The 134,866-nt window shown below is 35.7% G+C and overlaps 5 protein-coding genes across 6 annotated transcripts; 2 read left to right on the top strand and 3 right to left on the bottom strand.

Moving 5' to 3' along the window:
* Positions 1-2,916: 2,916 nt before the first annotated feature.
* On the top strand, positions 2,917-67,497 carry LOC123554972 (cubilin-like). The gene is made up of 21 exons (XM_045345438.2): positions 2,917-3,017; positions 7,868-7,959; positions 8,600-8,733; positions 11,820-11,940; positions 12,256-12,381; positions 15,192-15,386; positions 30,005-30,124; positions 31,782-32,003; positions 33,251-33,349; positions 34,217-34,335; positions 37,123-37,211; positions 42,484-42,599; positions 46,647-46,739; positions 47,146-47,311; positions 48,616-48,689; positions 50,473-50,654; positions 53,625-53,775; positions 55,680-55,848; positions 58,040-58,215; positions 58,981-59,151; positions 60,077-67,497. The coding sequence occupies exons 2-21, from the start codon at positions 7,896-7,898 to the stop codon at positions 60,223-60,225; spliced, it is 2,736 nt and encodes a 911-aa protein (XP_045201373.2). The 5' UTR covers positions 2,917-3,017; positions 7,868-7,895; the 3' UTR covers positions 60,226-67,497.
* On the bottom strand, positions 18,945-28,892 carry LOC123554959 (transient receptor potential cation channel subfamily V member 5-like). Its single transcript, XM_045345433.2, has 2 exons — positions 28,657-28,892; positions 18,945-23,681 (listed from the first exon to the last, which is right to left on the bottom strand). Exon 2 carries the CDS (start codon positions 22,954-22,956, stop codon positions 20,119-20,121), a length of 2,838 nt encoding a protein of 945 aa, XP_045201368.2. The 5' UTR covers positions 22,957-23,681; positions 28,657-28,892; the 3' UTR covers positions 18,945-20,118.
* A 3,609-nt stretch (positions 67,498-71,106) lies between the features above and the next one.
* Positions 71,107-82,401, bottom strand: LOC123555000 (probable V-type proton ATPase subunit G). The gene is made up of 3 exons (XM_045345503.2): positions 82,249-82,401; positions 74,033-74,133; positions 71,107-73,392 (listed from the first exon to the last, which is right to left on the bottom strand). The coding sequence occupies exons 1-3, from the start codon at positions 82,328-82,330 to the stop codon at positions 73,225-73,227; spliced, it is 351 nt and encodes a 116-aa protein (XP_045201438.1). The 5' UTR covers positions 82,331-82,401; the 3' UTR covers positions 71,107-73,224.
* Positions 82,402-82,537: 136 nt separating this feature from the next.
* LOC123554985 (RNA-binding protein RO60-like) lies at positions 82,538-116,738 on the top strand. 2 transcript variants are annotated; one of them, XM_045345481.2, is made up of 9 exons: positions 82,538-82,661; positions 95,525-96,072; positions 100,629-100,843; positions 101,859-102,040; positions 102,875-103,059; positions 104,155-104,279; positions 105,284-105,529; positions 113,627-113,796; positions 116,045-116,738. In XM_045345481.2, the coding sequence occupies exons 2-9, from the start codon at positions 95,553-95,555 to the stop codon at positions 116,175-116,177; spliced, it is 1,776 nt and encodes a 591-aa protein (XP_045201416.2). In that variant the 5' UTR covers positions 82,538-82,661; positions 95,525-95,552; the 3' UTR covers positions 116,178-116,738. The 2 variants fall into 2 exon arrangements, with proteins under 2 accessions (XP_045201416.2, XP_045201406.2); XM_045345471.2 differs by having other exon boundaries at positions 82,542-82,643.
* A 9,974-nt stretch (positions 116,739-126,712) lies between these two features.
* On the bottom strand, positions 126,713-127,651 carry LOC123564958 (transcription intermediary factor 1-alpha-like). The gene has a single exon (XM_045358936.2). The coding sequence runs from the start codon at positions 127,649-127,651 to the stop codon at positions 126,713-126,715; it is 939 nt and encodes a 312-aa protein (XP_045214871.2).
* Between the last annotated feature and the right edge of the window lie 7,215 nt (positions 127,652-134,866).

Consider the following 134,866-nt stretch of genomic DNA (forward strand, 5'->3'; position numbering starts at 1 on the left):
TAAAGTACTTAAGGATTTGCCTTGGTTTAGGTTTACATTTACGAAGAGAGGTATTACAAGTGGAGAGAATAATATCATAATCAGCTTCACCGATTGGAGGAATTGTTTCCATGTTATCAATCAATTAATTGATAACATGATAACATGGAAACTGCAGTCTAGTCAGCGATGTTCAAGGGAATGCCAGCCCAGGTCTTCCTGTATGACTGTTACACGGAAGAGAGGGGAGTACTCTCTCTTTACCATCTATACTTTGTGAATATTGGATTTAGTATAGGGACTCCAGATAATTAACGCATATTCAACCTGTGGCCGAACCAGGGACTTGTATGCTAGTTCTCAGACTTTTTTTATTTTTCGGCGACGCCGTCTAAATTCGTTTTCGTTACCTATGCCACGTGACTTCAGTTTGCAAATCAAACTTCTTGATAACGCATTATAGATAATTTATCAAAATAGAAGATTTATGCAACACTCTGTCTGATTGGACGAGAGTGTCAATTTCTTTCACTCTGTTGATTGTGCTACGCTGAGTGAAATGTAGACAAAGCGTTTATCCTAAACGACGCTGTTCACAGTTTTAAAACTAACTTTGGCTCAGTATAGCAATAGCAAGAATTTTGATATATCTCAAAATGATAAGTAAGTTTAATAAATATGATAAAAACCTGTTCAAATACCAACATATATCAAATTAAAGAAAGAGCTGAATACGGTCTGCGTATCACATGAATAAGGGTGTGATAAGAGTCTTTTATGAGAAGTGCTTTTTAAAAGATTTTCCTTGTTACAGTTGTTGTCTGTATATGAAAAGGTTTCTTGCTTTTGTGACTTATTCAGATTGCATATTAAAATGAGTACTTGTTTGCTTTGATATATTTGTTATAAATTATTTAACTGGTTTATTATGATATATGAATATTTTTCTTTAGTATGGTATGCAAATATTGAACTCAGTTGAAATCTGTTCTATTATATATATGCTATATAATGATTGAATCTCATTACATTGATATGAAGGTACGCTGCATATAGTTTATCTATGTAATATGACTACGATAAAACTTTTCTTATGTAACAGAAATATTGAAATAATTGCAATTGTATGTTTTCACTTTTTATAGGTGTGACGTCATTGTCCAAAGATTCATGAATAGCGAATATGCATTTGTTAAAGCGGGATCAATTGGCCTATTTTAGAAATAAATAAAAATAATAGATAAAAAAATCCTTTAATTGATTTTTTCTCATGTATTCTAATCAAACTTATTTTGTAGCATCTTTATTAGGCCCGCAGCGAACTTTGTTCAGCTGGGACATTTAACCCCTTTTAGGGGCTGCTAGAGCTAAAACTAGAAATGCCTTTATACAGCGTCTCATGAACAGCTTGGTGGATCTTCGTCATACTTGGTCTGGAGCATCATTATAAGGTCCTCTTCCAAATTTATTTATATAGGAACTTGGGCCCTATTAGGGACCACTATAGCTAAAAGTAGATATGCCTTTCTTCGCATTAACCACTAAAATGTAATGGATTTTTATCAAACTCGATGTGTAACAATATCGTAAGGTATCCTGCTATTTTGTTACAAATGGGGATAGGGACCTGCAATTTAGCTAAAAATATAAACACGTTTAATGACCTCTTCTCATGAACCGCTTCATGAATCTTCATCAAACTACTGCTGTAATTATTCGTCTAAGGATAAACGAAACAAAATTGCAGCCCTACGAAACCTTTGCGAAAAAATAAAAGAGAACCATTTAAATTGTTAAAGTGCGGTGTTTAGTTTTGCAATTTGAAAAATGTTAGACGAAAGATGAATGTTAGATGAAAAATTCATAAACTTCTTTCCTTATTACAATTCGCCGACCATCATTTTTAAAGACATTTCTTGTTCGTTGTTATATTCCTTTTAATGAAACCAAGAGGTCTGTTTGCATTGGAAGTTACTCTAGATATGTGTGTTAAAGTTAAGGTCAGCGTATAGATCTAGTCCGAGATATTTAGCATTAGATACAATTCTAGAATTTGGCCATAGAGCAGATACTGGTGTTTAATCACAGTTTTGTTTTTGGTTATATGAATAATATGAATAACTTAGCACATTGAAGGATTAAATTCGATGTCCCACTGCTTCTCACAGCTAGTGCCATGTTGTTCAGATCGTTTTGGAGTGTTGGAGGGTCTAAGGAGGAGTTGATGGTAAAGTTCACAGCAGTGTAATCAGTAAATAATCTGACTTGAACCTTTAACATAGAGGAAGGTAGCTGGTTGATGTAGAGAGGGAAACAGGGGCGGGGTGGGGGTGTATGACTGACCTCTGGGGCACCCCAAAAGTAAGAGGCACTTCGGAAGAACAGTCACCATCCACAACTACTGTCTGTCTACGACCAATGAGGAAAGATCGAATCTAATTTAGGATTTGAGGACAAACGCCATGTTCTTGAAGAGTGTATATATAAGAATATGAGATGGTTCACTTTATGAAAAGCTTTAGAAAAATTAAGGAGAATAAGATCTGTTTGTTTACCAGAGGAGAGGTTGTTGACAAGGTAATCAGTTAATTCAATGAGCTTTGTCTCGCAGGATCGTCTTCTCTGAAGCCATGTTGTAGATCATAGAGTATGTTGTAGGTGGTAAAATGAAAAGACAGTTGAGAGGCAACTATGTTCAAGGGTTTTACAGATAATTCATGTAAGGGAAATTTGACGATTGTTTGCTGGATCACTGGTATATAGATCTCCTTTTTTAGATGTTTTGAAATTATGTTCAGTTAGTATCATATTTCTTCTCTCTGATAACCAGCAGATAAGACTTGAGTCGTTTGTTGATTTGGGGGTTGGTGGCTCTATTTCTTTTTGACGCTTCTTGTCGCTAAAATCCTTCTTGTCGCTTTTTGATGACTCCGTTTCGGAACTTTCGGCAATGACCGTAGCGTTACAACAGTACTACTGATGTGCCAACTTTAATTAAGTTTTAGCTTTTATGCTTTAAGTTCATACGTTTAATCCAGGTACAGATATTCATTTATATGTTCAGTTTTCGTCGGCGTCATATGAAGAAGTGACATGTTTTCTTAGTACTCCCTTAATGAATGTATTTGTGGGCCGCGATGTTGATTGACTTCCGGGGTTCGAAAACAGTAGGTCACTGTTGATTGTGTAACCCGTTTTCGCTCGGTACACCGATTTCGCCCGATTTGTACTCGTTTCATTCGTGCTAGTTGCACAGGTATCAATTGGGTATGCAGCAGTAACTGGTCAAAAGACCACGTAGCAAATTACAACCACAGGAAAGATAACTCTGGCAAACCATTGATTCAGGATTTTCCAGGAAAATGTCAGCAAAAAAAAAAATTTAAATGCTTGCATTCACTTTTCAAACCTAGCTGATTGTACTGCATAGATGGTATTTTCAATACTGTATGTTTTTTAACACATGAAAGTGTGCAGATTGGAAATTATACACTGTTTTCTAAAGTGAAAGTAGTGTGCAGATTGGAAATTATACACTGTTTTCTAAAGTGAAAGTAGATGTGGGGTACGCCTATAGTGCGCAAATGGAGATAAAGTGCACAATAGTGCCAAATGGAAGTTAAAGTGCGCAATGGAGTCAATTTTTTTAGGAATGATTATTTCTTTTTAGGAAGGCAGTGGCTACGATTACGGTACCGTAATCCTAGCCTCCGGTTCTAGGATTACGGGAGTTCCGTATTCCTAGACAACCCTATGAGAATAGGTTATGATTACGGAAGTATTTTAAGAGGCATCAAATTTATGTTAGGACATGCATAAATGACATTGTCATAATTGTAAACTTACTCATTTCACTTAATTTCCCTAAATATTTCGTGCTATCGATCGGCCGTTTTGGGTTAGTATAATCTTAATGACGGTGCGCGGAAATATTATAGAATTATCTATATTTCGTATATAACTGCATTTTTTCATCAAGTCAACACAAATGGTATTTAATAACATACAATATGGTTATAAATCATAAAATTCAAAGTATAGATTTTTTTTTAAATCTAACTTTTACCCTCATATTTCTAATATATTTCCGCGCGCCGCCATTAAGATTATACTAACCCAAAACGGTGGATAGAAAACACGAAATAATAAGGCAGGCATGAAAAATTATGTGAAATAAGTAAGTTTACAACATCATTTATGCGTGTCCTAACATATACTTTATGTCTCTTAAATTACTTCCGTAATCCTAGCCTATCCTCATAGGGTTGTCTAGGAATACGGAACTTCCGTAATCCTAGAACCGGAGGCTAGGATTACGGTACCGTAATCGTAGCCACTGCCTTTTAGGAAATGTCATTGGAAGGGTAATTAAATAATAATAATTAAAAAGGAAACACAAACATCAAATAATTTTATATTATTACATGTTATTTTTATATATATATACTAAAGTTAAACGTATTTGAATGATATATATGATGTTAAAGATATACAAACATATGAATTTAATACATTTGAAAGTAATCATTTACAACATGCTGCAAATCGTAAATGCAGTTTAATATAAAAATTTTCTTAAACAGAAATAATATATTTAAAAGAAACAATGCTATGAAAACATAGCAAAAACATTTAGATTTCATACAATTTTAAACATATAATATATGTCTTATATGCGCGGCTCTAAGTCTTTTTTTAAACTTAATAACAAATCATAAAAGAATGTTTCTATATCAATATTTCCTGAAGTACAGACAAAGTTCAGAACAACAAACAACTGAATTTAAATAAATAAATTATGTTAGAACAGTATACACAAACATTTGATTCTAGATAGATTCGAACCCATAATATAACATTTTGAAAAAATTATATAGACAGACAGTTTTATTTCTCTAAACATTTTTCCAGAAGCCCCAAAAAAGGTTATAAATTATATGTTAAACATACAAACACGCGAATTTGAAGCTCATTATTACAACATGCTAAAAAGTCTATTAGTTTAATATCGATTATAAAATGGAAGAATCTTAGAATCATATGTAAAAGGAAAAAACTGGCAAAAACATGTAGCTCTTAATACATCTTTATACAGATAAGATAAGAAATATAAAATGATATGTTTAACAACAATAGTATGGTACATATAAACAAAAAATATGATAATTTACACACTGCTCAGTAAACCTATGACACTTTATTTATAATGTGTTAACATTTTTCAGAATAATTTGTACTTGTATATCTAAGAAAGGCAATAATACAACTTGGAACAATCGTAACATTAGGATATTTAATCTCAAAACTTACTTAATTACTCTTTTATACATTAAAAGACATTATACAGCGATAATTAGATCAATAAACACGTGAGCTCTTTCTTGATGTAACCAATTAAAATAGGTTGAAGTGCTTACCAGAGGCGTTATTTAACCAGTAAGCATAGGTGTGATAATCCTGATAATTCAATTATACACCTTAATCAGTCGGCAGCTTATTTTAGATAGAGCAATAAAAGGGTTATTAAAATTCGTTAAAGTTATAATTACGATATATTTATCATTTTATTGCAATATTATTTACCGATAACAAATTAAGTAAAACTATTTTAAAACAGAAAATCGGTAGCTTGGAGATTTAAAAAATTTTTTTTTTCAAGTTTTCGCTCCTAATAGAATGTTTCCATTGCACACTTTGCCTCCATTGCGTGCCAGTGATTTAGCACAAATATCTGTTATGTGCCTATTTTTTTTTTTTTTTTTTTTTTTTTTTTTTTTTTAGAATTTTACAACAATTCCATTATTTCAAACAAGTTTACACAATAATAATCATTCCTATACAACGGCAATACAATAGAATTCATTGAGAATTTTTTCAGTCGGCAGCTTATTTTAGTTATAGAAGGGTTATTATTAATGATAACTATAATTATAATTATGATACATCTGTCATTTTATTGCAATAGCATTACCGAGAGTAAATAAAATCTTCCAAACAATTTTAAACAGACAACTGTGAGTATTTTCTAAATATCCATCCATTATCGCTCCTAAAAAGGTTCTTTGCGCACTTCACCACCGTTGCGCACAAATACATGCTGCTTGTGTGCCATTTTCATTTCTTGGCATTTAACAACGTTTCCATTAACTATAGCCAGCAAGTTTACCCAATAATCGACGCTAAAAAAAATTGACTCCATTGCGCACTTTACCTCCAATTCGCACCATTGCACACTTTACTTCCATTGCGCACTATAGGCATACCGGTAGATGTGTTCGAATTGGGCTGAAATTTCATTCAGAGCTCCAGATACGCTGCATATTTATGCAATTAAAGTTGCAGAAAACCAAATTGAATTCATACAGTGTATGTACTGAAACGCATTTGAAATATCTAATACCCAATTTATTTAAAATTTAAAATAACTTTCGTATCACATTTTCCATATTACAGAACGGATACGAGACTTTTAATGCTGTATACAAAACAGACTGGTTATATGTTACGGCAGAACAGGTTGTTGTTTATCTGAAAAAAAAATCACAGGACTATTCAGTCTGATCAGTGTTATTTGAAAGCCTTTGTAAACAGTTAATTACGCCACTTCTAGTACTAAAAGAGGTCACAGAAAAAAAATGTGCAGCACAAACAAAATAGAAAGATATTTGTTGTTCATCAAAGGCATTTATCTGTTTGTGATGATATAGTGTCACCGATACTGGCCGACATCTTACAGGAATGCACATATTGCTGTGAACGCATTGTTCGGGATATTGTGGATGAATTTATCTTCGACTGCATGCATTCAAACACGATGGAATGAAATTATCCCAGAAAGCATTAAATGATTGGTTAATGATACATGCTGTAAGCATATTTCATCCAGAACAATTTAAACTACAAGAAAAAAATACTCATTTGTGCGAGATTGGTGAAATACCCCATATTTTTTTTTTTTACCTAATTCAGATTTCCAGTACCCAATACAGACAAACAGTGATGGGTAAATACCCATTTGCACAAAAAGCTTATCTGGAGCTCTGTTTCATTTTCATTTTTTATGCCCCCAAATGTTCGTTAGTTTGTTCGTTCGTTTGTCACAACGTTAACTTTTTGCATGAAGACACTTTACTCGCGAACCACTGCACCCAGGACCTTCGAACTTCACATGCTGATAGTACTTATTGAGTTCCCGACCCCTACTGACTTTGGGGTGTCACCAGGTCAAAGGTGAAGACGCTGCGGGGCGTTTGCCACCATTAGTGACAGCTCTTGTTTTACTGAATGGTTTAGTAATCTAAAGAAATTAGGGAAATCTTCCTTTGTGATAAAAATTATATTTTAGTGAAAGACGGCTGTTGGATCTTTTTTTTTCATGTACTGATGGCAGTTACTTGAATTGAATGTTTAATGAACAGTCAGAGGTTTGCCATATAGCCCTAAAAGGAACCATGGTAGACTTCTTGTGTACTCTGCCTTAGTACATTTTTACAGCACTCTTTTCATGTAATGCAACATGTTTCAAAGTGCAAGAATGTCTCTGTGTATACAGACATAGTCTATCCATAAAACATGGTTATACCCGTGCTTAGACAGGCTTACCTGTCGCTGAGTGCATGGCTGCTTTTTAATTTCTGACATTTGCAGCCACTGTTACTGTTTGACCTGTCACACTACAAAACAAACTATGTGTCAGATTAGGTTTGACTAACCTGCATAAAGTTTTTGTTCATCAATGTTGAGTGGCATTATAAATTTCCAACTGGGATACAAAAACATGAAGATGGCCGGTTTCTGATATGACACTGAAGTTTAGTAGCAGTTGCCCTCTATTTTCTTGAATCAATTTCTGTCTATTTTGATTGGTTATATTATTTTTGTGTTGCAGGTAGATAGAACTGTGCTGAGCAAGTGTAATGGAAATCAGAGCCCTTTATTTACTGTTTGGACTGTGTCTGGCAAAATTGTCACTTATAACTGGTATGTATAATTATCCCATAAATTGAAGATGGAGGGTGTCCATCTTCCTTCAGTTTAACCATCTACTCCTCTTGAAGGACATTTATAAAATTTTTGGTGATGTTCATCTTATCAAGAATATGTGCACAACCCGTGTTCCAGTCAAGGACAATTGTCAAAATTTGTTCAGATGTTTGAGCCTTTAGTTTTGTGTTCAGTCCATATTACTAAACTGTCCAAATTTAAGGACAATATGTAGAGTGCCTATCCAGTTAAGACCACCTAAGGTCAAGGTCACAATTGAAGTTTAGAAGTGTTTAGCTTTGGATTTGGTCTACAGTCCAAAGCTTCTTGACCCCTTGAAGGATATTTATTAAACTTTGATGAAGGTAATGGGTTTAGTAATAAAATGGTACAATTTAATGTTACAATGAAAGTCTATGGGAAAATAATTGGTGGTCTCTAAACCTATAAAGTGTGTGTTATGGTTTAGGAAAAATTTACCTAGAACTAAGAAAGTTTACTTATAGTGTGTACAGACATTAGTGGAACCTATAGCTGCACATACAGCAGTGGGCTGATGGTGCAAAAACAAGTCTTACACTAACTTTAGTAGAAGCATGTTTACAGTATTGTACTTAATTGTAAATTTATTTTCTAGGTGACCTGGTAGATGATGACGCTCCATGTGGGGATATCACTTTCGTAAATAAGACAGGAGTGATTACCGGAAAAGACCCAGGCAAGGGAAAGAGCTGCACATATTACATTATTGCTGGCAATTACACACCACAGGTACATTGTAATTGTCTCCCTTTTGAAAGTTAGCAACATAATCAATTCATAAGATGAATATGTTTTTGTGCAGCTCACAGATGTTGACAAGGCAAACATATACAAAATTTTCTGTATAACACTTTTTGTAATATATATATATACAATCAAGTATTATTTTCTTTAGTTTGTTGAATTTTTAAGTCACACTAACACAGTTTGTCATGGGGCCACTTTCCAGTTTTAATGGTGGAGAAAGACCACAGATAACACTGTGCTCAGTATTTCAGGGGCAGGTGGGTACAAGGGTAGAACCACCTACCTTCCGTAAGTAAGGTGGATGAAATTTCTTATGAGAAATGAAACCCAGATATGTGAGGTGCTAGTGATTTAGCCAGTGAATTTAAACACTCGGGCAGAAAGTCTCTAGTTCGCTGATCATGATTATCTTTTAGGATTATTGGATAGCGGTTGTCTGTCCCTCTGTTATCTATCAGTCATATGTCTGACAATTTTTTGAAAGACCATCTCCTATACCATTGTGTCAGTTTCAACCAATCTTCATGGGAATGTTCTCTTGGTGGCCCATTTTTCTAATTTCTTCACATCTAGGCCATCCATGAAGAATTCTGGTTGCTATGGCAACCAAAAGAAAAACAAAATGTTCTTCTCAGAAACAGCTGGCCCGATTTTTAATTGATTTCACAGCAATGTTCCTTGGGTGACCGTCTTCTAAATTTCTTCAAATTATTCTGTTTTGGTAAGAAACATGGCTGCCAGGGGCCAGGAATAGTTTTCAAGACATGACTATAAAGAAAACTTTGAAAAGTTTCACAGGAATGTTGCTTGGGTGACCATCTACCAAATTCCATCAAATAATTCTTTTTTGTTTAAAGAACATGACCTCAAGGGTATGTGGCTGGCTTTCCTTAAATGGCTATATGGAAAAATTGGAAAACCTCATAAGAAACTGCTGACTCCATTACAAAATAGTTTCATAGCTGTGATCTTGGAGTGAACCTTTACCAAAATCCTTAAAAAATTCTTTTAACTGAGTAATTATCAGTAAGTATTTTATTTTGCAAAAATTGGCTTAATGGCGGTATTTACTACTGGAATTCATAATAAGGTACATTCTTCAGAGTAGTATGCTTACAAACGTAACTGTTTACACTGTCGGCTTCAGCTCAGTTTTCATATGGGAGAAGTGATACTTCTCAGGAATGATAAGCCAACGGAAATCAATATGGAGTACATTTAATAATAAAGTACAAATTTCAAAACAGCTTTTCCATTAAGTGATATTTGATCCAGTTGATGTTTTAAGCAAAACATACTGCCAGGTACATTGTATTTTGCCTTGGGCTATAAATAATTTCTTATCATGTAACAGCTTTATACAAAGCCTATCAACATGTCATTTGAAAAATATTTTTTATAAATGGTTACATATAAAGAATTTATTAAGCAGACATTCATGTTAAGGTATTCCCACATTCTCTGGAGAACGATCTATTCTATCATTCAGACAATACTGGCATTTCTATAATGAAATGGCTCTATCATTGCCAGTTTTCATTTTCACAAAACATGGCCTGCAGGGGGTAGGGCTAGATTTCCCTATATAGCTATATGGAAACTTGGAAAATCCTGCCCTTTGAAATTGCTGGTTTGATTTCAGAATAGTTTAAAAGCAATGGTTCTAAATTATTCAATTGAGGTGTGAATCTCACACTTCATTTCCGATCAATAACTGGAGAACCATTTGATCTAGAACCTTCAAACTTCATAGGGTTGTAGGGCTGCTGGAGTAGACGACCCCTATTGTTTTTGGGGTCACTCCATCAAAGGTCAAGGTCACATGGGCCTGAACATTGAAAACCATTTCCGATCAATAACAAGAGAACCATTTAACCCAGAATGTTGAAACTTCATAGGATGATTGGTCATGTAGAGTAGATGATCCCTATTGTTTTTTGGGGTCACTCCGTTAAAGGTCAAGGTCACAGGAGCCTGAACATTGAAAACCATTTCCGATCAATAACTTGAGAACCACTTGACCCAGAATGTTGAAACTTAATAGGATGGTTGGTCATGCAGAGTAGATGACCCCTATCTATTTTGGGGTCACTCTGTTAAAGGTCAAGGTCACAGGGGCCTGAACATTGAAAACCGTTTCCGATCAATAACTTGAGAACCTCTTGACCCAGAACGTTAAAACTTCATAGGATAATTGGACATGCAGAGTAAATGACCTAAATTAATTTTGGGGTCACTCTATTAAAGGTCAAGGTCACAGGGGCCTGAACATGGAAAACTGTTTCCGGTCGGTAACTTGAGAACCACTCGACCCAGAATGTTGAAACTTCATAGGATGATTGGTCATGCAGAGTAAATGACCCCTATTGTTTTTTGGGTAACTCTGTTAAAGGTCAAGGTCACAGGGGCCTGAACATTGATAACCATTTCCGATCAATAACTTGAGAACCTCTTGATCCAGAATGTTGAAACTTCATAGGATGATTGAACATGCAGAGTAGATGACCCCTATCGATTTTGGGGTCACTCTGTAAAGGTCAAGGTCACAGGAGCCTGAACATGGAACATTTGATCATACTTGAGAACCACTTGACCCAGAATGTTGAAACTTTATAGGATGATTGAACATGCAGAGTATGACCTATTATTTTGGGTCTTATCAAAGGTCAGGTCACAGGAGCCTGAAAAGTGGCTTGAGAACCACTAGGCCAAGAGTGTTGAAACTTAGCGGGATGACTGGACATGCCAAGTAGATGATCCCTATTGCAGCCAACCATCAGTGTCTCTTTGACTTTCACTCCTGACCCCTTTTGACTTCTTGCCTGTATGACTTTGCATTGGGTCAAGTAGTCTTGCACTTCCAGACAGAAAGATAACCTTCATCCCAATTACAGTACTGATCACATTGTCAAGACAACCAACTAAATTTTTTTCATTTTATGAATATATAGTGTAGCACTACAGAGGAAAACAGATAACATGTCTGGGGTGTGTCAGGTCATTGTCACAGGTATAGCAGAGATTCTTTTAATTGAAGCATTCTTACTATTATCTTGATCTGTTTACAGGTTGCAATAAGGTTTGACAAGGTAAACCTGAATCCACAAGTATATAACCTCACAGTATATGGTGTTAACACTACAGAGGGAGTTAACTCTTCCAGTCTTCAGATTGCAAATCTAACAGATGGTAGTTATATTTTCTTCAGTTATTTCCATTCAGTAACTTGAAAACCACTTGACCTAGTATTGTCAAAATTGATAGCGTAATTGGGTTATGAAGTTGATGACTCCTATTGTTTTGGGGGTTAGTAGGTCAAAAGTCCAGGTCATAGTGGCTGGACTTAAAATGCGATAACATTATGGTGGGTATACGTGTTTTACAAACAGCTCTTGTTTAATGTCACCATAAAAAAATTACAAGTAGGATCGATATAAGATAAATGATAATACTGTGCACTAGAATAAAAAACATATAAAAGTACACTTTTGTTTACCATTTTAGTATCCAAGGAGTTGCCATATGTGTTGGTTATTTCCGGATACAACATTACGAAAATTGTTTTCTCCCATGCCGACATTGATGCACAGTCTGAAGGAACGAGCTTTTCAGCATCCTATGACACAACAAGTAAGCTTTTCCCAAATAATTTCAGTGTCTTATGACATTGCAAAGTAAGCTTTTCCCACATAATTTCAAGTCTTTTCACTCTTGTATGACATGTTTGATAAGCTTTCCACATAGTTTCAGTTTTTAAAATGTTTTATAATTAAGCATTTCTCTCATAGATTTTGTTGAGTAACATCATTTAAGCTTTTCCTATAGTTTGAGCTTAAAATGTCTGGTATGCTTTTTATGCCCAAGTGTCAAAGACCAGGGAGGAATACAGTGTTTGAAGTGGCAGTCCATCATTCCATCTGTCTATCACACTTTCTTGTGAACTCTACTTCTCATCCAGTTTTTAAATAAAACTTGGTATACATCCTCAACTTGAGCTGGCCATATGTGTATTGTTTGGACATGTCTGACCATTTTACTCCAAGAAAGAAAATGTATACCAGAGCTCCAGATAAGATTTTAGGTTAAAGGGTATTTTACCCCCTAGTTTTTTTTTCAAAGGGTATTTTACTCCTAGATGTTTTTTCAAAAGGGTATTTTAGAATTCTAAATGGTTTTTCAGAATTCGAAATCATTTAAAAGGGTAATAATAATAACTGTTTGTTTGTTTGTATAATTTTCTGATATTCATGTCCTCTGCTGAAGTGCCTTTGTCGGCCAATGCTGTTTTCCTGAATATTTTTTGAGCCTTCATTCAAATAGTTTTAATATTTTGTTAACTGCATTACATCTTACACTACATCTTAATTCCAGTTACTGACCACTGCGATATATCAACAGCCAGTGATACTTTGACTGTTTATGTTTTTTTTCAAAAACACCTACATGTATGGTGCTTCGGCTTTTTCAACAGTTACCCATAATATATCATAGATCACGTGCTTAGCGATAGGCATTGTCCGAGTCATCTCTTGTCACACACTTATATACTTGAAGAAGAAAATGGCATTATTTTACAATATCGTTTGCGTTTGCTTTTATTAGACGCCATTTTTGTTTGTTGTACTCGATTACAAAAAGGATGTGCTTGATTTACGATAAAATTGGATTACGCACTTAAATCGAGTAAAATACGTATCCCGTTTTTTCAATGCGTATCAGTACGCGTAGGTTTGATTTTAAATGCGTTTTTTGTAAATTTCAAACGTATTTACGCAAATACGCATCTTATCTGGAGCTCTGGTATATGGTGGCTACATTAGAGTCACGCATGTTTGTGCAATGGTCCATGCGTCTGTTTGTCCATTTATCAGTAATTCTTGTCTGCTTATTATGTTTTAACTGCTAAGAAGATTTTCATGAACAAGTTGTTTATCTCATCAAGAGTGTGTGCAGAGCATGCAGCCTAGGTTACTAGACCCAAGGTCAGCGTCACACTTTGAGGTGAAAGATCAAATAGCTCAACTTGTGTCTGCTCCATGTATTCTTAACATATCTATTGATTGGTTGTTTGTGATCTGAAACCAATCAGAACAATGTAAATATAATGTCTGTCGGCTTGAGTTGTTACCAGTCTCCTGTATTATAATACCATATTCCCCAAAAAAGAAAGTAAATCATCATCAGAGGACAATCACATGCACTTTTGGTAAGGCCTGACCTTTGACAGACACAAACAACAATGTCATTAACAGTGAGAATATGGACAAGAACTCCGAAGCCCCTTAATATTAGAAATCCCAGAATTTCTTAAAGAAATGGAAGTTGCTGTAATCGTTGCTAGATGTGATGATTCAGTAGTTTGGGGGGGGGGGGGGGGGGGGGGGGGAAAACATTTCATGTTTTGTTTGGCTTGTACAAATGCTAAAAAAATAAATGTGACTGGAAAACATAATGAAATATCAGTTAGGCAGTAAATGTAATCCATATCAAAATAAGGGTTTAATGAATGTTTGAAACATTTTTTTTTATGTTTTAATACCATCTTATGGTGAGAACTAAAAGAATTTTAGACCCAAGTTTCGCAGGTTTTGCTGAGACTCACTGTTTTTAAACAAATGAGTCATTAATTTCAGTTGTAAAAACACCACTGAAAGGTCAAATTTGTTGTCACATTTCTTGTCCTGGTAGGTGGTAATGAGATGTTGTGCAAAGTGCATGAAGCAGATTGATAGGTCAATGGTCAAAGTCAAAACAAGGTCAAATCTGTTTGTCATATTTAGTGTCCAGAGCATAACTTAATAACCATTGAACTTTGTAATGAGCTGAGCACATGAACTTGATCCACATGTTTTGACAAGGACACAAATTGAGTTTAGATATCAGATCTGTTTCTTTCATCTTGTGTGAGGAGCACTTAAATTTTTTTTTTTCAAGATATTGTCTTCAAACAAAAAATACAGGGTGATGAGACAGTTTCAGGAGTGCAACAAGCCATATTACTATGCCCTCACACACATTTCTCACACCCCCACTTGCACATTAACCCTCCCCCTCCCACACCATAGAAAAGTAAGTTCACTCACTTTCTTGTGCCATTGTATTCTGTCATTCCCACTGCCCAGAACCCAACCTACATTTGTACTGCCCTCTCCGACACGCACGCACAGAAAAAATCTTAAATTTTTACTTTCTTCTTTTTTATTTGACTAGTTAATCGTCCTACTTTGCAGAGCTGTTATTGGACTTTATGATTTGTTCTGTCACATAATTTTAGGGGACAATTAATATTGACATCATCCTTGTTTCGCAGACTTTTGGTGAAATGACCATCATAATGATCTGAAAACCTTTGGAAATATCAATTGCTAAAGTATGACTTTTCTTGTTAATATTTGCCTTGTGTTGAAGACTTGTGTTGAAGACTCGTGTTATATTTGCAGATTGTAAATTTGAAGAACAAAGTGTAGGTGGAGTAATTCAGAGTCCAGTGTATGTACCGGGGAATGGTACTGTGAAATGTACGTACAAAGAGACACTGTGGCAGCCTATGTGTGTTCTCTCGTTTCTCAACTTTAACTTGTCCAATGGTAATGTGACTGTACAGTTTGGATCTGGTAATGCAACTAATGTGACAGGTATGTGGCTTAAAGATGTCTTAGATGTATCATAACAGTGTTAAACATTTGTACTTATTTGATTTAGTTAACTTCTATTTGATTTTCAAAAAAAAGTGTGAAAAGTATTAAGCAGGGTTGTACAATTGTTAAAACTAAAAAAGGATTGCTTACTTTCAGGGATCATCCTAGGTCAAAATTTAAGGGAGAAGTGACTTCTCCCTCTGCAGAATCTAGGGAGAAATCGAGGAATTAAAGGAAAAGATTCGACATAGTATTCAGTTTCCTGCCTATAATTATATATTTCCACTTTCTGCGGGTCTTGCTATAACTTATAAACAGTAATTATTTTAGGAAATTGATTATTCAGGGCTGCAGATAATTTTGTTGGCCTATGAGTATTTACTCATCATAATTTTTTTGAATGAGTAAAATGGTAAAATCTGAAATTTACTAGGACTAATTTTACTCCTGAACATTTGTAAATGTAAAAAAAAAAAAAAAGAAAACGGTTTTATAACATATTTATTAATTTGGTGTAACAGCCATGAATTTGTTTGCAGTTCAGTTTCAATTCAGCATTCAAGTTTTTGCTTTTTGTTCTCGCTTGGTTTACTTTGGCTTACAATACCGCTACTGAATCCAATAGAATACTCAATATAGCTTTAAATATGTTTTAATGATCGTTCTTGTTGGTTTAAAGATGCGTAGTGTTTGTTCACTTTTTACAATCTCAGATCGACACCGCTTTAGAATACACTATCGTACCATCAATATTGTTTCCCAACTATTTGACTTACGAATGCATTGGGTATATAATATAGTTTAACTTATAAAGTATCATTCAATGCGTGTGTACGTTTCGTGTGGGAGAATTAATGCTGACCGTGCTTTGTTACGTAAAGACTTTAGATGATTCAGAGTTTGTTTACGCTAGTAAAAAGTCATTGCATGAGTTTCTGTAATTTCTTATACGCTTAAAAATGATCGCACATGCGTATATGCATTATTTCAAAGCGTAATTTACGCTAATACGCATCTTATCTGGAGACCTGTTATTGCATTATTATTTTCATGAATTTCTAAATAAAGTATTAACTTAGCTATGAAAAGTCGCCTTAAATTTTTTATCGGAAATTTACACATACGAAACTCGTAAGTTTATCAGGTGCACGATCGAAACGCCATGAAAATTTTCATTCATGTTTCGATTCTCCTGCTTTAATAATGCTTGATTCTTTCATCAACTTGTTCAGATTTATACATTTAATTGATATATTTATTAATCTTTATCAAAATAATACCAAACTTGGAGATATTGGCAATCTTTTTACAATAATTTTGTACGGCAGTTGAGATGTCCGCGGAATCGTATATTTTTTTTTATCAACAGTGCCCGGGCAATTCATGTACAGAACTTGGCCATATTTGAAATATTTTTTGAAGTAAGTTTTAATAAAATCAGTAAATAATATACAATTGATGCATAAGATCATGCACTCGTTAAGTTTATCGGCTTTTTGCACGCTGATTGAAAATTTTCAAAATGGTGGCGGCTTACAATATTATTGATTAACACTGTGGGATATTAACGATACGATTGGCTGAAGTTTGACAGGTGAGTAGGCGGGGTTGACTAAGGATTTATCGGTAATTTAATCTAGAATATGCATCAAGTTTTACAACTTTAAGTAAACAGATTACAACACTCAGAAAAACTCGGCGATTTGGATTTCGCCTGGAGGCGATAATTAGGCAAAGTGGCAGATTTTAAAGCGATGATATCGCTCAAATCGCCTTGTAGGATGATCCCTGTACTTTTAAGCTGAATGTCACAAGAGCTGCTTTTACACAGTCTGCCTCAGTGTTATGTAGTAGACCCTGTCTTAACAATTCTAAGCAAGTTATATTTCAGTTTTTACTCATCACAGCTGAACAAAAATTCATACATACATTCCTGGGTAACAATACCAACTGAATGACATAGCGGACATAGCTTCCATATATCTTGCTATCATTTTTGTTCCCCACCTCCCCGCCCCCACAAAAAAAAAAAAATGGGGGGAAGTGCATTTGGACATTTATGTTTTTTTGTTCAGTCTTCTTGAGGTGAACTTAGCATAGTCTTCAAAATAGCTGTTCTATGTATGTGGTGGTTTAGTGTATGTGTATGCATCTATCTGTTTTGTTTGACTTGCATGGAGCAATCTGTTTTTGCTTCCAGTGTTGAAGATCCATGAGGGCTATAGGAGTTTGAACTGTCCATCTGTTTTTCATTCCATGTGTCCATTATGCTCTTTTGTGTACTCAACTCCTACAGTTTTCATTTCAAATGAAATTTTGTATAAATCATCAACATAAAGTGGACATACATGTATGCATCTTGTTGAAACTTCCATATTATTTTTACCTCACCCAAGCATGAAGTGCTAATGGTGAGCTTTTAGGATTGTTTGATGTCTGTAGTCCATCGTCCGTCCATCTTGGTCAACTACATTAGAAAAAAAATGTCTTCTAAACCACTGTGTTAGTTTCAACCAAACTGCATAGGAATCTTCCTTCTGTGGTCCCTTATCTGAGTTTTCTTCAAATCGTAAGTCATCCGTGCAGAATTTTAGTTATATAGAACCAAAAGGTAAAATTAAAAATCATCAGAAACAGCTAGCCTAATTTTAAGAGAATTTCACAGAAATGTTCTTTGAGTGACCTCAAGCAGTTTCTTTAAATCATTCTGTTTTGTTTAAAAACATGGCCACAAGGCAATTGGGGCTGACCCAGTTTTCCCAATATGGCTATATGGATAACTTTAAAAAAAAATTCTCTGTTAGAACTGCTGGCCTGATTTCAGAATTATGTAACAGCAGTGTCGATTGGGTGACTCTCTACCAAATTCTTTCAGATAATGTTATTAGCTCATCTAAAAATTTTTTTTAAATCTACAAGGTATTTTCATCATTTGAAAGAAATGCCACTGTACATAATATACCCTTCACCTGAGTATACTATAAGAACCAAGGTCATGAATGGGAACATGTACTAACCCATTTCAGCCGCTCATTTCTCACCTAAAATGCACAGTTTGGTAAATGGGTATGATTTATATTGATCAAGTGGTAATTTATCATCCATCTTGCACCTGTCACATTGTCTCAGTATTTCATATTGGTAAAATTGCCTGTCTGCAGTGATGTTGCCAAATGAAAATGTATAGGTCCTTGTACTTAGTTTTTCTCAATTTGCCAGGTCGAGTGGTGCTTATTTTGTGTCATTAATAATTATTTTGAAGTATGTTATATCAGAACCTACCTTTTCTTAAAATTAACTTGAAGAAGGACTAAAGCGCTGAGTGTGTACCATTTTATACATGGGATATATCAGATTCCCGGCAACATTTATGCTAACGGTATTACAGCTACAATGCATTATTTTAGATTCTTCACATTGTCTTTTTAAATCAGATGTGGAAAACTACCTTAATCAAAGTGCTTTAAGTCTGTATGGGCTTTGTATTATGGTCTTTGTTAATTGTTTATGTATTATGAGATTCTATTTCTTGTAAATAAATCATGAGACAAAATTGCATACTATCAATTTATTTCTTTTTTAAAGCAAAACCAAAAATCACACATTATTAGGGAGGTTGAGAGTTCAAACTTAAATATGTTTTCATACTTGCACAAGTACAGGTACTTTTTCAAACTTGCATGTGAACAAAAATGTCTTTGTATTTGCACGAGTACAGGAACACTTGCATACTTGTATGTCAACAGATAAGCTTAAATATTACTTATTTGTTCCGAGAAACACCTCAGCATTGCAAAATTAAGAACATTTGGCTTGGTGAAAAAATTATCTCATTTCTAAATCATGTTTATTTACCTGTAGTGCAGCAGTTAATTTTTAACTATAATGTACATATGTATACATTGAAGTCTTAACCTCCCCAATACACAGCTAGTTTATTCATTTAAGTGAAAAATCTTGCTGTGAACATATTCAGGCATGATTCGTGCTGTCAGAAAGACTAGAAAACCTCAAAATATAAAAATACATATATTAAAAACAAACCAATTTCTAGGCTTCTATTTGTCTTACTTGCGGTGAAGTATCGTCACACAGTAATAAATCCATCATAATTTGTATCCGGAGCACTACTCATTAACCATGTTTAACCTTTATCCTGCTTCATTACTATAATGGACTAGTTCATCATTCAATTTGGGCACTAGCATTTCTTAATCAAAGGGGTGTTCACTGAAAATTTACTGACTGAATAGTACATGTACGTGCAGGCTGATCTTCGTCTGCACTGATCACAAAGGCAGAATCACTTGCCGCTAGCAGGCTAAAGTTTAAAAATGTTTATTTATATGCTCCTAAAACTAAACATGACCTGATGATGTACAGTGTTATAAAACATTATAATACATGCAATAAGATGATCAGGAAATGATGTATTACTGATTTCAGCATAATTTTGAAATGGTAGATTTTAAATTACCAAAACATGTATGTATTTGCTGTCAAAATTTCTGTAACTGTTTGATAATAGATTGTTTGTAATATCAGACTTGACTAGTTTATTTGGCTTTGAAATATTTTGACTCTGGATATTCCAAAGTTTTCTGAAAACAACACTAAATGAATAAAATAATTATATTTGTTCCAGACTTGTAAAAACACTTCACAAAGTTCTTATTTTCTGTGGTAAAGAAATCCAGCTTCCTAAAATAAGACATAATATTTCATCTGACTACATATAACTGTCTGCTATGACACCAATATCGAGTGAGCCTTCAGGTCTTTCAGTAGTTGGTTGTACTCTTCGTATTGGAAACTTTTGTTGCATTGGGGTACCAATTGGGGTACCAATGTGTGTATCAATGAGGCCACTTTCCGAATGATACCGTCGTCTCTCACCGACTTGCTGTGGATCAGAAATCTGAGCAATTGGGTTTGGTACTGTTAAATGTTCCTGGTTAAGGAAAAACCTGTGTGGTTCTGAATTAGGGTCATCATATGATGCATTGATATCACCTTCTGGCTCAACACGTTTCTTTTTAGTTTTACGTTTACTTTGTCTTACAGCTCTAGCACTATTATCAGGAGCACTGTCAGAATGTCCATCTCCATAGTCTTTAGGAGAACTTTTCATGTCTGCTGGAGATTTTTCACGTTTAGATTTTCTACGTTTTAAAGTTGGACTTTGTTGAAAATCACTTGGCTTGTCTCTGTCAGAGGCTGGTGTAATCTGAATAGATGTATTTGGGCGGAAAAAGTTGTCGCGGTATCCTTGAGCACTAGTTGGAGACTTTATTGGGGCTGGTGTGTAATGATGTGGACTCGTCATTAAATGAGGAGTTGGAATTGTAAGGTTAAAGCTGGGATAAAATTCCGATTTTTGACCTCCAAAAGGAAGAGTCTGTAACTTGTGTTTCATTGAGTAAATGTCCTCAGCATTAGCATACTGTGTTTGTAAAGAATTCATGTCGAGGAAGTAACGTTTCTCTTGTACAACTTGCTGCAGATTGCTATCAAATCGTTTCACATGTTTTTCATCTCCTACCAATTTTGTAAAGCAGCCAAAAAGGATTCCTTCGAAGAACATAATGACCGAGAGTTGTTGTACCCGCCACTGGACTAGTCTGTTGTCAGAAACAAAAGCACATGTCTGTGACATCATAGCGATTAGGGCATTGAACATAAGTACATACGTCAGCAGTACAAAAACAATAAAGAGTGTGACAGCCATCCATGGCCGACGTGCCTCGTATAATGTCTCAATATCACCCAGTCCAAGCATGAGCTTAAACAGAAGCATCATGGTGTGTCCAAAGGAGAGCAGGTTGTCATCAGTGGTGGCTGAGCCTTTAAACGTCATAAATACGGCTGCAGTGAAGGCAATCAGCATGAGCACAATAATGATAGAAAATCTCAGCAAGTCTCCAAATATTATCTTCTGTATCATCACAGTAAAGAAGCTAAACTTTTTCCACGCTCTCAAGAAAAATACAGAGAACCACCATCCTGTAATAAGGGCAATTATCAAGGTATAATTTTCGTATCTGTCCAATGCCTTGGAAAGAGTAAATTCTAGAATAAGACTAACTGCAAATATGGCGAGAACAATTCTGTAGATACCGTTATGGAGCACATTTGTTAACTGTTTTATGTCAAATGTTTTTACCCTGAAGCAAAGGTGTATCAGCTGCATGAAGAGATACAAAACCCCAAGTATAAGATAAATAACCTGAAAGGCTTCGAGAAAGTCAACTCTCATTTCTTCCATTTTAGCAGACGTAGAAGTCGTTGTCATGGAGACATTATCGCTGAATGTTGTCTTGTAATCCTCGGCTTTGTACACAGAAAATACTGTCAGTGTCACCATAAAGAGAAGGTGAAATATTGCCCAAGCATAGTAAAGCCATCTGTAGTGATGCCATTTTGTTTTGATCACATGACGCACAGTTGGCTGTTGAATGAATTCAAAAGCGGAAGAGGGTTTAATATCAAACATCGTCTCCATAATGGATTTTCGTTTTTCACGTTTTAGTTTGAATTGAGCACCACATGATAGGGAAGTTTGATTGGAGAACTTCTTTTGTGATACGCCCTCTGCAGCTGTCGGAGCCACATGTCGTTTAAGCCGACTGCGGCGCATCTTTTGATCATAGGCCCATTTTTCGGTAGAGATGGTGTCTATTTCAGTAATATCGTAAGATTTTCTATCAAACAGACCATCATGGCTGTTCAGAAAGCAGTACACTTTTGGGAGTTGGAGAATATACTGGAAAATGGCCGACTGTGAAAGTGCTGCTGATAATTGTAGAGGATTTAGATCTTCATTATTTGGTACAAACCAAATAAATGAGTAGTCGCTATGGTCAAATTCCATGTTCATGTTGCTTGGTATGTCAAGTTTTTCTTTGATCTTCTCATGTAGAAACTCCATCGTTGCGAGAACACTTGGTGTGAGTTCAGGGTAAATGGCTGCAAATCTGATCAGTGAGTGAAATACGGTGTCGCCTTTGGTATTCCTTCTTTCCATCTCTGCACCATTATACATAAGGACATTAATCATTTCAAAGTTGAAGGTCAAGGCTGCCACAGATAAAGGGAGCTCACCCATCATCACCGTGTTTGCAAACTTCTGGCCAGTTGCCATTGTATGTAAGAGTGCATTTTTCAGATTTTGACTGAGGTTTAAAATCTCTGAGAGCATGTCCTCAACTGCATCTACATTACCTTTGGCTATAGCAATATGTAGAGCTGTTTGACCATAGTAATCTTGCGATTCTTTCCTGGCAGCGGTCAACAATTCAGGGCAGATTTTCATCAAAGTTTGTATAATTTCACTAGACTGATTAAACATGGCTGCCAGATGTAGCATAGATTCACCATCGCTACCTTTATATGAAGCAAGTGCCTTTGTTTGTCCTTCTTTCTTCAGTATATCTAGTAAGATTTTTACTTTGTCAACTTCGCCAAGACTTACTGCACGCGCAACTTCTCGGAAGTATTTTGGTCTGTCAGATTGTATGAATAGCAGACGTCTGTGGTAGTCTTTGTATGATTTAATGTTGAAAGCCATTTTTTCTCTACAAATAATGTTATCAGGTTATTCAGGTTATTCACTTAACTTGCTAATCAGTAACCTCGTGCAGTATAGAATGATTTATTTGATTTTATTAGATGTTTCTTAATGTTTGATACTTGCACATTATTCATGACTCAATTGCAGTCTCCTTTCTCAGTGTTTCTGTCTCTTACATATTCCTTCACATTGCACTTTATATAATTTATGTTCCAGGTGAGATATGTAAATTGTTAGTTAGATGTTTGTATAAACATTTGTTTCAGTTTGAAGAATACTTATTGTTGAAGCACTGTTTACATAGTCCTTGCGATTAAAATCCTTTTAATGTATTGATATTGATTAAACTTTACTACTGTTTCCTTCTAGATCCACATTATTAATGTCTGTTTGATAACGTATTAATCAAGTATTGGTTGCATACTTACATATCTATGAAATGTGCAAGTTGTGTGTAGAATTTAATCACTGATTTTGTAGAATAGATTTCCAAGCAGTTCATATATTATTCATGATAAGACCGCAGTAAGTGTCTAACTTGGATCAATGTTAATGTCGCCCTATCCCTCCTGCTTTCATTGTTTATTTACTCATAGAAACAATAAGTTCCATACATTATTTAACTGTGTGTCAGAGAAACAGCATATCATCTTTTGTTGTTTTGTCTGTTTCTGCTACAGTTGATGTACTTTCTAATTGATCTTTTGTCATGTTTTTTGTGCCTGAAAAGAAACAAGGAAAGATTTAAAAACAGACTTGACATAATACAAATTTAAGTGTTTTATAAGCAATAATGACCTGTTGGATATTGTATGGACCAAATTTACAAGATTTATATAGCGCCCTTTCCAAGATGCTTCACACACAGCCAGACAGGGTGCCAAATTCATCCTCTACCACTACAGACACTAATAAGTCATCTGACTGGAGGGACAGAAGGAGAGAAAGCCTTGACTAGGCCTGTACAGTCTGGGTCTTTATGGTCATTTGCCTGATATATAGCACCAGTATACTCAATGAATTTTAATATTGCTAAATTTCTGAAATGGATTGGTCCATCGTCCAATTAGGGCAGTACCACTTATTATTCAAAGGGGTGTTCACTTAAAGTTTAATGGCTGAATTGCTAACGGTGCAAACCATGATCAGCCTGCAGGGACATACAGGCTAATCTTGGTATGCACTGGTCACATAGGAAGAATCACTTGCCGCCAGCAAACTAACTGTTAAGGTAGTTCTTCATGTTCTGATCAAATATTGTCTACAGTGTCAAATTTGATTGATCTTTACTTTTATATATTAAGGAAATTCAGCAAATAGAAATGATAAGTTACTGTGCTTATTTTTTTGGTAGACCAATTTGAAAAAATTGGGCGGTAAACAAGTTTTGGTAATGGGAGTAATAATAATAATAATAATAATAATAATAATATAATAATAATAATAATAATGATATAATAATGTCTTTATTAACAGAGGCTGCACATTTGGGTAACCCAATCTTCCATGTAGGCCTCTTCAGATATTTACATGCATAATATGTACAAAACAAACAAAGTTATTGACAAAATTAACAAAAAGAAGAAAATGATAGTAATTACAACTGTTACTGTGAAAAAACAGTTCAGACAGAAACTTTCCATGTAGTTACAGATTAATGTATTCTAGTGACAAGGAGAAGAGTTCAGACCACCAGGGGGAACTTCCATTTTATGTAAAGATTTTTAAACTGTTTTAATGTATCTGTTTGTCTGATTGCAAGTGGCATTGTGTTCCATAGTTTGGGTCCTGAATAATCAAGTGATTTTCGAAAGAATTCTAGTTTTGGTTTGTGTATGTATAATTCACTGTTCTTTGAATAGCTGAGATTTATGTTATGTATACTTGAACTTTTGGTAAATTTTGCTTGCATATGCATTGGAGCTGAGTCAGCATTTATTGATTTATACATAAGAATGGCTTTAATGAATTCAACTCGATCCTTGAATTTCATCCAGCCTAGCTGTTTAAAGAGTATTTCTGAAGGTGTGTCAAAATCTTTATTTAGTATGATTCGTGCTGCTCTTTTCTGGAATTTTAGCATATCATCAAGAAGATCATTGCTACAATTTCCCAAGACGGTGCAACAGTAATCCAGATCGAGGTTTCAACGCAATAAGGGCATATCTACATATAGTTATTACTTGGTTTTGTAGTTTTAAATGAACATTGGGTGTGTTTTTAGTTTTTAAATGCTTTGGAGTCTATGGGAAAGTCAAAAATTTGTTGATACTTTCACAAATAGAAAATTTTCAACAATTTAGGTGTTATTGATCCTACCCACTGTCATAAACAAACATATTTTCTATTATAAGCTGAACAAAATGCATATGTCTGTGTTCTTGAGATATTTAACTGGTTATTGTGATCTGCAAGTCTGAAGCCGATTTTAAGACATTTAATACTGGGAATTATTTCATCTGGTCACATTTTCATAATCATATTTCATATGTAGAAAGACAGTTTCTGTAATGATACTATTTTTATGAATTTACTGAGGTTGCCATTGATTCATAAAATGAATTTTGTTTCTGGATGGTTCATGTTTCATTCTATGCTATCCCAATGCTTGACATTATGTCACTACGTTTATCGGATGTGCACAACTACCTTAAAGATAGAATTATCTATTAATTCTTTTGTCTACAGCCTTTAAAAAGTTCATTGTAAGTTCATTTATTTCAAAGGAATTAATAAAATAATTTGACATTTATTTGCAAATGTTCCAAAAAAAAAAAAAGACTAAAACTTAAACATAATGACATGATAGATAACATGTGTAGATTAAACTGAAAATAAAGTGGCCGGAAATGATAAGAAGTTGACAGTTGTGTCAGTATGCTACATTGGTGGTTCTGCACTGCATTTGAAAGAAGTTGAAGTATGTAATGAAAACAACATTTTTTTAGCTTGAATCTCCAGAAGTAGGGTCTGTGATCTCCTTTTATGCTCAGTTCATTTTAAAATGCTAAAAGATGATGCAGGGATGGAGGAATAGCAGGTCTGTACTACAAGAATCTGTGTAAAGTCTGTGCATTTGCCCACGCAACAGAAGGCCAGAATGAGATTGCCTTAGCTTGGCCACTTATTTAGAAAATAGAGATAGATAAAACTGCATATGAATTTAAATAGAAATTATGAAATCTGGAAATAAACAATTGCTTAGTAAATTTAGATTATTAAAATTGAAAATGTTGAATGACAAACTTCAGAGTGGCAGTAGTCGAACCTGTTTTGTATTGATAAAAAAACTTGCTTATTTTACCTACTGCGCACTAGCCCAGTCACTTTATATAATCTCTGCTCATTTGATAAATATAATATTTTTCATACTGTTGTATGACAAATCAGTACAAATATCTCACTATCTGTTAGAAATAAACTTGTCCAAAGGTCAGGGTAAGAGGTCAGTGACAAACTGTAACATTTAATATGCAAAAATAACCCTACATCATACTGAAAAAAAAAAAAAAAAATCTAGTGAAGAAAAAAAGCATTGTTAAATAGATGTCAATAAATGAACATGTTGAATATGAGCCAGTAGCTTTTACAAAAATTATCAACCAGTTGTCAAAAATTGTACCTATTAAAATAATACATTTTCCTGGCTTCATGTCAGAAATTATTTTGATTTAAATTTGAAAATATCTACGCAGTGAATTTCTAAACTTTGTACCTGATTAGATATAATACCTGTCTCTGGCTTAAATCCAGTTTTTAGGTCAGAAAAAAGGTTGAAAACCAATAGTTTGATTTTAGGTGACTTTCAAATAAAGACAAAGTTTTGTATTTAATGGAAAAAAAACCGTACCAGTTCAACGTCATGCCTGTTCCATTTAATAAAAATTTGCCAGAAAGTTTTTTTTACAGTTAATCAATCTCAGATTATCTGCTTCCTGATATACTTAATGTAAAAAGGAACTTCAGCATTCTCATATGTATAACATCTAGCAGTCGATAGTATTGATTAACCTATACAAAAAACAAAGAAATATTATGGAAGCTGTATTATAGAGACCCCCTACTTGGTCACAACAAGTCTGCTAAGCAGTAATCTTAATTAGATCAAATCTACATTTGAATTGGTATCAAATACTACTTTTAATCTTTTGAGTGTTTGATTAAGTATATTTGTATCACATATTATATCAAGTTTTAACAATAAATGGTTAGAGTTGTTGTATTGATCAGCCAGGGCACGTTTAACAAAAGTTTATTAGTTTCATCCTAACTTCTCTCCATAGTATGGACTTTGAAAACACATTTCTTTCATAGGGTATTACTTGTCGTTTAACCTTTAGCATGACATGTTTGATTCTGCCTTTGCGATCAGTGTAGATCATGATCAGCCTGCACATCCTTGCAGTAGGATCAAGATCTGTACTGTACACTGTTCAGTTAGTATCTTTTTGGTAAGCACCCTATTTAACAGTCAGTGGTACTTTCCAAATTGAAAGATGGACAAGTTCATTGAATTTTGCAAGGTAAGGGTTAAAAAGGTGTTATTAATTCAATTTTAGGACAAATCTGTTTTATTTTGGTTTAGCGCAGCTTATAAGAATACCCATGTAGCAAAAATGAATCTGCTTAAAATGATGTTTGTGAACACCTTACTACTTAGTGCTAACTTTGTCCTAAGTTAGCTAAGTATAATGGGGCCCCTAGGTTGTGGACACATCTGGGAAATGTTTAAGATTTTGAACAAATTATTTTCCCTCTCATGAAATCATTTAATTTTCCTGATTTTGGCCAGAGCAACAATCTTGTGTGGATATAGATTTGTCTCCACAGATTTTGATCAAATTTTATTTGTTTTCTGGGATTTAATTTGTTTGATTGATTCAACCACAAAGTCATTGAAAATTAATACTCCATGACTATTAAAGGCAATAACCTCCAGATTTTGGCTAAAGATGTTCTTTCTTTAAAACTGAAGTTCGGTGATGTTATCAATATTAGAACATGAGTTTTTGTTTCTAAACTATCATGTCAAATCAAGAAAAAAAGCATGCTCGGGAATCAAACTTTGGTTGCTGTGGCAATAAAAGTTTTCCCACGTTCTAAACCTATACACCATGGAGGAAATATGTACCTTACCACTGTTCAATAAAAAGATTTATTTTTAAGGCAGTTTACCTCCGGTACCCCGTTTTTCAATTTTAAATGGAAAAAATAGTAAAACAAATACTCATTTGTTTCCATAACATATAACCTGTCATTAACTATGTATCAAAGACTTCTTTAAGAAATGTAGCAATAATTTCCTGATATCCAAAAATTTTCTTTCCTTTTGTTGTCATATAATCTGGAGGTCAGTGCCTTTAATGATTATACAGTATGTTTAAGTTATTGATCAAATCATTGAAAAACTAAATTTAACACAAAAGTCAGATACAGCACCAGGTTAAAGGTATTTTTTTTTCCGATTCTGCCCACTTATAATATTGCCATTTTAGATGGAGTGGTTATAATTGTTTCTGCAGAATTCTGGATGTAATCCTATCTGAAAATCATAGTTTTAAAAAAGCATATTTTTATTTTCTATTACAATAAGTACCGAGCCAGTGTTTTAATAAAATAATGCAAGTGTACTTGTTTAATGGGATATTGAATTATTGTATTTCTTTAGGCAAGGTCATCAATAAAAGTCCCACTTACCTCTTTGTCAATTATTGATTAAAACAATATTGTTGAATTTAAACACAGTTCATGTAATTCATGATTTTTTTTTCCGGTTTCACTGGTAGCTGTTGACTGTATTAAAATGTTGAATAATAAATATCCTGATAAAGTTATAATCTTGTATAAGCACAAAGAGCTTTGTGTAACTTCAGTGCCAAGTAGTGGAGCCTTTGTCCCTGCGGGTTTAAATACCCTCAAATACCATGTGATTCACCTTTTACCTCATATCTGGGAATTAACCTATATTTATCTATATATAGAAATTTTACTTATGAATATTTATTCAAAAAGTGTTCTTTGTTAAGTCTGGGTAAATAATTGTCAATAATGAATCACATTATCAGAAAAAAGCTAGAACATGATCAATAATAAACTTATCGTATCTTCAAATATACAAAGTAGCAATTATTTTGCATACAAGTCTTTGTTATTGCTACTATAACTATCACTGGTCATATTATATATCTTTTTTTTTGTGTCTTTGTGCATGTATTTACTCAATTATTTATGTAACTTTCAGCATTTTTTTTTTTTTTTTGCAAGATAGCAATTTTTTTTAATTCTCTGTGTGATTTAATGTTTAAAAGAAAATTTACTTCGAATAATTTTACAGAATATGTAAACATTTCACTTAGCAATTGTGTGCTAATATATTATAAAATTTATGTTTTATGAAATATTTTTTTATTTGATAAAAATGGTTAATCATGAAGCATTAGTGTCTAAATATGGAATAGTTTATGGGGATTTTTTTTGCTAATAGAAATCCTATTTCTTTGCAAGGGGTATTTATATGTATCATGGCTATTTATTATTTGAGCAGGGTTGTGGTGTCCTGAATAATGTAATATATTCTTGAAAGAAATGTAGACATGGGTCGTTTAGTTCCTTCTGTTGTTATAGTTTGTCTGTCCTACTAAATACTTAATGTTCCAATTAATCATACATGATTATTGGTAGTTTTGGAACTGTCTATAGCATCTTTCTCAATTTGAAAAAAAAATATTTTTCTTAATTTCTTCTCTATTAATAAAGACGGATGGTCTAGCATCTATCATCCATTTTTAAAAGACATTGTGTGTATGACACAATAATGTACATATTTTTATGCCCCCGAAGTTGGGCTTATTAAAATCTCACTGTCCATGCCTGCTTGCATGTAAATTCTTGTTTCAGGACTGGTACCAGATGATATATTTATGATAGAGTGATATATGTTTTTTTAGGTCCAATATCAGATGATATATGTTTAATAGAATGAAGGATATATTGCAGGACAGGTACCAGGTGATATATGTAAGACACAATGCTGTATATATTTCAGGACCAGTACCAGATGATATGTTTGGAGCTTCAGATGCTAAAAGCCTTACAGTAAATGTTATCTTCAATAACAGCCCTGATCCACAGAACTTTACTGCCATTTTTCAAACAGTGGATACGCGTAAGTCATAATGTAACTTATAAATGGTAGAAAGTACATGTTTTTACAGTACAATCACGATCCTATGAAAAGCCAAGGGACCGCCCGATTTTTTCGTAATATCGCATTTTGGTTCGAGCGTAGCATAGGAAATTTCGCTATACAGCACCTTAATATCTACACGTCGTAACTCGTGATATTTTTACATGTGGTTTTCATATCGGAGTACATGTATACCAATTTTATATGTACATCTGGGTTTACTACAAATCTTACTTGAATCTAAACTTAGATGGTATGTAGAAAGTAGAACGGGTTGATTTTTTCTTCACTTTTAATTCACTGTACATAAAACATATACAGGGTACATTGTTGCACGAGAAAAAAAATCGCAGTGATTCCTTGAGACGTATAGATATCGAAGCAAGTGTGTCTTGTATGCCATCCGATTGGACAGTTATAGGAGAATAATTAACTCGTGTCATAGTGTACAGCATATGTGATTTGAATTTAATTACTAAGTTTTCACACTTTAATCACTGTTTACACCCAGCTAAATGACAGTGACACTTTCCACTCTAAAGCATTTTAACGCCGTTATGGAAGGTGTGAAAACTTAGATGATACATTCGTAAAATCGCAGCTAAAACCATTTGAAAACAGGCTTGAAGGGGATCACAATACATTCGTGGGAGCGCATTTTTCGTAAAATTGCATTTTCGTAAAACCGCGACTTTGTTACTTAGAAATAAGAAGGAAAGCAGCCGGGACCACAGCACCTTTTTGTAGTATACCCGTATTTCGTTAAATTGCGATTCATAGCATTGCAAATGCACTGTATATACTGTGAAATCATTTAATTTCTTGGGCACGAAATTTCGTGGTTTTGTTCAAAATGGCAATTTCGTGGGGATATGAATTTGTGGATTACAACTTTTGAACATAAAGTAATTGGGAATTTTACTTGTTCGTTGGGATTAAATTTCGTGGATTGACTCAACCACAATATCCACGAAAATTAGTCCCCCATGAATACTAATGATTTCACAGTATCCTACATATGCCTAAGCTTATAAAACTGTTGAGGCTTATTGATTAGATACAGAAAAGAAGACATATTCTTTATTGTAGAAATATGATTTTCTTTCACCGAAGCGGTGTTACCATTGGCAGGATGTACATAACTTTGAATTTATAATTTCTTCGAAAAAAAGCAAACTCCTGATGAAGGTGTAAGTGACCGGAACTGGTAGATCAATAAAAGCAGTTTAACTTTGCCCTGGTTTTGACGTGTTGTTAAAAGTAAACTCCTTATAATATTAAGTAGCCTACAGTTTAGACCCCAGGTTTGATTATAAATGGCCAGAGTGTCTGTCTATCTGTTATTTCATCCAGGTAATATTTGATTATGGTCTGCAACTCCAGTTGAACCTCTCTAGAATGACCCCAGTGGAAGTATTGTATTGAGGTTGTTGCTTTGAAGAGGTCTGTTTTCCGAATGAATCATAATGATTATGAAATGGTGTCTTTGCATATTTTCTTTTTGTTGAAATTTAAGGGTTTTTTTGTTTGATTTTTTTTTTGTAAAACGAAAAATTTCAAAAATGTACAGTTAGAAATAGGAAAGATACTGCTAAAACTATTGTTGAGAAGTTTCAAGTGTATTTGTATGTTACAGGTTGTAGCGGAGTCTATCCAGTGGTTGCTACCTTCAAACAGCTGAATATACCTGAGAGTAACCAACTTCCTGTCACATGTTATGCTCAGCTGAAAGTGGGTGGGGAGGGGAGAGTGTATGTGGAAAATGGCGTGAATTACACCCAGACAGTTGGGTATGATAGTGTAGTGTACTATGATGGAGCAAGCCAACAAGCACCTGTCATAGGAACCCTAAATGATGGTAAATTATAAAGTGATCTGTCACTTAACAATTAATTTGTCATAATTATGTCTCTACTTCAGATGTTAGGAAGTTGAGTTGTGAGGTTTTTTCTTAATGCCAGAGTCATTACACATTTATTTTAAAAGGTTATCAAAGCCATAAGAATTTACAAACTAAAGTTTTTATGGGTATAATCAGTTCAACAGTACTGCTTTATCTGACAACTTCAATGTTTGTCCAACAATACTGATTTACCTGGCAGTACATATGTATGTGTGTCCAACAGTATTGATTAACCTAAAATCTCAGTGTATGTCAAACAGCACTGATTTACCTGGCAACCTCAATGCGTGACCAACAGTACTGATTTACCTGGCAACCTCAGTGTATGTCAAACAGCACTGATTTACCTGGCAACCTCAGTGTGTGACCAACAGTACTGATTTATCTGGCAACCTCAGTGTGTGACCAACAGTACTGATTTACCTGGCAACCTCAGTGTGTGACCAGCAGTACTGATTTACCTGGCAACCTGAATGTGTCTCAAACAGCATTGCTTTACCTGGCAATCTCAAGTGTGTGTCAAACAACACTGATACACCTGGCACAATGTGCGTCCAACAGTACTCATTGACCTAGAAACCTCAGTGTGTCTTGCAGTACTGTTTTACCTGGAAACCTCGATTTATTTTTGAGGAGGTCATCAGTTTTTAACCTCAGTCTTACACCATTCTTTAAAATCCATGTGGGGTTGAACAGTCATAAAGTTCTCTATCTCATTTTGAAAGGAGTTGTGAAACTATTATGAACTTTGTTGGGTGGACGGATAGCTCAGTGGTTTGCACACTGGCCTTCCAATCCTGAGGTCGGGGGTTCGATCCCCGGCAGCTACTTGGGAATTTTCAGAAACATTTTTCAGTGTTTCCCACCCAACTAGAGGTGTACTAGTCAGGAACTCAGGCAATCCTTGCGTGTATCAGTGCTATACACTAGGTAGGTTAAAGAACCAGGCTGTCTATTCGCAACGAGCTAGGCTAAGTTAGCCGGACAAGCCTGTATCTGATTTCTGATCTCTCTGTCATGGGGGCTTTGTCTTACTCTGTCCCTCTGGTCAGATCGCTCTGTGTCTGTACTAGCAGAAGATGAATTATGCGCACTGTGTGGCTGCATTTGAACTATGTAAAGCGCCTTTGAACGTGAAATTGATCATGAAAAGGGCGCTGTATAAATCTGGTATAATAATAATAATTTGTTTTTGTTTGCAGGACTACAGTGGTTTGTTAGCTCACAGAAATCTTTGACAGTGGTGGCCAATCTGGGAGTACGGTCTTCACGCAGCAGTAAACTGCAGTATAGATCTGACAGTAAGTGAAACATCAGTCACGATCAGTAAAACTAGTGGTTGAAATTGGAGATCATAAACTGAATCTGTTAATGTTAATTTTGATGAAAACTATGTTTTGACAATTAGCATATTTCAGGTTATTTTTATGCCCCCCAAGGGAGGCATATTAGTTTTCAACTGTCCATCCGTTTGTTAGTTCGTTCGTTCGTCACAACGTTAACTTTTTGCATGAAGGCACTTTACTGATGAAACACTGCACCCAGGACATTCAGACTTCACATGCTGATAGCACTTATTGAGTACACGACCCCAATTGACTTTGGGGTCACCAGATCAAAGGGCAATGTGCTGTGGGGGGCATTTGTCACCATTAGTGACAACTCTTGTTATAAACAGTTTGTTTCAGATAGTTAAACTTAAAGTTAACACTCCTGTACTTAAAGTGTAAGATTATTTCAAGTAACTTTAAATAAATATATTTAAGAAGTAATCATGGCCTTAAAATGGTTTGTTGTCTAATTTATCATGGTTCAGAGATCAGATGTGCAAGAATTGAACCAAGAGGGCGTTAGCCCAAGTGGTTTAATATCTATGCATCTGAACAATAAACCATGGTAAATTAGACAACAAACCACAAGAAGGCATTGATTGTTTTCATTCTTGCATGTTCAATGAAATATTTTGATAAAAATTATGCTGGGCTCATTTATCTGAGTAGTAATGATCCGGACATCATCCAGCTATTATAATCTCTGCAGGTCAACCGTTGTTAATTGCAGGATAGACAGAGCTTGACTTCCTTTTCAAATTGAGCCATATTAGAATGAAATTTATATATAAACTGTAAGTAAGCAGTCCTGTTCTGAAACACTTTGCTTGTTTACAGGTTACAGCAATTACTACACACTGACCAATAAATCTGCAAATATAGACTTGGATGGAAAGACTATAAACAACAGTACAGTTAAACTGCTGTTTGAAAGCAAAGATCCATCAAAAGGACAGGTAAACTGTAGTATAGAAATTAATATTGAATCTTTCTTGATCCTCTGACTCCTAAGGGAACTGATGTCTCCAGTGTTACACACCAGAGTTCTCATTTTGATATAATTAACTAATTCATATGTTTCTTTAAATTTACTAGTTCTTACTGTTTTCTCCCTATCAGTGTGTCACAAATATAACAGTAAATTTCTTACAGTCATGTTCCAGTCATAAAAACTCCAGTCTTTATGTAATTTCCATGCTGTAATGTCTTGGTGTGTATTTCAGTATTTGTGTATTCGAGTGTTGTACTATTTTTATACGCCCATTTGAAAAACAGGACGTATTATGGGAAAGCCCCTGGCGGGCAGGCTGGTGAGCATCATCCACAGACTTTGTCCGGAGTATATTATCTTCTTTATGCATGGAAGGATTTTGATGTAACTTGGCACTGTTGTTCACCATCATAAGACAGTGTCATGCTCAAGAAACCAGATCCCTTTGTCTAAGGTCAAGGTCACACTTAGAGGCAAAGGTCAAATTCAAGAATGACTTTTTCCAAAGAATATCTACACTTGGAGATCAAAGGTTAATGGAACATTTTTCCTGTTCGGTGTATAACTTTGTCATGCAAAACAGGATTTGAATATTACTTGGCACAAATGTTCACCACTATGAGAGGGAGTGTCATGCACAAGAACCTGGTCCCTAGGTCTAAGGTCAAGGTCACATAGATGCCAAAGGTCAGATACAAGAGTGACTTTGTCTGGAACACTTCTTCATGCATAGAGGGATTTTGATGTAACTTGGTGCAGTTGTTCACCATTGTGAAACAGTGTCATGTGCAAGAACCAGGTCACTAAGTCTAAGGTCAAGGTCACACTTAGAGGACAAAGGATAAAAGAATGAATACCTTGTTTGGAGCATTTCTTCTTCATGCATGGAGGAATTCTGATGTAGTTTGGCACAAATGTTTACCACCATGAGACAGAGTGTCATGCACAAGAACCAGGTCCCTAGGTCTATGGTCAAGGTTATACTTAGAGTCCAAAAATCAGATATAAGAATTACTTCGTCCTGAGCATTTCTTCTTCATACATGCAGAGATTTTGTTGTAACTTGGCTCAATAGTGCACAATCATGAGACAGAATGTCACACCCAAGAACACGGTCCCTAGTTTAGAATTATTTCCCTTTGTTGTTACTATAAATAGCTTATATGGTAATTTTTATGCCCCCGAAGGGAGGCATATAGTTTTTGAACCGTCTGTCTGTCTGTCGGTCTGTCCGCAATTTTCGTGTCCGGTCCATATCTTTGTCATCGATGGATGGATTTTCAAATAACTTGGCATGAATGTGTACCACAGTAAGACGACGTGCAGTGCGCAAGACCCAGGTCCGTAGCTCAAAGGTCAAGGTCACACTTAGACGTTAAAGGATAGTGCATTGATGGGCATGTCCGGTCCATATCTTTGTCATCAATGGATGGATTTTCAAATAACTTGGCATTAATGTGTACCACAGTAAGACGACGTGCAGTGCGCAAGACCCAGGTCCGTAGCTCAAAGGTCATGGTCACACTTAGACGTTAAAGGATAGTGCATTGATGGGCGTGTCCGGTCCATATCTTTGTCATCGATGGATGGATTTTCAAATAACTTGGCATGAATGTGTACCACAGTAAGACGACGTGCAGTGCGCAAGACCCAGGTCCGTAGCTCAAAGGTCAAGGTCACACTTAGACGTTAAAGGATAGTGCATTAATGGGCGTGTCCGGTCCATATCTTTGTCATCGATGGATGGATTTTCAAATAACTTGGCATTAATGTGTACCACAGTAAGACGACGTGTCCTGCGCAAGACCCAGGTTCGTAGCTCAAAGGTCAAGGTCACACTTAGACGTTAAAGATCATTTTTCATGATAGTGCATTGATGGGCATGTCCGGTCCATATCTTTGTCATTCATGCATGGATTTTAAAATAACTATGCATGAATGTGTGACACAGTAAGACGATGTGTCGCACGCAAGACCCAGCTCCGTAGGTCAAAGGTCCTAAACTCTAACATCGGCCATAACTATTCATTCAAAGTGCCATCGGGGGCATGTGTCATCCTACGGAGACAGCTCTTGTTTATTACTGGTCGTAGGGAGAAGTCAAGACTACTCTTCTGTAGTACAACATGCATGTTACATCCAATTTTTAGATGTATTTTGACCTATCTCTACCTGGTAAGAATTTTTTTGTGGACTTAGAATTTTTTTTTTTAACTTCCCTTAGTTGTTACTATAAATAACTTATATTGTATTTTTTTATAATTGACCATAGGGAAAAACCAAGACCTCTTTTCTGTTGTACAACATAGATGTAACTTTCAATTTTAGGGTGTATTTTAAGGTATCTTTACCGGTATGGAGTTTTTTTGTGAACTTAAAAAAACAAAAGAATTACAATAATTACTAAACAACCACAAAATTAAAATTCCATTTGCAAATACAGGTGCTAGTCTATATTTGCTATGACAGGCGTATATTGTGACATTCTGGCACTTTTGTTAGACTTTATATACTTCATAAGCTTTGAATAAATATTTACTTCTGTTTTTTTTTTTATCAGACCTAAGATATTATTGAAAATAACATTTTCACAGTTGTTACTACTTTATACTTAGTTGAAAATTACTGAATATTGGAAAGATCCCTCATGCAATGCTTTTCAACCACAGGTAAATGTTTATAACAGCATTCAGCCCACAGAAAGATGTATCAAGCTAAATGTAGTGCTGTAAAAGTTCTTCATTATTTTTAGGTAAAGATAGAGCTGAAAAATAAAACATCTCTTACGGATGCGGTTATTACAGTACAGTGTGACCAAGGCATGAGCATGTACACTTTTACGTAAGTAATTGCTGTCCAGTATGACTAAAGTTATTGTCTGTAACATGAACATGTACACTTTTACGTAAGTAATTGCTGTCCAGTATGACTAAAGTTATTGTCTGTAACATGAACATGTACACTTTTATGTAAGTAATTGCAGTCCAGAGTGTCTAAAGTTGTTAAGTCCAGTTTGTCTGTAGCTTGAACATGAACACTTTTATGTAAGTAATTGCAGTCCAGGGTGACTAAAGTTGTTAAGTCCAGCTTGTCTGTAGCATGAACATGAACACTTTTATGGAAGCAATTCTAGTCCAGAGTGACTAAAGTTGTTAAGTCCAGCTTGTCTGTAGCATGAACATGAACACTTTTATGTAAGTAATTGCAGTCCAGAGTGACTAAAGTTGTTAAGTCCAGCTTGTCTGTAGCATGAACATGAACACTTTTATGGAAGTAATTGCAGTCCAAAGTGACTCAAATTTTTAAGTCCAGTTTGTCTGTAGCATGAACATGAACACTTTTATGGAAGTAATTGCAGTCCAGAGTGACTGAAAATGTTAAATCCAGCTTGTCTGTAGCATGAACATGAACACATTTATGGAAGTAATTGCAGTCCAGAGTGACTGAAGTTGTTAAGTCCAGCTTGTCTGTAGCATGAACATACTTTTATGGAAGTAATTGCAGTCCAGAGTGACTAAAGTTGTTAAGTCCAGCTTGTCTGTAGCATGAACATGAACACCTTTATGGAAGTAATTGCAGTTCAGAGTGACTGAAGTTGTTAAGTCCAGCTTGTCTGTAGCATGAACATGAACACTTTTATGGAAGTAATTGCAGTCCAGAGTGACTGAAGTTGTTAAGTCCAGCTTGTCTGTAGCATGAACATGAACACTTTTATGGAAGCAATTGCAGTCCAGAGTGACTAAAGTTGTTAAGTCCAGCTTGTCTGTAGCTTGAACATGAACACTTTTATGTAAGCAATTGCAGTCCAGAGTGACTAAAGTTGTTAATTCCAGCTTGTCTGTAGCATGAACATGAACACTTTTATGTAAGTAATTGCAGTCCAGAGTGACTAAAGTTGTTAATTCCAGCTTGTCTGTAGCATGAACACATACACTTTATGGAAGCAATTGCAGTCCTGAGTGACTAAAGTTGTTAAGTCCAGCTTGTCTGTAGCATGAACATGAACACTTTTATGGAAGCAATTGCAGTCCAGAGTGACTAAAGTTGTTAAGTCCAGCTTGTCTGTAGCATGAACATGAACACTTCTATGTAAGCAGTTGCAGTCCAGAGTAACTAAAGTTGTTAAGTCCAGCTTGTCTGTAGCATGAACATGAACACTTCTATGGAAGCAATTGCAGTCCAGAGTGACTAAAGTTGTTAAGTCCAGCTTGTCTGTAGCATGAACATGAACACTTTTATGGAAGCAATTGCAGTCCAGAGTGACTAAAGTTGTTAAGTCCAGCTTGTCTGTAGCATGAACATGAACACTTTTATGGAAGCAATTGCAGTCCAGAGTGACTAAAGTTGTTAAGTCCAGCTTGTCTGTAGCATGAACATGAACAATTTTATGTAAGTAATTGCAGTCCAGAGTGACTGAAGTTGTTAAGTCCAGCTTGTCCGTAGCATGAACATGAACACTTTTATGGAAGTAATTGCAGTCCTGAGTGACTGAAGTTGTTAAGTCCAGCTTGTCCGTAGCATGAACATGAACACTTTTATGGAAGTAAAATTTGCAGGTATCCGTCCGAGCATGACTGAATTGTATTAGTCCTGTCTGAGTTTGTCTTGTAGCATGAACATGAACACCTTTATGGAAGTAATTGCAGTCCAGAGTGACTAAAGTTGTTAAGTCCAGCTTGTCTGTAGCATGAACATGAACACTTTTATGGAAGCAATTGCAGTCCAGAGTGACTAAAGTTGTTAAGTCCAGCTTGTCTGTAGCATGAACATGAACACTTTTATGTAAGTAATTGCAGTCCAGAGTGACTAAAGTTGTTAAGTCCAGCTTGTCTGTAGCATGAACATGAACACTTTTATGTAAGTAATTGCAGTCCAGAGTGACTAAAGTTGTTAAGTCCAGCTTGTCTGTAGCTTGAACATGAACACTTTTATGTAAGTAATTGCAGTCCAGAGTGACTAAAGTTAATAAGTCCAGTTTGTCTGTAGCATCAACATGTACACTTTTATGGAAGTATTTCAGTCCAGTGTAACTGAAGTTGTTAAGTTCAGTTTGTCTGTAGCATGAACATGTACACTTTTACATAAGTAATTGCAGTCCAGTTTGACTAAAGTTGTTAAGTCCAGTTTGTCTGTAGCATGAACACATACACTTTTATGGAAGTAATTGCAGTCCAGTGTGATTACAGTTGTTAAGTCCAGTTTGTCTGTAGCATGAATACATACACTTTTATGGAAGTAATTGCAGTCCAGTGATTGTTAAGTCAAGTTTGTCTTTGGCATTAACACATACACTTTTATGGTAATAATTCAGTCCAGTGGGCCTGAAAGTTTTTAAGTCCAGTTTGTCTGTAGCATGAACACGTACACTAATATTAGCTCACCTGAGCAAGAAGTGCTCAAGGGTGAGCTTTTGTTGTCAGTGATTGTCTGGGTCAGTAGCCATCCATCCGTCGTACATCGTTTGTCAACACCTCCCAACCTAAACTGCAAGTCCAATTTTGATGAAACTTCACAGGAATGTTTCTTGCATGATCCTCATTGAAAATTAGTCAAAGAAATGAATTTCATTCTGAACTCTGGTTGCCATGGCAACCAAAAGGAAAAGCTTTAAAAATCTTCTTGTCCAAAATCACAGTAGCTTGGGCCTTTATATTTGGTATGTGGCATCATCTAATGGTCGCTACCGAGTTTGTTCAAATTATCACCCTAGGGTCAAATATGGCCCCGCGCTTAGGGGGTTACATGGTTTACATAGATTTATACATGGAAAAACTTCGAAATATTCTTGTCCAAAACCACTGGGCCTAGAGCTTTGATATTTGGTATATAACATCATGTAGTGGTCCGTTATCAAGTTGTTCAAATTATCCCCCAGGGTCAAATTTTGAAAATCTTCCTGACAAAACCATCAGGGCATAGGCCTTGATATTTGGTATGTGGCATCATCTAACAGTCCTCTACCAAGAATGTTCAAATTATGTGAAAAGAGCCCCGCTCTAGGGGTCTGAAGTTTTACATAGACATGTATAGGAAAAAACTTTAAAAATCTTCTTGTCTTAAACCACAAGACATAGGACTTTGATATTTTGTATGTGGCATTGTCTAAGGGAAAACAATTAAAATCTTATTGTCTGAAAGTTCAAGACTTAAGCCTTTGATATTAAGTATGTAACATCACCTTGTGGTTCTCTAACGAGATTGTTCAAATTATGCCCCTAGGGCGAAAAAAGGCCCCGTCCCTGGGGTCTCTTGTATATGAATTATGTAGGAAAAAATACTTCAGAGATTATCTGATCATATTTCCTTGATTGTTTAATTATAATTATCTGATGACCCCAAATAATTAGGGGTCACTTATCTGTGATTTTGACCTACTGACCTACTTTCATGTTTTTTAAGATACAGTTTTGAAATTTGGATGACATAATTATACAGTTTTGCACCCCGATTATAACAGCATAGAAATTTGGACCACGTCAATAACTTTCGATAAAGATTTTTAATACGCATCTATAATGTTCTTAGCCCTGACCTGTTGACCTACTTTCTTGTTTTTAAAGCTACAGCAAAGAGATTTGTATAATTTTTTTTACAGATTTCAGTACTTATCTTCAAGAATCTTTACTGTGACCTTCTCACCTAGTTTTTTTGTTTGGTTTTGAAGCCTTTGCAAAGAAATTTGTTCAAGCAAACAATTAAACTCAGGTGAGCAGTAAAGGGCCATCATGGCCCTCTTGTTAAGATACAGCCTTGAATTTTGGATGACATGTACAGTTTTGCACACCATTCGTAAAACTGACTTTCAGTGACCATAAGTGTGACCTACTTTCTTAATATTTAGCATCAGTTTGAAATTTGAAACATGCAGCTCATATTACTCAGGTGAACGATCCAATGTCATCATGACCCTTTTGTGTAAGTAACTGCAGTCTATTGTGACTTCAGTTGTTAAGTCCAGTTAGTCTGTGGCTTGATTATGTACACTTTTATGTAAGTAATTGCAGTCCATTATAACTTAAGTAGTTAAGTCCAGTTTGTCTGTGGCTTGAACATGTACACTTTTACATAAGTAAATGCAGTCCTGTGTGAGTTCAGTTTTTGAGTGTGGTATGTCTGTAGCATGAACACATACACTTTTATGTAAGTAATTGCAGTCCATTGTTACTTCATTTGTTAAGTCCAGTTTGTCTGTGGCATGAACATGTGCACTTTTACCAAAGTAATTGCAGACTTAAGTTATTTACACATTTACATACTGTATAATCATTTAATTACTGGGCGTGAAATTTCGTGGCTTTGGCCAAAACGGCAATTTCATGGGGATATGAATTTGTGGATTTCAATTTTTGAACATATAATGAATGGAAATTTTACTTGTTCTTTGGGATTAAACTTGGTGGATTGACTCAACCATGAAATCCATGAAAATTAGACCCCAATGAATATTAATGATTTCACAGTGAGTAATTGCTGTCCAGTGTGACTGTGGAATGAACATGCACACTTTTACATTTCATTGCCTTTTCTGCTTGAATATAAGACATCTGAAGTGTAGTTGATCAGTAGTTATTATATCCCAGTCTGGACTTTAAGGTCCAGCTCAAAGTTACTGTTACTAAAACTAGTAGGGGAAAAAACCAATAACTCAGATTGTTTTCTGTTATATTCTGACAGTCTTTGTTAACTTATAAAGTTAGTATTTCATGGTCAAAGTATTTTTAGACCCACATTTCTTGAGAACTAAGAGTCATAACACTCATAACTTCGAAACTGCTTACACATCTTAAACATTACCAAGTATTTAGGCCAAGAACCATAGCTCATCCTTGCATTTTGTCAGAATTTTGACCTTCTTTGTACTCCAAGAATTTGTATTTGTAGGTAAAAGGTTTTGTGTAGGTCCATGTTTCATGACTACTGTTACAGCTATAACTTTGAAAACTCGATACATCTGTTAATCATCAATGGGTGATGAGTAGGTAGGCCCAGAGGCAGAAGTCTCTCTTGCGTCATGAAGCTTTGAAATATCAGGTTATGTTTATTGTAATCATTTATATAATAGAATTTATATGTATGTAATATTTTCTTGAAGGTAAACATTTTATGATTCCAGGAAGGACAGTGTATTATTGCCAATTGTAGTGCCAAGTTCCAGAGCTATGGTTGTGATAACCAAACTGAAGGATGGTCAGACTGTATCTCTAAAGGCAACAGCTGTGACAGCGTCAGGTAATTTAACTTTTACCATTTAAAGCTTCTCAACTGCAACATTATGTATTTTCCAGTCTCTTTCTGAGGGTTTGATACAGTATGGTTATCCTAACTAGCAAAGGGGACAAAAAATGTTCAGTCGCAGTTATTAGATTTCTGAGGCCATTGTTCAGATATTACCAAATTATTCTCTCTGTAATTCTAGCTCAACTATTAGCATTTTTAGCTCACCTGAGCAGAAAATGCATAAGGTGAACTGTTGTGATACCTGTGCCGGTTGCTTTTGTTGTTACCATTGTTAGCTCACCTGAGCAATGCTAATGGTTAGCTATTGTGATCACACTGTGTCCATCGTCCATCATGGGTGCGTGCATCCGTCCTCAGCAGTCGTGTTTAAAAGACATCTCTTCCATAACTAATGAATGTATTTTGATGAAACTGGGCTTGGATGTTTCTTGGATGGTCCTCTACCAAAATTGTTTAAACGGTTCAACTTGGTTGCACATAGGGCCGCCAGAGCTAAAAATGGAAAAATCTTTAAACGACATCTCTTCCTAAACTGATGGTCTGATTTTGAAATTGAGGGCATTGTCATTTTTCCCTATATGTATATAGTGGTATCTTAAAAATCTTCTTGTGTGAAACTGCTAGCCTGATTTTAAAATAATTTTACACAAATGGTTCTTGTTTGACCCTCTATCAAGATTGTTCAAATTATTCAGATTCGTCAAAAAACATGGCTGACAGGGGCATGGTCACTTTTCTCTATATAATGTACATGTATATAGTAGAAACTTAGAAAATCTTCTTGTATAAAACTATTAAACTTTCAAAATTGTTATTAAATGATCCAGTTCATTGAACATACAGGTCTGTTTTGTTAAAAATGGGTTTTCAGCAATCAGATTTTAAAATCCTTTTCTCTAGAGCTCTGATATTTAGCATGTGATATAAGGATTTGACTTTTGACTCTCTACCATAATTGTCCAAATTATTGCCCATAGGTCAATAAAATTGCCATGCCCATGTCTGACATGTACTTACTATAGACTTATATATAGGAAACTTTGAAAATTTTCAGAATCAATAATAGCTAGAGCCTTGATATTTGAAATGTGATATCAGATTTTTTATGTCTGCCATAATTATTCAAATTATTGCCCTAGGTTCAAAAATGTGTGTGACATGTATATAATATAGGCTAACAGATGAAACCTAACTCTGTACTTGAAGCCTTGTACACAGGTGAGCACTTTAGGGTTACAATGGCCCTCTTGTTTACTGTTAGCTCTTTAGATGTCACAGTTTTGGCTCAGTCTGATTCAAACTTTGTATGTATGTTTGCCTCAATAAACTCTTGAAGGAGTTCAAAATTGTGTCATATGGGATTTAAGACAAGGTTACCAGGCCAAATCTTAAGTAACCTTGTAAACACTCTAGAGGCAATATTTATACTTTCAGATACAAAATTGTTCTGTTTGTGATTTCACACAACCAGGGTAGATAGACTTCATAAAAAATACAGTTTAAGTGCCTAAAAATTTACCTTGCATATGTCTTAATATTTTTTTATATTTCACTTAAGATAGGATAAGATAAGATAAGATTTATTTAAAGTCTGCAAGATATCAAACAAGTACAACATAAGCTCATGTGAGCTTTTGAACCAACTACTGAATAACATATAGTATGTATTAAATTTATAATACCAATAAAACATCTAAAAACTATGACATTTGCCTGTCTAGAATGTCACTTAAAATGGAAGAAAAATAAATCACAGACATATTTAATAAAAGACTCTACATAAAAGTATTACAGTAAGTGTAACTGGTTTTGTTGTTTAGCATGAAGATCCATGAGTTATGTTTGTAAGAGAATGGCAGATGTCATAGCTTGCATCACAAATAGCAAAATACAGGCAGAAAGCCATTTACTGCAAGTGAAATAATGAAAAAATAATGCATTTGAACAAACACAAGCACATATACAGCATGGTTATAATCACAAAAAACATTATAAACTGAGTAGTAGGCAAAGCAGAATTACAGTATTCTATAGTTAATACAAACACAGAAAAGTAGATACAAAATCATAACTGTATGAATATAATTGTACCCCCACAAAACAAAGTTTGGGGGGTATATAGGAGTGAGCTTGGCGGTAAGTCGGTCGATCCGTTGGTTTTCATGGTTTCCAGATGATAACTCATGAAAGGCTTGACTGATTTAAATAATTTTTGGTACACAGATGTAACAGAAAATGCAGGTCAAGTTTGAATTTGGGATCAGTAGGTCAAAGGTCAAGGTCACAGTTACCCTGAACAGTTAAACGGTTTCCAGATGATAACTTGAGAACGCTTGGGCCTAGGATCATAAGTTTTGGTACACAGGTGTAACATCATGAAATACAGGTCAAGTTCTACTTTGAGGTCAGTAGGTCAAAGGTCAAGGTCACAGTGACTCGGAACATGTTAAATGGTTTCCGGATGATAACTTGAGAACACATTGGCCTAGGATAATAAATTTTGGTACACAGGTGTAACATCATGAAATACAGGTCAGGTTCGACTTTGAGGTCTGTAGGTCGAAGGTCAAGGTCACAGTGACTCGTAACAGTTAAATAGTTTCCGGATGATAACTCGAGTTGCCTGGGCTTAGGCTTATAAATTTTGGTACAAAGGTGTAACATCATGAAATACAGGTCAGAATTGACTTTGAGGTCTGTAGGTCGAAGGTCACAGTGACTCCGAACAGTTAAATGGTTTCTGGATGATAACTTGAGTATGCTTGGGCCTAGGATTATAAATTTTGGTACACAGGTGTAACACAATGAAATACAGGTCAAGTTCTACTTTGAGGTCAGTAGGTCAAAGGTCAAGGTCATAGTGACTCAGAACAGTTAAATGGTTTCTGGATGATAACTTGAGTACGCTTGGGCCTAGGATCATAAATTTTGGTACACAGGTGTAACATCATGAAATGCAGGTCAAGTTTTACTTTGAGGTCAGTAGGTCAAAGTTAAGGTCACAGTGACTCTGAACAGTTAAATGGTTTCCGGATGATAACTTGAGAATGCTTTGGCATAGGATCATGAAAATTGACAGGGAGGTTGATCTTGATTAACAGATGACCTATTGATTTTGAGTTCCAAAGGTCAAAGGTCATTTAAACCTTTTACGGACAATAACTTGAGAACGCTTGGGCCGAGGGTCATGAAACTTCATAGAGAGGTTGATCATGACTAGCAGATGACCTCTATTGATTTTGAGTTCCAAAGGTCAAAGGTCATTTAAACCTTTTACGGACAATAACTTGAGAACGCTTGGGTCGAGGGTCATGAAACTTCATAGGGAGGTTGATCATGACTAGCAGATGACCTCTATTGATTTTGAGGTCAGTAGGTCAAGGTTAAGCAAGTCCGGCTTTGACATTGGCTTAGTTCTGTGACAAGGCCATATTGTGGGGGTATAATTCGTCACTTCTGTGCCAACTCTAGTTTTGACACTACTAAGCTTAATAGCAACAGGCTTGAAAACTAACATAGTTGGGGAAAAGCAGCTAAAATACATACACAATTGAACTCCAAGTAGGCCCTTCTACTGCTGTAGAAGCTCACTGACCTGGTTTACGAGCGATATACTTAAAGTCCCTGCCGCTCCATGTGGATATGAGGCTTCTTAATTGATTGAAGCTGGAACAAGTCTTTAAGTGTTCTGGTAGTCAGTTCCACAGCACTGGGGCAGTATACTTGAAGGGGTTTTTACCATAAGAGGCTGCCTTTTCAGCTGGCACCTGTAATAAATTTGAATACCTAAAATCAATACCTGTAGATTTTTTAATAACAAGATCAGACAAGACAGGTGGAGCAATGTTGTTAACAATTTTAAAAGTTTCTCAAAATATTTCTTAGAATATTGAAACCATGTACAATGACAGGAAGCTGGGCACCAGTGTCTGATGGACACACCTCTGATTTAAAGCTTGCTTTCATTTGCAATTGCCTCTTAAAATTTGGAGACCTTTATATTTTTTGAAAGAATCGTACTGTTTTTGTGTTTTGCAGGTTGTAACTCAATGTACTCTGGGACAGCTGGGCAAATTTCATTTTCAGGAGCCAACACCACAGAGAACACGTGCAATCTTCTTGTTTCTACAGGTATAGTGATTAGGTTATCAGATTAATTAGTAAGGTCATTCATCTGTAACTCAGTGATATTAATCCAATTTTTGTAACAACTCATTTTGGTAAATCATTCAAAGAAAATGGTGTAACAACATAAGGGGAAACAACTCTCTGCAGTTATAATCATTTCTACACTGTTATGTATGTAAAAAGCAGTGTACAAGGTAATTTTGACCAGACTTTTATTTTCAAGGGGGAGTTGTCTTTTGAAATCAGATTGTATGTAAATTAAGTGTTAAATCTGTTTTGTGTCTTTGATGTTATGATACAACTAGAAAATACTATTTCAATATAAGTAATGTTTCACTTGTCCTTTGATTACAGATGGAGATAATACTATTTCAGTATAAGTACTGTTTCACTTGTTCTTTGATTACAGATGGAGATGTGATCCTTGATGTTAAACAGTTAAACTTATGCAAGAGTGGTACACTTGACATCTACCAGGGTTCCAGTAAGAGCGCACTCAAAGTTGCCTCTTTCAATGCTTCTGGCACATATTCAACAATTCCACAGATGAGGTTTCCTGCTGGATCCCCTCCAAGGTAAATTAAATACTGTGAAATCATTTAAATTCGCTGGCATGAAATTTTGTGCAAACAGCAATAAAGACAGTTTCCCTGAGGCCTTAATGCAGGCATTATCATTTAAGATAGAACTTTTATTAAAGTTTTTTTTTTCTCGGAGATTGTAAGCATAGCAAGTGTCACCTGTGTCACCTGTCAATAAAAGAGGCCCATTTATTTATTGTTTAAAAGAAAACAATATGAAAGTCCAACTCATAGTTGTTGTCAATATTAATACAATGGTTCGGTAAAGGGTGAAAGAGTATCAAAGGATCAGTTGAAATTCAAGGTTTTGGAAGTGTTATTATGAATGGTGCTTGTCCAGTTACCCTAAAACAACAAGGGCAGGTGCAAATAATTATGAAACTGCACCATTAAATTCAATAACTTAGTGTGACAGACTGAAATTTGTAGACAACAAATGAATTTATACACACATGAATTTTAATATTTACATATTTTTCTGAATATTATTATTAAATGATAAACAAAAGAAATATTTTGTAGCATTTGTAAGAAGATAACAACAATATGAAACTAGCTTCAGTCATTAAAGTGTTCGTAAAGTAGAGCCAATTTACCAATAAAATTATTAATATAAATAATTTAATCAGATTTCATAATCCATTTTGGTAAAAACAAATTCCTATAAGACAAGGTTTAAATAATTGTTGATAAACTGTGACGTTTCGATAAAATTTGAAATACAAGGGTCATATATTATACACATATTATTGAACTCAATGATGTTTATGTCAGTGATGTTGATGTCGATTATGGCTGGGACAATTTCAAAATTTTGATACCAATTAATCATTTGCATGAAATCAAATCGAACCGGTTAATCGGCCGCCATATTGAAAATGCTGTTTTCTTTCCTGGCGACCATATCAAGGTACTTCCAGCAGCTGTTACCATCACAAACTTAAGAACTTTATTGTTTGCAAGCAGTGTGGTTATTAATAAGTCATATTTTGGTGTGTTTTATTTTAGATATATAACGACAGGCAAATCAGAGACTATTGATTATGTTCAAGTTGATGTGTTTTAGCGGAAATATACTGCGGGTCTATTATATAGTATGTGCCAGTCAAAGAAATGTATAAAGATAAAGTACAATTCATGATGCTAACTGTTTGAGAGCGATTAGCGGTTTTGCAAAATTGAAACTAGTTTCACCTAGTAATCGAATCGGATCCGATTAACCGAGTAATCGTCCCAGTCCTAATGTCGATCTGTATAATGTTTTACGTTTGACAATAATTATCCATTTTACCTTGTAGACTGGTGTGGACAGACAGTAACAACACATGTACAGGAGCAACAGTCATAGCAAGATACTGGACCCAGGATGTTGGTATGCTAGATATATGTTAATGATTTACCTTGCGCTAATGAATTAAATTACAGTAGAATGATGTGCCTTTTTACATCAGCTTTTGTTTTATTTTGTTACTGACTTTATATATATATTGCAACACTAAATGGTTTTCTTGTCTTTTTATAGATGTGTAACATTTGTTGATACTTTCACATGTCGGCCATCCAATAAATGTCAAATTTTTTTATATTGATTTTATGCTATTAAGGTACATGTATTAGATCACTAATAGAGAACCTCCTTTTTGAAGAGTATTCAATTCCTACCATAAACCTACTTTTACTGCAATTCTTAGGGGGGCGTAGGTTCAAGCCCTACTGGGACCAAATTTTTTTCTCATTTTCCTTTTTTTCTAGTAAGTTTTTACTTCTTTCAAGACTTATTATTGATTCTTGTACAAAACTGGAAAAAGATTAATCTTATAAGCGATTTCTTGGTGTTCAAAGTGAATTTACTACTTAAACAGAAAGGGTAGAGTTACACATTTGAAAAAATATTGAGTTATTTTGCTTTCACTCTTAGATTATATTTTGTGGAAGAAATTTAGGTAGGTTTTACGTCTGCCCTAAGGTTATTTTTAAATGGAGTAAGCAAAATTCAAAACAGAAACACAGCATTCGACCTTATTTTTTCAATGTTGAAGTATGAATTCTGTCTCATTAAATCCGTTTACTTGAGGCACCATAGAAAAAATGATATTGACATTTTTATTTTGTGTTTTATAACTGTTTACCAATAGTTTGATGTTTCTTTTATTAAAATTAATGGTAAAATGAGTTCTCAGCAAACGTTTTTGATAGTGGCTATGACTTTGAAATTTGTCTCTACTTGAGCTTGAGGAGATACCATAAGTTATACAAAATTTATAAAAAAAAAACGGCATGGTAAAAGTTGTTTAAAAATTGCAAAATAGTGCAAAACATGGTTACCTTTCAGAATATACCAAGCAGAGGCCATTTTGTAAACATTACTATTAGTGATCTAATACCTTAAGTCTATCTGTCTGTCCATACTTAGAAATTAGTACATAAGGTTGCTAGTAATAAATACATTCCATTGCTGCTTTTAGTGGCTGTAAGAACGATAGAAAGAATAAAAGTATAGCCTCATTAGTACCAATTTGTAGAGATGTCCTTTCATCTTTCTGGCTCTCCTATTGTGATTGTTTATCTATACTGTAAAATCATTTAATTTCGTGGGCATGAAATTTCATGGTTTTGGTCAAACAGCAATTTCATAGGGATATGAATTCATGGATTTCAACTTCAGAACATGAAATGAATGGGAATTTTAGTTGTTCCTTGGGATCAACTTCGTGGATTGACTTGACCACGATATCCAGGAAAATTAGTCCCCCATGAATATAAATGATTTCACAGTATTTTAAGACATTAAATTTGATTGCTGGTTCTTAATCAGCATTGCAGGTTCTATATTTAACTGTTGATAGGGGGCCTCTATGGTCAAATGGATAAGGTCACTGATTTCAAACCATTTGCCCCTCACCAACGTCCGTTCAAGCCCCATTTGGTGCGTAGAGTTATTCATGTGAGAAAGTCATCCAGCTGGCTTATAAAAGGCTGATGGTTTTACCCAGTTCGCCCATGATGAATAATGCATGGAGGTGCTCTTGGGATCTTCCTACACCATCAAAAGCTGAAAAAAAATCTCCTTTATGACCTATATTTGTGTTGCTACAATGTTAACCCCCCTCCCCCACCCCACAAAAAAAAAAAACTGTTCAAAATTATTTATATAGATACTACATGTGGAAAGCTGAGTGCAGCACTATCAGGAACTGTTAAAACACCTAATTATCCAAACCAGTACCCGCTGAATGTGAAATGTAACTGGCCTCTACCTGCCACAGTCAATGCCTCCATGATGTATCTGTCAGTGAATGCCATGGACTTTCAACCAGGGCAAAACATTACACTACAGGTAAGAAAGAACACCATTGACTTTCAAACTGGAAAAAATACTTACACTGCAGGTAAGGTACAACATAACACTGCAGTTTAGATAGAATACCATGGACTTTTAGCCAGGACAAAACGTTACACTGCAGGTAATTAAGATAGAATACCATGGACCATGGATGTCATGCCATGACAAAAGCTTTCTCTGCAGGTAAGAAAGAACGCAATGAAGTTCCAAGCAGAACAAAATGTCCCAGTGCAGGTGGATAGAATAACATTGACTTACTCCAACAAGACATCATAGTGCGGGTAAGAATACCATGGATTGATGTAAGTAACCATAAAACTTCATAATAAACACATTTATCACATGGTTGACCTAGTAGAAGTAAAATAAGGGCTTTTCATATTTTCATACATCAGTGAAACAAGATGTATTTTGGGATCACCCCAGACTGGTAGGAGAGATTTAGTTCGTTGATTTATTTAAACTTGCAAATATTGATTGTCTGCTCACAGGCTTGTTCAGTAAGATTAAAATATTAAAGTGCTTGAATCTAGACCAAGTTCTATATCTATTTGCCCTAATGGCTCTGGAGTTATGACCCTTGAATTACTTACTCAGTATTGCAAAACTTGACATTATCTGCTCTCTTATTTTAGTAGTTTGTGTCCAATATTCAGCGAACTTTGGTCAGATTATTTATGTAGTGATTAAACTTGTTATTTCATGCAATTATATCTGACCAGTGTTAGGTACTAGTTTAGATCCAGTTTAATACCAGGTAACCAGTTTATTTTCATGAGTGTCTCCAGAGATTTGTCCTTTGAATATGTCAGAATTGAGAAAATTGACAACTTATCTTCTCAATAAGTAGAGTATTAGAAGTCCAAAGTATTTTGTGACAGTTTCGTCCTCCTGTTTGTTTTACGCTAGTTATGTCTCCCCCAGGAGACATATTGTTTTTGCCCTGTCCGTCCGTCCGTCCGTACGTCACACTTCATTTCCGAGCAATAACTGGAGAACCATTTGACCTAGAACCTTCAAACTTCATAGGGTTGTAGGGCTTCTGGAGTAGACAGCCCCTATTGTTTTTGGGGTCACTCAGTCAAAGGTCAAGGTCACAGGGACCTGAACATTGAAAACCATTTCCGATCAATAACTAGAGAACCACTTGACCCAGAATGTTGAAACTTCATAGGATGATTGGCCATGAAGAGTAGATGACCCCTATTGATTTTGGGGTCACTCCGTCAAAGATCAAGGTCACAGGGGCCTGAACATTGAAAACCATTTCCGATCAATAACTAGAGAACCACTTGACCCAGAATGTTGAAACTTCGTAGGATGATTGGTAATGAAGAGTAGATGACCCCTATTGATTTTGGGGTCACTTCGTCAAAGGTCAAGGTCACAGGGGCCTGAACATTGAAAACCATTTCCAATCAATAACTAGAGAACCACTTGACCCAGAATGTTGAAACTTCAAACTCCACAGGATGATTGGCCATGAAGAGTAGATGACCCCTATTGATTTTGGGATCACTCCATCAAAAGTCAAGGTCACAGGACCCTGAACATGGAAAACCATTTCCGATCAATAACTAGAGAAGCACGTGACCCAGAATGTTGAAACTTAATAGGATGATTGGTCATGAAGAGTAGATGACCCCTAACGATTTTAGGGTCACTCCATTAAAGGTCAAGGTCACAGGGGCCTGAACATTGAAAACCATTTCTGGTCAGTAACTTGAGAACCACTTGACCCAGAATGTTGAAACTTAATAGGATGATTGGTCATGCAGAGTAGATGACCCCTAACGATTTTAGGGTCACTCTGTGAAAGGTCAAGGTCACAGGGGCCTGAACATTGAAAACCATTTCCAATCAATAACTGGAGAACCACTTGACCCAGAATAATGAAACTTCATAGGATGATTGATCATGCAGAGTAGATGACCCCTAACGATTTTAGGGTCACTCTGTTAAAGGTCAAGGCCACAGGGGCCTGAACATGGAAAACCATTTCCGATCAATAACTTGAGAACCTCTCGACCCAGAATGTTGAAACTTCATAGGATGATTGCTCATGCAGAGTAAATGACCCCTATTGTTTTTGGGGTCACTCCGTTAAAGGTCAAGGTCACAGAGGCCTTAACATTGATAACCAGTTCTGATCAATAACTAGAGAACCACTTGACCCAGAATGTTGAAACTTCATAGGATGATTGAACACGCAGAGTACATGACCCCTATCGATTTTGGGGTCAGTCTATTAAAGGTCAAGGTCACAGGAGCCTGTTCATGTAAAATCATTTTTTGGAAATAACTCGAGAACCACTTGACCTACAATGTTGAAACTTAATAGGATGATTGAACATGCAGAGTAGATGACCCCTATTTATTTTGAGGTCACTTGATCAAAGGTCAAGGTCACAGGAGCCTGAACAGTGACTTGAGAACCACTAGGCCAAGAGTGTTGAAATTTAGTGGGATGACTGGACATGCCAAGTAGATGATCCCTATTGCAGTCAACCATCAGTGTCTCTTTAACTTCCGCTCCTGACCCCTATTGACTTCTTGCCTATAGGACTTTGCATTGGGGGAGACAGGCACTTTTTTACAAAAGCATTTTCTAGTTAATCACATTTTGATGTTGAGGTCATCTCAGATATGTTTTTGTTGATTGAATCGACTTTGTCCATAATTTTGAGAGGAAAATTATAGAGAGGAAGAAGAAATTTTGATGTTTCTGCAGAAAAAAAAAGCTAGCCTTTGATAAAGAGAATCTTATATTTGTGTCTGCATTGATTTTAGTAAACTTTTTGAATGAAAATAATGAGATGCACTACCAAGCATGTCAAGCCTTCAGTTTTGATATTCTATAACTTGTTTAATTTCAGTATGAAAGGAGGCCCATATAAGACCCTTTACATGTATTTATATAGATAGTAATACATGTATATTAAACCTTACATTTCCTGCTTTCAGGATACTAGTAACTCCAGCATTTTGGCAACCTTCAGTGGGAGTATTCTACCTGGTGACCTTATTGTACCGAACAACAACTTGTCGTTGATCTTCCAATCAGGCTTACAGGGACAGTCTGGACAGGGGGCACAACTCACATACAAAGTGTTAAGTATGTAAAACGTTGCTTGAAATTATTCAGTCAAAGTTTTTACTAAGAACAAAAAAGGTAACTAGTTGAAAAAATCTACAGAAACAAGGCTTAACTGCTCTTGAAATAATGGTGTTCATATTAACAGTCTTGTTTTTTGGTTTTCAGTCTTCTTCTATCATAAGCATTGCTCTGCATTTTTATGCAGAGGTGGAGCCACTGCTTTGTGTATTCCACTAGTTCTCAGTGTGAATCATGCAAATGGTTTTTTGTGTGAATATTAAACAATTAAACTTACTTCAATAGTAATTTCCAGTTATAATTCCTTGACTTCTTAATCAGCAATAAGATAACTTTGTGTCTCTTCTGATGAAAAAGTAAAGAGGTTTTAGAACTGTACACGTAAATTCGTAGAGTTAAAAACATTGCAAGCACCTGCAGTATTACAGCACGAAAGGTATAAACTGGCCTGATCTATGTGATCAATTTAAGGTAGTCTGCTTGCTTGAAACAAATATTGTTCTGCAATGTAGAATTTGATTTTTGTTACACCAATTTTAAAACATTGATCCTCTGGACAATTTTCATAATGGGTTTCTGTGGGAAAATTGCACTTTTGATTACTGGTTTCCCAGTAGTTTCCGGACTGAAATCGCTATGTTTTGCCAGTAACTTTCAAACAAAACATAGTAGAAACATAAAATTTTCACAGAAGAAAGCTAGGTTCTTCATAAACACCATGCGGAATTCATATTTCACTTGTGTTCATTAACACAAATGTAGATGAGGCCTCAAAAGGGGCAGTTGATTCCATTAATATCTCAGTTATTCCGAGTAATTTTCTGGACCTTCCATTGTAACAGCTGTAACCTTTCTGTAAAAGGAAACATTTCTGATTTCGTTATATATATTCAAAATTAAAACGTAATTCTAAGGCGTGATGATGATTTGAAAAGTATATTTTAACAATTTAACAAATACTGAATTTGTAATACGCTCATTACAGTTACGTCTAATTACATTTAAAAATGCAGAACATATTGAGCGGACTGCTTATATTACAAAAAAGGAGAAATTAAGAGCTTTAAATATACTGTGAAATCATTTAAATTCGCTGGCATGAAATTTCGCGCAAACATGAGGAAGGACTGTTTCGCGCGGGCTTTAATTCGCGCATTTTCAATTATAGCAATGAAAAATATAATAAAAAATAATAGAGCAGTTTTAAATTCGCGCATCGATCCTGGCGCGAAATATGCGAAAATTCGTCCTATGTGAATAAAAATGATTTCAAAGTAATTAACAACTTTAAAAAAAAAGGAACAAGAATGGTCTCAAAATTGGTAGTCTAACGCCATGACCACTGGGGCATGGACACTGCTGCTAAACATTTGATTGATTTACACGTATTGGAGGTATATACCCGTCTATTTTGGTTCCTATTTTTAACCGATAATTTAATGCCATATTATAGTGAATTGCCTGTATAATGGCTACCTGACAGTATTCTAGGTTTTCGAGATATTACACCAGTAATTCAGGTTAATTAGACTACCTTCAGATGTGTTTGTAAGTCAATGTTCTGTTCTGTTTGTAGTATTCCAAGCACAGTTCCTTTTTTGTCTGTATTTCAACAGATTTACACATTCAAGAAAAGAGACCTTTTCCTGAGTAAAGGAATATGTTTTCTAATCATGTGTCTGTTGTGAAGCATTATGGTGGGTGATAGAAAAAATAATCAGAAGAAAATCTTGTTAGTTCTGTTGTAGAACTTTTGTAACATGAAATTAAGTGAAGCACTCTGGTTCCACCAAGACCATTGAGAAACTAAAGTAACTAAACTCATTTTAGCAATCAGTCTTTTTATTAATCATTGATCAAATAAAGTCATTTGGTTTGAAACAGTCAGCCAAATTGTATTTCAGCTTGTGGTGGACTGGTTACCAAATATCCTGCAAATCTGACTGTGCCGCAAGCAAAGAACCAGTCTGTGGAATGCATCTGGATCATCCAGGTGCCTCTGAATGGTACCAAGAAATCTGTGAACATTGTGTCAGCTAATGTCACAGTGACAGGATATAAAAATGCTACAAAGTAGGTCACATATTCTTTACAGTAAGACGATTTACATACGTACATATCTTTACATTTACTTATACATGTAGAAGGAAAAAAAAAGAACTTTGGTGTAATATTATCAAGAACAGCTCAGCACTTGACTGCATTCATTGTCAGATGTCATTGAAGAAAACAACAGAATGGGCACTCAACAAAAAAAAATCAGTCAAAATTGTCAGAATGTTGAAATAAATTCCCCTTTGTTAATAACTAAAACTCATTTTTGTGATGGTAAGTATCATTGAATCAGTTTGATACAACTACATAATTTTTATTATTTGTATTAAGAGACCATCCAAGGGACTGCTAAGAAGTGGTCTCTTAATGAATTTCAGTCAGATAAAAAGAAAAGTTTTTTTTTAACTGTTAATGTAACTGTATTTATTATGAACATGTACGGTATAATTTCAAAATCTGTTTAAACATCATGAACACTTTTCTTAGTCCACAAACCGTGAAAGTTATAGCTGGATTGTTTGTCAGTTTGGCTGGTACAAAAGTTAATTGCATTCACACATGTGCAAAACGTAGTCGCTAATTACCTCGGTGAAGAAATGCCCGTACGATGTTGACTGTATACGCTGAAAAGTTATATAGTCTGACATTTATTTTGATTTACTGATACACATGGAAAGAAGCAATGACTTTTTTTCAACAAAATAGGAGGGATTATTATGTAAATATTAGGAACGAATTAGTTCCTTCAGATTTCATGCAAAAGGAACAATAAAATATGATTGGCAAGTACATTAATTGCTAACACATTCTATAGATTAGCCAATCATATTCTGTCATTCATGTCTGTCTTTTGTTGTCAAGTCCGTGTCATTTCCCAATCATTACTCCAATGTCTGTTTTTATGCCCCCGAAGGGAGGCATATTAGTTTTCAACTGTCTGTCCATTGGTTCGTTCGTTGGTTCATTAGTTAGTTAGATCGTTCGTTCGTCACGTTAACTTTTTGCATGAAGGCACTTTACTCGTGAACCACTGCACCCAGGACCTTCAAACTTCACATGCTGATAGTACTTATTGGGTATACCGCCCCAACTGACTTCGGGGTCACCAGGTCAAAGGTCAAGGTCACAGGGGCAAACGTTAACTTTTTGCATGAAGGCACTTTACTCGCGAACCACTGCACCCAGAACCTTCAAACTTCACATGCTGATAGTACTTATTGAGTACACCACCCCTACTGACTTTAGGGTCACCAGGTCAAAGGTCAAGGTCACAGGGGCCAATGTTAACTTTTTGCATGAAGGCACTTTACTCGCGAACCATTGCACCCAGGACCTTCAAACTTCACATGCTGATAGTACTTATTGAGTACACCACTCCTACTGACTTTGGGGTCACCAGGTCAAAGGTCAAGGTCAAAGGGGCCAACCTTAACTTTTTGCATGAAGGCACTTTATTCGCGAACCACTTCACCCATGACCTTCAAACTTTACATGCTGGTAGTATTTTATGAGTACACCAACCCTATTGACTTTGGGGTCACCAGGTCAAAGGTCAAGGTGCTGCGGGGGCATTTGACACCATTAGTGACAGTTCTTGTTGAGCATTGCCTTATGAATTAGCCAGTATATTTTATGGTAAATATTAAGCTTTTTCTGATGAATGAACCAGTACATTTTATTGTAAATATTGAGCATTGCCTAATGAGTTAACCAGTGCATTTTATTGTGAATATTGTACATTGTTTGATGAGTTAACCAGTACATTTATTGTAACTCTTGTACATTGCTTGGTGAGTTGACCAGTACATTTATTGTAACTCTTGTGCATTGCTTGATGAGTTAACCAGTACATTTATTGTAACTCTTGTACATTGTTTGATGAGTTAACCAGTACATTTATTGTAACTCTTGTACATTGCTTGGTGAGTTGACCAGTACATTTATTGTAACTCTTGTACATTGCTTGATGAGTTGACCAGTTATTATTGTAACTCTTGTACATTGCTTGGTGAGTTGACCAGTACATTTATTGTAACTCTTGTACATTGCTTGATGAGTTAACCAGTACATTTATTGTAACTCTTGTACATTGCTTGGTGAGTTAACAAGTACATCTTATTGTAAATATTGAGCATTGCCTGATCAGGTAGCAAGTACATTTTATTGTAAATATTAGCATTGTAAGTTAAATTGTAGTGTAAATTTTCAGTGGTGCACTTGAGATACATGATGGTAGCTCTGTGCGTGATCCCTCTGTCAGTGTGGACATGACACAGAAAAATGCGACACGTATTTACAGTAGAACCAACTTCCTGTTTGTCAGATACACGTACACAAACTCAGCAAGTGGTCCTTTCAGTTTCAACTTCACCTACAATACTTTCAGTAAGTATTTTGTCTCTCTGTACATATATAATGAGCAGTGCCATGAGAAAATCAACATAGTGGCTTTGCGACCAGCATGGATCCAGACCAGCCTGCGCATCCGCGCAGTCTGGTCAGGATCCATGCTGTTCGCTTTCAAAGCCTATTGCAATTAGAGAAACTGTAAGCAAACAGCATGGATCCTGACCAGACTGTGTGGATGCGCAGGCTGGTCTGGATCCATGCTGGTCTCAAAGCCACTATGTTGGTTTTCCCATGGCGCGGCTCATATATTTATTCATTTATATAGTTAAATCTGTAGTTAACAAACCAACGTGTCTGACTAAACAAGATACCAGGTCAGTAATTCCATTTACTTGGAAACATGTAGACATGATGCTGTCTGTATTTTCCAACTCTTGCAATAACTGCTCTGTACAACAAACAAGTGCTATTTATCAAGGTCACAAGTGTCAGAATCATTCAGAGCAATCATCCAGATTAATCCTAACCTTGCACCTTTTGTTTCTGGTTTATTATGTCTGATACTGATACATTGTACTGTGAAATCAGTTAATTTCTTGGGCATGAAATTTCGTAGGTTTTGGTCAAAACGGCAATTTCGTTGGGATATGAATTTGTGGATTTCAATTTTTGAACATAAAATTAATGAGAATTTTACTTGTTTGTTGGGATTGAATTTCGTGGATGGACTCAACCACAATATCCATGAAAATTAGTCCCCCACGATTATATTGATGATTTCACAGTATATACATTTTGTAGATTGTAACAGCAGCAGCCAGTGTGACAATGGTGTGTGTATACACCCAGACTGGAGATGTAATGGAGTACCTGACTGTAGAGATGGTACAGATGAGAAAAACTGTAATGGTTCCCAGCCAATCCCACCAGCACCAACACCAGCACCAAGCAAGGGAGGGAAGAAATCTGGAGGTGAGTGTGTATCTGTTGTAGGAAACATGGCTAGTTACCTTGAAACTCTTTTCATCATGTACATATGTCTGTAGACAAGCTCTTGTCTGGGCTGTACTTCTTCATTTTTGTTGAGCTCGCTTGCAGTGAGCTCAATGTGGTGGTCACTTTGGCGGGTCAGTGTGTGTGTGTGTGTGTGTGCGTGCGCACACGTCCGATTTTGTCCAGACCATAATAACTTTGACATGCTTGGACCAATCTTTAAATTTGGCATGAATGTTAACCTCAATGAGGAGTGTCATATGCAAACCCCATGTTCCTACCTCAAAGGTCAAGGTCACAGTTGGAGGTCAGAGGTCAAATTTTTTGTCCAGAGCATTACTTCTTCATGCATGGTGGTATTTTGATGTAACTTGGCATGAATGTTCAACATTATAAGACTGACTGAGTGTTACGTGCAAGAACCTGGTCCCTAGGTCTAAGGTCAAGGTTATACTTGACAGCTGGCGGGCTCGACATTCTGCCCATAGGCATACTTAAATATACAGATATACTGGACTAGTTTGTAGAGATTTAGGGTGTTGTAGTCATGTAAAGGAACTAGGCTGCAGTGATTGAGGATGTAGAAGTCATATAACCAGACAAGGCTGCGAGATTGAGATGTTGTAGTCATGTAAGGGTACTAGACAGCAGAAGTTGGGAAATGTTGTAGTCATGTAAAGGGATTAGACAACAATGATTAAGGATATGATAGTCATGTGGGGACTAGGCTGCAGAGATTAAGGATGTTGTAGTCATGAAAAAAACAAGACTGAGGAGATTAGGAAATCTGTCTGTGTGCTAGAACTTCTCCTTTATGAAGCATTCTGCAGTACTTCTTGTACTTCTCTTAAAAGATGCTACAGTTGCATGAAGAATACAGGATATTACTATACATGTATTTCAGTGGCAGGTGTCTGGGTGTTTGTCTGCCTGGTGATTGGTATAGTGGTTGGTGTCATACTTGCCATGTTCGTCCCACGATGCATCAGGAAAGTTCGCGGCAGAAGCAGGTCACCTGGCAGCAACTATGGCTCACTGCATGAGGACACGTAGATTGTCGACGATCGGTTCAGAAAGCTGTTTTTTTATACTAAATCAATAATTCCTGAAATTAAAGTTTGATTTTAAAAGTACAGAAGATTTGGTATGTAAGAAATTGTGTTCAGGGTAGATTTTAATTTAGATGAAATATGGAATAATATGATCTGACTTTTAATCTTTTTGGACAAAAAGTACTGTCTATTTTGAACAATGTTACTTGGGGAGGGGTATACAATGTCTTTGTAGAAAAAACCAATAATTACTACACACAGAGTATACTTGTACACTTATGTTGTGTTTTTGTTCAAAAAGAATACACATATTACTTTTGTAACATATTTTTTTTTGCATTTCATGTTCATTTTAGGCAATATCTGGATATAGTCCCCTCTATTTATGGAATGAATAAAAATACATTGATTTAGTAACCCTTTTAAAAGTTAAAATTAAATGTCTACAAGTTTAGGACACTCTTAGGGGTGGAGATTGGTGATTATAACACACTTCATTCTGTAGAGTGGACTATTACCAGAATATGCCCCATTTTATTTGATAAAACACAATTACAAGTAAGTATGATCTGGTTTGAACATTTGTACAGTTGTATTTTTAAACATGTATATGTGGTAGAATGAATTGTTCATTAATTCAGTTGATGTGAAATAGACTGTTTTGAACAAAATTTTGTTACTGTATTTGAAATTGTTACATTCCAGCTGGTTTCAAGTGTTCTAAGATTTACTGAGATCTGATTTTATGTTTCATACTACCAATATACAAGTACCAGAGAATCTCATAGTTTTTGTTGTTGTGTATGTTGTTGACTCAATGTTGAAAAATTAATTTTTTATGAGACACTTTGCTAACTAGATTTTCTTGTGTACTATATAGATATTTTTTCTGGTAAAGTGAAGTGTTATAGTCTTTTCTGCAACTTAACTATACTTTCGGGCTAATATGCCAGACATTTAAATGCAATATTATACACTTTGTACTTACAGTAGGTGATTAAGTAAATAAGGTTTTTGTACTAATTAAGTTCTTCTTACAACTGGTTGTTGCACTAGGAATTGCTGTAATGGTTTCATTTTATACAACATACCCGAAGTAGACTACTTTGTAATTGCAACTGTTTTTATATGTTTGGATATTAATATTTTCTGCTAGTAGCTCTTGATGTCAAAGAGAAATGTTGCAAAGTTTCCATTATATGTTATATAGCAAATATGATACCACTTTAACCAGAAATCAGCTTGCTACCAACTTTACATATTGACTGTATAACACAGAACAAAAAGGCAAGTCCCTTCCTACGTTTGAGATATGTCCAAACACTATAGAACCTTATTTTTGGACAAAATCTCAACCTGATCCACAACTCTAGGATTAGGTAGATTCACATTTTATCATTTCGCTATATAAAGTTTATTGCTCCAACCAGTTAATTTATCAGTGGCACCATTTTGAAAAGTCCAGTCTGCAGAACCATATCTTTTCAAAAATAACAATGCTAGAATATATGAAATTCTAAAACAGAGTATTCATTTGATATTCTTCTCAGATGGTCATAGTACAGTAAAGTTCCGCTTAACGACCGGTCCGAAAATGAGACCGTTCCATTAATACGGGCAGTTTTTGAAAGAACCAAATTTTTTTCTCTATAATTTAATGGTCACAAGGTCGGAAAATGCGACAGGTCGGCTGTTACATATTACAACCACTTTTTAAAGAACCAAACTGTCAAATTGTGTTGTTTTAGGTCTCTTTAATGCGACTGCTCAGCTATTAGCAAGTGTCAACTAATTAGCGGTTATACACGGACTGTTATATTTTGCAACATTACCTATGAACGCTGCTTTACGACATGCAGAAGAGACATGTGAAAAACAATTACAGTGACCGAGTTATGACAATTTGATTGTTTATTGATTGTTTATTTCATGTACCATTACTGATTGTTCATTTAGTGAAAACTACGTAACGAAACTGTTTGATGTATTGATTCGGAACATGTACAAATTAATAGATAATTGGAATTGCAGCAAGTGGTAATTGTATCCGATTTTTCGGATGGGTAAGCAATTAAACTAATTATGTTTTGAGCGAATGTTTTACTTTAATAGAATATGAATGTTTTAAAATCATTGCATTTTTGCATCTTACATGGTTAAGTCAATCTTTTAATGAAATTTTATTGTGAATGATAAAAATGGAAAAACATAACGTAAAGAGCTAACTTTGCAAGAAAAAGTAAATTTGATAGGTGAAAGTAATGGCAAAAGTCATCGGCAATTGGCTGAGCAGTTTGGGATTGGAAAAAGCTTTATCAATTGACTTTTAATGCATTAACGCATCACTAAGTTGCTTATGAATTTTGGGTTGTTTCTGGCTAAATACAGTCATTTAGAAATCTCATATTAAATATTTCTGCCAAAATGCAGAAATGGTGCCATTGCTGTATAGATGCTATATATAGGATTTAAGGGCTGTACTGGGCTGTATTGATTCTAGGTAACCTTGCTTCATACTGCAGTACACCAATGAAAAAGTATCATCATCATTAGAATAATGATCAACTTGGTTTTTATGCCCCCGAAGGGAGGCATATTAGTTTTCAACTGTCCATCTGTTCGTTGGTTCGTTCGTTCATTCGTCACGTTAACTTTCTGCATGAAGGCACTTTACACGCAAACCATTGCACCCAGGACCTTCAAATCACATGCTAATAGTACTTATTGAGTACACGACCCCTATTGACTTTGGGGTCACCAGATCAAGGTCACCAGGTCACCAGATCAAAGATCAAGGTGCTGCGGGGGGCATTTGTCACCTTTAGTGACAGCTTTTGTTGAAATCTACTTTTTAAGATGGAAGTTTCCTAGATTTCCACAGTCCGTGAAGAACAAGGAATAATAATTGCTTTATTATTGCTTAACTTTTGTTTTATCATTGCTTTATAATTGCTTAATGATATATTTTGTAGATAACCTTGTTTTTTGTTGCTTTGTATAGACATTGAGGGTACTTGTTAAATATGATTGCAATAAGTATGTGCCTGTAAGACACAATAAAAGTAAGGTGGACAGTGCTCAGCTAAATATTGACCAGTTGCCTCATGTTGGATTGCTCTGCCTCCTAGATCATGTGGTCTGGAAATGCATATTCCACAAACAAGCTTCAAAATGAAGGATACGATAATGTCGAGTGACTGTTCTTAACATATTGACAAATATACCTTTCCTTCTAAACATCATTGTGACAGAGAAGTTTGATAATGAGCCATGTATCAACTCTTATTAAACTTTATTTTCGGGATGGAAATATCACAAAAGTTTGCATTTTTCTCCCAAAGCTTCTTCTTGGTTAAGGGAAAGGAATGATTTGCCAAACTTGAATAAGGTATGCAGGTTCAGCTTCAGCCGTTTAACAGTAACATACTATGAATTAATTAGATTTAGGAGATAGATGGCTACTTATCTACTAATCACAATAATCACTTTGTCAATAAGCAGTATGCAAGTGTGTTTTAAAAATCAGTATCTGTTTGGATCTAAGATAAGCTTGATAGACATGTGGCGACGGGTCAGTTATTTCAGTTAACTTTTTGTCGTTGTCCATAATGAACAAATGTGTAGTATATGATTATCCTTAATTAGTGATAATATTTTTGGCCAAGAAGTTGTAAATGTTGCTGCCATGTTTAAGGACTCATTGAAAGGTACTGTTATTGGGTGATACTGTCTGTGATGACATACTGGCTAACTAGTTTGAACTGCTGTAGTCTCAAATACCAGGCATAGACTTCCAAAAAATTGACAATAGGAGTTGGTGGCTATATAGAGTGACATAAGTGTACAGTTGCCTTGTAGGACCAGTTAACATTTTGTACAGTTTAAACCCACCTTAATACACAGTTAAATATTGTACAAGATAATAACAGTGGTATATCTGGACTTACTATTACAGTGCTAATTTTTGCTACTATTGTTGTATATGATCATGTATTAATGCTGTTTCTTTGTATTCATTTTTTTTATAGAAAAGAAAAAAATGGCCTCTGATTTCGAGATCTGATTCAATCATGGCAGTTTTTTTTTTTAAACTTTTATCTTTTTTTTTTCCTTTTATTATAAGTTCATTTCTGCATAAATTGGAGATATTTACAGTTTACTTACAATCTTTGTACAATTTTATAGAGATAAATTCTTGTGCCTTAAAATACGTGATTTATTAAATATTGCAGAAACACTATATTTATACATTTCAGTTTGTGACTAATATTTTTAAGTGACCATGTACCTGATTTACATATTTGCAGTTTATAGTAAATTGCATGCAGTAGTAGTAGAAATCTAGTGTCACTTGCAATCGTTTAACTCCCTGAGGCCGATAGTGTAACATACCTGCTGCGGCGAGATAAAAATTACCACCTGGCGTCGAAGACATTATCTGATCTTATCATAATCACACTCGCATGCGGTCAATTGAAATAATGCAGGGAAACATTATTAACTTTTGTGTAAGTTAAAATAAACTAACAAAACCTTCGAAGTTTAAACAAATATTTTTATATCATATTTCGCCCGTGGCTTATATCCAAATTGAACAATAATTTCACTTCGAAATATTCACAATTTAAGCACGTAAACACATTATATTCCAATTGATAGATACGTTATTTACACAGAATATTTAAATCAGTATTACTTGAAATTTACACCTATTTTTGTGTGAATATCGATGGTTTATTTTGATGTATAATCTATTTCTAAATATGTACATAAATATTGTGTGAAACGCGCTTAGACAGTTAAATTGCAACATTTACATCCATGGTTGAATAATCATTAAATTTACAAACATGCATTTATTTACATACATTTTTGTTGTGTTTTATGAAACATGTTTTGGTGTGTTATTTGTATCCATTTGTATCGTATGCGATATAAATGTAAGAATATTTCAGCCTTCTAAATCTTAGTATTTCCCGACCATTCATTTCTCTGATACTGGAATTTCATCATCGGTCTCATCACCCGACGGAGCTGATATGTCAGAATCAGCATGATAATGAATATTTTCTTCATTTTAAGAAAGATCTGTGGCCAACGACATTATTTTACTCTTTTGAAAAAATGTATGAACAGTATGAAAGAAAAAAATCACAGCGGAGTTCGTCTTTTTATTTCCTTTACATGACCTCATAATTATAAACATTTATTTTAACAAGGGAACTGATTAGTAGCACACTTAGTAATTATAACATCTGAGAAATAATAACCAGAATGCAATATAATTTTGCTTTTATCAGATTTATCAAAAATTAACAAGTATGTGACGCAGTTAGCATGATGTCGGTACCGCGACTATAGTCGTCAATCGCCGTCCTAGGGAGTTCTGATAACGCGCTTATAGTCGCATATCGACGCTACAGGGGTAGAAAATATAGCGCCTATAGTCGCATTTCGGCCTCAGGGAGTTAAAGACAGTTAAGTTCACTTTATGATTTATTTTATAGACTTACAAAGTTATGTACAATGTATGTACGGTGTGTAAGACTTTTTTTTGCAATATTTCCATTATATATTGTCATTTATTTTGGTGCACTTTTATTGTAAAGGAATACTCGGCTCTAAGCTTTTCTCTGATGTTTGTTTTTGTTGTCAGGCCATGAGGTTTATTGTCAAGCCAGATGTGTGAAAGTAGGTTGTATATAATTATTCAGTATGTGGGGCCGTGAGGATTGTTGTCGAGCCAGATGTGTGAAAATAGGTTGTATATAATTATTCGTTATGTAACTGATGTATTGTGCTTGCTTATTTGTTTTACATTCCATCAACAGTGATTGTATCACAATATACCAGACTCTGTGATTTTACGGAATGTTTAGAAGGGTTGTAAGTTTGCCGTAGAAGTGACATGGCATGCTTGTTCTGTGTTTGCTCCACAGTAACCCAGGTAAGTTTTTCCTTTTTACAACAACCTCATCAGGATAACAAACTTTGACTTGCAAGTTGGGGTGGTAGTTCTACAAGGGGGACAACCCATGCCTGAAATGTTGCATGAAGGGGCACCTAGGGTCTTTCTCCACAAGCAAAAGTTGGAAAAGTACATACGACTCAAAACCCAACATAACAAATACAGATTGCTCATGTATCAGTGTATATTCCACCATGTGAACGCATTCCAAATAAACCCAACTTCTAGCCTTATAAAAATACCCAACTTTACAGTATGTCTTAATTAAACTTCCTATAAACAGTTATGCCCTGCAGAACAGTCAAATTTCATAAACACTGGTTACTGTGGTGTGATACACATTTCATTTATTTTAAGATAGTGCTTTGTGCTTGTAAGGTATTTAATTCCTCCCAACATCATACTATTTTCTAGAGAGAGAGAGAGTACAAGCAAGAGTAGAGACAGGAGAAAAAGCAGTAAAATACTGCATAATATATAAACAATCTAGTTTGACAGCTTTTTAAAAGGACACACAAAGCAATGCTGTTGTTGTTTTTGAGACTGATTAAACTGGGGAAGAAACATCATGTATCAGCTGTTTTTGTAAAAAGAGGACAAATGTTCAGGTAAATAAGAAATTATAAGACACTGTAATTTGAAAATGATATCAGTTAAGAACAAATAAAAGCACTGTTGGTGTAAAATATAGGTAGTGGACCTGTAATGACAGTGGGCAGATTACCTATTTCTCTGCGATTCTGGTATTCTTCTGTTTCTACGGCAAGCCATACATGTGTTCAACTACATTTCCGTCCGAAGAATGCTGAACTGCTTAAGGAGAATATGAAATCACACAGAATTTTGTTGAGTGTCATTACAGGTCCACTACCTTAATTACAGTATTCACTAAACTGTTTAATAGTGACTTTTTTTTAGAGATTACTTGATATTCAGTGTCACAGGTAACCATCGCTGGAGAGTACTGTAAAAATTATAATTGACAGTTTTGCTTTTGTGACATCGGAAACCTTGGCTCAGTGTCAGTTATCAGAATAACATAGAATAAAGTCAGGGTTCATTTACAGAAAAAAAAGATCTTAACTTGCAGAGATATGTGAAGCGATTTAAGGAAAATTTCACCAACTGCCTTGTAATGCCTATTCCCGAAGAATTACTTTGACTTGAAGTGGAACCTGCATGTGCTTTGATCTGATTGGATTTGATTATTATAGGTTATGCATTTTAGTGCTTTTTTAGTTTTTTGTTTAGAATATTCAGAGAATAATACTTGCTTGATTTCACAAATAAATAACAAAAAAATAATGTTTGTTGTTACTTCGTTCTAACAAGAGCACTGGCTTGCAGGTGCAGACGCTCACCTGATTTTTTTGTCTCTGTATAATAGAAATATTCTCCTACCAGTGTGTTTTTGTGGTATTTTCTAAGTCCAAAAGGGGCCATATTTTCTTGCAAAAAGCAGGATGAAGTTATGTTTCTTGCTGTACAGAGTCAGCTATTGATGGTGAACAAGTGTTGCAAGTTTTAAAGCAATAGCTCTAATAGTTAGGAGAAAAGCTGACCTAAACATAAAACTTAACCAGGTAACGCTGACGCCGATCAAGTGATGACAATAACTCATTTTTTTTCAAACAAGAGCTGTCGGAGGACAGCACCGCTCGACTATTTAACAGCCTTGTCAATTGAATGAATACAAAAGCTGAAAAAGGGGCATAATTCTGTAACAAGAGGGTCATGATGACCCTGAATCACTCACCTGAGTAATATGAGCCACATGATTCAAATGGCAAACTGATGCTAAAATATTATAAGGTAGGTCAGTAGGTCAAATTCATTGTCACTGAAAGTCATTTTTAAGATCGGTATGCAAAACTGTACAATTATGTCATCCAAATTTCAAGACTGCATCTTAAAAAACAAGAAAGTAGGTCAGTAGGTCAAGGTCACAGTAATCACTTGGGTACATCAGGTAAATATAATTAGTCTAGGAAATATGATCTGATAATTTTTTAAGTTTTTAACTTTTTTCTATATAACTCATATAACAAGTGACCCTCAGGGTGGGGCCTCTGTTAACCCCAGGGACATAATTTGAACAATTCTGTTAGAGGTCCACTAGGCAATGCTACATACCAAATATCTACAGCCTAGGCCTTTCAGTTTTAGGCAAGAAGATTTTTAAAGTTTTCTCCAATATAAGTCTATGTAAAACTTAGGATCCCCGGGGCAGGGCCTCTTTTCACCCCAGGTGCCTAGGCCTTGTAGTTTCAGACAAGAAGATTTTTGAAGTTTTTTCCTATATAAGTATATGTAAAACTTGGGACCTCCAGGGCGGGGCCTCTTTTCATCCCAGGGGTACAATTTGAATAATTTTCATAGAGGACCATTAGATGATGTCACATGCCAAATATCAAGGCTCTAAGCCTTGCAGTTTTGGACAAGAAGATTTTTAAAGTTTTTCCTTCCGGTTGCCATGGCAAACAGAGTTCTGCATGGAATAAAAATTCTTTAACAATTTTGAAAGGGGACCACCCAAGGATCATTCCTGTGAAGTTTGGTGTAATTCTACCCGGTGGTTTTCAAGAAGATTTTTTTAGAAAATGTTGACGGACACACGACGGACGACTGACACCGCTCGACGGACTACGGACATTGACCGGTCACGAAAGCTCACCATGAGCCTTTGGCTCAGGTGAGCTAAAAATGCAAAACAGGGTTATGGAACCTGCACAGTGCTTATCAGCTCATGACAGTGGACAAGTGTGTGTCGATCCTTTCCCATTAGTGGATACTGAGATACCAGCTTACATACAAAAACTGCTAAGTCGAAAAAGGGGCATAATTTTGAATAAAAACAAAGTAGAGTTATGGAACTTGTTCATTGTAAGTCAGTTTATCACAGTGAATAAGTGTGAAGTTTCAATCCATTCCCACAAGAGGTTACTGAGATACCAGCTTACATACAAAACCTTAACCAAATTGGGACGCCTACACATGGGCGAGTCTATGAATAGTCGAGCTAAAAAGCGGATGAGCAAAAAATGTTGAACTCTACCAAGTGATTTAAATTGAAGTGTTCAAAACTAAAACGTAGTTACCATTTCCAGGCCAGTAAAAACCAAACGGCTGACATTAAAACAATACAGTTTACTCAGTTTCAGAAACCTTAAATGACAGACACAGAACTAAACTTTGTCCCCAATCTGACCAGTTAATGTCGGCTGTATCTACTACATGTACATACACAAGGCAGTTTAAACAAGAGCTGTCACAGGAGATGGAGAGCTCAACTATCTGGATGCTGGATAGTGAAATAGGGCACATTGAGAAAACTGGAGCTGTCACTGAAGTGATTAATGACTCCAATGTGAATGATGGTATTGGACAGTAGGTTAAATCGGAGTCAAATATATTAAGTAATAACAAACATGATTGAAGGTGTTTCAAAATATTAACTTAAAGTGACATAATCTTTTAAATTAATTCATGATCTATTTCTCCAAGAGTAATCCACCATATGCCATATGATGTGGGTAATAATGTGGAACAATTATTTTGAATATAATCATATTACTAGTAATAATTCAGACAGAGCAAGTGCATTCACAACTTAAATCCGAAATGCTCCGTAAAACGAAGGCACTGAATTAAAAAAAATAATGGTTCCAGAGTGACTGTGTCATATGATAAGCGTGATGTGGAACATTCGTTTAAAGTTGAAATCCATTTAGTAGCAAGAGAAATGGTGAAAAAGTATCAAAATTAAACTAAAGTTCTAAGAAAAAAAGGGAAATAATTTATCAAATATCAATGGAAGAGTTACGGTTTTTACTTCATATGATGTGGAAAATAATGTGAAAGAAATGTTTGAATATCCAATCTATTCAGTTATAACAAAGATAGCATGAAAGTGAATCTGAAATTTTAAGAAAGGGAAAATATTTCATGAAATACTGGTGTAAGACTTGTGGCCCTTGTGTCATATAATGTGGTTGATGATGAGGAACAGTTACTGTAAATTTAAAACAAATCCATCTGGTAATCACAGAGTAAAAGTGCATAAAAGTATGGATATGGACAGACATCATCTCTGTATAGTCGAGCTCAAAAGTTACAATATGGAGGTAGTAACTTTTGGAGTATCTGACATACACATTTGAAATTAGGTAAAAAATATTATAGCATCAGTAATGAACATCGTCTTTTTCATTTGCCAGTTACTTATTTCAAAAATAATTACCCGATTATTTTATATTGCTTCTATATTTCAAGTTAGTGTGGGTATTGGTGTCCCAACCCTTGCAGAATCTGTCATACACTAGTGTGGCATTGATGTCATAACCCTCGCAGAATCTAGATCATATGCAAATGTGGTATTAATGTCATAACCCTTGTAGAATGTAGATAATACACAAATATGGCACTGATGTCATAGCCCTTGCAGAATCTAGGTCATACACTAATGTGGCATTGATGTCATAACCCTTGCAGAATCTAGATCATACACGAATGTGGCATTGGTGTCATAACCCTTGCAGAATCTAGATCATACACGAATGTGACATTGGTGTCTAAACTCCTGCAGAATCTAGATCATACACGAATGTGACATTGGTGTCATAACCCTTGCAGAATCTAGATCATACACGAATGTGGCATTGATGTCATAACCCTTGCAGAATCTAGATCATACACAGGTGTGGCACTGATGTCATAACCCTTGCAGAATCTATGTCATACACGAATGTGACATTGGTGTCATAACCCTTGCAGTATTCTGCAAGTGTTATAACTTGCACATATTATTTCCTCTTTACAAAATTTTCATGTGAAACGTAAGTTGCAACCTTTGTATCAGAACTTTTCAAACATCCCTCCTACATGCTTATCAACTGAACAACACAGACTACTGCAGAACTGCAATATACATTTATTTCTGAATACACAACATATCAACTTTCACAGTACATACATACGTTCACATCCGCTAACAAAATAATTTGCTATATTATTAATAGTTTTACTTTATATGGTAATAACTTTATATCACAATGGAGACACATTACATTGGACTCTTGATGGTAATACACCTTGTACAATTTCAAATTAAAAGAAATATTCATTTTGGATTTCTGTGATTTACAAAGAAGCTAATTTAACACTGATCATAGGTTATGTACATACTCATACACCAAGTTACATGACTTTTATCAATATTGTCATGGACACATACATCTTTCTCTCCTACATTTGACAAATGGCATATACAAACTGAAGGATAATAATTACAAAGTTGCAATATATACAATATTCCCATATGTTTGACCTTCTACATCCCTATACGGATGTTGGATGAAGACTAGAGTTCTACACATAATCACTATACCATCCAACAACATTATACACGGTCAGTATAGTAACACCATGATGTTATTACATGTAAACCTGGTTTTTATGGCCTTGCAACATTGGTGAAACTAAGTTTCATATAAATTCACAGTACTGAAATATCTCTTCAGTATTTCGTTTACAGGAACCAGATATTTTTTGGCAAATGGCACCACCACCCCGCCCCTTCCCTGCAAAATTTGGAATTATATGTTTTGAAAGTATGAATTCCCTCATAGGCTCTTACTTTACTGACCATGTAAAAGTAAATGAAATCAGTATGATATGAAAAACTGTGTACAGCTGACCCGACTACAGCTGTCACCTTTCTACACTCCACTCGTTCCAGTGATAAAACAGCACATTGACAAACCTGACACAACACAGAAAAAAGAAATATGTCTATAATATTTAATAAAAAAAAAAAAAAAAGGCCTGATGAAGGCGTAAGTGCTGAAACGTTGATAAAAGATAAATATTCACGTGTTGTTGTTGAATTTTACCATAGTATATGATATTTAATGACATACAAGTACACAATTCATTTACAATACATTAGTATCTTGTTTTTTAACATTTTCATGTCACTTCTTTTGGAATGAACAGCGAAGTTAAAAATGTATAATGGAATATGATTCCCATAAAAAGTATTCATTTAAGGAAATAGTTTGAAATTTAGACTCCCAGACTGCTTGCTTGGTTACCAGTTCCAAAATATATGCAATGAAATAACAAGTCTAATTACATTTTTCATTTGAAATAGCTCTATCTTTGCTACAGCTGAACAGGAATAAGCTGTTCAGCACCAGGACGCTGTAATAGCTTTACAGTTTATTTAATATTTGGATTTTTACGACCATGAAGACATCCTAGCAAGACCTTTTACAGTTAACTTCTAAAAAGGTAAATCCTAGAGTACAGATTACATATAATACAGGGCACTAGACAACTTTTGGGGACAGGTACCCATACCCTCTGGAAGGGGAATTTTTCGACATTTTAAGACGAAAAGGGGAAGTTTAAGCCATGTATACGCTGTATGTAACTACTTTTCACACTTACTAATACTGTTTTCAATCATTCCTAACTGATGTGACTATATTGCAACAGTAATCTTCCTTAGAGGCACTATATAATATTAAAAGAAAGAGTTCATATCTATTTGTGTCAAACAACCTATCATCAGGGGAATTTTCTTCTGAGAAAGGGGAAAAAAACATATTATTTTAGGAGGGGAATGGTACCCATATTCGGCCCCAAAAATGGCCAAACGAGTGCCCTGTAATAAATGCCGTTCATTTTTTGTATCTTTCACATGCATTTTTAAGATTCTTCCTGTTTATTATACAAGATACAACCAAGTCCCAAATCAACTAGTCTGTTTAATGAAATTAAAATTAACCATATCTTTTGACCACTTGCTAATCAAGCACTTCCTAAATAAAATACCATACCTTCCTAAGTACTGAAAACATTCATTTTCAATAGATAATGGTTAAAGACTGTTACTAGGCAACTAAAGTACTCTTTGTGGAAATCCATGTTTTTTTGTAGATGCAGCAGTATTATTTATTCTAAAATTCATCTAGGTTACAGTCTGAATGTAGGTTATAACAAAATTTCATAAAGACTAGTGTCAGCATTCTATAGTCTTAGATTTGTATGCAGTTCAGGTTTGATATCGTAAACCATGTCTAGCAAGCTCTTCAGCGCTTGTTGTTTATGTTTCTGCACATTCTGTTCTATAGTCCGGATTTTATCCTGGGTATCTTTGTCTATTTGTTTCTCTCTATCGCCACGGGAACCCAAAACCTACAAAACACAACAGATTTTTAACAAAAACACAGAAAATATATTCTAGCACAAAACTTCTGTTGTCACTTTTCTGGGATGTTTAAACAGGAGAATAAACGTGTGTTAACAGAAAGGTCTCGCGCTCACATATTGTTAAAACACCTTTTCATATATGCCCATTCCTTGGAAAAGTGTAAATGTTTTACGGCCCTATAATAATTCAAAAGGAAATGATATCAACACGATAAAACTACTCAAACATTCCTGCCTGCTTCATGGAAATTTAATGAAGTTGAATGACAAAATAAATAATTATTCATTTTTCAGTTTTCACACATTTTATGCTAGCGTTGGTGCATGTTCATTTTGTGTTGTGTTATCCGAAGTCATTATAAATTGACATTGTTAACTACATTTGTATGTTCTACATATCAACAAATTCTATATATGGACCTGGCACTTGAAGAGAACTTTACTTAATCATATGAATGGTGTACATTGTACTAAGATAATTTGGCATATGCTTATATTCAGAAATGCTATTCCTTGTTACATATAAACTAGCATCTGCTAAGTGTCTACCCTCCATGTGTGACAAAACCTAATACATCCTACACACAAAATTAATCAAAATCTGACTACATGAAACTCTACTTACACTTTGTTCATATCTTTTATAGTCGTTTTCTCTTTTATTTCTATATGCTTCAATTTCAGCCTGAGCCTCCTCCTTGGCCTGTTTCAGTCGTCTCCCCTTACCTGAAAATGAAATAGTAATGTATAGTTATATACCACTTGCTTACAACAAGAGAACAAAATGATCGTAGGTCACTCACTTGAGGAACATCTGGAAAAATCTTGCTGAAAGTGTGACTGAAGAAACTATTCTCCATTTTTTTTCTGTATTTTTTAAAGAAAGAAACAGAGAGGAATGATTTCGGCTGCTGCATCCTTAACCTTTAACCTACTGATCTTAAAAGCAACAGGGGTTATCTATCGAAACTGTTTTCAATGTTTAGACCCGAGTGACCTTGACATTATGAACCTGAAAAGCATTAGAGCTCATCTACTTCATATGACCAATCATCCAATTGAAGTTTGTAGGCGAAAAGGTTCTTATAGTGCAGAAACCATTTTGAATTTTCAGGCCCCAGTTACCTTTAGACCCTAAAAGCAATATGGTTTATCTATTCATAGAGCCTATTAACCTATAAAATTGGACTGTTATTGATTGAAGGAATCTCAAGTTCTCACGTGGAATCAAAGTGTGACTGAAGGACAGAAGATCTTTATCTTAATTATACCTACTGAAAGCAAAATCATTAAGGAGCCCAGTCAACCAATAAATTTTCAAGGTTAGCGTGACCTAGATTTTGACCCCAGGTGACCCAAATTCAATCTTGATCTAGATTTCATCATGGGATTTATCTGCAATCATCCTAATCAAATTTCATGAAGATGCAGTGAAAAATGTAGCCTCTAATTTTCCATACACAAGGACCTCAGATAACCTACATTCAAACATGACCTAAATATGATCAAGACAAACAATCTGATCAAATTTCATGAATAGCCAGTGTTTAATGCAGCCCCTATAGCATACACAAGATTTTTCTTTGATTTGACTGGGCGACCTAGTTTTTGACCCCAGATGACCCTAAATCGAGCCTGACCTAGATTTCATCAAGACAAACAATCTTCATGAATAGCCAGTGAAAAATGCAGCCCTTATTGCATGATCAAGTTTTTTCTCTGATTTGACTGGATGACCTAGTTTTTGACCCCAGATGACCCATATTCCAACCTGACCTAGACTTCATCAAGACAATTATTCGGATCAAATTTCATGAATATCCAGTGAACAAGAGCACCGCCTTGTGGGTGCTGACGCTCATCTGATTTTTTTTGTGTAATAGAAATATTGTCCTACCCATGATTTTCTAAGTCTAACAAGAGCACCGCCTTGCGGGTGCTGACGCTCATCTGATTTTTTTTGTGTAATAGAAATATTGTCCTACCCATGATTTTCTAAGTCTAAAAAGGGCCATCATTCTTGCAAAAAGCAGGATAGAGTTATGTTTCTTAATGTTCAGTGTCCACTTATGATGGTGAAAAACTGTTGCAAGTTTTAAAGCAATAGCTTTGATAGTTTATGAGAAAAGTTGACTTAAACATAATACTCAACCAAGAAAATGATTTTCTAAGTCCAAAAGGGGCAATAATTATTGCAAAAAGCCGGATGGAGTTATGTTGCTTGCTGTACAGGGTCAGCTTATGATGGTGAACAAGTGTTGCAAGTTTTAAAGCAATAGCTTTGATAGTTTAGGATAAAAGCTGACCTAAACATAAAACTTAACCATAAAAAAAAAAAAGTTTCTAAGTCCAAAAGGGGCAATAAATCTTGCAAAAAGCAAGATGGAGTTATGTTTCTTGATGTACAGGGTCTGCTTATGATGGTGAACAAGTATTCCAAGTTTCAAAGCAATAGCTTTGATAGTTTAGGAGAAAAGTTGACCTAAACATAAAACTTAACCAAGAAATCTGATATTTTCTAAGTCCAAAAGGGGCCATAAATCTTGCAAAAAGCAGGATGGAGTTATGTTTCTTGCTGTACAGGGTCAACTTATGATGGTGAACAAGTGTTGCAAGTTTTAAAGCAATAGCTTTGATAGTTTAGGATAAAAGCTGACCTAAACATAAAACTTAACCATAAAAAAAAAAGTTTCTAAGTCCAAAAGGGGCAATAAATCTTGCAAAAAGCAAGATGGAGTTATGTTTCTTGATGTACAGGGTCTGCTTATGATGGTGAACAAGTATTCCAAGTTTCAAAGCAATAGCTTTGATAGTTTAGGAGAAAAGTTGACCTAAACATAAAACTTAACCAAGAAATCTGATATTTTCTAAGTACAAAAGGGGCCATAAATCTTGCAAAAAGCAAGATGGAGTTATGTTTCTTGATGTACAGGGTCTGCTTATGATGGTGAACAAGTATTCCAAGTCTCAAAGCAATAGCTTTGATAGTTTAGGAGAAAAGTTGACCTAAACATAAAACTTAACCAAGAAATCTGGTATTTTCTAAGTACAAAAGGGGCCATAAATCTTGCAAAAAGCGAGATGGAGTTCTGTTTCTTGCTATACAGGGTCAGCTTATGATGGTGAACAAGTATTCCAAGTTTCAAAGCCATAGCTTTGATAGTTTAGGAGAAAAGCTGACCTAAACATAAAACTTAACCAGGCAACGCCGACGCAGACGCCGACGCCGACAACCGCTCAAGTGATGACAATAACTCATCATTTTTTTTCAAAAAATCAGATGAGCTAAAAAGGGCCATCATTCTCGCAAAAAGCAGGATAAAGTTATGTTTCTTGATGTACAGTGTCCATTTATGATGGTGAAAAACTGTTGCAAGTTTAAAAGCAATAGCTTTGATAGTTTATGAGAAAAGTTGACTTAAACATAATACTCAACCAAGAAAATGATTTTCTAAGTCCAAAAGGGGCAATAATTATTGCAAAAAGCAGGATGGAGTTACGCTGCTTGCTGTACAGGGTCAGCTTATGATGGTGAACAAGTGTTGCAAGTTTCAAAGCAATAGCTTTGATAGTTTAAGAGAAAAAGTTGACCTAAACATAAAACTTAACCAAGAAATCTGATATTTTCTAAGTCCAAAAGGGGCCATAAATCTTGCAAAAAGCAGGACAGAGTTATGTTTCTTGCTGTACAGGGTGAACTTATGATGGTGAACAAGTGTTGCAAGTTTTAAAGCAATAGCTTTGATAGTTTAGGATAAAAGCTGACCTAAACATAAAACTTAACCAAGAAAACTGATTTTCTAAGTCCAAAAGGGGCAATAAATCTTGCAAAAAGCAAGATGGAGTTATGTTTCTTGATGTACAGGGTCAGCTTATGATGGTGAACAAGTATTCCAAGTTTCAAAGCAATAGCTTTGATAGTTTGGGAGAAAAGTTGACCTAAACATAAAACTTAACCAAGAAATCTGATATTTTCTAAGTACAAAAGGGGCCATAAATCTTGCAAAAAGCAAGATGGAGTTATGTTTCTTGCTATACAGGGTCAGCTTATGATGGTGAACAAGTATTCCAAGTTTCAAAGCAATAGCTTTGATAGTTTAGGAGAAAAGCTGACCTAAACATAAAACTTAACCAGGCAACGCCGACGCAGACGCCGACGCCGACAACCGCTCAAGTGATGACAATAACTCATCATTTTTTTTCAAAAAATCAGATGAGCTAAAAATGCAGCTCCTACTGCATACACTAGTTTTTCTTTGAATTGACCGGATGACCTTGTTTTTGATCCCAGATGAATACTAATTGAACCTGACCTAGATTTCATCAAGACATTATCATTCTGATCAAATTTCATGAATATCCAGTGAAAAATGCAGCCCCTATTGCATGCACAAGGTTTTTCTTTGATTTGACCGGGTAACCTAAAGTTTTTTAACTCAGATGACCTATATTCAAACTTGACCTAGATTTCATCAAGACAAACAATCTCATATCTGGTGTAAAATGCAGCCCCTACTGCATACGCAAGGTTTTTCTTTGGTATGACCTAATGGCCTAGTTTTTGACCAAAGATGACCCATAATCGAACTTCACCTAGATTTCATCGTGGATTAAATTCTTGAACATCCAGTGAAAAATGCAGCCCCTATTACACACACAAAGTTTTTCTTTGATTTGACCAAGTGACCTAGTTTTTGACCCCAGATGACCTTTATTCAAACTTGACCCAGATTTGATCAAGACAAACAATCTGATCAAATTTCACGAATATCCCCTATTGCATAAACAATGTTTTCCTTTGATTTGACCAGGTGACCTAGTTTTTGACCCCAGATGACTCATGTTCCAACTTGACCTAGATTTCATCAAGACAATCATTCTGATAAAATTTCATGAAGATCAAGTACTCTAGAGTGTTAACAAGCTTTTCCTTTAATTTGACCTGGTGACCTAGTTTTTGATCCCACCTGACCCAGATTTAAACTTGACCTAAAGTCGTAAAGATCATCAAGATTAACATTCTGACCAAGTTTCATTTACATACGGTATAAATGTGGCTTATAGAGTGTTAACTAGCTTTTCTTTTGATTTGGCCAATTATAAAAAAAGTCTTAATACACCTAAAAATTAGATGTAACAGACATGTTGTACCACAGAAAAGTGGTCTCGATTTTTCCCTACTGCCAGTAATAAAAAAGTTACAATATAAGCTATTTATAGTAAAGACACTCTGTCTCATGGTGGTGAACATTTGTGCCAAGTAATATTAAAATCCCTTTAAGGATTGTTCAGTTAAAGACCGGACAGGAAAAATGCCCTATTGGCCTTTGACTTCCAAGTGTGTGATTTTTCAGCTAAGGGCCCTGGTTTTGCGCATGACAAATTGTCTCATCCTGGGGAATATTTGTGCCAAATGATATTTAAATCCTGTTTTGCACGACAAAGTTATAGACCAAACAAAAAACAATTCCTATTCACCTTTGATCTCCATGTGTGACCTTGACTTTTAAGTTAGGGTTCTGGGTGTTGCACATGACACATCGTCTCATCATGTGGAACATTTGTGCCAAGTAATACTGTAATCCCTTGAAGGATGACAGAGTTCTGGACTGGACAGGAAAAAAAACCTGTTGACCTCTGACTTCAAATTGTGACCTTGACCTTTGAGCTAAGGGTCCGGGATTAGCTCATGACACGTTGACTCATCATGAGAACATTTGTGCCAAGTAATATTAAAATCTCTTAATGAATGTCAAGAGTTATGGACCGAAGATGAAACAGACCTGTTCATGCCATGTTAATATTTGACTGCCAAGTGTGACCTTGACCTTTGAACTAGGGATCTGAAAGTTGTACATGACACATTGTCTTATTTAGTTATTATGAGGTACATTTGTGCCAATTATATGAAAATCCCTTCATGGATGGCAGAGTTATGGACCGGACAGGAAAAAAGCCCTTTGACATTTGACTTCCAATTGTGACCTTGACCTTTGAGCTAGGGCTCCGTATTTTGCACATGACATGTCGACTCACCATAGGAAACGTTTGTGCAAAGTAATATTAAAATCCCTTCATGAATGACAGAGTTGTGGACTGGACACGAAACTGCAGATGGAGCGAATGACAGAATGACGGATGGACCAGCGCATTCCTATAGTCCCCAAAACTGGTTTTCAACCGGTACAAGACTAATACTACTGTTTGCAGATCAAATTGTCCTCCTTTTTGAAATCGATAGAGTTACTCTTTTTTCTTTACATGTATCTTGACGTCACACAAAGCACGCGCTCTGACTCTATCTTTGAAGTATCGCCGTACTTACATACATTGTAAAGTGCAATGAATAAGGAGATAATAGATATATATTGTTTCAAAAGTAGAATATAGAATATTTCAACTATGTTCACATGAAAACAGCGTTATTTGTTTGTTATGACAATTTATATCAACGAAATTTCTAACCATGCAAAAGTATACATGGTTTTATAGAAAGGTATCATTGATCATTGAACCTTCAAGCTCCGCAACACTTGTAGAAAATGTAATTGTTATATCCATAAAAACTGATTTATTTGATTTTTTTTAATTTTATTTTTTGGTGGGGTTTACGTGTAAAAATATGTGAATTTATCTACTATTTATTTGAAGTCGTTTAAACACTATATCAGTTATTAACATACAGGCAGTTGATAAGCCTTGTCTTCGTTCATGGAAAGAACCAGTTATAGACTCACATAAGTCAAAATAATTCGACGTTTGCTTTGTTTTGTATTTGTGAAGGTCACTCTAAAAGGACCAAAATAATTGAGGATAAATCGCAGTACTTATTGGTTTTATCGCTTGCACACTCTGATGCTGATTTTATAAAATGTTATCATATTTTAGCTAGTTTTAACAGTTTTAAGCAAAATTTGAAACAACTTTAACATGTTTTACATAGAACTGAAACAAAGGTAATAAAACAACTATAAGAAATCAAATAGTAAACATAGGAAGAAAATATCATTTACAGTAAAGTTAGGCAAGCATTTGTAAATAGATGTTAGGGACCTACGGTGGCATAAACAACATACAGAGCAGAGTAATGGATATAAGAAAGAAGTCACCATAGGAAAATCCAGTAGTGAAAATGTACAATAAACAAGCAGACGACGACAGACAACCGAAAACAGGTAACCAGGTAAATTTTAGATAAGAATAATACCGCGAAATTTAGGTGTCCTGTAAACAGGAAATGCGTGCGGAGCTTTTAATATCCAACAGATTTGCTTCAAACTTTCAACGTCGATAAAAGATAGATGTAGCTAGAATATTAGGGCATTTGCATTAAGATACAAACTTTAAACTAATCAAAATTACATAAAAACGGCCAATTTTTCATAAATTTACCGGTAAAATTTTATACAGCGCGATTGCAAATAGCTATTATGTAAAGTAAATAAATTGAAATCAATGCGAAAAATAAAACTGGACTTTCGGCTAGAAAAGGCAAAAGCAGAATAGAAAAATCTTTAATAATAAGAAAATGCCATCAATTTAAAAACATACAGTAAAAACGAAATTGTTAACCATAATGCGAATAGTAAGTACATGGAGTAAATAAAAAAATGTCGATGACATAGGCGTGGCGTGTAACTTAAAAATAAACCTGTGTATGGAAATGTATCGGACGTAAATAGATAGTTGTTATCAACCAGTCAAAAATATAACAGTATTCAACTCTTGAGTAAAAATATTTGGATACATGTAAGTTTTATTTGAATTTATCTTATATTCGCAACAATATCAGCATTTAAACCCAAATCTGGCAATGACAATTTCTTTTGAGTGGAGAAAACTACTCTTAACTGTTTCCTAGGATCGTGTCAAATTAGTTATACTAAGACTCACATATTCCGTAAGAAATTGCCGACTTTTTTTTCAATTAAGGAAGCATGGTCGGTTCCGGGAATCGAATTTATGCCCTTCAATCAATGATGAGCAAATCTAACAACTGGAGTCAGTCACGTTTTATAATTATTGTTAAAAAAGTAAACTGGAGGTACATTATTTAAAAATATGCAGCAAAAGGTACTGAAATTTAGGCAGAAAAAGGCCTGTAATGTACAAGAGGGTGTCTTTTTTCATATCCACGCTACCTAAATGTAGTTTGCATTATGGCAAGATTCATTTAAATTTTAAATGAAGATTAGTTCTAGTACATCTGTTACAATCCAGTTAAGCGCAGTCTATGTAAACAAGTTCATTCAGTAATTTTTACTCGTATCGGAAAGGCGGAGTTACCTGTATAGATGAGACCAAAAAAAAAGCTCCAGGTACAAGTTTATCGATTTAAGAAAAGATGAAAGGGCAATTTGATCTGCAAACAGTAGTAATCAGGGTTCTCACTACTTAATTCTGCCACATTTATTAGTACATGAGAAATAAATCAAAATTACTTGAAATCTATATAAACTATCCGTTTTCAATCAGCAGTTGTCACCTATGCAAACACCAAGACAATCACATGTAATTGCACAGGTAATACACATGCCTTCATGTCTCGCGGTGTAATGCAAATGTGCAACGCTGATTGGCTATACGCGGCTATCATTTTAGATTGTTTAGCATGTCAGTGACATTGGAAGTTTGCCTAAAGTAAGCAGATACACTAAAAGAGTACAGTAACCAAAGCAATATAGTAAGTAACCCCAGTAACCAAATGTATATAGTAGGTTACAAATGGACAAATTTTATTACTGAATGTTTATGATTTCCCCTGCTTTTTAAAAAAAATTGGTTCTCAAATTCTTCTCATAAGAAACAGACAAAAATACGAATGGCCGACGTTATACATACGCTTTCTAGCCTCGGAAACTTTATCAGCAGCACGTTTTTCAGCGGCTAAAAGTTGTTGAATTCCCGTTGTTTGACTTGCCATTTTGACAAATAACCCGGAAGTGTCATGTGAGAAAAAGTAGGACAATATGGAAATCTAATCCATAACCGGAAATGGAATTAATATGCACTTTTGATAAGATTTTGGACTTATTAATGAATTAACCATTTCAAAAAATATTAGAAACAAAAAGATTTAATTAACAGTCTTATCTTACATAAATATTCGAAAATAATCACTGGGAATTCCTCAAGTTATTTTTAGAAACACATAATTGATGACGTTCTACACAGTGGTCTTGGTTGGCGAAGCTCTGGAAAAGATGTAAAAGTTGCATTCTTCAAATAACTTTGTTGTAAGTGTGGTACTTGAGGTAATTATATAGTAACGAATGTGTCACATCATTCCTTAGATATGTGGCTTGTATATAAAACTTATATGATAATTAATCCTTCGTTTTTTTGAGCTGCAGACAGAGCAGTGCAAGCAAATTTTGAAGCACATGTATGTCCTGATGGTACATAATTTGTCACTCTTGGATCTAAACAGAATCATTTCGAACCTCTTGTTATAGTTTTATTTGATCCTTTATTCTTTTGAGCCAACAAAGTGAAAGTTCTGTACAGCCAGCATGCAACCTTATTAAACCCTTTGTAGTGAATCGAGGCTTCTGAACCAGAAACCCAGTTATCTCGATCAGGGGTCGTTGGTTTGAGTCCCAGGGGTATGGAATTCCTATGTCCGACTCGGTACTTTTTGCTGGTGGACAAGTGCATTTTTCCATTCTGTTTGTCTGCGGACAAGCATACATTTCAGGGATAAAATGCTACCGGTTTTCTATTCGTAGAGTTACCGTGTGCAAAATCACTCAAGACCAAGAGCCAAGAGTGTCGGCACTGGCTCTGGAGAAAAAAAAAAGCACAAAAAAAACATTAATTGCATAGACGGAATAATAGATTTTATAATTCTAAGAAGTATACAAAAATCATAAAAATGGCCTTGAATTGTTCCCTTTTTTTTTCTTACAAACGACGTATATTCTACTTTAATTAATCAGTCTTATGCATTTTTTCTCAATATTAAAAACAACCACATGAGAAGAATTTAAAAAACAAAAACAACAACAAAAAAAAATACGACTATGCACATACGGGCACACGTTCCGTAAGAGGCGATCATTTGCGGGTTTCGATGCCGAAATTTACATTTCACGGCGTTCATTTTATAGTGTATATCTTTCTACTATTTTCACCTATTTGCTTAGTTTAATATTCTTAATTTATGTTGATACGTTTACTAAAAGAATAAAAATTTGTATGTATGTGCGTCTCTGTAAATATCTTGTAGGAATGATAGTTTTCCCATATTTTACGAAAGAAAATGCTAACAATCATTTGCGGTTTCGATGCCGACATTTATATTTCACGGCGTTCATTTTCTTTTCTATTGTTTGACATATTTGCTTAATTTAATATTCATAATTTATAATACGTTCACTAAAAGAAAAAAAAACGTGTGTATGTGCGTCTCTGTAGATATCATGTATCAATAACAGTTTTCCAGAATTTTACGAAAGACAATACAAACAACAATTCATAAATCCTTTTACGAGAAAAGAAAATGGTTTTGAAGATACTTACTCGGAATCATTCCGTGACAAAAATCCAAACAATGACATGTTGTTTTTGGCAATTTTTGCGTTTCTTTTTTCCAGCTGCGAGAGCCTACGTTTAGCAGACGGCATGTTTGAATCTTAACAGAACTAATTATTATGCCCCCCTTCGAAGAAGGAGGGGTATATTGTTTTGCAGATGTCGGTCGGTCGGTCGGTCGGTCGGAATGTAGACCAATCCGTTTCCGGATGATAACTCAAGAACGCTTGGGCCTAGGATCATGAAAGTTGATAGGGAGGTTGGTCATCACCAGCAGATGACCCCTATTGATTTTGAGGTCTGTATGTCAAAGGTCAAGGTCACAGTGACCCTGAATAGTAAAACGGTTTCCGGATGATAACTCAAGAACACTTGAGCCTAGGATCATGAAAGTTGATAGGGAGGTTGGTAATGACCAGCAGATGACCGGTATTGATTTTGAGGTCAGTATATTAAAGGTCAAGGTCACAGTGACCCTGCACAGTAAAACGGTTTCCGGATGATAACTCAAGAACCCTTAGGCCTAGTTTCACGAAAGTTGATAGGGAGGTTGGTCATCACCAGCAGATGACCCCTATTGATTTTTTAGGTCAGTATGTCAAAGGTCAAGGTCACAGTGACCAGGAACAGTAAAATGGTTTCCAGGCAATAACTCTAGAACACTTGGGCCTAGTATCAGGAAAATTGATAGTTAGGTTGGCCATGACCAGCAGATGACCCCTATTGATTTTGAGGTCATTAGGTCAAAGGTCAAGGTCACATTGGCCAGGAACAGTTAAAATGGTTTCTGATCTTCTTGTCCAAAACCATAGGGCCTAGGGCTTTGATATTTGGTATGTAGCAAAATCTAGTGGTCCTCTACCAAGATTGTTCAGATTATTTCCCTGGGGTCAAATATGGCCCCTGCCTGGGGGTCACATGGTTTATATAGACTTTAATAGGAAAAAACTTTGAAAAACCTCTTGCCCAAAACCACAGGGCCTAGGGCTTTGATATTTTGTATATGACATCATGTAGTGGTCCTCTTGTTGTACCCCCCGACAACAAAGTTGTAAGGGGGGGTATACTGGTTTCAGGTTGTCTGTCTGTCTGTCTGTCCGTCTGGTCGTCTGTCCGTAGACGCAATCTTGTGCGCACCATCTCTCCTTATCCCCTTGACAGAATTTAATGAAACTTCACACAAGTGATCAGTACCAACAGTAGTTGTGCATGGGGCATGTTAGGTTCTTTAAGAAAAAAAAATTGCAGAGTTATGGGACTTTGTTTTTTTGTTACTATACTATATACATAGACACAATCTTGTGCGCACCATCTCTCCTCATCCCCTTGACACAATTTAATGAAACTTCACACAAGTGATCAGTACCAACAGTAGTTGTGCATGGGGCATGTTAGGTTCTTTTAGAAAAAAATTTGCAGAGTTATGGGACTTTGTTTTTTTGTTACTATACTATATACATAGACACAATCTTGTGCGCACCATCTCTCCTCATCCCCTTGACACAATTTAATGAAACTTCACACAACTGATCAGTAACAACAGTAGTTGTGCATGGGGCATGTTAGGTTCTTTCAGAAAAAAAATTTGCAGAGTTATGGGACTTTGTTTTTTTGTTACTATACTATATACATAGACACAATCTTGTGCGCACCATCTCTCCTTATCCCCTTGACACAATTTAATGAAACTTCACACAACTGATCAGTAACAACAGTAGTTGTGCATGGGGCATGTTAGGTTCTTTCAGCGACAAAAATTGCAGAGTTATGGGACTTTGTTTCTTGTTAACATACTATGTACATACAGCCTGCATATGCAATCTTGTGCGTGCCTAATCTACCAAACCCTTGCACACAATTTAATGAAACTTCACACAAGTGATCAGTACCAACCCTAGTTGTGCATGGTGCATGTTACATTCTTTTAGATAAATATTCTGCATAGTTATGGGACTTTGTTTTTTGTTACTATACTGTATACATACAGTCCACATAATTATGCAGTCTTGTGTGTGTCAAATTCAGTGTACTGTGTCAGTGCATGCGGGGGGTACATTCATCACCTTTAGTGATAGCTCTAGTTACAATTAATATTGCAATATCGCATTAAACTTCCAAATAGTGAAGTGTGAAAAAATAACGCTTGAATCATTAAATTTCAACTTTGAATGAGATAATTGTTATCAATATTGATCAAAGATAAAGTGACCGAAAAGCGAGCACACGCTGTCATGATTACGTCACTCGATTCATGTCACCCGCTATGCGAATCCTGAAATACAGGAACCGGCTTCCTATGTCGTGTGTCATTCATTAATTACGGGTAAGAAATTATTAACACAGTGACAATTTTATGATAATTAGTTGTAAGTGGGCAGTTCAAAAGGCACGTGGCGCATACGGACCTCTTGGAGGGCAGCGTGGCGTGCGGGAAAAGGGGCATGGCGCGGCGCCACGCTGAAAATGCCTAGGAAAAACACTAATGTCTGAGAGCGGTATTGTAAACAGGGGTCTCTTTGAGACATATTTAACAGGACACGTTACAAAGCATGCTGGATTAAGCAAGAGAACAGACAGACCTGCCACTCTAGTACTGTATGATGGGTCAAAAATTTCACCTTTCATTGACCCTCAGAAACTGGGCAAGGGAACACTCTGTGATTTTGTTTGTACTGCCTCCGCACTCAAGTCATCTCACCCAACTGCTGGATGTCGGGGGTATTTGGCCCAATGTAGCATTGCTACAATCGCGAATGTAAGGTATACATGCACTCAGATCCGGGTGTCAACATCACCAGATATGATGTGGCCGGACAAACTGCAAAACCCTATGCAAGGGCATTCTCACCAGAGAACATCAGTAGTGCATTCAAGAAAGCAGGAATTTATCCATTTGACTCTGCAGGACTTTTCGTCCTTATATAACAGAGGCCGATATTCGGCCACTTCCCAATTGAAAATAAGGTCATTTTTTCCCAACTGTGGCAGAGGAACTTTCTAAAATGTAAACTTTTTAAAATTGTATTTCACAAATAGGAAGCAATGAGCTCATTTATGATTAGTAAACCACTGCATTGTGTCCTTTGTTACATACTTCTTTTGCAGAACGAAAAAATGCCCTGTTTCAATTAAATGCTCTTTTCCAAAAACAAGCAATTATAGCGTATGAATTTCCCAATTTGTCAGGCCAGGGCCTCTTCCCAATTTCCTGATGAAAAGCCCTGCTCTGACATGATAACTCCAACTCGGACAGCACCATCTTCAGTATACCCTGACCCAGAACCAATTCAAGAACAAGAACAAATTCCCACCTCTCCATCAGTAAATGTAAATGATAATGTCCAGCCAAGTCAATCAAAACTGGAAAAAAAATCAACCAGAAATCAGCTTCCTTGAAAGTAGGAAAATCAAAAGTGTGGTTCAGAAGCCAAAGAAAAAGTTTGTTCCTCCCTTCAAAGTGCAAGGAAACTTAATGTCAGGAGAGAACCTTGACACCGTTCATGTACATAGCATGTTGTTATTATTTTTTGTTGTTTCTTTGATATTTTCGTATAGTATGAAATGTGAAACTGATGGAATAGAAGTTTGAACTAGAATATTTCTGGTAGGTTGTTTGTTGCCTTTGAATATTTGATTCAACAGTTAAGTACTGCGAGTCAGCAAATGAGCAGTATATATACTCTGTTGGAAGCTGAACAGTTGTTGCCTTGCTCTGCAGTTCCACTATAAAGGAAGGCTGCGTGGCCACTTATATCGTGCAGAGGCTATGCTCTATTGGAAGCTGAACAGTTGATGCCTCGCTCTCTGATTCCACAATATGGTTTCAGTCATAGCGAAATCATATCGGACCTGTCCGACTAAATATGGCTAGGTCCAACATGGAGGGGTGGGCTATCGGACCTTACGCCGGTTTTTACTACCACCGCTGTGTATTTACAATGCAGTTTTCTTATGCACATGTTCGTTTTTAGCTCACCTGTCATGTAGTCACAAGGTGAGCTTTTGTGATCGCCCTTCTTCCGTTGTCTGTCCGTTCACAATTTCTTGTAAACACAATAGAGACCACATTTGATAAGTGATTTTAATTTAACTTGCACACAACTTGTATTGGCATAATAATTATTTTTAATATCTCGCTTCCTTTTTGAAAACTGGCCAGATCCCATCATGGGTTCCAGTCTGACCAGAGTTATGGTCCCTTCAAGGAGAATATGCAACATTTGGCAACATTTCTTATTAGAAAGAATGGGGTGAAACATTAACACTGGCGAAAAATGTATCAAAATCGGACAATAAACAATTTAAGTATCACCTATGTTATGAAATGGCAGCCATTTTGGGCACAGTGACATTATCATTCTTTCCTTATATAGGCATTACCATATATGGAAAATCATTGAATAGCAACTAAGAGAATCACATTTCGTGGGCCATAATACAATGTGTGTGTAGAAGTGCTATTTTGCTAAGCAAAGAAATTTATTTAAGCAAGCATCTAAACTTAGGTGAGCGATATAGGGCCATTGTGGCCCTCTTGTTGTTCATTCATTTTTCTCAACAACTACTTATAAATCCAAACTTCAAGAAACTTGGTCAGAATGATCCCCTATTACCCTAGTTCGCCCAAAGTGAGAATGGGGTCACTGGGTCAAAGGTCAAGTTCGCATGGACACATTGAAAACATTGAAAATGGTTTCTGCTCAATATCTGGACAAGTATTTCACCTTGAAACTTCATAGGTATGTTGGTTTTGATGTGTACATGACCCCTATTGATTTCGGAGTCACTCAGTCAAAGATCAAGGTCACAGGGATCTAAACATTGAAAATTGTTTCCGCTCAATAACTGGACAAGTATTTCACCTAGGCCCTTGAAACTTCATACTATGTGGTCTTGATGTGTACATGACCCCTAATGATTTTGGGGTCAAAGGTCAAGGTCACAGGGATATAAACATTGAAAGTGGTGTTTTTCTTACTTCGATTTTTTTACACCAATTTATTTCTTAAATTTCATTTTTACCTGTCCATTTCTTTTTTTATGCCCCTGAAGGGAGGCATATAGTTTTTGAACAGTCTGCCGGTCTGTCAGTCTGTCCGCAATTTTCGTGTCCGGTCCATATCTTTGTCATTGATGGATGGATTTTCGAATAACTTGGCATGAATGTGTACCACAGTAAGAGGACGTGTCGCGCGCAAGACCCAGGTCCGTAGCTCAAAGGTCAAGGTCACACTTAGACGTTAAAGGTCATTTTTAGCTCACCTGTCACAAAGTGACAAGGTGAGCTTTTGTGATCGCACTGTGTCCGTCGTCCGTCCGTGCGTGCGTGCGTCCGTCCGTCCGTAAACTTTTGCTTGTGACCACTCTAGAGGTCACATTTTTCATGGGATCTTTATGAAAGTTGGTCAGAATGTTCATCTTGATGATATCTAGGTCAAGTTCGAAACTGGGTCACGTGCCTTCAAAAACTAGGTCAGTAGGTCTAAAAATAGAAAAACCTTGTGACCTCTCTAGAGGCCATATATTTCACAAGATCTCTATGAAAATTGGTCAGAATGTTCACCTTGATGATATCTAGGTCAAGTTTGAAACTGGGTTACGTGCCATCAAAAACTAGGTCAGTAGGTCTAAAAATAGAAAAACCTTGTGACCTCTCTAGAGGCCATATATTTCACAAGATCTTCATGAAAATTGGTCAGAACCTTCATCTTGATGATATCTAGGTCAAGTTCGAAACTGGGTCACGTGCCATCAAAAACTAGGTCAGTAGGTCAAATAATAGAAAAACCTTGTGACCTCTCTAAAGGCCACATTTTTCATGGGATCTGTATGAAAGTTGGTCTGAATGTTCATCTTGATGATATCTAGGTCAAGTTCGAAACTGGGTCATGTGCGGTCAAAAACTAGGTCAGTAGGTCTAAAAATAGAAAAACCTTGTGACCTCTCTAGAGGCCATATATTTCATGAGATCTTCATGAAAATTGGTCAGAATGTTCATGTTGATGATATCTAGGTCAAGTTCGAAAGTGGGTCACGTGCCATCAAAAACTAGGTCAGTAGGTCAAATAATAGAAAAACCTTGTGACCTCTCTAGAGGCCATATTTTTCATGGGATCTGTATGAAAATTGGTCTGAATGTTCATCTTGATGATATCTAGATCAGTTTCGAAAGTGGGTCACGTGCTGTCAAAAACTAGGTCAGTAGGTCAAATAATAGAAAAACCTTGTGACCTCTCTAAAGGCCATATTTTTCATGGGATCTGTATGAAAGTTGTTCTGATTGTTCATCTTGATGATGTCTAGGTCAAATTTGAAACAGGGTCATGTGCGGTCAAAAACTAGGTCAGTAGGTCTAAAAATAGAAAAACCTTGTGACCTCTCTAGAGGCCATACTTGTGAATGGATCTCCATAAAAATTGGTCAGAATGTTCACCTTGATGATATCAAGGTCAAGTTTGAAACAGGGTCACGTGCCTTAAAAAACTAGGTCAGTAGGTCAAATAATAAAAAAAACGTTGTGACCTCTCTAGAGGCCATACTTTTCATGGGATCTGTATGAAAGTTGGTCTGAATGTTCATCTTGATGATATCTAGGTCAAGTTTGAAACTGGGTCAGTTGCGGTCAAAAACTAGGTCAGTAGGTCTAAAATTATTAAAATCATTTGACCTCTCTAGAGGCCATATTTTTCAATGGATTTTCATGAAAATTGATCTGAGTGTTCACCTTGATGATATCTAGGTCAGTTTTGAAACTGGGTCACGTGCGGTCAAAAACTAGGCCAGTAGGTTTAAAAATAGAAAAATCTTGTGACCTCTCTAGAGGCCATATTTTTCATGAGATCTTCATGAAAATTAGTGAGAATGTTCACCTTGATGATATCTAGGTAAAATTCAAAACAGGGTCACGTACCTTCGAAAACTAGGTCAATAGGTCAAATAATAGAAAAACCTTGTGACCTCTCTAGAGACCATATTTTTCAATGGATCTTCATGAAAATTGGTCAGAATTTTTATCTTGATAATATCTAGGTCAGGTTCAAAACTGGGTCACATGAGCTCAAAAACTAGGTCACTATGTCAAATAATAGAAAAAACGATGTCATACTCAAAACTGGGTCATGTGGGAAGAGGTGAGCGATTCAGGACCATCATGGTCCTCTTGTTCATGATAGTGCATTCGTGTCCGGTCCATATCTTTGTCATCCATGGATGGATTTTCAAATAACTTGGCATGAATGTGTACCACAGTAAGACAACGTGTCGCGCGCAAGACCCAGGTCCGTAGCTCAAAGGTCAAGGTCACACTTAGACGTTAAAGGACATTTTTCATGATAGTACATTCGTGTCCGGTCCATATCTTTGTCATCGATGGATGGATTTTCAAATAACTTGGCATGAATGTGAACCACAGTAAGACGACGTGTTGCGCGCAAGACCCAGGTCCGTAGCTCAAAGGTCAAGGTCACACTTAGACGTTAAAGGTCATATTTCATGATAGCGCATTGATGGGCCTGTCCGGTCCATATTTTTGTCATTCATGCATGGATTTTAAAATTATTGGGCATGAATGTGTATCACAGTAAGACGACGTGTCGCGCGCAAGACCCAGGTCCTTAGGTCAAAGGTCCTAAACTCTTAACATTGGCCATAACTATTCATTCAAAGTGCCATCGGGGGCATGTGTCATCCTATGGAGACAGCTCTTGTTCCCTGTTTCCTTCAATAGTACATATTAATTTGAAGGTTATTTATTGTATGCCTTCATTAGAACGTTAACTCTATATTACCTAATTCAGAAAACCAGACCAAAACACTGTCAGGCGTTAGCTGCTTTTTAGCTCATCTGATTTTTTGAAAAAAAATGATGAGTTATTGTCATCACTTGAGCGGTTGTTGGCGTCGGCGTCGGCGTTGCCTGGTTAAGTTTTATGTTTAGATCAGCTTTTCTCCTAAACTATCAAAGCTATTGCTTTGAAACTTGGAATACTTGTTCACCATCATAAGCTGACCCTGTATAGCAAGAAACATAACTCCATCTTGCTTTTTGCAAGATTTATGGCCCCTTTTGTACTTAGAAAATATCAGATTTCTTGGTTAAGTTTTATGTTTAGGTCAACTTTTCTCCTAAACTATCAAAGCTATTGCTTTGAAACTTGGAATACTTGTTCACCATCATAAGCAGACCCTGTACATCAAGAAACATAACTCCATCTTTCTTTTGCAAGATTTATTGCCCCTTTTGGACTTAGAAAATCAGTTTTCTTGGTTAAGTTTTATGTTTAGGTCAGCTTTTATCCTAAACTATCAAAGCTATTGCTTTAAAACTTGCAACACTTGTTCACCATCATAAGTTGACCCTGTACAGCAAGAAACATAACTCCATCCTGCTTTTTGCAAGATTTATGGCCCCTTTTGGACTTAGAAAATATCAGATTTCTTGGTTAAGTTTTATGTTTAGGTCAACTTTTTCTCTTAAACTATCAAAGCTATTGCTTTGAAACTTGCAACACTTGTTGACCATCATAAGCTGACCCTGTACAGCAAGCAACATAACTCCATCCTGCTTTTTGCAATAATTATTGCCCCTTTTGGACTTAGAAAATCATTTTCTTGGTTGAGTATTATGTTTAAGTCAACTTTTCTCATGAACTATCAAAGCTATTGCTTTAAAACTTGCAACAGTTTTTCACCATCATAAGTTGACACTGAACATCAAGAAACATAACTCTATCCTGCTTTTTGCAAGAATGATGGCCCTTTTTAGACTTAGAAAATCATGGGTAGGACAATATTTCTATTACACAAAAAAAATCAGATGAGCGTCAGCACCCGCAAGGCGGTGCTCTTGTTAAGTTTTATGTTTAGGTCAGCTTTTCTCCTAAAATATCAAAGCTATTGCTTTAAAACTTGCAACACTTGTTCACCATCAATAGCTGACTCTGTACAGCAAGAAACATAACTCCATCCTGCTTTTTGCAAGAATTCTGGCCCCTTTTGGAATAAGAAAATCAGATTTGTTGGTTTAGTTTTGTGTTTAGGGAGCTTTTCTCCTATATTATCACAGCTTTTGCTTTAAAACTTGCAACACTTGTTCACCATCAAAAGCTGACCCTGTACAGCAAGAAACATAACTCCATCCTGCTTTTTAACTCACCTGAGCCAAAGACTCGCGGTGAGCTTTTGTGACCACTCTATGTCCGTTGTTTGTCCGTCAACAATTTCTAAAACAAATCTTCTTCTTCAAAACCACTGGGCATAATTACACCACATTTCACAGGAATAATCCTTAGGTGGCCCCCGTACAAATTGTTAAAAGAATTGAATTCCACACAGAACTCTGGTTGCCATGGCAAGCGAAAGGAAAAACTTTAAAAAAAAACTTCTTGGCCAAAACCGCAAAGTGTAGAGCCTCGATATTTGGCATGTGACATTATCTAATGGTTCTCTATGAAAACTGTTCAAATTATGCCCCTTGGATGAAAAGAGGCCCCACCCTGGTGGGTCCCAAGTTTTATATAGACTTATATAGGAAAAATCTTTAAAAATCTTCTTGTCTGAAACAACAAGACCTAGGCTTTTGATATTAAGTATGTAGCATTGCCTTGTGGTCCCCTACTGAGATTGTTCAATTTATTACCCTGGTGTGAAAGTAGGCCCCGCCCTAGGGGTCCCAAGTTTTACATAGACTTATATAGGAAAAAAATTAAAGAAACTTCTTGTCAAAAAGTTCAAGGCATAGGATAGTGGTTCTCTAACAAGATTGTTCAAGTTATGCCCCTTGGGTGAAAAGAGGCCTGTGGCGGGGGTCACTTGTTATATGAGTTATATAGGAAAAAATACATAAAAGATTATCTGATCATATTTCCTAGACTGTTTAATTATAATTGCCAGTTTGAAAATAACTTTAAATTTTGAAAATACAGATATTTACATTTGAAAACATTCACCAATTAATATAGATTTCCAGACATTTTCAGAGTAGCTCTTCATGAATTATGTGAACATTTTTAGCTCCACTATTCGGAGAATACAGGGGCTATTCTACTCGCCCCGGCATCTGCGTCTGTGTAACCTTCTTGGTTAAAGTTTTTCGGCAACCTGTTTTTCTGTCATATTTTAGTTACTATTGCTTATACCTTAATGAAGTTCACACAAACATTGTCTAGTATACAAACAAAGTATATGCAGGGGCTGGGCCCATTATACCCAAGGTCAAGGTCACAAAGTTGTTATACTTGGAATTATTTTCATGTTAAATTTTTTGAAAGCTTTGTTTATAGACATATCTTTGGTAACTTGAAATTAAAAATATTTCTTTATAATTATCATCTGCATGACTTTGTGGTTACATTCCCCATAACTCTAATTGTATTTTTGACAGAATTATGCCCCTTTAGTTTTTTGGCAATCTTTGCTTTCTGGATATAACTTTAGTGCAACTTAAGATAAAGACTTGAAACTTAAAATGTATCTTTATCATCATCATCTGCATGTGTTGTAACAATCCCCATAACTCTGATTTGTATTTTTGACCAAATTATGCCCCTTTCATACTTTAATTTTTTGACAAACTTTATTTCCTGGACATAACTTCGGTACTATATAAGATAATGACTTGAAACTCAAAATATAGCATTTCCATCATTTCTGCATGTATGGTAACAATCCCAATAACTCTGTGTTCTTGATTGAATTATGCCCCTTGGTGTATCTTCCTTTTAAAGTAGAGGTCTCTTATTGAGACATATATTCATTTTACTGTCAAATAGCCGAATAGTGGAGCGCGCTGTCTTACGGACAGCTCTTGTTAGTATGGTAAAAAAAAAATGTACACGAGTATCAACGGTACGAATGGGGGCATCATTTATTTATTTATATATTTAGTTATTATATTGTAATACTGACATATGACATCTAGATATGAAAGGCGTTATTGTGAAAACATCATATTTTGTTAGAATTGAATTGTACTATTATTTTCTTATGAGCCTCCAATATATTGTTAAAATATCTTACCTCATTTATTCATGTATTCATGAAATGAGTGAAATAAAAGGTTTTTGACTTGACTTGAGTAATATAATGAATGTATAATGACAGATTTGCACCAGAATTATTAAATTATTCAGTAGTATCTTTATGGTATATTTCTAATCCAGAAAACTTTCCAGACAAAAATAATGTATGCAAACATAAAACAAACTGCATGTATTTATAAATGATAAGCATGTTATATAGACAAACAGGTACTGATGTTTTTCCTGACATTCAGATTCATTTCAAATCTTTCTGCAGTACCTTACAATGTAGACATTACAACAAAAACCATGGAAATCTACCTTATGATTTTCATAGACAAAGGTACGCCACGCGTAAAATGCACCCTGCCCCTTTTTAGCAGCACCCTGCCCTTTTTAGAGGTCTACAAAAATCCCTAATGTTGCGCCCCCTTCTACCCATGTAGAAAAAATATTACATGTACTAGTATATTGGTTGTATTCAAATGGCATACAGTATGTTTTGTGAAAAATGTCCAAGGTGGGAGACAGTGGTAATTCTGTTACAATTTCTATTTTATTTTCAGTAACTGCAGTCCCAGAGTCTCAGCTAAAATGGCCGATGCGGACGTGAACCCACTCTCTCTCCAGGAAAAACTTATTCGCTACCTCAGAACTGGAACAGAGGGGTCATTCTTCTTGCCAGGGAAAAATAAAGTGTTTCGAATGTTTGGTAATGTGATAAAAGTGATGATAGAAGCTGGACAAGGGCCTGAAGCTGTTGAATGTATTAAACGTGTTAATGCAGAAAAGTCCTACTTAAAACGCGAACCTCTGTTGTATTTTCTTGCTGTGGCTACGCATTCAAGCAATGAACCTACGAAGAAAGCGGCATATATAGCCGTTAATGAAGTATGTGAAAATCCTGTTGATTTGTTTACATGGTTAAAACATGTGAAAGACTTAAGTCAGCTGACTAAAGGATGGGGTGCGGGACTTCGTAAAACTGTAACAAAGTGGTACCACAGCAGAGATCCCATGTTGATAGCGGAGTTTGTCACACGGTATGTGTCTGTTGGAAGATGGCACCACAAAGATGTGTTCCGGCTCTCACATATGAAACCAGAAAATGACAGTAAGTATCATAAATATCATGTTGTAATTTGTTTACTATATGCTTATAAATCTTTCATTGCATTATGATCTGCAAATTTATAGAAACCCATTTGACATAGTTTGTAATATAGTATACAGGCTTCTATATTAACAGTGATCTGGGATCCTGAGTACCAAAAATTACAGCAAGGGACTCTGTTGAAAGCTGCGTGTTCCTCCAGAGTACCTATTTATGTCTCCCCCCCCTCTGGGGGAGACATATTGTTTTTGCCCTGTCCGTCCGTCCTTCCGTCCGTCCATCCGTCTGTCCGTACGTCACACTTCATTTCCGAGCAATAACTGGAGAACCATTTGACCTAGAACCTTCAAACTTCATAGGGTTGTAGGGCTGCTGGAGTAGACGACCCCTATTGTTTTTGGGGTCACTCTGTCAAAGGTCAAGGTCACAGGGGCCTGAACATTGAAAACCATTTCCGATCAATAACTAGAGAACCACTTGACCCAGAATGTTGAAACTTAATAGGATGATTGGTCATGAAGAGTAGATGACCCCTATTGATTTTGGGGTCACTTCGTCAAAGGTCAAGGTCACAGGGGCCTGAACATTGAAAACCATTTCCGATCAATAACTAGAGAACCACTTGACCCAGAATGTTGAAACTTCATAGGATGATTGGTCATGAAGAGTAGATGACCCCTATTGATTTTGGGGTCACTCCGTCAAAGGTCAAGGTCACAGGGGCCTGAACATTGAAAACCATTTCCAATCAATAACTAGAGAACCACTTGACCCAGAATGTTGAAACTTCATAGGATGATTGGTCATGAAGAGTAGATGACCCCTATTGATTTTGGGGTCACTCCGTCAAAGGTCAAGGTCACAGGGGCCTGAACATTGAAAACCATTTCTGATCAATAACTAGAGAATCATTTGACCCAGAATGTTGAAACTTCATAGGATGATTGGTCATGAAGAGTAGATGACCCCTATTGATTTTGGGGTCACTCCGTCAAAGATCAAGGTCACAGGGGCCTGAACATTGAAAATGATTTCTGATCAATAACTAGAGAACCACTTGACCCAGAATGTTGAAACTTTATAGGATGATTGGTCATGAAGAGTAAATGACCCCTATTGATTTTGGGGTCACTCCGTCAAAGGTCAAGGTCACAGGGGCCTGAACATTGAAAACCATTTCCAATCAATAACTAGAGAACCACTTGACCCAGAATGTTGAAACTTCATAGGATGATTGATCATGTAGAGTAGATGACCCCTATTGTTTTTGGGGTCACTCCGTTAAAGGTCAAGGTCACAGGGGCCTGAACATTGAAAACCATTTCCAATCAATAACTTGAGAACCACTTGACCCAGAATGTTGAAACTTCATAGGATGATTGTACATGCAAAGTAGATGACCCCTATCGATTTTGGGGTCATTCTTTTAAAGGTCAAGGTCACAGGGGCCTGAACATTGAAAAACATTTCCAGTCAGTAACTTGAGAACAACTTGACCCAGAATGTTGAAACTTAATAGGATGATTGGTCATGTAGAGTAGATGACCCCTATCGATTTTGGGGTCACTCTGTTAAAGGTCAAGGTCACAGGGGCCTGAACATGGAAAACCGTTTCTGATCAATAATTTGAGAACCTCTTGACCCAGAATGTTAAAACTTCATAGGATGATTGCTCATGCAGAGTTGATGACCCCTATCGATTTTGGGGTCACTCCATTAAAGGTCAAGGTCACAGGGGCCTGAACATTGATAACCATTTCCGATCAATAACTTGAGAACCTCTTGATCCAGAATGTTGAAACTTCATAGGATAATTGAACATGCAGAGTAGATGACCCCTATTGATTTTTGGGTCAGTCTTTTAAAGGTCAAGGTCACAGGGGCCTGGTCATGTGAAATCATTTCCGGAAAATAACTTGAGAACCACTTGACCTAGAATGTTGAAACTTAATAGGATGATTGGACATGCAGAGTAGATGACCCTTATTTATTTTGGGGTCACTTGATCAAAGGTCAAGGTCACAGGAGCCTGAACAGTGACTTGAGAACCACTAGGCCAAGAGTGTTGAAACTTAGCAGGACGACTGGACATGCCAAGTAGATGATCCCTATTGCAGCCAACCATCAGTGTCTCTTTGACTTTCGCTCCTGACTCCTATTGACTTCTTGCCTATACCACTTTGCATTGGGGGAGACATGCGCTTTTTTGCAAAAGCATCTTCTAGTTTAATATTGTTAAGCAAAATCAATATAATCTCCACATTCAAAAGTGGATTATATTCAATATTTTCTTATTCAATCACTAGTTATTTGAAAAAAAAATTTTTCCAATGCTTTAGGTGAAACAAGGCTTTTATTAGGTATGAAACATACGCAAGACAAACAGGGGAAAGAACTTTTTAGCATGTACAGAAACATACATTTGGTCCCATTGGACAGGTGGAAAAAGCCCTGTCTTGAGGCCATTATGACCTGCTGTTAATTTACTTATAATTGAGAAAACTCAACTTCTTAATCAAGTTGTAAAAACAAAATTGTTTTACACAGTCTCTCTCAGTCATCAGATTTAATGACAGAAGTGAATAAGAAATTATGGCCCCTTATCGACTTAAATTTTTTCTTGCAACTACATGTAGCTCTCAAGCTTTATCTCAGTAACATCTACATGCATTGGATAGAAACTTCACACAATACTGCCATAACGTCAGACCTACTGAAAAAAATAAATAAAAAAAGTATTGGTTGAATTTAATTCAAATTATGACATTTCTGCGACTTAGAAAATTTGGTTTTTAAAAGTTTTTCATGTTAGTTGTTACATTGTATCATTGCCATAATGAATTTTAAATTTCTTTATGAATTATGATAAAATCATTTGATTACATGTACATAAATTTCGCCAGGTTATGGCCCTTCTTTGACTTAGAAGTTGTTGAATAGTAGAGCATACAGTCTTGTAGACAGCTCTTGTTATAGTTTAACCTTTAGCCTGCTGGCGGCAGTTTAAGTGATTCTGCCTTTGCGACCAGTGCAGACCAAGATCAGCCCGCATGTCCGTGCAGTCTGATCTTGGTCTGCACTGTTCACTATTCAGTCAGTAAATTTTCAGTGAATACCCCTACGAATAATAAATGGTATTACCCAAATTGAATGATGGACCAGTCCATTTTAGAAATTTAGCAGGGAAAAGGTTAAAATCTAAAAATATTTCAGTAATGATGTACAGACCCTTTTGTTTTACTCAAGACCTTTACAGTTTGACAGATATTTCATTTATGTTAATTATGCATGCTCTGTTTGAACAATGAGTTGTATGCCTCACCTGGGAACTGCACTGCTGTTGTAAGGAATTTTACATGAGGAATGTAACACTGCTGCAATGAATTATAACTGACATAATTGAACACATGTGATCTCCATTCATCATAAGCTATTCTGGCAGCTTTTATGTTTTGTGGAATTCTTCAAGTCTCTGATCACCGCAGAAGTGTTTTAGTGCATTCTTACATTTGTACTTATTATTCTCCATCAAGTAGATTAGAGACATGTATTAATGAGAAAAAAAAGACCAAAATTGTCAGCTAAAATTTGTCCATATTAGTTTATTGAGCAAAGAAGCAAGGATGAGTCCAGACTTTAAATGATGAATATACTCTATATTTCTTTGAAGCTTTCCTGATTAATATTTCATTCCCTACTAATAACATTGTGTTTAATATCATTCGTCCTCCACCTGTGATTCATGTGGGGAAGTTGGCAGTTACTTTCGGAGAACAGGTTTGTATTGGTACAGAATCCAGGAACACTGGTTTGGCTAATTGCCCATGGTTACATGACTAAAATACTGTTGAAAAATGGTGTTAAACCCAAAACAAACAAAGCCTGATTAATATCTGAGTCATTCTCAGGGTAACAATTAGGATTATTTAGAATCTTGAAATATATAGTATTTTAATCATATTGTGTAAAGAACAGACCATCAGTTTAAAAGTGTTGTTTGTTTCCAGTGTATAGTACATTTTCCTGTTTTTCAAAATTCAACAGAAGAAACTAATTTATTATTAATAATAAAAAATTTCTATCTGACTCAGTAGATGGTAGTGAATTTCTTCTCTCAAAATCTGTTGGAAAAAGCAGCCTTTTAGTTACATAGTAGACCATTGAGTTTTTGCAAAGTACATTAATACTAACTATTCCAACAGGTGTCAAATGTCAGAAACAGCAGGCCAAATCTTAAAATCATTGATCATTGGCAGAAACTGTTGGCCCTTTACAAAGATTGTACAAATATATGGTTAAGGTGCCCCTCACTGATTTGGATATATGAGCCTTGTTTGGGGCTTAGAATTCTTCGTGTGAGGAAGCTTAAGAAAGATCTATATAGCTGGTTCTATATATATATAGGTGCTTGCACATGATGAAATAGTATCAGGAAGGGTACCAGGCACTGTACCTGGTTTGAAAAGTCTTCTGTAAGTGTTTCGCTGTGATGTTAAACCTAACATTTACAAAAAGAAATATTTTTGCAATGATTAGACAAAATATTTTGTTTGCAGGTATGGGTTTCATCATCAAGGTTGTGTGTAAAGGTTTAAAGGCAGCAAAGGAAGGCTATAAGGAGCCATCAGAGGATATTCAGAATCTCATTGCTTATTTTGATGGTGTGGACTTTGTAAAACATTCAGATGATTCCTTTGCTGTAGCTATGAAGATGGAAGAATTGGGACTGCATAGACAACATATTCCAGTGGCATTACTTTCTTCTAAAGAGGTAGAAAAAGACACTGTTGAATTATTGAACTTTCGAAATAAGCATCTAGTATAAGGATTTATGAACTGTCTGTCCATCAGTATTAACCAGATTTTGCCGTTTTGCCTACAGCCCACATTAATGACTGGATCTAGTTTGTGCTCACACTCCTACAAACTAACCTATAAATAGATGACCTTGAACATCATAATACCTTCACCTTTAAACTTAGACCTTAAAAAACAACATTTTATGGTCCTACAATTCTGTTCAAATGGTCCCTTTTAGGGCCCATTAGAGCTAAAAATAGAAATACCTTTAATCAACTTCTCATGAACTGGTTAATGGGTCTTCATGAAACTCTGTCTTGCATTATTATAAGGACCTTTTCTAAATTTTATTCAAATGGGAAAGCTTGTCCCCTTTTAGGGGCCACTATAGCTAAAAATAAGAATACCTTTAAATGACTATTTTTCATAAACTGTTTGACAGGGTTTTCAGTTGGATCTCACACAGCCAGACCAGAGTTATGGCCCTTGACTTAGTCAAAAATATGCATAAAAGGGTCAAAGTTTGTGTCCCATGTATCTCAAAAAGTATTTTACCCAGTTTTATGAAACAGGGGAATATTATTCAGCATGTGAAGTTGTGCAGCTGGCTGGGGTTTTGCCTTAGTCAAAAATATGCATAAAAAGGCATAAAAGTTTTATCACACATAGCTCAAAAAGTATTTCTTTTTGTCTGTTACATCGCACTGAAATGATACCAATGGGTAATTTAATTTTAATGTATTTTCTTTTCACGCCTTTAGTTATCATAAGAATAGTGGCTCTTGGGAAGGGGAAGGCTAGAGGCCAATTCTTACTGATAGATGTCCAGTATGCTCAATTTCTGTAAACGTGAAAAGTTTTGGTCAGGGAAAATTTGAATGTCTGGGAATTTATTTTCTTTGCTCTGCTGAAACCCTGTGTGTGCATGAGAACATAATAAGTATTATATGATTCTATGAATATTAATGATCAAAATTAATTTCCAGATATGGAACAGTTTACTATTGAACATGTCAGTGAAGGATGTGATGTCTAACTTACCAGCGCTTGCCCGTCGAGCATTTCTAACCATTCCAGCCGAGGGAGGAGACGCTGATAAAGTTGTCAAGGAGATTCAGAGCAAGGTTCTAACCAAAATCAAGGACTCGAAAGCCATTGAACAAGAAAAGTAAATAACTTTTATTTTTAGCTTAACTATACAAAGTATATGGAAAGTTTTCCTAAAGGCCTCATTGATGTAGTTGGTGTCGGTTAAAGTTTTGGTATACTTACTCTGTTATTACTTGATGGATTTCTTTCAAAGTTTACTTGTACAATACAAATGAACAAGAGGAGTCTGATGAGCTCCAGTGTTATCATTAAAAATGGAGCCGAATGCTAATCTTCTGGACTTCACAGATCTATGTGAGTTTCCAAAGATCGCTGTTGCACTCGGGGCATCGAATTCTTCATGTGAGGAAGCCATCCAGCTGGCTTACTGAAGGTCGGTGGTTCTACCCGGGTGCCCGCTCATGATGAAATAATGCACCTCCACCATCAAAAGCTGGAAAGTCCCCATATGACCTATAATTGTGTCGGTGCAACGTTAAACTCCCCCCCCCCCCCCCCCCCCCCAAAAAAAAAAAAAAGATCGCTGTTGTTGCTAGGAGTGTCCTGTCTGTGTCTGCAGTGCCTGTGCAGTCTGAGCACATCTTCTGCACCACAGGTCTGCTTGTTAGAAATAGGTTAGACAGTGTTCTTGTTGACTCTTCTGTGCTTCTGAGTAAGAACAATGTTCATGTGCCACACAAACTTGTAAGGTCTTCTCTTAAATATGTTCATATGGGGGCACTTGAACAGTTTTATGTTTAGAGGTCACCTTAGCACTATAAAAAAAAAAACTAAAAAAAAGATGAAAAATAGTAAGTGCAGTAGCCGGAGCTATACGACCTTTCCACCTCCTTTATATTTACAGAATTAGTCCATTCTTTATATACATTGCAATATACTTGTATATTTACAGAATTAGTCCATTTTTCATCTACATTGCAATAAGGAACTACGTGAGAGTTTTCTCGAGGCAGGAGAGGCGGGAAAAATCCCACAAGGCTGGGTCTGCCCAGAAACGAGAGGCAGCGACAAACACTGAACTAAATGAGCCAACATCTGCCAAGAAAAAGAAGAAAAAAAAGATGAAGAAAGAAAGAGGCTAGTAGTCTAATATCAGTGATATTTTGTACAGCAGAAAAGGGCTATATTTTCCCCTAAAATGGTTATATTTTCCCATAAAGAAGGTCATATTTTCACCTTTGGAATTTAAAGAAAATGTTCTGTAATAGGCATAGTGAATGATTTTATGAAAGTCTGCATTTATATGTTTTTCAACCCCTTTTACCTCCATGTTGCTTCAGATTCACACTTGGCCCAGCTTTAGTGGACTGATAATTATGTCACACTATATTTACTTCTCATCAGATGCCAAATTCATAAGGACATTGGCATCAAGGACGTTGGCATCAAGGACATTGGCATCAGTTCTTGCAAATAGGTACTTTGCCTGTTACCATGAACATCAAATGATTTGGATTTTCCCCATTTTAGGGGTTCATTGTGCTGTATTTTACCCTCAGAAAGCCACAGGATGTTTTGAAAAATCTAAAAAAAAATCCCTGAATATTCATATTTTGTATCTCTGGCAACAGTGCTGTTCGCACAGCTACCTGTCTGTAACATTTTATGCCCCCCAGTGTCAAGACCCTGGAAGCATGAGGTGTTAAAAGTGTTGGTCTGTTAGGCCGTCTGTCTGTTCTTCCTTCACACTTTCTTCCTATAGTTTCCATATATTTGAAATTAAACTTGGAATACATCACCAGCATAAAGCAGACATGTGCATGTTGTCCAGACTTGCATGTCCAATTATCATTATATTTTAACCAGGTTTTCCGAAAGCTTGATAGATTTTAATAAAAAATATCACAACACTTAGCGCAAGTGCTAAGAATTAAAATTACTCAAATATCAGCAATAGTAGTCTTGTGAGTAGAGGGTAGGAACCACAGATTTGTATTAAAATAGGGATTTTCCCCAGAACTAGTGGATTTTATTGTAACATAGGACTGCAGATGATCCCTTATTTGTACAGTAGAAATGTGGCCTGTGTCATCAATTTTATAAATATGTGTACAGTGAAGTTGAGTGAACCACTAATCTGTGGCCAGAACAGATTTACTCATTGTTTAAATATTAAATATTTGTTTTGTAAATTTACTACAGAGAACCAAAAAGCATTTTATGTTATTGTAGGTGAAGGAGATGGGGAATCAAAAGATAAACAAAATGAAGAGGAAGCAAACGCTACTGAAAAAGCTACTAAAAATAATCCAGATTTATTCGAATCTATGCACAGTGCTTTTAAAGTGGCTGTTGAGGTGTGTACACTAGGTTTTAATATGCAGATATGTCACATGTGATCTTCTGAATACCAGTACTAAGAATACCAATACTAAATCATCTGTTTGTTGGGGAACTAGTTATGTCTCCCACCACATAGTGGTGTGAGAGACATATTGATTTACTTCTGTCTGTGTGTCTGTCTGTCACAAATCTTGTCCCCCCCACCCCCCCACTCAATGTCAAACGTTTCTCTTCCGATCTTCACCAAACTTGAACAAAATGTGTTTGACCATAAGTCTGCGGCCAGTTTCGATAACTAGCCAAATCGGCCAAGACACTTCCGAAGTTCAGAATTATGGCCCTTGAATTAACGAAAACGCTTTGTACACTGATGTTAAACAGCTCTCATCCGATCTTCACCAAACTTGAACAAAATGTGTTTGCTAATAAGTCCTCAGCCAAGTTTGATAACTAGCCATAACGGCCCAGGCACTTCAGAATTATGGCCCTTGAATTACCGAATCACTCTGTACACTGATGCCAGAGATACATGTATTGGAGCATGGTTGACTCGGATCTATAATGGAGAAGAAATGCCAGTCTATTATGATTAGGCAGTTGTGGGAGACATGCGCTTTTTTCAAAAGCAGCTCTAGTTTTGTTATGATTTCGTGGTTATGTCAACACACACAATTAAATCCTGACAAACAAATAGAATTCCAATGTATTGTATCTTTTATTACAAGTGACAGATTCATGTCCCTTAAGGGTGAATGCTGTAAAAAAATACACTTATACTTTCACATATAGGGGGTCATTACTAGCTATTAGCATTGTTCAAAAGTTTATGATGTGTAATAAAGTTTACGTGCAGTGACCCTTTGTCATAAACTCTATGATTAGTTTGTTTTATCTGTTGAGAGATATTAATGACCATTCCAAAATTGATAGATTTATATACTTTGTAAATAAAACGAACTTTTAAAGATTTCAGTGATTAAAATTGAGTATGTATTTCAAGAAAGTTTTATTTACACAGAAGAACCTACCATGTACCGGCAAGAGGTATCTGATAGCTGTGAAAGCTTCTGTCAGTGAATTGGGCAAAGGTATTCGAGGAACTCCATCTATATCTGCTCTAGAAGTGATGGCCCTGATGGCAACATTCTACAAGAAAAAGGAAAAGTCCCCAGATTTAGGATTTTTTACAGCTTCACTCACACACATGAACTTCCCCAAGGAGATGGAGAATATTATAGCTGAGATTGGACAGAGAGCTGCACCAGTAAGATCTTCTGTACATTATTGTTTCATATTTAAGCCTGACTTTGGACATTTTATAGATATGGAGGTTGGCACTAGAAGATACAAATATTTATGGAGTTAAAACTATGAATGTTGATCTCTTCTTCTGGATTGTCAATTTTAGAGTAATAATCCATGAACACAGAAGAAAAACTAACTTTTGTTACCATATATTTCGGGAGTATCTCATTGCCTTCATCAGTGATGGTGAACTAATTTGCATCACATGATGATAGAAGGTCACGTGACTGAAGGAGAGTGCTGTAAACTGGAGAAAAAGCACATAACATCGGCATGCGTTACATACGTGGTACCTTGGAGACCTTGCATAGAATCTTTAAAAAACATGGAGTAAACATGTATCATCGCCCGTACAATTCTGTCAGATCCCAACTGACCAAAGTAAAAGACAAAACGGACAAAATGAAAAAATGTGGCGTTATATACTACTCAAAATGTGAAAATTGTGAACAAGACTATGTGGGCGAAACTGGAAGAGCTTTAGACACTCGTATGAAAGAGCATTTGGCTAGATCCAACTCGGCCATATATGAACATTGTCAGCAAACTGGACATTATTTCAAACCAGAGAACACACAGGTTATAACATCTGAGGACCATCACATCAAACGACATGTCAAAGAGGCTATTAACATCAAACAAAGGCGACCATCGCTCAACCGGGACGAGGGGCTGGAGTTACCTCCAGTTTACAGCAATCTCCTTCAGTCACATGACCTTCTATTGTCACATGATGCAAATTATTACACCATCGCTGATGAAGGCAGTGAGATACTGCCGAAATATACAGTAACAAAAGTTAGTTTTTCTTCTGTGTTCATGGATTATTACTCTAAAATTTAGGGAGTTGTTATACTTACGCTGACATCAGTGTTGGCATTGCATACTAGCTAGCAAGCTGCACTGGCACCAGATCAGAAAGAAAATACCTCGTACGTGTTATACCCTACCCCTAGGTATTCTATAAGAACCATGGTCATGAACAGGAAAATATACTAACCCGTTTCAATCGCGCATTTCATGCCTAAAACACGCAGTTCAGTAAATGTGTACTATTGATATTAAATAAGTGTTAATTTATCTTCCATTGTGTACCGGTCACATTTTTTGAATACATCGTATCTTAGAAAAACAACGCGTAGTTTATAGTTATTTCAACGTTACACAAAAAACTTGCTTGAACTTCCCTGGTGAAGTTCCGTTCTAGATTATAAACCATTCTGATTGGCTGTTGTGAAAATGTATGTCAATCGTCGTTTTACTACACCTGTTCGCTAAAATGTGAAAATGCAGCATAAATGTGCAAAGTGAATAAAATAAACAGAACAGATGCAGACCAATGTACGATTTCAAATTAAAGATCATATACAAGATGAATTTCATTCATCATTTCGAGTTTTATTGTAAAATTGTAATTTTTTTAGCTCACCTGTCACATAGTGACAAGGTGAGCTTTTGTGATCACCCTTTGTCCGTCGTCCGTCCGTGCAAGCGTCCGTCAACAATTTCTTGTCTGCACGATAGTGGTTTCATTTATGATTTTATTTTAACCAAACTTGCACACAACTTGTATCACCATAAGATCTCGGTTCCTTTCTTGAACTGGCCAGATCCCATTATGGGGTCCAGAGTTATGGCCCCTGAAAGGGCCAAAATCAGCTATTTTGACCTTGTCTGCACAATAGCAGCTTTATTTATGATTTGATTTTTACCAAACTGGCACACAACTTGTATCACCATAAGATCTTGGTTCCTTTCTTGAACTCGCCAGATCCTATTATGGATTCCTGAGTTAATGCCCCTGAAAGGGCCAGAATTAGCTATTTTGACCTTGTCTGCACAATAGCAGCTTCATTTATGATTTGATTTTAACCAAACTTGCACACAACTTGTATCACTATAAGATCTTGGTTCCTTTTTTGAACCGGCTAGATTCCTTTATGGGTTCCAGAGTTATGGCCCCTGAAAGGGCCGGAATTAGCTATTTTGACCTTGTCTGCACAATAGCAGCTTCATTTTTGATTTGAATTTAATCAAACTTGCACAAAACTTGTATTGCCATAAGATCTCAGTTCCTTTGTTGAACCGGCCAGATCCCGTTATGGGTTCCAGAGTTATGGCCCCCGAAAGGGCCAAAATTAGCTATTTTGACCTTGTTTGCACAATAGCAACTTCATTTATGATTTGATTTTAACAAAACTTGCACACAACTTGTATCACCACAAGATCTTGGTTCCTTTCTTGAACTGGCCAGATTCCGTCATGGGTTCCAGAGTTATGGCCCCTTAAAGGTCCAAAATTGGCTATTTTGGCTTTTGCAGCCATATAGAGACTTCATTTATGGTTTTATTTGATACAAACTTCTAAAATATCTTCAACAACAATAAATCTTGGATTCCATGACAAATCAGATCCAATCGTAGATTCCAGAGTTATTTTATATCTGATTACCTCCCTTGATTGTAGTCAAAATGGATTTATATCAGTAAGTACTTATAGGACTTATTTGAAATTTCATTATTGTCATTAGTTGGACTGAGACAATCAGGGTAGATAACTATGGACTGATTTATGTCAAATTGCCTCCCTTTATTTCAAATTAAAATGGGTATATCTCCATAACTAATAAAGATACTGATCTGAAATTTCATTTATGTCAACAGATTTATTTGGCAGATCCTTCTTTTGTTCACTTACAATAATTTTCTTTTTAATTACTTCCCTTTTACGTTAATATAAATAGCTTATTTTTAGTAACTTTTTTATTATTGGCCGTAGGGAAAAACCGAGACCACTTTTCTGTGGTACAACATGGATGGTACCTCCAATTTTTAGGTGTATTTTGACATATCTGTACCTTGTAAGAATTTTTTTTTCTTTTTGGTTAAATTTCTTTCCTTTGTTGTTCCTGTCCTTTGGACTTAGATATTTTTTCTGAGGACCTTCTTGTACTCAAGTGCAATGATAACAGGTGAGCGATATAGAGCCATCATGGCCCTCTTGTTTAAATTCTGTTTTTGTTTGTTTACATTTCGCCAAACATGTGCACACTGCCGTGACCTCTAGACCGGATGTTTATTAGGGAAGGTCAAGCAAGTTTTTTCTGTAACGCTGACGAAAGCATAAAATATGTTGATAATCTCAGCACTACGGAATATTGAGACAATGTGACTGGTGCACGATGGAAGATAAATTATCTCTTGTTCAATACACTAGGTTCCCATCCACCGAACTGCGCGTTTAAGTTGAGAAATATACTATTGAAACGGGTTAATGCACTTTCCGTTCATGACCATGGTTCTTATAGAATACCTAGGGGTAGGGTATAACACGTACGGAGGCATTTTCTTTCTGATCTGGTGCCAGTGGCAAGCTGCTCAATTTCACTACATTACCTAAACTACTGCCTTATTCTTATTAAACCTCACAGGTAGATTGGTTTCTTTGGTCAAATATTGTAATATTAGTTATACCAAATACTGACCCAATCCCCACATTAATCTGCTCAGTCCCCAACTCTACCCTAAGATTGTTATATCCCCACAAAACGAAGTTTGGCGGGGGGGGGGGGGGTATATAGGAGTCAGCTTGGCAGTTGGTTGGTCGGTCCGTTGGTTTTTCATGGTTTCCGGATGATAACTCTTGAAAGGCTTGACCAATTTAAATAATTTTTGGTACACATGTGTATCAGCAGAAAATACAGGTCAAGTTTGAATTTGGGGTCAGTAGGTCAAAGGTCAAGGTCACAGTGACCCTGAACAGTAAAACGGTTTCCGGATGATAACTCATGAAAGCCTTGACCAATTTAAATAATTTTTGGTACACAGGTGTAACATCATAAATTACAGGTCAAGTTCTACTTTGAGGTCTGTAGGTCAAAGGTCAAGGTCACAGTGACTCTGAACAGTTAAATGGTTTCCGGATGATAACTTGAGAACGCTTGGGCCTAGGATCATAAATTTTGGTACACAGGTGTAATATCATGAAATACAGGTCAAGTTCGACATTGAGGCTAGTAGGTCAAAGGTCAAGGTCACAATAAAACGAAACAGTTAATCGGTTTCCGGATGATAACTTAAGAATGCTTGGGCCCATGAAAATTGATAGGGAGGTTGTTTATGACCAACAGATAACCCTTAATGATTTTGAGGTCAGTAAGTCAAAGGTCAATGTCAGTGACTCAGAACATTTAAACTGTTTTCGGACAATAACTTCAGAATGCTTTGGACTAGAATCACGAAACTTAATAGGGAGGTTGGTCATGACCAGCAGATGACCTGTATTAATTTTGAGTTCCAAAGGTCAAAGGTCAGAGTGACCAGGAACATTTAAACCTTTTTCGGACAATAACTTGAGAACGCTTGGGCAGAGGATCTTGAAACTTCCTAGGGAGGTTGATCAGGACCAGTGGATGACCTCTATTGATTTTGAGGACAGTAGGTCAGAGGTCAAGTAAGTTCAGCTTTGACATTGGCTTAGTTCTGTGACAAGGCCATGTTGTGGGGGTATAATTCGTCACTCCTGTGACAACTCTAGTTTTTAGCTCACCTGTCACATAGTGACAGGGTGAGCTTTTGTGATCACCCTTCGTCCGTCGTCCATCCACAATTTCTTGTGAACAAGATAGAGACCACATTTTGCAAGCAATTTTGATCAAACTTGTACAAAACTTGTATTGGCATGATATCTCAGTTCCTTTCGAAAACTGGCCAGATCCCATCATGGGTTCTAGAGTTATTGCCCCTTAAAGGGCCAGAATTTGCTATTTTTGTGCATCAAAAATTTCTTGTCTGCACAATAGCAACTTCATTTATGATTTTATTTTAACCAAACTTGCACACAACTTGTATCACCATAAGATCTTGGTTCCTTTCTTGAACTCGCCAGATCCCATTATGGGTTCCAGAGTTATGGCCCCTGAAGAGCCAAAAGAGCTATTTTGACCTTGTCTGCACAATAGCAGTTTTATTTATGATTTGATTTTTACCAAACTTGCACACAACTTGTATCACCATAAGATCTTAGTTTGTGTCTTGAACTGGCCAGATTCCAGTACGGGTTCCAGAGTTATGGCCCCTGAAAGGGCCAGAATTAGCTATTTTGACCTTGTCTGCACAATAGCAGCTTTATTTATGATTTGAATTTAACCAAACTTGCACAAAACTTGTGTCACCATAATATCTTGGTACCTTTGTTGAACCAACCAGATCCCATAATGGGTTCCAGAGTTATGGCCCCTGAAAGGGCCAAAATTAGCTTTTTTGACCTTGTCTGCACAATAGCAACTTCATTTATGATTTGATTTTAACCAAACTTGCACACAACTTGTGTCACCACAAGATCTTGGTTTCTTTCTTCAACTGGCCAGATTCCATTATAGGTTCCAGAGTTATGGCCCCTGATAGGACCAGAATTAGCTATTTTGACCTTGTCTGCACAATAGCAGCTTCATTTATGATTTGAATTAAATCAAACTTGCACAAAACTTATGTCACCATAAGGTCTTGGTTCCTTTCTTGAACCAGATTCCATTATGGGTTCCAGAGTTATGGCCCCTGAAAGGGCCAAAATTAGCTATTTTGACCTTGTCTGCACAATAGCAGCTACATTTATGATCTGATTTTAACCAAACTTGCACACAACTTGTATCACCATAAGATCTCGATTCCTTTTTATTCGCCCGAAGGGACATATTATATTATTGCCTCGGTGTCCGTCTGTCTGTTGGTTAACAATTTCCCTTCCGCTCTGTAACTCTTGAACCCCTTGAAGGATTTCAAGGAAACCTGACACAAATGTTCACCTCATCGAAACAATGTGCAGAGCGCATGTTTCGGATGGCTCACTTCAAGGTCAAGGTCACACTTAGGGGTCAAAGGTCATATGACTTTGTTTTGTGTGTATACTCTGCATTTGCGTCGATTGCAGTGCTCTTGTTTTTATTTGGCAGATCCTTTTGTTCACCTACAATAATTTTTTTTAATTACTTCCCTTCTATGTTACTATAAATAGCTTATTTAAGAAACTTTTTTATTATTGGCCATAGGGAAAAACCGAGACCACTTTTCTGTGGTACAACATGGATGGTACCTCCAATTTTTAGGTGTATTTTGACATATCTGTACCTTGTAAGATTTTTTTTTAATTTTGGTTAAATTCTTCCCTTTGTTGTTCCTGTCCTTTGGGTTTCATCAGTCAAAATTTTGCTCCTAACCTCCTCTGATGTAATCCTTCAGGCATGAAACTACTGGCCTGATTTGAAAATAATTTTATTTGAAGTAACTTTAAGAAAATTTCAACTATATTTTCTCATAATTCTTTTGATTGATCTTGATTATGATTTTTTGACCTTCTTGTCCTTAAGTGCAATGATAACAGGTGAGCGATATAGGGCCAATTTGGCCCTCTTGTTACATTTTTCACACTAGTTCTATTTTGCATCTCCTATTGTTTCTTACTCACTCCCTCGACCTCCACCCCTCACCTTCCCATTTCCTCATGCAAAAACAAATGCAGGGTTTCAGAAATCTGCAAATTTATTGGTAGCCCATTGGGCTACCAAAATTTTAATCTGGTAGCCCGAACATTTAAGTTTATTTGGCAATGGCCATTTCGGTTTATTTACTATGTGCTTCTACACTACAGTGGATGGAATGATTAAATCATTAGAGGTTTCATAATTTTAGCCATGCGCACATTGTTATAAATTTTGTTGTCTTAAATAGCAATTATCATTACTTCTTTTTCTCATTTTAAAAAATAAAACTACATGTATTTCAACTGAGAAATATTATCAGGAGTACTCCAGATAGTTATTGCAACATGGCAATACAAAATCAATTTTTATAAACTTGCAAATTCCTTAGAGCTGTATGAATTGTAATTTATCTCAAAATTATTTAAAGTTGACTTAATAATTCTGTTTGATTCTATACATCTGTTAGTTTAATAAACGGACTAGAACCGCGTATAAAACATCTCTCAGTTTCTTGGCACTGTGTATTCGCTTATCCGAATATATGTTTGTCCAAAATTATGTATACTTTCTGATATTTTGCTAAATCATGGTTGAGTTTTTAAGCAAGTATTTAAATTGAAAAGCATAAACAATCAGTGTAAGCACTAAACTGCCTTAAAATCAAATATCTGTTCTTTCTGGTCGCTCGATAAATATTGAGGTCAGCGAAACCGAAGTACACTTTGGCAGGTGGCGCTAAAATGACGTAATATTAAGACTGGTTTGCATATTGTTTTAAACAAAACTGATCACCGACTTCAGTGTTATTGGACCAGTCTAAAATCACTCTTGCACATGTTTTTGTAACATTTGCCTGCGGGTACGATTAAACGGTTAATTGTTTGCCGATTGTGACAGTAGGTGGTAAGATAATTAAAGCCTCGGGCGTGTATCTCTTGATAAACAAGGGGATTATAGACAACTATCAAAATTATATTTGAAGACTAAATTATTGATTTCCGGGCTACTCGATACGGAGTTTCAAGGTAGCCCGGCGGGCACGCTCTGAAAAAATTTAGTAGCCCGACAGAATTTTCTGGTAGCCCCCGGGCTCCGGACATGGGATTTCTGAAACCCTGACAAATGTACATCCTTCCCCAGCAAAATTTTATTTTTATGTACACTTCCAAACCTGCATTTTACCTACTCCCCCATACACACATTAAGATAAAAAATTCTATGCAAGTTATCTATTGCATTCCCTGTTGTATTTTGTAAGTAAACTTTTCATTTAAGCTATGGTAGTTTGTAGGACAGTTAGTAGGCTATTGAAATCTGCTATAATGTAGACCCTTGAAAGCAAACTGTAAAAGGAAAAGAATGGGAGACCTCTGTCATGTATGGAAGTCATGTTAGTGTTAGAAGAGATTGTTCTTGTTGAAAGCACAGGTGAGTCTGCACTCACACTCAGTAAGAGGTGATTTCTCAGATAGCTTGTAACCATAGCATTATGACCCTATGTGCACTTTAAACCAGTCCAAACAAATAAAGAACTATACTGTTTTACTTGTCATAATGAGATAATTTATATATAACTAGGTTCCCAACCTGGCCTGTGATCCGGCAGCACCAATCACCTGGGCGCTTGAGAAGAAGAGAAAATACGATGCATTTATTTTGTTGTCAGATGGTACAGAGACACATGGTGAAGTGAGGGCCGATGATAAACTCCAGGAATATCGCGAGAAAATGAATCTGCCCGATACAAAGTATGTTCACAATATTTTACATGCCTCTTCATTTATATATGTATATGTATTACATTTAGTAGTTCATATATGAAATACTGAATCATTTAGGTTTATTGCATCTTAATTCAAAAGTTTTGAAAGCAGTTTTAAAAACATCACGAGTTTTTAATGAAAATTACTGTTTCCTTACTACAATAAACAGAAATCTTGTTAGATGTTTCATTGAAAAGAAACTATATTTTTATTCAACATTGCAAATTATTACACCCTTGCCACTTTTATTGAAAGTTTACATGCATTTGTCTTTAAATCAGATGCAGAGTATATTTATCCCAGCAGAAGTACAGGTTTTATAAAGTCAGTAATCAATAATTGAGAATTTCAAAGGTTTATGTTTGAATCAACTCAATTAACATCGTTTGTGTTACATGTTCAGATTTAGTATCACACCCAAATGGTGATCAGTTCTAGTGTTACCTGTAAGTGGTGATCATTCTAGTGTTACCTGTAAATGGTGATCATTCTAGTGTTACCTGTAAATGGTGATCATTCTAGTGTTACCTGTAAATGATTATCAGTTCTAGTGTTACCTGTAAATGATGATCAGTTCTAGTGTTACCTGCAAATGGTGATCAGTTCTAGTGTTACCTGTAAATGGTGATCAGTTCTAGTGTTACCTGTAAGTGATGATTAGTTCTAGTGTTACCTGTAAATGGTGATTAGTTCTAGTGTTACCTGCAAATGGTGATTAGTTCTAGTGTTACCTGCAAATGGTGATTAGTTCTAGTGTTACCTGTAAATGGTGATCATTCTAGTGTTACCTGTAAATGATGATCAGTTCTAGTGTTACCTGCAAATGGTGATTAGTTTTAGTGTTACCTGCAAATGGTGATCAGTTCTAATGTTACCTGTAAGTGATGATTAGTTCTAGTGTTACCTGCAAATGGTGATTAGTTCTAGTGTTACCTGTAGATGGTGATCAGTTCTAGTGTTACCTGTAAGTGATGATTAGTTCTAGTGTTACCTGTAAATGGTGATTAGTTCTAGTGTTTCCTGTAGATGGTCATCAGTTCTAGTGTTACCTGCAAATGGTGATTAGTTCTAGTGTGTTTCCTGTAGATGGTCATCAGTTCTAGTGTTACCTGCAAATGGTGATTAGTTCTAGTGTTACCTCTAGATGGTGGTCAGTTCTAGTGTTACCTGCAAATGGTGATTAGTTCTAGTATTACCTGCAAATGATGATTTGTTCTAGTGTTACCTGCAAATGGTGATTAGTTATAGTGTTACCTGTAGATGGTGATTAGTTCTAGTGTTACCTGCAAATGGTGATTAGTTCTAGTGTTACCTGCAAATGGTGATCAGTTCTAGTGTTACCTGTAGATGGTGATCAGTTCTAGTGTAACCTGTAAATGGTGATTAGTTCTAGTGCTACCTGTAAATGGTGATCAGTTCTAGTGCTACCTGCAAATGGTGATCAGTTCTAGTGTTACCTGCAAGCGGTAAGCCCGTCCGCTTAGCTCAGTAGGGAGAGCGTTGGTCTACGGATCGCGGGGTCGTGAGTTCAATCCTCGGGCGGGGCGTATGTTCTCCGTGACAATTTGATAAAAGACATTGTGTCTGAAATCATTCGTCTTCCACCTCTGATAATTCATGTGGGGAAGTTGGCAGTTACTTGCGGAGAACAGGTTTGTACTGGTACAGAATCCAGGAACACTGGTTAGGTTAACTGCCCGCCGTTACATAACTGAATTACTGTTGAAAAACAGTGTAAAACCCAAAACAAACAAAACCTGCAAGCGGTGATCAGTTCTAGTGTACCTGCAAATGGTGATCAGTTCTAGTGTTACCTGCAAATGTTGATCAGTTCTATTGTTACCTGCAAATGGTGATTAGTTCTAGTGTTACCTGTAAAAGGTGAATAGTTTAGTGTGATGAATAATCATAGTGTAACCTGTAAATGATGATTAATTTTAACAGTATCTGTAAAAATGTGATTGGTTATAGTGTTACCCCCAAGTGGTGATTACTTTTAGTGTTACCTGTAAATGCTTATAAGTTTTAGTGTTACCTGCATGATTAGTTTAAGTATTATTGTAAATAGTCACAAGTTCTAGGTTTAAGTTTTAGTGTTACCTTTAAGTGGTGGTTAATTTTAGTGTTACCTGTAAATGTTGGTTAATATTTAGTGTTACCTGTAAATGATTAGTGTTACCCGCAATGATTATGACTCCTGCTGCATTGGTAAATGTGTGATAACTCTTTACAGGATGGTACTGTGTGGATTAAATGCACCAAGACTAGACTTTGCAAAGGCTGCAGGAATGCTAGATATAGGAGGATTTGATGCAACAGTTCCAGAAATTATCTACAGATTTATCACTGACCAGCTTGATCATTGATGCCAGCCCATGTAGGTTCAATGTGAAATATACTGTATGAGTATTGGAGTGTTTAAGATGACCTGTGGGCATTTCAGCTTGACCTTAAAGTAAGCATGGTATACACGGTTATCTCTGACCATATAGTGACCAGGTACCAGGAACATGTGAATACGCTGTGAAACAGGGACAATATTCCTTAGTTATACATACATAGTCTGTGCTAGGGGTTCTTTATTATATTGCATGCTGGAGAATATGTAAACAACAATAAAACTGGTGTTGATAATTATATATTGTCTGAAAAAGTTATTGTCTGTTTTTCTTGAAGTTAAAGAGATCCGTACAGTCTTTATCCCATCAATGTAGAAAATCTACATTTTCAAAAATAATTAAGGAGGTTTTTAATTCTTATGATAGATTTATGTATGGAGGGGTAACAGAGACATAATTTATATTGAATTTATCTTTATATTTCGAAATGGTGCAAGCAATACAACAGTGAGATGTGTAATACCGTACTGTAGTTATCCTGTAAATATACATAGAAGTAGGTTATGGTCTAGTGGTTTATGTTGTTGCTTTTCCCCAACATTTACCACTACAACATGTGTAGGGTTGTGTGTTCAGGTAATTATTGCATGAAAAAAAAGGACAAAAAATATGCTTGCATGTTTATCTGTACATAAACTATGAATGGTAACAGTAATTGTCCAGGGTAATGCTGTGGTGATGTAATACTGTATGCAAGAGGAACTGCTGCTAGAATAATACAACTTTTTTGCTTTCTTACGCCAGTTTTGAAAAAATGGACATAGTATGAAATGGGGATATCTGTCCGTCTTTCTGTCCATCTGCCAATCAGTCTTTTCGTTTTCGGACTTTTAAGCCAGAAGTGTAATAGGTTCAGTTTTATGACTTTTCAAGGTAACTAAGCATCACTTTAGGATAATCCCTGTTGTTTTTTTGGGGTCAAAAGGTTAAGGTCAGTGTGACAGAATGTCACAAAATGTAACAGCTGCAGCCTTCAAAGTTCACACAATGATTGGTCTGGGCCTGTAGATCAAAGTTCAAGGTCACAGCAACTTTACTAATTTTTGGTAATTTTTTCGTTTCTGGGCTCTAAGTCGGGAAGTATGTTAGCTACAGCTTTCATTCTTTACAGGATATCTAAGCTCCACTTAATGAGGATCATTGTTGTTTTGAAATCAGTAGGTCAAGGTCACATTCACAACCCAGTCTGCTTTGGAGCGAGCATATTTTGCCCTGTGTCCTGTTAGATGGAGCTATTGTTATTATGGATGCAAGTATGAAGTAAAACTTGCTGTAGTGTTTCAGCAGATGGGATGCTTACTAATCTTACTAATCAGACAATCGAGCCTGTCTGCTTAGCTCAGTAGGTAAGAGCGTTGGTCTACAGATCGCGGGGTCATGAGTTCGATCCTCGGGTGGGGCGTATGTTCTCTGTGACTACTTGATAAACGACATTGTGTCTGAAATCATTAGTTCTCCACCTCTGACTCATGTGGGGAAGTTGGCAGTTACTTGCGGAGAACAGGTTTGTACTGGTACAGTATCCAGGAACACTGGTTAGGTTAACTGCCTGCCGTTACATGACTGAAATACTGTTGAAAAACGGCGTTAAACCCTAAACAAACAAACAAACAATAATCAGACAATCAATATAAAAAAAACGACAAAAAGTTGAGTCAGTTAGGGTAATATACTGTCATTTATGATACAGTCATACAATACGTTTTTTACAATATAAGGGTGTACCAAAAGAAATCCAAATACACTGTAAATACCTGCACACATTCAGTTTCTATGTTACATACAAGTAGTAAAATACAGAGAAATGCTAGATTTAGCTAACGTTACCTGTTTCAGACTTATGCCTCACAAGGTTGCTGTTAAATAAGGATAATTAGCAAAAGGAAAAGTTGAGTTAGTTGGCAGTTTCTTGTGGAGAATAGATGTGTACCGGTACAGAATCTAGGAACACAGGTTAGGTTAATTGCCCACCGTTACATAACTGTTGAAAAATGGTGTTAAACCCGAAACAAACAAACAGACACTTTCGAAAATACTAGAAACTGCATTTTTCTGAGAGATTGATTTACTGATACTCGATACTATGTACAATATTCACTCTTATTTACTTAGTATTATATTTATATATATTCATCTGAAAACTTCCATAGGAAAGAAGTTATTTAACCCCAATAATGCGGGAGGTCATGCAGATTTTACATTTATATGACTTAAATTATTTTTCTCTTTATCAATTGTTTGATTTTCAATGTTTGTGTATGGAGAATGATAACGGGCATTGTGTAATGATGTCAAACTGATGTACATGTATATGAATTAGCATTTTAATATTGGATAATTTATATGTATGGTGGTGATTAGCATGACATGTATACGTTTCATATTGTACATGTAGGACTGCAGATCACTGGTGTTTATCCAACAGTGTCATTCTCATCTAGTTTTTTATACGTTCTTGATCCTATTTACCATAACTGTGTTAAAATTTAGGACAATTGACAAAGTAATGTTTGTTACTCATTTCATGAAAGAGGAATCTCAAAATTGTGTTCATTTACAGTCTGTGATGTTAACATCATAGATTTTTTGATACTAGTTGTTTTGTGAACATATCATTCCAGGCAAATACACATTGTACTTTGATACTTAATATTTTGATGCACTGTTGTTAATGTACTTTTATTATTTAATGTTGAAGAATATGTCATTAATTTGCAACTTGCTTTATGATATGCCAAGTCCTCTCCACGCAGCTAGCATGTTGAAGTGTAGTGAAGTCATGAGTTACTTTCGGTTGGTGATGAATGTTCACTTCCTAGTTATTTGTGGTCTTAAAGGTTGGTGCACTCAAACTCGGACAATTAGAACCCCCACCCCCTTTCACTCAAACTCATCGTCAGATCCCGAGAAAATCCCGGTAAAATGTATATTGTTTAATGGCTCAATCTGCTGCTAGCGTGACCACATATTGCTGGTCCTGTTGAGTTTGAGCAAACACAGTTTGACTGCAATATAATGTTTGAGTCTTTATCAGAACTGTCACATCTGACCAGGCACTTTAATACATACTGCAATAAAATAGAAGTTGCTACCAGAACACGTTAAAAAGGGCAAGTGTGCAGAACTGATACGGTGCTTTTAAGTTGACACCTGTAACCAACACAAATGGTACTTCCATAAAGTGCTTGACATTAGTATGTCTTTACCATTCAGCAGTTTACATAGGATATGTATATTTTAGCTATTGGCTTTTTGAAATGTATCAGTTAAAAATGTACTAAATTTGACCTAGTGTTAGGTTTCTTTCGTGTCTTTTGATCTAGGTGTATGTGGGTTTGGGTGTTGGATATTTGGATCTATGGTTTGGATCCACTTTTTCTGAAACAAGGATTTTCCTTAATTTCTCTTTGAATTTAAGATATTACCATTGATACGGTACATCTTTTAAAAGAACTGGAAATTTTGTTTAAAGAACTTTTTTTTTAATTATTGAAGTGTCGTGATTAATTTTAAATATATTCTTGATGAGGGTATTTTCTTCTGTAAATTTCAGCTATTTTTGAAAAAAAAAAAATTAAATCAATCATTTTTGACTGTGATTATATTGTTATATAAAACTTTCATTATAGGTATAATGGCATAAAACAACATTTCTACCAAAAAAAATTATACAATTGCAAAAAAATAAAATTGTTGCTTTTGTCAATGGGAAAGTACATTTTTTGGCCATAAAATCGACATTTCACCCTTGGAGGTTTTTAAAATGATTTATAGAATATATCGGACTCTTTTTAAGTAAAGTTGCAATTCAGGAAAATCGTTGTTACAGGTTGGGTGCATCACAATCTAGGTGAAAGTGGGTTTGGGTGTTGGGCATGTCAGGCTAGATGAATGTGGGTTTGGGTGTTGGGGATGTCAGGCTAGGTGAATGTGGGTTTGGGTGTTGGACATAGGACTGCCTTTGGGGTGTTGTTAAAGCTTATATTATACCATAGTGTATAGACAACACAGGCTATGAACAATGCACAGCATTTATTCATATAGATAAAGCTTAAACTGTGTACCGGTATTTCATAACCTAAACAGGTTGTAAATGCAAGGATTATTTTCGATGACAGACTTGCATATGTTTTGAATAGGAAGTTGATGATGATGTTCTTTTTTCTTATCAAAGTAACATTTTCTGTCTGTGAAGAAAGACAGCTTGAATTATTGCAATATGTATCTTAAGGATGTGGTATACCTTGTCACCAGGGTAGATTCAGGTTAATTTAACTGTAGCATTTCATGATACTTTGTGTAATTAAATGTTTTAGTTGCTAAAATCTCCTGTTTGTGTGTCTCTGTTTCTGCATGTAAAATGGCCAAGTGAAAAGTTTTTATGAATTCCAAGTATATGACCAGCTAAAGGTGTTTCATATGAAAAGAACGAGAAATATTGATATTGACACCTTCCAACTTATTTCAGTTTTACGCTTAGAAGTCTGCATAGCTGATAACTTTACTATCCCTTTATATAAAAGTGCATGACATTTCAATACAAACACTAAAAGGCTGCAAAAATTAAACTTCAGTTAAAATAGAAGATGTGTGAAATATATTTGTGAAAAAAGTTGCTGTTAGAATTTAGCTCAAAGAAAAGAAATCTGCTCAATCGTAGTACTTCCAAGGTAAAAGCGATAATTTTTGACAATTCACTGACACATAACATCACGAAATCCAGGATGTGATTTTAACACATACGTTGTAATATTTCTCCAGTATTTTTTTCCATTATTTTAGCACTATTAAACCATTTAGCATCAAATCAGAGACTGGTTTATGTAACTGTCCAAAATAATGAGTATACAAACACATTGAGTTTGTCCTACATGTATATGTTTTGGTAAATTCTGACATCTGCCACTGGTGGATATGCTCGCATTTAAAGTTTATGGTATACTGCTTCCTTAATGTGATTAAAGTAATTTATAAAATGGTGGCATTACGATAATCATACACTTTTGATTGTAATAATTATAATCTGTTATATGATATATGTTCAGTACAAAGCATTTGCTCAAAAAATGCATCATGCCTCCTTGTTTTGTAATTTAAGTATTCGTATAACAGTTATATTTCTTTGATTTATACATATTTAGAATACAAGAGACTAGAATCTGCATGTTGTTATTTTGTATAATTAACCACAAATTTGTATTAATTTATTACAAGATTCCATTATATTTTACATTTACTGAAAGTAGAATATTGTAAGCGGTTAGTTTTGTATCAATGTTGATGACATACAAAAGCAATGTACATGTATATTTGTTGGTGTTTATGAAAGTCGCAAAATTTTTACAAGTTTGCAAACGCACATGGGCTTGTTTTAGCTTCTTTATAGAATTCCTCATGCTGTATTCATTATATGAGCCGTGCCATGAGAAAACTAACATAGTGGCTTTGCGAACAGCATGGATCCAGACCAGCCTGCGCATCCGCGCAGTCTGGTCAGGATCCATGCTGTTCGCTTTAAAAGCCTAGAGCAATTAGAGAAACTGTTAGCGAACAGGATGGATCCTGACCAGACTGCGCGGATGCGCAGGCTGGTCTGGATCCATGCTGGTCGCAAAGCCACTATGTTGGTTTTCTCATGGCACGGCTCATATATTTAAGATTTGATGACAAAATTTGTAAGGTTCAGGAAAATTGTTAGATTTCTAGTCACATGTTTTTTATTTCTTTTTCAAAAACGATTGGTTGTGTCAGATATTCAACAGAATGGTTCAGAAAGCTTTATGTCATCTGTAAACTGCCATATTAGTGAATATCTTTTTTAAGTTTGTTTATTTTTATTAAGAACAAAAGGTTGTTTTTGGTTAAAGACACTGATTCTGGTATGCCTGGTATGTGGCCTATGGAGATGATAAGGTCTGCGTATTGGCGATAAGGGCCAATACACACGTCAGGACCATTGGTAGACTTGCTTCTGTTTATCATAATAAGCTACTGTATAGCTACTGTGCAGTAAATAAATTGCAGGTGATATTTCTCACCTTTATAGCAAATCAGTTCTCACCTTTATAACGAGTTTAGAAAGTTTGATTGAATTAGGGCTAATTAAACAAAGTGATAAGATCAACAGTGTTTTGTCATATATTTAATAAAGTAAGTTTTTTAACAATTACATCTCATTATTGCTGTTTTTTATCAAAAATATAAAAAATGCATTCAGGCACATAGCTTTTAGAAGTAACAAATTATTGTGTATTTTGAACAATGATATATCTTTATTGCTGGATTTTATTATACATAAAAGAAAGTTAACATTATTTAGACAACACAAGAGGAATTAAGCATTTTTAATATATAACATCCTTCTGTCTATATACCTTCTTTATCTATTAAAAATGCAACTGAACGCTTCTTTAATTTCTAGTAAAATCCAGCAATTATCTTTTGTTTTTCGTTTTTATTTTGTTACTTTTGATAAAAAGATCATAATCATTGAATAAACAAACTTGTAATTTCTCTTATTAAGTTTTGAATAATTATTTTATAGTGAGAAATGCTTTGCTATAAGAGTTATAATTTAATTGGCCAGGACATTACTCAACATGACTGAGCAATCAAAATTAGTATCTTATCAATTAAAATAATTTTGTGTACATGCTGAAAAAAGACTAAAAAAACAACAGCATTTCAATTAATAAAATGCAAAACACAGGAAATAACCAATTTACCTGTAGGCAATAAAATTTATGATTCTCAGACTATAATTAGGCTACATGTCAAGTCTACAGGGGTTTTATGGACTCTTATCAGACTGGACCAGACAGGATCTTGTATATTGGGGATTAAAAAGTCTGGTATTTGGGGGGGGGGGTCACTTATATAGAAGATTTTCTTTGCCTTTAACTGGTTTGAGAGTAAAGAAGAAATATTTGATTAATGATAATCTTCTGTTGCATAAAAGAAAAAATTCATCTTGCCATTTCGCCATGTTGAATTAATACATACTGATTTTGTAGAGGTATACACATTACAAAATAATAAATGTTGTATTATGTACCTTGTAACTAAAACATATTATTGTCTCTTGTATGTAAAACAACAGTCGAATATCCCCAATAAAGCTTTAAAAATCACATTTTGTTTTACATTTTTATCTCCCTTGAGCACAAAGTGCTCATTGTGAGCTATTGCGATCACCCTGTGTCCGTCTTCTTGTGTCAACAACAATTTGCCTATTAATACTGAAGAGGCCACAATTTTGGCCCATTCTTAATGAAACTTCGTTAGAATGTTGCCTTCAATAAAATTTTGGATGATTTGTTACTAGGTCATCCTTGGTGAAAAACTAGGCCACTAGGTCAATAAATAGGTAATATTGTTAACACTCTAGAGGCCACATTTTCTACCAGATCTTCTTAAAACTTTGTCAGAATGTTTGCCTATGTAAAATCTAGTGAAGCTTAGACTGGGTAACTTGAGGTATTAAACTACATGTAGTTTACTAGGCCAAAAACATTGTTAACACTTAGAGGCCACATTTTCTATTTGATTATCATAAATATTTGTCAGAGTGTCTCTATGAAGTAAAGGACATGTTCAAAATTGGCTAACTTGGGTCAAAAAGTAGGTCACTGGGTCAAACGAAAGAAAAACCCTGTGAACACTAAAGAGGCCACATTTTCTATTTGATCTTCATGACACTTTCTCAGAGAGTATGAAATCTAGGCCAAGTTCAAAAAAGTTTTACCAAAGGTCATTGTGTCAAATAGAAAAATATTGTTAACACTCTTGAGGCCATATTTTCTATTCAGCACAAGTAAATGGATAATACTCTTTTATAAATTTGTTAGGATTTGATTTTGTGAAAAGCAACCGACTTACGCAGTATCGAAAACAAGAAAACGGGTACTTTTCTCGGCACAAAACATCTGCCAGACTTTCTCGTTACTTCGAACATTTCGCCCAAATCCCTGTGTGTACGTTACTTACATATTTGACATATAAACTGGAGAAAAATTGTTATTTTAGACACGCTGCCATTTTAACACAGATTTATGAAATAAAACTGGGCGTGTGGTGGGGGCGGGGGATACGGGACGAAAACACGCTAATAGCGGGCGTGCAGAGCGAAAAGAAGAGATTTAAGAGACCTAATGGTGGGGTCGCTGAGTTCTAAAATCTCGATTTTTCGCCTCGCACTCCCGAAGATCATGGGTTTTTGTCCCGCTTTTTCCTCGCCTTTTTACCTTCTTAATTCTCGTGTTTTTCGCTTGGCAGTGTCACGGGGCGAAAAGACAAAATGGAAAGTGGACAAGTTACGACGCCGCCAATAATGATCCTGTAATACTGCCAGTTCCAAGTATGTAAAAGATTTTTCGTATCAATGTCTCCGCTAGATGTTTTCAAATCAACATTTTCAAATTTTGAACAGACTGAAACTCCAATTACTCTACAAAATTTTAATGTAACTGAATATGAATAACCTTTGGTTGTCGTAAGAGCTGGTGATCCAGACGAAATGGGTTGCCGAATGCTAAAGGAAACTTAAAAAAATATGCAGCTTGCACTCACCTAAGTATTCACTTTAATCGCCCTTTACAAGAAAATCGGTAGCTATATGTAGTACGAATTTAGCAAATGTTATGCTATCTTTTTTATAAAGGAACGATGACATCGCAACAAATAATAAAACTTCTGTGATAAGCTGCGTTGGCAAGTACATGGGATTCATTCACAGTTACAGCTATCTCGAAATCAGTCGATGATCTACAGGTACTGAATCCAGGGTGGCATTTTTACAACACCTGACAATATGGTGGCACTTTTTTCTTTGCAGTTGAATAGTTCGAACTGGACAAAGAAAATAAAATAAAATTTTACTAAGCATTGTTTTGGCTATTTCGAGATATTCTAATATGTTTCGATATATACTGTATTTGCAAGACCGACGCCAAGTTCTAATGTACATTTATGCTCCTTATCTGTACGTATCTTTTCCCTATCAACGAAAGCTCTAATCAATACAGTATGTATCGAAACAATATTAAACAAAGATTTCCATAATATCTTGAAATAGCCAAAACAATGGTTCGTAAAATTTTAATTTATTTTCGTTGTCTAGTTCGAGTTGTCCGTCTTTATTCTTTGACAATATGCAATATAGTTCTTGACAAGGACACATCTTAGATATCTTGACGTTAGAAAAATATGACAATCAGCGACTAATTAAATTAAAACATAAAGCTCTAAACAAAATATTAATTTCTTATCTGAGACCTATATGTTTAGAATAATAGTTTTTGACAATTGTGATCAACATGAAAAGGACACCCTAGAAAAAAATATGAGGCTGACCAAATTGTTACTGACTTCACACATTCCGTCTCTATTGAAAACTTACTAAAGGAAATACTGGTAAGCTGCGTTTATCAGATCGTTCAATTGCAAAGAAAATAGTGCCATCATATTGTCAGATGTTGTTAAAGTCAATGAGATAGGCCTACCGGCTGACTGATTAAAGAAGATATTGCCCTGGGATATCTTATGGTTGTCTGGCTATATATTTGTTCCTCAAATTTGTAATTGAGTAAAGTAAATACTAGCGTGATTTTGAACACCAGATTTCATTCTCAGTTGAGGATAATAGTCTCTGAATAGAAATAACAAAACCTGGATCGGATATAACCATATAAAATGTTTTTTTATGTCCCGAGCAAATATTTACAACATGTATAAATAATTTTCAATGATTATAAAGCTATTTTGATCTATTCAGGCCTTCAATACAGTAAAAAATGTCAGTACTAACTAGAAATACTGGACCTTTTTCTTTAAGTAGGGACATTGACGTCACTTTTTTTTAGTTAAAGGTCATGAAAAATGTATGAACCTGTCATTTTTATTTCTCGATAGGTTAGTTTTCTTGAAACAGGTAAGCGGCTTTTTTCACTAGATGTGGGAAAAGCATGCTGCCAGTCCAACATTGGTTTAGCATGACCTTTATTATTATTACAACACACATCCGCCATACATAAGCCAGAAGATCACTTACTTTCCAGTTCCATGTATTATTTCTTAATTAAATAACACAAAGTAGGTATAAATGCTTTTCCGCAGCACTACTGGTTCAACAGGTCCGACATGTTGAAGGGCAGCCGTACGTAATCTTCAGAAACAAACAAGTAACATGTACATGCACAGGTCTTTTTGCACAGGTCTTTTTTTTATTTACTCGGCGATATATGACCATTTTGTGTCGCTTCGCCGTAAAACCCAACTCATTCACTTTTTTATTTAATGCACAGAACATGCAGAAGAAACGAATTTAATTTCTAAGTAGATGTGCTAAACACTTTATGGAATATAAGAATTATGTGTTCAATCAATTATTTTTAAAACGTTTTACAATAAGGTTATATCTCCAAATTACAATTGCGTGAGTATGGCATCCGTGTGCAGATAGTTTATGCAGAGTACGTTTGATCTACGGTCGTGTATTTTGACAATCATTTTCTGAAAAAGCGCATTTTTGCACGAATTTTGTCACGAAAATCTGTATCCGGAACCGTGTCTTCCATTGGTTTCAATATTCCAAAAGAAGTCATGCTTTTTATAGCATTCCTTATTTTCTCGACTTCTTCAGATGGGTGAAATGTGTATCTAATAAGCCCGCCAACTTGTCCCAGGGCCTTTACAGAGGCTTCAATTCTGCCTAAATCTTGATCTTGTATCGTCTTAAAGAGCAAACAATTTTCGCCATTTGACCGTTTCCTTTCCAAGTCGTGCTTGATAGTATGTACTTCAGCTTTCAATTCTGTTCGTTCAGTTTCTGTTGACATAGCATTGGCACGGTACATGTTTGCTTGTAATGTAACCGAATTACACAGGTCCTCCGAAAGCTTAAGAACTTTTGACGTAACTTCATCCCGCAACTTTTCTATGTCATTTATTGCTTCATCTCTGCAACGTTCTATTTCAGACAGATTTGTAGAATTTGTGACATCGAGCTCTTCAATTTTCTCTTGGGCAGCACAAAGTCTTTTCGTGAAGTCATGAAAGTCTTTACTGTCGCCGAAACCTTTGGCAAGACTTGAAACAGACTTTACCATACCGTTACATGAAGAATGTTCATGATTTTTGCATGTCTCACATATAAACTCATTACATTTCAAACAACAGTACTTTGTTATCTCCAGTTTATGTTTCGGACACTTCATTTGGCACATGTCCTTCGGAATACTGTCTCCTTCTTCAAACACGTGGCCCTTTAAGAACAAATCATGGCTTTTCCTGCAGGAACTACACATGAAAGAAACACAAGTAGAACAAAAATGTCGCGCACTTACTGGTCGAGAATCAGACCCTTTCGAACATGGTTCACAAAGGACTTCACAAATCTCGTCCGAACCTACAAACGTTTGAATGTCTGCGAAAGAGTCGTACATCTCTTCAACACTATGCTTGTATACACCAACGACACATATTTAAGTACAAGATCTTCCTCACACGTAACGTTTTAAGCACAGAAATCAATATTGTTGGCTGATGTCAGCGGAAGATTAAACACGTGTATATTATCAACAGAAAGCGGATCAAGGAGGAGGGAGAAGAGGACTTAATGACTGAATCATTGTCAGGAAATATGACAGAACAACAAACGATCATGAAAATATAAGCTCTAGGAGTCATCAGTTAGTCTTTAAGCGAAACAACACAACGTACATTAACCCAAAATTGATATTTTATACGATGAAAAAATACTACCACATGTGGAAACTATGGAATCCTGTTTCCGCCATCGCCTTGCCAACCTGCTAGACATACGAAAACTTGAAATTAAGCATTAAAAATTCAACTTATCGTACTCTAAATCCACAGTTGTCGCACAGACCCGAATTTTAGGTTGAAAAGTAGACATTTCTGCACAGAAAAATCACATAATTCAACTCCGCACGAACTGCATTGAAAATAATTGTTAATCTAACATACGTTTCCATTTCTTTGAGAAAAAAAGTGATCATGGCACCAACTAGGCGGACTGAAACGCTATGTACAGCCTATCTGGATTAACCATGTACCGGCTTTAAACACTTGTATCCGGCAATAGGGGTAAGATTGCCGTTGTACGTTATGCCTGTTCGTTTCCTTATTTCCTGATTTTGTTCATTCCATCCTTTCTGACCACCACCATCCACAGTATCATCCACAATATCTTTGCATTTACACTGCTCATTCTACCCATAATTTTTCAGACAATGTAAGCTTCATAAAAGTTATCATTTTTATCAACATTAAAAATAATGTATTCAGTATCATTTATACATTTTTTTTCTCACTATAATGCACTTGGCATTGTTTTATCCTCAAATTCTTATTTATTAACTGTGTACAATTCGTATGGCAATTCCGCCACAATATGAGCCGTGCCATGAGAAAACCAACATAGTGCAGTCTGGTCAGGATCCATGCTGTTCGCTAACAGTTTCTCTAATTGCAATAGGCTTTAAAAGCGAACAGCATGGATACTGACCAGACTGCGCGGATGCGCAGGCTGGTTGGATCCATGCTGGTCGCAAAGCCACTATGTTGGTTTTCCCATGGCGCGGCTCATATATCTTTTTTTAATCTTTTCCCATCTCTATGCAATGTTAATATTTTATATAATTTGTTATGTTTTCTTTAGTCTATTTCTGTTACGACAAGGAATATATTTCACGCAGGCTTAATTAGAGTTTTTAGGGTTTTAGTGTGCAGATTACAAATAACATTCATCTTAACCACTATACTTTTGGTCTCGGATGTTGCCTAGAAATTAAATTCCTCTCATACTACTACATACTGTTTATGTTAACTATTGATTAGTTTGTTCATAATACGTTATTCTTTCAATTTATGTCCTATGCTACATACTCATGATGTAGTTTCTAAATCATTGTTAGAGGACGATGTTTTAGACTGACTATAACCAATTATCCCCATTAATTATGTTGTTATAATCATTATAATTATCATTATTACTATCACTCAAATCACAGACGTCATGGCCCTGCGTGTGGTGTTTTATCTACAGAAACAATAGATTGCGATACAGGGATATTAAACTGCAAGTGTCACTTTCCTATAATTGTTTCCTCCTTTCCTATTCGGTGTTTCCTTATAGATCTAACATCTCCTTTCGTTTCTAAATTTGACTAATGGGAATAAAAACTTAATCGCATTACTCTTAGGATGCTATTTTTGATTTACGTCATAATAATTAGAAAAGTGTTTTTGTTGATTATTTGGTCGCTTTTACGAAACAAGGATATAGTGGTAAAAAAATGTTGGTTTCCGGTTATCCGACCTTACCTAAGTTTTGGCCCACCTAAAATATTTATGGCCTTTGGAGAATTTTTTTCCACTTCTAAAATTGCCGCTGCAAAACTGCTTTTTATGGTTGAAACATGGTCCGTTTATTTTAAAAAATTGAACTGCTCTTAAAGGTTTAACAGCCTTTGTTCATTTTTGACACAAAATTAATTTCTGAAGTCTACCCCTTTTAAATAAATCCAATTTAAAAAAAAAAAAAAAAATCACCAACCTCCCTATTATATTAGAGCCATGTTACCGGAAACATTTTTTCCACAGGCCTTATTGGAGATGAAAGTGTTTCTTTTAATATTTAAGATCCTTTTGAAGCGTAGTAATGCCATCTAAAAGTAATACTAGACCTGGTTTGATTATCGTAATAAAGTAATTTTGAGATGCTTAAAAACTAGGTCCTAGGGGTCAGGTTTTGAATCTATTTATTTAGGATATTGACTAGTTCAAGTCGTGACCCTGTTTTGACTTACCGATATCTAAAAATATTAAAATTAAAAGCATCTGGAAAATTGCCAAGGTCCAAGGTTTCATTTAACTATGCCAGTTTCGCACTAACGTTCCACTGACCTGTCTTAGATAACATCAATGCTTTTCAGATCTTACATGTTAGAGATCCAATTTTATATCTTTAACTACATTGCCATTCCCAGTTCCAACTTGCTGATTTTCTTACTTCACCACTTTGAATTCTATAGATCCAAGTCGTTGGCCTGAGAGGTTCACAATCTTCTTGCTTATATTATAGAGGACTAGAGTTTGACTGCTTGGCGATAAAATTACTCAGACGCGAGAGGTTCAATCTCTGGACTAGTCAATTAGCTCAGAGATCATGTTCAATTCTGGTCAGTACAAAGGTTACAGTTCTAGAGGCAGACGTCTAATTAGTTTTGGGAGTCAAATTCATTCAGGGGCGAGCATATCACATCTACATTCGGCAACTTTCAATTCATTCCAGAAGATTGCCTCTAGGGCGGTCAAATTTATTCAAGTGAGCATCTGAAACCTGGTTTCAGACGTGACCATTTCGAAATTTCCTGATTATCAAGAAACTTCTGGCATTTTTAGAACATTCCTATTTGGCCTAGAGAGAAGTTTTCAATTAGCCTGTGCTGAGATACTTTTAATTTACTCTGCACTAATCTTTGGATGGAATAGAACCTATCTAACTTTACTTCAAGCCTTAACGTTCAACCAAAGTTGAATAAGATGGCACTACATGATACAAAAGGGCATGTGAAGGTTTCTTAAAATATTATACTATATTTTTGTATTCCCAGTAACCTATTTCAGACTTTTCAGATTCGATTCAATAATTGAGTATTTAAATTCAACCGACATTATTATAGAGTCACCTATGCGACTTTCAGTTGCATGGTGGAGGAGACCCAGTGCCCTCCGAGCTTCATTTCATCACGTAGCGACTACTGAGCTGGATAGCCCTCTGAGAGCACATTCGAACTGCCAGATAGGCTACGGTCCACATCTGATGAGGGTTTCATGAAATTTGAAGTGAAGACCTTACGATCGGCTACAGACTATCCCACATTTAATCTAATAAACCTATTTGCCTGCCACGTTATGGTACTACAGAACAAGAATGAACATCTAACCAACTTTAACGACAATGAAGGAGAATAAAGTTTGAGCGATCACAGTTTTAATTTAGACCACGACAGTTTTGGACCACGTCATGAAATGACTGATATTAACCCAAAGGCATGAAAGTATGGACACTTCTATGATCCAGAAATATGCCTACTAAGGGTAAAGTATGAAGCTCTGGTATTAACTGACATAACGGCAGTAGACAATTTGAACATGTGATGAGATTTGACAACAGTGGATTCACAAATTATGGACCTATCAAATAGGAACTGATAAGTAACCCTGAAGAGAGGTATTTATTTTGGCTAATGACATTTTGCCTCACACCTTTGAACTGACTAGATAGAACTGTAAAATCATGTTAATTATCATATGGAAAGACTAGTATAATTTATGGCTTAGAGACAAAATTGTTATATTAATTCTAGACCTACGGACTAGAAGTTGGACAACTTTGATGTTGGAACCCTGACCTACATCCTCATGAAGCATGGCCATGGAATTTCAAAAATAACCACAATATTGAACCTTGAGTTTGTAACCACAAGCTATACAGGATTTATGAACTACAGAAAAGGTAAAGTATTAACTCGTGTGAAAGATTAAACAATTCAGGCTCTGAAAACATACACTTGCACTAGTACAGAACTGAATAACCCTATATGAAGGACAATATAAAAAAAAAACTTAGATGACAGAAAGGATATAGCTCCACAGGCTTCCACCAGTTATTACAAATAATTAATACATAATTGCATGGGCAAATTATGGAACAATCTTATGGTAACTGTATAAAGAACAACAGGAGACAAGTTATGGACATCTATTGGAGAACTGAAAAAGAACAAAGGAAAGGATAAGTTAAATCCTTATGGGAGAACTGTATAAAAGAACAACAAGGAAAGTTATGGAATCTAATGGGTGAACTGGTATAAAAGAACAACAGAAAGGATAATTAACAACTTATGGCCGAACTGAAACTCATAAGATCAAGTTATTGAAACCCATGCCCAAATTAAATGAACATGAAAGGACAGGAATCTGGATGACAGAAGTTAACTACTTATGCATCATCCCTTAACAAACTATGGTTTCTTGAAACATTAACTATCATTAATCTCCTATGGACAGTCTTTTTGGAACTGATTATTACACTTAGGGAATCATTTGGACATCCTCAATTACAGAAGTGTAATCACACAGGCAAAGCAAAGGTGAAGTGAGTCTGAGATGGGTTTAACAAGCGAATTGAATAAAATATCACTAGGACTGAAGAATAAACTAAACAGTCCTTCTCTGGGGAGAAATTTATGTTAGTCACATACAACTGATAATAAGTCTATTAATTATGGGCACAAGATCTCGAATGATCGCGATAAATTCATAGAGGTAGGTAATTCTGGCACCGACGTCAGAACTTTCAACCTACGACATTTTAAAACCTTTTACTGATTTCTAGTTTTACGTATCAAGAAAATTAGGTTGAAATTATTAAATGGACAAAGTGACAGAATATGAAGGAAATTTAAAGAACAATGACATGGGGGACAAGAAATAGAATGGAAATGAAGAACAAGTGATATAGGACAAAATTTTTTTTTTGGTGGGTTTAACGTCAACGACACATTTAGGTCATATGGCGAACTTGTGGAATAGAAATTATTTGGTCAATTGTAAAGTAACAAATTGAATTTAGGGCAACATTTCAAGGGTTAAGGTCTGAAAACTATTCATAATCATTAACTTGTTTTCATTGAGAAAATCCATTTCTACTCATTTTAAGATTCATTCAATGACAGGATTTAGTACGAACAACATTATGTCATTGTGACTTTCATTTATTGGGATTACCCCAGATCCTCTGATAATTATCATCAGCACCACGATAGCCTCACTAAGAATTCAACGCCAATGAGTCGAACCCAGGAAGTCACATGATTATAATCTCAAACCTAAATAACGTTTTGAAAACTAGGGAAAACTTCGAACACTCATTTACCTGTCAATCTAAAATAGCTTCATGATAAAACAGAGATGTTCATAGAACTACTTAGATTTAAAACAAGAGGACTCGAAATATGAATCTCTATGAAGATTATAATAGCTGACGGTAATTAGAACTATCTTATGTCAATAATATAATTTAAATACCAAAGGCCAGACATAGTAGGCACTTTGATGACAGAACTGATAATAACCCTAAAGGGTAAGACAAGTGAAGGGCACTCGGTGGTAGAACTGACATAACTGTACAGTGTAGAAGAAGATATGAACACTGTTGATGGCAGATTTGACAACCATATAGGATTCGACAAGTTATGGACACTATCAAAGAGAGAACTGATAATAACCCTGAAGGGTAGGCCAAGGTGTGGACATTCTGAATGAAAATTACAGACTTCATCAAATTATGGACTCTATTGTTGATAGAACTGATAATAATCATGTTAATTATACAAGAGGAAAGGACAAGTTATTGACACTTGATGACAAAATTGATAAATAATCCTATAGGGAAAGAGAAGATATGGACAACTTTGATGATGGAACACCGATAGCCCTACATCCTTCATGAAAGCATGGCCATTGGATGACAGAAAAATAACCCTTATTGACACACTTGATGACAGATTTGTTAACCCTACAAGCTATAACAGGATTTATAATAACCTACAGAAAAGGTAAAGTTATCTACACTCGTGTTGAAAGAATTTAAAACAACCCTTGGGCTTGAAAAATCTATTGACACTCTTGAAGACAGAACTGAAAATAACCCTATATGGAAGGACAAGTTATGAACAACTTCTAGATGACAGAAAGGATAATAGCTCCACAGGCTTCACCAAGTTATTACAAAATAATTAATAACAGTAAAGGCATGGGCAAATTATGGACAATCTTAATGGGAGAACTGTATAAAAGAACAACAGGGAAGGACAAGTTATGGATAATCTTATTTGGAGAACTGTATAAAAGAACAACAGGAAAGGATAAGTTATGGACAATCTTAATGGGAGAACTGTATAAAAGAACAACAGGAAAGGATAAGTTATGGACAATCTTAATGAGAGAATTGTATAAAAGAACAACAGGAAAGAATAAGTTATGGACAATCTTAATGGGAGAACTGTATAAAAGAACAACAGGAAAGAATAAGTTATGGACAATCTTAATGGGAGAACTGTATAAAAGAACAACAGGAAAGGATAAGTTATGGACAATCTTAATGGGAGAACTGTATAAAAGAACAACAGGAAAGGATAAGTTATGGACAATCTTAATGGGAGAACTGTATAAAAGAACAACAGGAAAGAATAAGTTATGGACAATCTTAATGGCCGAACTGATAACCCTGCCATAAGGATCCAGTTATTGAAACCACTGCAAATTATTGAACAGGAAAGGGCAGGTTCTGGGATGACAGAAGCTTAAATACTTGATGACAATCATCCCTGGACAAACTATGGTTTCTCTTGAAGACATAACTAATCATAATCCTACTGGCTTGGACAGTCTTTATGTTGGAACTGATTATAACTCTAAAGGGAATGACAAGTTTCGGACATCCTCAATTACAGAACTGATAATAGCCACACAGGCAAAGCAAAGTAATTGTGAGTGAGTGAGATGGGTTTTACAGCGAATTGACATAAAATGGTCACAGAGTCTGAATGACAAAACTTAAAACATCC

This window comes from Mercenaria mercenaria, chromosome 15, assembly GCF_021730395.1.
Source record: "Mercenaria mercenaria strain notata chromosome 15, MADL_Memer_1, whole genome shotgun sequence".
In the NCBI taxonomy this organism is placed as follows: domain Eukaryota; kingdom Metazoa; phylum Mollusca; class Bivalvia; order Venerida; family Veneridae; genus Mercenaria; species Mercenaria mercenaria.

Bases quoted from the DNA above. Each gene is read 5' to 3' on its own strand.
- LOC123564958 (XM_045358936.2), bottom strand. From the start codon at position 127,651: ATGTACGACTCTTTCGCAGACATTCAAACGTTTGTAGGTTCGGACGAG.
- LOC123555000 (XM_045345503.2), bottom strand. From the start codon at position 82,330: ATGGCAAGTCAAACAACGGGAATTCAACAACTTTTAGCCGCTGAAAAA. The intron at 74,134-82,248 runs GTATGTATAACG...TTTCATTTTCAG, and splicing joins AGTTTCCGAGGCTAGAAAGC to GTAAGGGGAGACGACTGAAA. The intron at 73,393-74,032 runs GTAAGTAGAGTT...TGTGTTTTGTAG, and splicing joins ATAAAAGATATGAACAAAGT to GTTTTGGGTTCCCGTGGCGA.
- LOC123554985 (XM_045345481.2), top strand. From the start codon at position 95,553: ATGGCCGATGCGGACGTGAACCCACTCTCTCTCCAGGAAAAACTTATT. The intron at 96,073-100,628 runs GTAAGTATCATA...TTTTGTTTGCAG, and splicing joins TATGAAACCAGAAAATGACA to GTATGGGTTTCATCATCAAG. The intron at 100,844-101,858 runs GTAGAAAAAGAC...ATTAATTTCCAG, and splicing joins CATTACTTTCTTCTAAAGAG to ATATGGAACAGTTTACTATT.
- LOC123554972 (XM_045345438.2), top strand. From the start codon at position 7,896: ATGGAAATCAGAGCCCTTTATTTACTGTTTGGACTGTGTCTGGCAAAA. The intron at 11,941-12,255 runs GTAGTTATATTT...TTACCATTTTAG, and splicing joins GATTGCAAATCTAACAGATG to TATCCAAGGAGTTGCCATAT. The intron at 53,776-55,679 runs GTATGTAAAACG...ATTGTATTTCAG, and splicing joins ACTCACATACAAAGTGTTAA to CTTGTGGTGGACTGGTTACC.
- LOC123554959 (XM_045345433.2), bottom strand. From the start codon at position 22,956: ATGGCTTTCAACATTAAATCATACAAAGACTACCACAGACGTCTGCTA.